At 40.9% G+C, this 105,000-nt stretch overlaps 13 protein-coding genes and 2 non-coding genes across 30 annotated transcripts in view; 11 read left to right on the forward strand and 4 right to left on the reverse strand.

Moving 5' to 3' along the window:
* The first annotated feature begins 26 nt into the window (after positions 1-26).
* On the forward strand, positions 27-18,321 carry LOC145654794 (adenylate cyclase type 2-like). The gene is made up of 15 exons (XM_081708856.1): positions 27-67; positions 154-234; positions 445-514; positions 773-870; positions 2,762-2,846; positions 5,505-5,642; positions 7,244-7,360; positions 8,847-9,031; positions 14,966-15,050; positions 16,057-16,215; positions 16,424-16,570; positions 16,904-17,011; positions 17,377-17,491; positions 17,748-17,872; positions 17,982-18,321. Exons 1-15 carry the CDS (start codon positions 33-35, stop codon positions 18,132-18,134), a joined length of 1,701 nt encoding a protein of 566 aa, XP_081564982.1. The 5' UTR covers positions 27-32; the 3' UTR covers positions 18,135-18,321.
* Positions 18,322-18,555: 234 nt separating this feature from the next.
* LOC145654795 (cilia- and flagella-associated protein 90-like) lies at positions 18,556-20,177 on the reverse strand. The gene is given in 4 exon segments (XM_081708857.1): positions 18,556-18,783; positions 18,785-18,864; positions 19,146-19,253; positions 19,359-20,177. Coding segments are annotated over 4 exon segments (387 nt in total). The 5' UTR covers positions 19,491-20,177; the 3' UTR covers positions 18,556-18,716.
* Positions 20,178-23,406: 3,229 nt separating this feature from the next.
* On the forward strand, positions 23,407-28,603 carry LOC145654793 (uncharacterized). Its single transcript, XM_081708849.1, has 6 exons — positions 23,407-23,772; positions 24,307-24,821; positions 25,487-25,545; positions 25,896-26,020; positions 27,071-27,237; positions 27,329-28,603. Exons 2-6 carry the CDS (start codon positions 24,318-24,320, stop codon positions 27,497-27,499), a joined length of 1,026 nt encoding a protein of 341 aa, XP_081564975.1. The 5' UTR covers positions 23,407-23,772; positions 24,307-24,317; the 3' UTR covers positions 27,500-28,603.
* A 290-nt stretch (positions 28,604-28,893) lies between these two features.
* On the reverse strand, positions 28,894-37,661 carry LOC145643267 (alpha-tubulin N-acetyltransferase 1-like). 8 transcript variants are annotated; one of them, XM_081708851.1, is made up of 12 exons: positions 36,912-37,661; positions 36,378-36,438; positions 36,175-36,266; positions 35,775-35,832; positions 35,575-35,688; positions 33,732-33,833; positions 33,241-33,286; positions 32,238-32,312; positions 31,700-31,919; positions 30,060-30,163; positions 29,851-29,932; positions 28,894-29,597 (listed from the first exon to the last, which is right to left on the reverse strand). In XM_081708851.1, the coding sequence occupies exons 1-12, from the start codon at positions 37,001-37,003 to the stop codon at positions 29,285-29,287; spliced, it is 1,359 nt and encodes a 452-aa protein (XP_081564977.1). In that variant the 5' UTR covers positions 37,004-37,661; the 3' UTR covers positions 28,894-29,284. The 8 variants fall into 8 exon arrangements, 7 of the variants coding, with proteins under 7 accessions (XP_081564977.1, XP_081564976.1, XP_081564980.1 ...); XM_081708850.1 differs by having other exon boundaries at positions 32,238-32,315; positions 36,912-37,659; XM_081708854.1 differs by lacking the exon at positions 29,851-29,932 and having other exon boundaries at positions 29,323-29,597; positions 32,238-32,315; positions 36,912-37,657.
* Positions 37,662-38,220: 559 nt separating this feature from the next.
* LOC145654791 (uncharacterized) lies at positions 38,221-44,234 on the forward strand. Its single transcript, XM_081708847.1, has 7 exons — positions 38,221-38,292; positions 38,608-38,648; positions 38,849-38,902; positions 38,993-39,055; positions 39,238-39,280; positions 39,455-42,242; positions 42,699-44,234. The coding sequence occupies exon 6, from the start codon at positions 41,314-41,316 to the stop codon at positions 42,226-42,228; it is 915 nt and encodes a 304-aa protein (XP_081564973.1). The 5' UTR covers positions 38,221-38,292; positions 38,608-38,648; positions 38,849-38,902; positions 38,993-39,055; positions 39,238-39,280; positions 39,455-41,313; the 3' UTR covers positions 42,229-42,242; positions 42,699-44,234.
* Positions 38,708-38,772, forward strand: LOC145654797 (small nucleolar RNA SNORD52). Its single transcript, XR_014120987.1, has one exon. It is a non-coding gene; the product is annotated as a small nucleolar RNA SNORD52 (small nucleolar RNA).
* Positions 39,095-39,158, forward strand: LOC145654796 (small nucleolar RNA SNORD52). The gene has a single exon (XR_014120986.1). It is a non-coding gene; the product is annotated as a small nucleolar RNA SNORD52 (small nucleolar RNA).
* Positions 44,235-45,415: 1,181 nt separating the features above from the next.
* On the reverse strand, positions 45,416-50,613 carry LOC145654792 (E3 ubiquitin-protein ligase PPP1R11). The gene is made up of 3 exons (XM_081708848.1): positions 50,331-50,613; positions 47,092-47,200; positions 45,416-46,922 (listed from the first exon to the last, which is right to left on the reverse strand). Exons 1-3 carry the CDS (start codon positions 50,406-50,408, stop codon positions 46,744-46,746), a joined length of 366 nt encoding a protein of 121 aa, XP_081564974.1. The 5' UTR covers positions 50,409-50,613; the 3' UTR covers positions 45,416-46,743.
* A 70-nt stretch (positions 50,614-50,683) lies between these two features.
* vars2 (valyl-tRNA synthetase 2, mitochondrial) lies at positions 50,684-62,992 on the forward strand. Of its 3 annotated transcripts, XM_035528961.2 has the most exons (31): positions 50,686-50,904; positions 51,003-51,123; positions 51,237-51,431; positions 51,538-51,619; positions 51,769-51,869; positions 53,503-53,624; positions 53,850-53,916; positions 54,023-54,120; positions 54,305-54,386; positions 54,526-54,645; positions 54,755-54,863; positions 54,964-55,052; positions 55,166-55,256; positions 55,490-55,617; positions 55,773-55,876; positions 56,078-56,159; positions 56,329-56,405; positions 56,531-56,618; positions 56,949-57,042; positions 58,285-58,355; positions 58,490-58,615; positions 58,817-58,921; positions 59,429-59,497; positions 59,578-59,656; positions 59,865-59,995; positions 60,395-60,547; positions 60,994-61,212; positions 61,460-61,571; positions 61,901-62,106; positions 62,331-62,480; positions 62,662-62,992. In XM_035528961.2, exons 3-31 carry the CDS (start codon positions 51,240-51,242, stop codon positions 62,743-62,745), a joined length of 3,231 nt encoding a protein of 1,076 aa, XP_035384854.1. In that variant the 5' UTR covers positions 50,686-50,904; positions 51,003-51,123; positions 51,237-51,239; the 3' UTR covers positions 62,746-62,992. The 3 variants fall into 3 exon arrangements, 2 of the variants coding, with proteins under 2 accessions (XP_035384854.1, XP_081564967.1); XM_081708841.1 differs by having other exon boundaries at positions 50,686-51,123; XR_014120984.1 differs by lacking the exon at positions 61,460-61,571 and having other exon boundaries at positions 50,684-51,123.
* A 135-nt stretch (positions 62,993-63,127) lies between these two features.
* On the forward strand, positions 63,128-71,622 carry LOC145654790 (alpha-1,3-mannosyl-glycoprotein 2-beta-N-acetylglucosaminyltransferase-like). 3 transcript variants are annotated; one of them, XM_081708846.1, is made up of 4 exons: positions 63,396-63,531; positions 64,520-64,584; positions 67,358-68,247; positions 69,809-71,622. In XM_081708846.1, the coding sequence occupies exons 3-4, from the start codon at positions 67,399-67,401 to the stop codon at positions 70,508-70,510; spliced, it is 1,551 nt and encodes a 516-aa protein (XP_081564972.1). In that variant the 5' UTR covers positions 63,396-63,531; positions 64,520-64,584; positions 67,358-67,398; the 3' UTR covers positions 70,511-71,622. The 3 variants fall into 3 exon arrangements, with proteins under 3 accessions (XP_081564968.1, XP_081564971.1, XP_081564972.1); XM_081708842.1 differs by lacking the exon at positions 64,520-64,584 and having other exon boundaries at positions 63,128-63,531; XM_081708845.1 differs by lacking the exon at positions 64,520-64,584 and having other exon boundaries at positions 63,129-63,433.
* Positions 71,623-72,290: 668 nt separating this feature from the next.
* Positions 72,291-81,055, reverse strand: LOC145654788 (spliceosome RNA helicase DDX39B). 2 transcript variants are annotated; one of them, XM_081708836.1, is made up of 11 exons: positions 80,918-81,055; positions 80,059-80,294; positions 79,767-79,894; positions 79,524-79,616; positions 78,654-78,837; positions 77,754-77,872; positions 74,547-74,678; positions 74,172-74,281; positions 73,919-74,063; positions 73,660-73,807; positions 72,291-73,264 (listed from the first exon to the last, which is right to left on the reverse strand). In XM_081708836.1, exons 2-11 carry the CDS (start codon positions 80,291-80,293, stop codon positions 73,248-73,250), a joined length of 1,311 nt encoding a protein of 436 aa, XP_081564962.1. In that variant the 5' UTR covers position 80,294; positions 80,918-81,055; the 3' UTR covers positions 72,291-73,247. The 2 variants fall into 2 exon arrangements, with proteins under 2 accessions (XP_081564962.1, XP_081564963.1); XM_081708837.1 differs by lacking the exon at positions 74,547-74,678.
* Positions 80,985-82,366, forward strand: LOC145654789 (DNA-directed RNA polymerase I subunit RPA12-like). 3 transcript variants are annotated; one of them, XM_081708839.1, is made up of 5 exons: positions 80,985-81,103; positions 81,357-81,487; positions 81,677-81,780; positions 81,864-81,973; positions 82,164-82,366. In XM_081708839.1, exons 2-5 carry the CDS (start codon positions 81,370-81,372, stop codon positions 82,186-82,188), a joined length of 357 nt encoding a protein of 118 aa, XP_081564965.1. In that variant the 5' UTR covers positions 80,985-81,103; positions 81,357-81,369; the 3' UTR covers positions 82,189-82,366. The 3 variants fall into 3 exon arrangements, with proteins under 3 accessions (XP_081564965.1, XP_081564964.1, XP_081564966.1); XM_081708838.1 differs by having other exon boundaries at positions 81,043-81,184; XM_081708840.1 differs by having other exon boundaries at positions 81,066-81,247.
* A 1,291-nt stretch (positions 82,367-83,657) lies between these two features.
* LOC145654786 (general transcription factor IIH subunit 4-like) lies at positions 83,658-91,717 on the forward strand. Of its 2 annotated transcripts, XM_081708833.1 has the most exons (14): positions 83,658-83,866; positions 84,373-84,517; positions 86,618-86,722; positions 86,800-86,931; positions 87,182-87,367; positions 87,752-87,860; positions 88,043-88,111; positions 88,320-88,403; positions 88,564-88,729; positions 88,829-88,959; positions 89,163-89,210; positions 89,346-89,424; positions 91,240-91,301; positions 91,384-91,717. In XM_081708833.1, the coding sequence occupies exons 2-14, from the start codon at positions 84,402-84,404 to the stop codon at positions 91,492-91,494; spliced, it is 1,398 nt and encodes a 465-aa protein (XP_081564959.1). In that variant the 5' UTR covers positions 83,658-83,866; positions 84,373-84,401; the 3' UTR covers positions 91,495-91,717. The 2 variants fall into 2 exon arrangements, with proteins under 2 accessions (XP_081564959.1, XP_081564960.1); XM_081708834.1 differs by lacking the exon at positions 87,752-87,860 and having other exon boundaries at positions 83,659-83,866; positions 87,182-87,278.
* A 150-nt stretch (positions 91,718-91,867) lies between these two features.
* On the forward strand, positions 91,868-100,083 carry LOC145654787 (SH3 domain-binding protein 5-like). Its single transcript, XM_081708835.1, has 8 exons — positions 91,868-93,075; positions 93,220-93,298; positions 93,440-93,705; positions 93,937-93,999; positions 94,643-94,771; positions 96,140-96,301; positions 97,349-97,522; positions 97,831-100,083. Exons 3-8 carry the CDS (start codon positions 93,460-93,462, stop codon positions 98,431-98,433), a joined length of 1,377 nt encoding a protein of 458 aa, XP_081564961.1. The 5' UTR covers positions 91,868-93,075; positions 93,220-93,298; positions 93,440-93,459; the 3' UTR covers positions 98,434-100,083.
* A 3,944-nt stretch (positions 100,084-104,027) lies between these two features.
* LOC145654785 (gamma-aminobutyric acid type B receptor subunit 1-like) overlaps positions 104,028-105,000 on the forward strand; it is a 16,366-nt gene continuing 15,393 nt past the window's right edge. Inside the window, exon 1 of the mRNA XM_081708832.1 lies at positions 104,028-105,000. This exon is cut by the window's right edge and continues 615 nt beyond it. The gene's annotated coding sequence lies outside the window, so the exon portion shown is untranslated.

Below are 105,000 nucleotides of genomic sequence, written 5' to 3' on the forward strand. Positions count from 1 at the left end.
AGGAACCTGTTTTCCCTTTTCAGGATGTACCAATGGGGCACTTTGACTTCCAGGGAAGATCGGAAAGGTCAGTTCTCTGTATGTTAGTGACAGACAAACTGCTGTTGACCTAATCCAGCCTCCCTGAGTGACTCGTACTTTCCTTGCATACAGAACAAAATCTCAGAAGAAGAGGTTTGAGGAGGAGTTGAATGAAAGGATGATTCGTACCATTGATGGTATCAATGCACAAAAGTGAGTAGTTCTCCTGTTCTCCTTAGTTTAAAGAAGAATTCTCTCATATGCAACACAATAGCTACTAGCTGTGTTTCAGCGAATGCTGTTGGACATATTCAGAGATTAGCTAGCTTTTTCTATAGATATCTTCTTTGTTAGCTAATTCCTATAATTATCAATCATCATGTTAGGAAAAATATTTTATCCTCTTGGTCTTTCACTTGCTAGACAGTGGCTGAAGTCTGAGGACATACAGAGGATATCATTGTTCTTTCACAACAAGACTCTGGAGAAAGAGGTATATTCCTACAGGTGTCCTGGGGTGTGTAACAATGGAATTTTATTTAGATGTCTCAATATTCAAACTCTATGGGCTGGTTACCCAGACATGGATTAATTCTAGTTTGGGTCTGAAATGCTATGCCCATGATGAGTCATCATTACCCTAATATGGTTCTGGGAAACTGACCCTATCGTGTAAAGGTAATTTCTGAATCCAGTGTTCTCGATGTCATCACTGAAATGTGTTTTGTGTTTTTTATCCTTGTATATATAGTATAGAGCAACACCTTTGCCAGCCTTTAAGTACTATGTCACCTGTGCATGCCTCATCTTCTTCTGTATCTTCATAGTGCAAGTTTTGGTCTTGCCAAAGTAAGTACTTTTCATATATTAATTCATCCCGCTCTATGTTGCCTAACAATGATAATGTGATTATGAATGGTTATTCAGCCCAGCAGCAGCTCAACACATACTGTGTTATAAGATCTAGTGACAAAAAGACAGGAGAAAGATGAAGACACAAAGTGAAATGCATAACATCAGTGTGCGCTGGGGATCTCTGTTGTTGGAAATTGATTTTGTGAATCGGAGACCAGGGCAGATTTGGAAACTGCATCTCTTTACGCGAGAAATCTGACAGAAAAAACCATGCGAGTCGTTAATTCGCTCCATGAGCACTTTGAGAAACCTGAGGGACTTCACTGACTTTCCTCTGTAATGTGTCCTCACTTCCTCACTCCAATGTTATATCAGATTTATAACACCTTAAAAAGGTGCCAGCAGTGATTTTGATATTTAGATGTGCTCTCAGTCACAATGTTATACAACTAATCAATGTTGTCAGCTAGGCATTTTCAGACTTTTCAGACCAGACTTTTCAGACTTTTCAGACTTTTCTTGAGTGAGAGGCACCACTTTCTTTATTGTTTGCTCCTTTTTAAAAATTAAATCAATTTAATTTGATAATTTTGACCGTTATCACTGAGTTCTGTTTGCGAGAAAAAATTTTTTTTAATATTCTGTGGCTTGTAACTCTCTCTCGCTAAGTAATCATATTACATGTAAATATAGCCAAAATCACAGCACATGATCATTAAATGATGTGTATAGTGATTTTGTTTGATGATGCCACATTATAAAATCTGAGTTTTGCAGTGCTGAGCACCCACTTGGAAAGGGCTTGGTAGTAACTGCTGGTTAACATGTAGAGTTAATGGGCTGTGTTTCAGTCATTATTTCATACTCATTATTTCATACTCACCCATTGAAAAAAGCAAAACAAAAATGTAAATGAGAACAGCTTTATTGGGAATTTAGCTATATATATATATATATATATATATATATATATATATATATATATATATATATATATATATATATATATATATATATATATATACATATACATATATATATACATATATATATATATATTATATATATATATATATGTGTGTGTGTGTGTGTGTGTGTGTGTGTGTGTGTGTGTGTGTGTGTGTGTGTGTGTGTGTGTGTGTGTGTGTGAGAGAGCACAGAAAGTAGGAGGGAAGCAACCAGCTGTAAAGAGCTAAACCATCTTACGCTAGGTAGAATGCCAATATGACACGATGATGTCACATATGTGCTAATTAGTGAATGATGTCATCTTGTGACATTTAGTGACTTTTCCAGCAGCCTTTAGCTATTTTCCATTGAAAGTAATTGGCCACACATCTTTCTGAGAGCTGATACTTAGGCATTTCAATATATGACTCCTGTTGAGAAAACATTTATAAACATAATCATAATCACTGTGGGGGAAACAGTATGGAGAACATGGAGCCATGGAAGCTAAAACCTGAAGCTCTGAGCAGTCATAGTAATGTGGCCTGATGTTTTCTGCACTGCACCTTTTCTGCATGTTCATGGGTTGGATTTTCTTTAGAGAACGAAATTAAGCCTGCAGCTGTTATGATAATGAGTCAGCAACTGTTCAACAGCTCAGTGTAATAGTGCATCTATTCTTCTTAATGATCCCATTTTCAGCAGAAATTGTTCAAAATGTGCACAATAGCCAATAAGGGTACAAACTGTTTTTGGAGGCAAAATGATGCCAACTCTATTACTGACAGATTCATAAATTGTATAGTGACTCAATTATGTGTGCATGTGTAAGTGTGTGTGTGTGTGAGAGATAGTGCGTTACACATCCTAATAAGTAAAAGCAAATACCCTTGAATAGAGCTGGCTGTTTAATGAGCGGAAGGTTTGTTTCCTGTAGAACCGCTGTCCTCGGGGTGTCATTTGGGACAGCCTTCCTGCTGCTAACACTTATCCTGTCCATTAGCTTCGCTGGTCATATACTGGTGAGTAAAGCAGACTTTCAAAAGGTTTGTTCATGTGTACATGTGAAGTGTTATTTTGTTTTGCACAGGGATCACAAATAGAGCCACTTCTTTGCCCAGCGTAGTATAATGGTCTTTGAATGCAAATAAACACTTATTGCCCAGATAAATAGTGATTTCCTTCATAGTAGGTCATCACATAACAGGCTTTAGGGCCTGGAAAATGTCCATAGAATACATACCTTTATAGCAGAAATGTGGCAGGTCTACTTTTATTGTGACTGAAAGATGTGAGAGGTGTCAGCTCAAGTTACATTTAATTCAATTTTGGTTTATTTCAAGAGTTAAAATGTTATTTAATATATGGGGGGAAAATTGCTAAAATAATCAATGATAAAAAAGAAAACCTAGTTCAAAGGGACAGTAAAGTTTCTTCACATATTGGGAAATAGGTTGAAGCTAAATACTGGGGTTTATGTGAACATTTTTGTTCCATGTGATCAAGTATTTTAGCCTAACTATACCACTTTCTGCAGGTTGCACTCACTGAAGGTTGCACTAGTCTTTGAGTATTATGACTGCCAACTTTAGTCACAAGAGGTAGATCCTCCACTAAGATTTAGGTTAGCACACATTTTAAAGCCCATTTGTTCTAGTAAATGATCCTGTGAAAATAAATACCAATGAATCAGTGACTGAATCTTACTATACTTTTTAGGGAAATAAAATATAATAATCCTCGCTATATGTGAATACATAACCCTTTCAAATCTATCTGGAAAGGATATGGAAATGGAAATGTCTTGTTTCTCTTTGAAAAGGTCATCTGTTTCTTTAATGTTTTTTTCAGTCTCTCTCAATAACTCTCTCTCTCTCTCTCTCTCTCTCTCTCTCTCTCTCTCTCTCTCTCTCTCACTCACTCTCTCTCAATCTGACTCTCTATTGTTCCACCGTAGCCAGTAGCAGCATCCATGAATAAATACCTCACAATACATCAATCAATGGGCAGGAACACATCTTATTTTTGTAATCCAGCATACAGAATTTGAAAGAAAAGAATAATGACTGTGAAGTTCAGGTTCAGAATGTTCCATTAAAAAGGGACATTATTCAGCTGTTATTGCTGTAAATATCCACTGATTAACATTGACATTCTGCACTTTAAACATGCTTCAGAATACAAGGGAAAGACCACAAAAATGTCCCTGTTTAATTATTATTATTATTACTATTATTATTATTATTGATTAATTAATTAATGGGAATATAATTATATATTACAGGGAATAGACTTGTCATTTAGGATGGTAAATATGTTATCTAGCAAGAGTGAAAGTGGTAACATCAACACCCCACACGTCATCCTTCGGTTTGCCCATCAATGGATGATGAAGAGGCAGCTCCTATAAAGGGCCTGCTTGGAATTTGGATTTCACCACAAAGTTATCATGCAATCAATGACATTGTGATGAAGGCTAACCTTAACACCACGTTCAAAAACAGACAGAGAGAAACAGAAAACAAAGAAAGAAATGGCAGTTTGAATTCGCTAGATCGTTCACCAGGTGACTCACAAGGTCACTACATCACTGACCACCTCATTTGCCTATTTATTATTTAGGTTGTTCAATGGGTCATTCAGTAGGTCATTAGCTAAGTTGTTCACTAGGTTGTTAACTATGTCATGTAGGTTTTTCCCTAGATCACTGACCACACAATTGACCTCTTAACTATCTACGCTGTTCACTAGGTCATTTACCAGGTCATTCACTAGGTCATTTATCAGGTCATTCACTAGGTTTTTCGCTGGGTCATTTACAGTCATTCACTAGGTCTTCTGCTTAGACATCTGTCAGGTTACTGACTAGATCATTTAGCATGTAATTTACTTGCCTCTGTGCCTGTATTAGAATATACTTTTTCCAGTAATCATGGGAATTATGTCCTCCCATGGTTCTGGCCAAGAATATCAAGCACTTTGTTGCTTTGTGGTAGACAGCAATCTTCGTCTTCTTCGCTTCTCTGATGTTAGAGGCTACACTCACAGCTCTCACTACCATGAGCCAAACCTATAGATGTAATGTGTTTCTGCGAGGTTTGTTCAGTACTGCCAAGCATGAAGTAAGTGGCTTTAGTGTGGAGCTCATGCTTGGTGCAGGGGGGCATGGACTTCTTTTGGTTGCCCTTGACTTCTCTAAGCCCCTGATACCGTTATGAAATCACACAAGACAGAGTTCTTCTGACGTGAACAGATGGTCACAGTACAGTCTAGCAATGCCCAGTCAAACATTACACCATCTAAACACATTATATATCAAAAGTGTGTGTGTGTGTGTGTGTGTGTGTGTGTGTGTGTGTGTGTGTGTGTGTGTGTGTCAGAAGGAGGAAAGGGTTAAAGGGCAGTGTATCTCATTGCAGTGTCTTTTTAGAACCGTATAATCTATCATGTTATGTTTTTTGTTTTGTTTTTTTTAGTTTTATTTTAGTTTTTGATTTAATTTGAAATTATATGTGGAGATTTATACTGTTATATGGCATTGTTTCAAATATTCATACTGTATGTTTGACTTGTGTCTTCTTTCTCGTTAGTGTAACCCTGGGCATATTGCAGGGGAGGTGATATGCTAATGACATTAGTAGGAGTTAAAGCTTGTTTTCACCTCTCTCTTGTTGCTGTAGCAATGGGGCAACGTGGCCTCCTGCTCTCTGTCCTGGCTCCCTCACTCCTCCACACTCGGCACCAGCAAGCCCTGGATACGACTTGTACTCACCATGGCAACCACCGCACTCATCTTGGTCATGGCCGTGTTCAACATGGTGAGCATCGTGACTGCCAAAGGGCTTCATGCTGGACAGTGCTCACTGTATCCCTGACCTCACACTGTGCTCCTAACTACACGCTTTGCCCCTGAATACTTGCTTTTCCCCTGACTACATGCTGGACTACTCCTATAGGGACTTTAAGTGCTTGAACAAGTCTTGACAAGTGGCTTAATATAAACAGGTCAGGATGACAAAGCTAAACAGAGCTGTTAAAGCTGTCATACTGCGACCCTAATAGACATTTTCTCACTCCTCACCTCTGTGTTCACGTTAATACCCTCACTGAGTGCCCCTCATCAGACATCAGCAGGCTCCCTTGTTCCAGCATGAAGGACAAAGGATGTCTATAGTCACCCGCTGTGGGCTTTTGAAAGGGGGTGGACTGCCAGGAGGACAGCCTTGGGTGGGGGGTCTTCGAGTTGAAGTCCAGGGAGCCTGCCTTGGTGAAAGAAACATGTTTAGGAATCCTAACAACCATGATGCTAGCCAGCTCCATTCCAGGTAATGCATGTAGACTTTCCCTTTCAGTCCTTTTCAGAGAGAACGCGTCCTCCGTAAGACCTGCTCCGCTAGAAAAGGGCTCCCATACAGAGTCACATATTTGTGCATTTGCTGTGGTTCAAATCTGTTGTGGTCTTACCAATGAACACTTCTGCTTATATGTTTTAGCCCCATTAAATCACAACTTGATGTTTTTATTGTTATGTTTTTATTTAGGGTGGGGTGGGAGGTGTTAAATATATATAATATTTTTAATATACTGTTTTCCTTCTTATGTGGGTACATTCTGAAACTTAATGGCCTTTAAATCGGTGAAAATAATTAGAGTATAAAAGCGTCTAAAAGGACTACAATTGCTGAGAATCATATCATTTATTTGTTGTGTTTCAGACTAACACACAGCCTTTTCAGACCAGGTTTTTCAGTAATCTTCCAGAGTAATCCAGGGTTATGCTGGGGTGCTGACCTGCTAGGCATCTTCGATCTGTAGTGATCCTGACATCATCCCTGTTTCTTTGGCTTACATGGTGGGTGGCCAACAGCTGACTTTACCTGCAGCATGCAACAAGCCTGCTGAGCAGATGTCAAGAGCAGAGCAGTGTTCACCACTGTGTTCTGCTCCTCCATGGTTCCTCCGAATGACACTCTGATGTCTCGTTAGTGTGTCTGTAGGACAATAGATGCATGTGATGAATCAGGACTCTCAGTCGTGAGCAAAAGGCTAAAAGTGCAGCACTTGAATGCCAGTCGATTTCATGCAGTAAGCTCTCTCGTGTGTCTGATTCTCTGCATCCAAACACTGAGTTGTAATCAAATCTCAGGTGAAGGCACGTGCATATGCATGTTGGTTGTGCTTCACTTGCATGACCTCGTTCATAGGGGTTTGTGCGTACTGCTCAAGGCTGTTTCTCTGAGGTAAGGACTGCTTTTAGGGGCAATATCTTCAACTCAACATTTCTGCAGGCATTTGTGACTGCATTGCAACTTACATGCTGTGACTTACATGCTATAGAATTGTAAACGTTTAGTGTATGCTGAGCGCAGACTTTGAGCACAGATTAGTTGTTGCTGTTTTTTCTTTTATCCATGACCAGTTCTTTCTGGAGGATGAGAAGGTGATAACAGTGGCTGCAGCAAATGGTTCCAATGAGACCACCCATGGAGTTTACGGTCAAACTACCCAACCCCCAGACAACAAGTTTTACTTGCCCGTAAGTCGTCTGTTCAGTATAACTGCTCCTTTATGCTATTCTTCTAAGTAGCATTCAACAACATTTTCAAATTTATTTAAAAGGCTAAAACAAAGGTACAGTATCATATTGCACAATACATCCATTTGTGTACTGACTCCTATATCAGTGTAGATTTTGCATCAGTTTTATATGGCTTAAATGAACAATTGTGAATTAAAAATGTAAGCATTTTTCCATGTACTACTCAATAAAAAAAGCCTTACGGTTAGCTATGTCATGCATTAATCCAATGTATGAAACTCATATTGTTTTTAGAAGAATAAACTCCAGTGTGGGGAAAGTGATGTAGTGACATTGCAGAGCAAAACTGTAGAACGTATGGCACTCTTGAGACTCCTGTAGGTCCTCAGAGAAAAATCTGAAATATAACATTACTACTGAGTGTTTTTGCCTGATTCATTGGGAATGAAAAACATGTTGTGGTGATTGTGGTATTTGAGGACGCCACTTGGCAACCATGGGTCTAGCACCTACAAATATTTCAGTGCCGAACAGATTGTGCCTCAGATGGTGAGATAAGATCATCAAGTCCATCACATGCTTTTGGACTTTTACAAGACTCAGATGCAAGACATGCAAGGAAGCAGCCTATCCTTGCATTTATTATGTGAGCCTCCCCTTCTTTGTCTAGCAGTCAATTAACAGTGTTAAACTGCAGCTCTGGACTATTGCTTTAACACTGCATTACATTTTATTGTTTTTTGTTTTTTTGTACATTTGGCGTGGGAATAATCTAAAAACATAATAAAATAATTTCTCTATAAAGTGACTCTGTTTAGGTACATAAACTATATTTATATCATGGCATACTATGTGAATGTCATATCACAGTCATGCTTCATAGGTCATTTCATGTTCTTTACTGGCCATATGGTTTAGGATGATGCAGTAAAATGTGCCTTGTGTCATGACAAAATGTTTTAACAGGGACAGTTGACTGTAGATTTAAACATTGTGCTGAGTAAGGAGGAAATTTATTGTGCTTAAATACTACTCAGAGAAGACAAGCAAGAGACTGTGCAGACATCCATTATTCATGAAGATTTTAATATTCTCCTTTTTCAAATGTTCAAAGTTCGTTATCCTTATTTTCCGATTTAAGTTTATTTCTTCTGATGGTCACTCTTGAATGCCCAAGGCAATTCCCTGGTTTTATCTGTATTTCTCCCTAAAGACACACACACAAACACACACACACACACACACACACACACACACACACACACACACACAGACAAGCTTTAAACAGATATAATGAGTTGCTGTCTGTAACTAGTTGTTTAAAAGATTAGGCAACTTTGAAGGTTGTGTATTTTGCTGTCAGATCATAATTCAACTTTCAAAAATGTGTTTCACCATTTCGTTTAACTCTATTTTTCAATATTGTACTTTGCACAATTGTATTTTCAGCTGTAGAACTGATCAGGCCTCTTTGCTCTGTCAGTACTTCATCTACAGTTGTATCCTGGGACTGGTGTCCTGTTCCGTGTTCCTCAGAATCAACTATGAACTGAAGATGTTGATTATGTTGGCTGCTGTGGTGGGCTACAATATCATCATACTCCAGACCCACGCTTCAGTACTGGATGAATACAGCACAGCCCTCTATAAAACCCAGCCACTGGACAGGTATCAAACCTCTACACACACAGGCACATGATGTCTAACTGTGATGTGACACATGGGTGAGATAGAAAATTTGGAGCACAATTTACCCAGGTGCCAACAAAAAAAAAAAAGACCTGCTCCTTCAATAACTCACGATATTATGAATGACAGGTGCTGAGATGGGCGGCTTAGAGTAGATTGCATTGGATTGATTTTTTCCCAGATGATTGACAGCAGGAGTAGGGGTGTTATATGCAGGTAATTTACGGCACTGTCCATTAACCCAAACCATATGCTCCAAATTGGTTATTCTGTTCAATTTCTTTCTGTCAATTTGGCCTCGTTTATTATTATTTTCTCTGTTATCTCAAAATCTATTTTTCTTTCTTTTAGACCATGGTCTCCTACTAATCACACAGTGACATATATGTTATTATTGGTTGTGCTCTGGGCTCCAACTGATGGAATTTAAACGAAACAATGACTGAGAGGTTAGAGTCCAGGATGGTGGATTTAACTGAAGGTTATTTATAACTGTACAGAGTCAACAATAGGAATTGCAGCCCTTTTTGCTACACAGTCCCCTATTTTAGAAGACCATATGTTCCAGAATAAAAACAATGGCAGCTAAGGACGACATCATACAGAAGAGACAAAAGAACCATACAGAACCAACAAAAGATCTAAATAAGCATTTTAATCTGAACTGTCTTGGTGGTTTAATAGAAAGAAGAAGGAAGTTTCAAAACCTGTAAAGAAGGCAATCAGGATGCTGAACATAGCCAAATGACTGTGGGGCAAAACCAGCTGTGGTATACTGTCAAGAGGCCAAAATATACATGTGAATTTGGTGATTGCAATGAAAGTGAAAGTTTATGGAAGACTATAGTACTTTTGACCAAATAATCCTTTCGCTCATGAGTAAAACCAATGACTTCATACTGAACAAGGATTAAGATATAGATCCAGTATTTAAATATAGATGTGTGAAAGACTACCACTGTCCACTTACATACAAAACTGCAATGTCTTACATTGCCTCTTATTCATTCTTTCATTCATTTTTTTTACATTTTTACTTCAGACTCAGAGATTATGGCTGGCCTGAGGGTGCTGAGCAAACACTATATGTAAATTATATGTAACTTTAAAATGACCATATTTTGGAATTCAAAAGGTGGTTTGTGTGGGCATGTATACATGACCACTTTTAACAAATGTATTTATTCAACTTACTTACAAGACCAATGACAACTGCCTCCAAAGCCTGTATGGCCAGATAATCTAAAAAAAAAACAACATTAAAAGGGACACATTCTTTAGGTCCCAAAAAGGGGCAAAAGAGGATGTAAGGTAAACGTATGTGTCACGCTACCCGACACCCAAACTACACTACCCATCATGCAGTTAGTCTCCAGGAGAGCGACTCATCCAATCATCAACAGTTCACCAGATCCTCATCACCTGCATATTGAGTTCACCTGTTTTTTCATGTATATAAGCAATCCTAAGACTGGTTGTCATTGTGAAGTATTGCCTCCAGTTCATCTGTGCATACCGAGCGTTCTATTCATGTTTTTGATCTCCTGTGTTTTTGCTCTACGATTTTTTGGTCTCAGACTGTTTTCCTCTATGATTGCGATTACCCTTGACTGCATCTCTGTGGTTCTGAAACTGGCTAGTTTAACCACCACAGATACGGATTACAATAAGACTCCTGCCTTTTATCCGCAAGCGTCTGACTTTGCTTACAGTGTTACAGAATACTTTGCCTTTATGCAGACGGCGGATTTGGAGGCTCTGATGGAGGCTGTTAACAGCCAAGGACAGCTTGTCAGTGAACACCAACATGTCACACAGTCTCTGGATGCTCTTGCCAAACAACAAACAGACCAACAGGCCCAAATGGCTAAACTCGGATAGTGTCTAAGAGACCTTGCTACTCGACTACAGGTCATGACTATGTCTCCCCAACACAACTCACCTCCTTCTGCATTCTGCTATTGCTAGTGCTCCTAACGTTGCTCATCCTGTTGTTCTACTGAGTAAACCTGATTAAATATGATGGCTCTCCAGACAAATGTAGGGGTTTCTTGTTACAGTGCCCCCTTTATTTTAATAGCATTCCACCCTGTTCTGACCAAGCCAAGATATCTTGCCTTACTGCATGACTAATAGAGAAAGCACTGGATTGGGCCACAGCTATCTTTGAGACATTGTCGTATAATTACTTACTTGCCCAGTTTAAAGCCTTTTTTGATCATTCACATGAGGAGAGAGAATGCGGACAAAGGCTCACCATACTCCGCCAGGGCAATCGTGCGGTTACAGACTACGCTCGCAAGTTTCGCATTGTAACAGTCTAGTTCGAAACTTGGACATTCCGGTGAAGCCTCTACCGAAAACCCTTCACCTGGCCGCTTTAGACAGGTCCCCATTAGGGGCTGGTTCCATCGCTCTCTCCACCACACCCATCAAACTCTCCACCAGTGCACTTCACACAGAGATCATACCCTTTTTGATTATAGAAGCCTCATCCTTCTCCATTATACTAGGCCTCCCATGGTTAGAACAACATAACCCTAGTATCTTGTGGTCACAGAAAGAAATCCTTCAGTGGTCATCTGCATGCCAAAAGAACTGTCTGACCGTTCCCACAGTTACCCTGTCTTCTACCATAGAAAGCCCTGTTGAGGCCCACACCTGTTCCATTCCCTTTGAATATCAGTATCTCACTGAGGTTTTCAGCAAACAAAAAGCCACCTGTTTACCAATCATCATCTTGCCTATGATTGCTCAGTAGAACTCCTAGAAGGAGCCACATTGCCAAAAGCCTGCATTTATCCCCTCTCAGGAAGAGAAAATAGCCATGAAGATTTCTATCAAAGAGGCACTGAATCAGGGTTTCATCCAACCATCCACTTCCCCACTTGCGTCTGGATTCTTCTTTATAAAGAAGGACGGAGGTCTCCGCCCATGCATAGACTATTGAAACCTCAACCAGATCACCAAGAAATATGCTTACCCATTACCTCTTATCCCAGTCGCCCTTGAACAACTCAGAACAGCCAAATATTTCACCAAGTTAGACCTCTGTAGTGCCTAAACTTGGTATGTATAAAAAAAGGGGATGAATGGAAAACTGCTTTCTTTTCCACCAGGGTCATTACGAGTATCAAGTCTTGAATATGACATTCTTGGGTTACATCATCAGCCATGGCGGGATCATCATGGACGACCAGAAAATAGAGCCGACCTCAACTGGTCCATTCCCACCACTATCAAGAAACTTCAGAGCTTTCTCGGCTTTGCGAACTTTTATAGACGTTTTATTCGACATTTCAGTGATATAGCAGCTCCTCTCACATCCCTCCTTAAGGGAGCCTCAACTAAGATAAGCTGGAGCCAAGAAGCTGAACAGGCGTTCAAACAGTTAAAGGAGGCTTTTACTACTACCCCTTTACTAAAGCATCCCAATCCCTGCATCTCATTCATGGTTAAAGTAGATGCCTCAAACATAGGTGTTGGGCCAGTATTGCCACAATGGAATGAGGCATCCAAAATGCACCCTGTAGCATATTTTTCCCACAAACTGAGCCTGGTGGAATGCAACTATGGAATAGCGGAACAAGAGCTATTGGCTATGAAGCTGGCATTGGAGGAGTGGAGACACTGGCTGGAGGGGGCTAATCATCCATTCCTAGTGCTCACCGACCACAGAAATCTAGAATACATGCGCACGGCCAAACAGATGGCTTCACGTCCCGCTGGTCATTATTCTTTTCGAGATTTTGTTTTAAGATTATGTACCGTCTAGGGTCCTATAACACGAAAGCAGATGCCTTGTCCCGCATCCACCTAGGGGAGACAGAGGAGGAACCTACTGATCCAGAGACCATTCTTCCTTCATGAGTACATCTGGCTTCGATCAAATGGGAGATACACGACAAGATCGATCAAGCTACACAAGACATTGTCATCCCTACTGAATGTCCCACAGAAAGGAGGCTTGTACCAGCATCCTGCCGAGATCGGCTGTTAACTTGGGCTCACTCGTCCCTTACGACTGGTCATCCTGGTGAGACCCATACCCGACAACTTATCACTAGTTGTTATTGGTGGGAGACCCTTGCTAAAGACTGACATACGTATGTTGCGTCTTGTTCAGGGTGTAGCCAAAGTAAAACCCCTAGGATACTGCCTGCTGCTAAACTCATGCCTCTCCCCATACCCGAAAGACCCTGGTCCCACGTAGTGGTGGACTTCATCACTGACCTACTTTGCTCTGATAGCAATACTTCTATCCTGACAGTAGTAGACAGGTTCTCCCGTGGTGTGAGGTTCATAGCCTTCCAAACCGCTGAGGTTTTATTCAACCAAGTTTTCCATATATACGGTATACCTGAGGACATTCTGTCGGACCGTAGACCTCAGTTCACATCACATGTTTGGTCAGCCTTCTTTGAACATATAGGGGTAGTTGTCAGTCTGACATCAGGTTATCACCCTCTGCCAGTACGAACATGCTAACCAAGAACTAAGTAAGTTTCTGCATTGTTTTTGTATGAACAACCCTGCTGACTGGTCCAAGTTCCTTCTTTGGGTAGAGATGGCCCAGAACTCTCTCACGTGTTCCTCCGTGGGCATTACGCCATTCAAGTGTTTCCTTGGTTACCAACCCCCCGTGGCCCCATGGACTTCGATCACTACTGACATCCCTGCTGTGGATGATTGGATGCGACGTATCGAATAGTTATGGGAGGAAACTCATCAGAGAATTGAACATGCTTTTTCACAATATAAGGAAATGGCGGATCGACATAGAGGAGAAACACCAGTATACCAGCCTGGACACCGGGTATGGCTATCTACCCAGGATTTCTGTAAACCCAGATCTTGTTGCAAGTTGGGTCTCAAGTACTTCGGTCCCTTTCAAGTCATCAAGCATGTAAACGATGTTACTTACCAACTCAATTTTCCTGTACATTTCTGCATTTCCAGTTCTTTCCATGTGTCTCTTCTCAAACCTGTCATTTCAGGTCCCCTGGATGAAGTGTCTTTGGACAACGTGCCGCCTGAGCCTATTGGCGGTACCCCAGTATAGTCAGTGCACTGCATTCTGGATTCCAGGAGACGTGGGGGCACCATTCAATATCTGGTCGATTGGGAGGGTTTTGGCCCGGAGGAACAGAGCTGGGTGCCTCATCATGACATTCTAGATCCTGGCCTCCTTTCAGAGTTTCACCTTCAGTTTCCTGACAAGCCGGCTCCTCGTCCTTGTCCTCACTGCCCTCTTTCAAGGGTACCTTGGCCTGGATCGGCTTCCTCCGCACCTGTCGTTGGTCATCGCGGGCATCCTCATGACTCTTTTGGGGGGGGGGCTATTGTCATGCTGTCCAACACCCAAACAAACTACACTACCCATCATGCAGTTAGTCTCCAGGAGAGTGACTCATCCAATCATCAACAGTTCACCAGATCCTCATCACCTGCATATTGAGTTCACCTGTTTTTTCATGTATATAAGCAATCCTAAGACTGGTTGTCATTGTGAAGTATTGCCTCCAGTTCATCTGTGCATACCGAGCGGTCTATTCATGTTTTTGATCTCCTGTGTTTTTGCTCTACGGTTTTTTGGTCTCGGACTGTTTTCCTCTAAGATTGCGATTACCCTTGACTGCATCTCTGTGGTTCTGAAACTGGCTAGTTTAACCATCACAGATACGGATTACAATAAGACTCCTGCCTTTTATCCGCAAGCGTCTGACTTTGCTTACAGTGTTACACTATGTAACATACTATATATGTTATGACCAGGAAACTTAAAAGCCCAAGACATTGGAAAAGATTTCTCCTCAGTGAGCCTGCTTCACAAAGATTTGCTTTTCCCCCCCCTCTCTCACTTCTCATTTTCTGAGAATTTTTCATTATAGTTCTCCTTCTTGCCTTTGCCAGACCGGGCGTTCTAAAGGACTTGAAGACGATGGGTTCTGTATCGCTGTTCATCTTTTTCATTACTCTGCTTGTTCTGGCAAGGCAGGTGGGTGTCCTTCACACTATAGCTCACAAACCAAGAAAGAGCAGGGTCAGTAATCCAAACCTAGCTCAGTGCGCTTGAATTGCTTTGTGGAGTGAAGCTGGATTTGACTAATCTGCATGGTACAGTTTCCATAATTTGTGATGTGTGTAGCCTTTGACACACTGTAAAGCTGCTATATTCAGAGTCTTATTGCTTATAAATGTAAGTAATCTCTTAAGAAGATTTGTTATGCATTGTCACCCAAACTGAAAATTATAATTATTCTTTACAGCATCTGAGCTGGCATGTTTAGGATATTTTCAGTTCCATTGTTCTTTAATAGCATAATTAAGCACCCTTAAAATGGGAGCATTGCAGATATATTAAAGGAATTTGACAGTAAGTAATTTTATAAGTTTCATTTGTACATTTCATTTTAATTGGTTAATTCTGACAAATAATTAATGTACTGTAGTCTACTGTATGATGTCAAAGATAATGCAGTCAGCTATGCAGTCTTTTGGCAGTAGATTACCTACCAGCTACTTTCCAAAGGAAACAGTGAAGCTACAGTAAAGCTTCAATGCAGAAAAGTAAAACCAACCAGTTCATAAATATAATGTCCCCCTTTATATTCTCTTCAACTCAAATAAATGGTGGTTGGTTCCAGACCTACAGACCTATATATTAGTTACAATGAATGTAGTTACTGAATTATGACATTTTCCTTAAGATCAATAACTGAAGAATTGGCCTTGCGTTTAAGAGGCTAAATGAGGCTAATATCGATATTTTCTTTAATATTGTAAGGCTGAAACAGTGGAAAGTCCCAATGTTTGATAAATTTTGTGTGTGTGTGTGTGTATATATATATATATATATATATATATATATATATATATATATATATGCAGCCTCCCTAACAGAGTTGACATGTGATTTGACTTGTTATCTTTCTGATTTGTGAAAAGTCACACAAGGTGATCAGATGTCTGCATCTCTTTGCCTCTGTGTCCTCTTGTAACAGAATGAATATTACTGTAGGTTAGACTTTCTCTGGAAGAACAAGTTCAAACGGGAATGTGAAGAGATTGAGACTATGGAGAACCTCAACCGGGTGCTCCTGGAAAATGTGCTACCTGCTCATGTAGCAGAACACTTCCTTGCTCGGAATTGGAAGAATGAGGCAAGTGTATGCATATGCACTGATCAAAAGGACAGTGAAACTTATTGAACAACCGGATGAGGCAATGTAATGTTTCTGTGCCTTCCAAAAAATATTTAAATTGAATGAGTTTACGTCATTTCCAATTCTTAGGTTAAATCTAAAATCATCATCTTTCCTTTTTCCTCACCACATTTATTAATGATGCCTGCTATAATTTGTTTTGCAGGACCTCTACCACCAGTCGTATGACCTAGTGTGTGTCATGTTTGCCTCCATCCCAGACTTTAAGGAATTCTACACAGAATCTGATGTAAACAAGGAGGGATTGGAGTGTCTCAGACTCCTCAATGAGATTATAGCAGATTTTGATGAGGTATAGAATAGTGTAGAAACATATTCAGCATACTATCTATCTCATTGCTATCAGTTTCATTTCCAATTATATTTTGAAAAGATGTATGGGAACTGAAATATTTAGACGTGAACTGCCAAAACTAATCATTTCAATCATATTGTTAAATTAACATGAAAGCAATATTAACATAAATGTGATCTTTGTAATCTGGGGACTACACTGAAAAAATGCATTTTAGACCCTGACTGAAATGAATTTATGAATTTACTCATAAAACAGCTTTACTGCTTTTTCTGGGGTATTTGATTGATTTCCTTGACTGAGTATTTGCTCTCTCCTCATCACTGGCAGTTATTATCCAAACCCAAATTTAGTGGAGTGGAGAAGATAAAGACTATCGGCAGCACCTACATGGCTGCTACTGGACTCAACATCACTCCTGGGGCAGAGTATGCACAGGTGAGCCTATGTACTCAGTTTGGGGGGGGAAATAAAAATACTACAAACAATTAATTTGAAGCTCAGATCACAGAGCTAAAATTCTGTAATAAACACTAAGATTGTTCAGAAATGTTAAACACCCACATTCTCTAACATCTCTAACATCAACTTTCTCCAAAAAACACTAATATATGTATGATAACAGCTGGATTTTGTGGTGGTTTTTAGTGAACGTTTGGTTGGTGTACTCTGGGCTCTATGTTTCTTTTGGGGTTTATTAATTCTCCAAGAAACAAAACGTGGTCTTTTTATATAGGCGTGGATGTTGGTGAAAATTGGGAGTAAAAATAAATTATGATTTTCCCTGTCTCTCTATCTTTAAGGATCATGACAGGCAGTACATGCACATTGGCACAATGGTTGAGTTTGCCTTTGCCCTTGTGGGAAAACTTGATGTTATTAATAAACATTCTTTCAATGACTTCAAACTGCGAGTGGGTGAGTAGGAAAAGTACATAAAAGAATAATTGTGCACAGGAACATGACAATTCAACATCAGGGTATTAACATGTACTTCAAATTATATAAGGCCTATGTCAACCTATATGGTTTCCAAGAACAGTTTCACAAACATTTTAGTATCCTAGAAATTCATGCAGAGGAAAGTCTATGTTGTAGATGTGATGTCTTTCTAGCATTAGCCTTTCCAAAGCTAAAATTCCTTTTACATAGCTTTGGGATTTGTGCTCAATAGGAATAAACCATGGACCACTAATTGCTGGAGTAATAGGAGCACAGAAGCCACAGTATGATATTTGGGGCAACACTGTGAATGTGGCCAGTCGGATGGAGAGCACAGGAGTCCTTGGGAAGATTCAGGTATGTTTCTGTTCCCGTCTACACTGTACAGTAAGCATGCCAGCATTTAATGGGGTTGCTTTTGTCAGTATTCTTAGCATTGAATTCCTTTCTTCGTTATTCTTTCCAGGTCACTGAAGAAACTAGTCGGGTCTTGCAGATGTTGGGATACATGTGCTCGTGTCGCGGGATCATCAATGTAAAGGGCAAAGGGGACCTCAAGACATTCTTTGTGCACACTGAGATGACCAGAACCTTATCGCAAGGGAATGTTATGACTTGAACTTCTCTCTTTCTCATGCGTGCTCTCTCTCTCACACACACAGATCAACAATGGCCAGAAGTACACACATGAAAACCTGTCACTCACTTTCTCATTCTCTCACTCTCTCTCTCTCTCTGTCCACACACACACACACTCGCAGAGAGAGAGAGAGAGAGAGAGAGAGAGAGAGAGAGAGAGAGAGAGAGAATATAATCAACTCTGTAAATAAATCTACATTTCTCACCCAGGTGTGGATGGACAGATCAGTTCGAGAATATAACGGTCTGAATGAAACCTAGACAAGCCACTGTGTGTGCAAATCAATACAGAGAACAGCTGAGGGTTTGTAAAACAATTAAGGAAAAGTTAGACATATGTGTTTGTTTTGGTGCAACCATTTTCTTATCAATTAAAGAATTTCTCTATAAACATTACTGTGTTCATTTATATGTAAAATTTATTATCTGCTATCCCAGATAAAGATTAACAGTCATAGCAAAAGAAAGAGGAAAAAAAAAAAACAAATGACAAGTAAGAAAAAAATTTTTTTTAATTAATTTTCTCACACGTATTGCATACCTTATGAGTAAAAAGTTACTTTCAAACCGGAACAACAGTCCCGTATCCCTCCTCCACTGTTCTGGTAATTCCGTTTTTCCTGTAGACTACCAAACTGTCGTCCTGGTGTGTACAGGGCTGGGGGCAGACGACGCCCATACTCAGAGGACGACAGCACAGCTGATGATTCCTAAGGAAGGGGTGGGCAGAGTCGAAGTGAATTGGGAAAAAATAAGGCTACTTGTTTGTAGCTAGTTGGTAACTATTTATCTTAAAAGACTAAGGTATTCCTAACACACGCACTCAATCCCTGTTGCAATAACGGCTACTGATTATCAGTGACTAGTAATTAGCTACAACTACACACCACATGATGTCAAAAGTACAGAAAACCAGGCAGAGGTTACGAGGGTTTATATGCTCCAGTTAGGTTTAGCTTTAATCCTAAACGAGGTTTGAAAGTTTGCCTACCTCGTTGAAAATGTCCAGTCCACGGCTCTTTGCATGTTCTCTGTCATCTCGGTGCAACTTGTTATGGTAACCTTCAGCTCGTTGATATATAGTCATATAAATACATTTCTGGTGCCTTACAGCTAGAGATCGTACCAATTAGGAAAACTAACTAGCTAGCCAACCTAGCTAACAAGATGGTTTAGCTAGGTTAGTTTAGCTAGATAGGCTAACTAAATGTAGTGTTATCTTAGAATTGCAGCTGAAATAACGTTCTTCTTTGGGTCCACTTCTTCTTGGTGGTATAAAACTAAATACAAACAATGTAGACAGTGGTTTTGACTTTTCTTGGGATAATACGTCCATTTTTTAAGTATTTGAAAGAACAGTTAACGTCATGCTCAACCTTTTGACAGACCTAAGAGATAAACAGATTTTGGTTGCTTAGCACGTGGACCCAGTGACGGGTGACATCGCACGCCCACGTGTGACAAAGACGTGTGAGTGTTGACAGTCACGGCACCACAAAAACAGGCCCCGACCTCGTGGGTTAGGACCCCAGTTTGTTGACGTTAATTGTATAGTCAAATTTTGTTCGGTGTCTGCTTCTCTGTTGTGTTTAGTTTGTTTTTCATCGAGCACAGTTGTGAACCACTCTTGCAGATTTGAAAGCACATGAAATAATAAAAGGCTAAAACATTTAACCATTAGTGCCATTAGTGAATGACTTTGTTGTCAAAGTTAACTTTTGTATGCAGGATTTTTAAAAAGAGCATATTAACCCAAAACCAGTTCTGCTGTAAATGATCCAGTGTTAACCAAACTCTTGCGTTTTGCTTTCACTCACTTGCATATTGTATGGATTTTCATGCTCTGTAATATTTTAATAATGTTTGTTGGTTTTGTTTTTGCATCATGTTAAATCCCACTGTGCCTACATTGGGCTTTGACTCATGTTATTGTAAGCAACCAAATTCAATTAAACAAAGCAAAAAGTAGCCTTTTCCATAGAGGAAGGGTAAACTACCATGATCACTACAAGAGGAGTCAAGATCTTTATAAATAACTTTCATACAATGAGTGACTGCAGTAAGCACCACTTTCTAAAAAAAAAAAAAAAAAAAAAAAAAAAAAAAAAAGCCTTGGTGGAGGCTTTTAAAGTAACAAACACTTTTGTTGTTGGCATTTTAAAAAGTGCTCTTGAAAAGTACTTCTGGAATACCTGTTTCCCTGGTGTTGCTAAATTTTTTAAAACTGAGTTAGCCACTTGTGCAAACGCGCCACACTATTTCACATCGCACATGGCGCGTGCGTATGTGCACGTTGTGTGTGGACAGAATGAGTAGGCAAATCAAAGGGGATGTTATAGTCAGATGACGCTTGCTGCAGTAATATTAGTGCAATTTCAGCTCAAGTGCTGCGCCCAAAGTGACAGGGAGCTTAGATCCTGCGATCTTCAACCCTACAGCTGCTTGGAAGTGACCCTACGAGTGAGCTGTCCGATGCCTGTAGCACATCTCTGTTAATTAGAGCAATTTTGAAGTGCTATAGTTAAATCAACACATATTAATTCAACATTTAGAGTCTTTCTGTGCACTAAAAAGCCAAGTTTAAGATGTTAACGAGTGAGTGGGGGGAAATCTAAAGTGCTGTTATTGCTGGTGACATATCAATTATAGCGGCGCACAGCGACTTTATCACATTCCGGCTTTTTACGTATTTACACCTCTGGCTGGTGAACAGATTCTCTATATGTAGCCTTTTGGCAATATAGAAACACATGGGGTTGTTTACAGAAGTCAGCAAGTGGTGAAGATGATGAAAATATATACACTACCAAAGTGCAGGCACCTTCCTCTTGTCTACACATTAGTCCACAGTAGTCAGTGATGGTCAAGATTTTCTCTATATCAGAAAAGTCTTCAGTACTATAGTAGGGGAATTATAGAATCACTTTACATCACTCATTGTACATGCACTATTAACAGAACGCTTCATATACTTGTTGTTTGCTATTGCACTGATTGCTGTTTGATATTGTACTTGTGCTTATTCAATGGGTCAGTTTGACTCTAACCTGCTGTACTGTACTAGGATGTGTTCTATGAGTAAATGACAAAGCACTTTTGTAAGTCGCTCTGGATAAGAGCGTCTGCCAAATGCTGTAAATGTAAATGTAGGATGCCCATGGGCCCACAAAGGAGGATGCAACTTGACTAAAGAGTAAGTCTGCCATTCATTATGTGCTAACATTTTATTTATTTAAAAATAAATGAGACCCATAAATGTAAAATATTCTTTTTGTTATTTTTCATTCTGTTACTGTGCAAGGGCCAGTAACCTGTAAATCAAATTCTAAAGTTACAGAGACAAATTAAAAGACAACAGAATCAGCCCAGTTTAACACATACTACATTTAGCTGATGCTTTTTATCCAAAGCAAGCTATGGGTGAGTACAACTTGAGTAATTGAGGGTTAAGGGTCTTGCTCAGGGACCCAACAGTGGCAAGGCTTGAACTGGCAAACTTTTGATTACAAGTTGAGTACCTTAACCATTGAGCTACCACTGCCCTTAACACAGAATGAAAAAAGATGACAGATGTCACCTACATTGTGCTTTGGAAAAATGCTGTCTCATTATCTTCTTGCTTTTCTTGAAATTATTGAAGTCAGAGATGTAGTGTGCTTCTGTGTATGACAAAACAGATCTAGCATCTTTTTCATCATCTTTACCTATTTCCTCAAAGAAAATAGTAAAAATCTGCTAATGTAAAGTGTAGTGCACTGTGTGAACTTTGATTTTAGTCTTTATGTCTTTGTGTATTAGCTGTCCATTAGTATAAATGATATATTGCTAATGTATACATGCTACATTGCTAAAGTATACAAATGCTACATTGCTAATGTATACATCACTACAAGATGACCACATCAATCTCTGTTACAAAAATACTTTATTTCTTATAAACACAATGTTATACACAATGTTATGCATTGATACAACACTCTGGAGTGATATTGCAATCTCTTTGTTGATGTGGTAAGTAAATAATATTATTAAATAAACCAAAATACATTCCTATAAATGACTGATCTTAAATCTATATTTCACATTTCTGCAAACTTATTTCTGTACTGTTTACATTAAAACAATATATATTCTAAAAAATAATGGAGTTAAATGGGCCCTACAAATTACCCGATAAGCCTGACAAGTTCGTGTGCTGATGTCTATTCTGCTGTGACATTCTTCTGTCTCAGGCAAATACAACACACAAATTTAGTATTTTCCATTGTGAAATATCTTTAGTAGCAAATCCAAACAGTAGGTTGGCAATACATAATTTTGATATGCTGCCTGCAATAAAGGCTTAGTCTAATTATCCTTTTATATTCTCAATCTACAACTATGGCCTTCATCACAGCTTCCATCTCTTAGGACTAAAGAGTTTTCCTTAAATTACATCCAATTTGTGTGAAATGGTCCATTAGTCCAATCCCTAACAGAGTGTATTTTTTAAATTGAGTCCTTTTTTCTTTCTTTTTTAATATATATTTTCCCCGTTTCTTTCTTTCTTGCAGTGGTACATGATTGTGGGGGGGGGGGGGGGGGGGGGGTTGGATGTGGATTGGAGACACTGAACAAAGACCAATCAGAAAATCCACACAACCCATTAAGCTTTAATTGCAAGAGGAAAATGAGAAGCGGAGGGGTTACGTCATCATTCACGTGCAACTAGAGCAAAATCGCCTGCTCTGTAGTCCACGCTTGTCGTCCAACTACTGAAATCTACCGAGCCTATACTACCCCCTGCTGGGCTGGCTCTACATTATAACTGCAAATAGGCATATCCCAAAAAGCCTGATACGGTTTTGTTAGTTTCCCTGCCTAAACACCGGATTTTAAATAAATGTTTGTGTAAATATAATGTCAGACGCGCGAAGAAAAAATTATGCAGTTGTTAGGAGCGGGGTGGTTTGGTGTGTCCTTCTCCAGAAACAACCACAGTGAACTGCAGATAAAAAGACTGAACAAGACTGAACGGAGTGTAAACTACCTTAGGCATGCATTTTTACCGCGACTGATTAATCAATCTGTAGCCTCTATATATTATTCTCCTATTTATTATTTGCCACCATAATCTATACTTATCTTCGTATGACTTCAGAACGGAAATGGATAGCTGAAAGCTTTGTTTTTGGTTTCGGGGGAAAAAAAGAGAAGCCAAAAGTAAAGAAACCTACATTACCGCCTACATTCTTTTCCGCTTCAGACACACCTACAGGCCAATTACGTCTTATTCCTCAGATTATGAACGCGAACAAGTCCGGACTGGAATATGGGTGCGACAAAAGAAAGGAGGCGTTGCAGTTGTGTTCATGCGAATCGTGAAACAAAATCTGCTCAGTATTTGCCGTCCACAATTAGGCAATAGATCCGTTGTTATAAATCGGCTATAGTTTGTCGCACATCTTAATCGCAAATTACTTTAAGTCTCTTTTCATTAACAGTAAACCGAGTCTCGCACGTACACGTGTTTAGAAGATTTCGAAGTTAGGGAAGACGGTGGAGGTATGTGTGTGTGAGCACAGTTGACCTGCACTTAAGGGAATTTGCAATGTGCAGCCGGGCGCTGGAACCATAAGGTAACGATGACGAACAATATTTCTCACTTCACACATGGGTAAAGCCTGCTTTGGTTTGGGTATGTGGTTTTAGTTGAGCGGTAGATAACGTTTCCATGATACCTTGAACTTCAATCTCATTATGACTTGAAATGTTGAATATTAACCTTGGCAAATTCTCATTGGTCACTTGATAGGCAACCAAAAATAAACCACCAAAAAAGGCCGGACGCCACAACAAACGGCATTACAACGAATTGTCAACAAATGCTTTGATGCTCTGTCAAAACGTTGTAGCGCTTATATACAGTTGTCATTCCTGTTGGTTTACCACAGTGCCTCCGACTTTTTTTTTTTTTCTACCTAAGAGATTGACTTCAGTTACTATATTGGCTACTTGAATGTGTTACTTGCTTTTACAGAGTTTTGATATTTCCTCGACTTGTCTCTCCTGCCCTAAACCCCCGCCCTCTCTCTCTCTCTCTCTCTCTCTCTCTCTCTCTCTCTCTCTAATATCCCACTATCCCTCTGTCTATCAATTAATTTCACTCTCAGAATATACAGTCATGCGTCGATTCAGCTCTGAAGGGTCTCTGCAGGACTTGGAATTCTTGTCTTGGAAGAGGGCAGCTTTGAAGGATGACATCCATGATGAGGAAGTTCAGGAGGACACATATAAGCACCTGTCACACCTTGGGAATGAGACAGCCAGGGAAACAGTAACCTTTCCATGCACCCCGGCTGTGCTGGAGAGTGCCGGGGGCAGGTCTGTGCTTACTAAAGAGCACAGCGTTAGCGTGGAGACCCTGACCAATCTGGACAACATGTCCTCTGGTTTCCTTCGGGTAACGGCCCTTAATGAAAGCTTCAAAGCCTACAGTGACAGCCAGCTAACTGGACGTGCCACAGACAGTACTGACAGTATGGGAAAGGAGGAGGATACCGTGCCATCTCCCTCATCTATGGCCAGTCACTGTTGCTTCCAAACTCCTGAGTCCCAAACCCATCGATACCATGTAATGTCAAAGCTGTCAGCTGCCAAACTGCATCTGAAGAGTCTATTTGGGCAGGTAAAGTGGTAGAGGGGTTGATAGGAGGATGGGGTTGTTGTTTTTTTTTGTTCAAAGGTATTTCTGTCCAATTTGCGTGTATACTGTTCGTTTGTGCTGTTAGGAATCAAGATGTTTAGATTGCTATAAGACATTGGCTGAAGTAAGGGCAGACAAGTAGTGTATTTAGCACAGGTGAGATTAAGTTTAATTCGTGTTGCACGCTTTCACACGGCAGTTCTGGTCCCAGCATTAAGACTCTCATTTCTGAAGTTCTCTTTGCTGATTCGCTCTGTCACTGAGATTGAGCGCAAAACTGAAATTGTGTAGGAATGCTCACATATGTTGTCATTCCAGACATTCTCTCTGCCCAGTGTTGGCACTGAGGCAGGCCATTCCCTGTCCATGACATCGACACATTTGGCAAGGGATCAATTCAAGTCTAAAGCAAACATTTCAAAGGCCACGTTGGGGCTTTGAGAAACCTTCATTCCTTTGAAAACTGTTGGTCCGTACTAGGCTAAGCTTGTATCTTAATGCTATATTGTCACACTTTCTCTATGCTATTAATGCCTCGTGAAGTATGGCATAAATAGACCTATGGAATTTTATCTGGCTTCTTGTGAAATAATAGACTAAAGAAATTTGTCCTCACCAAGAAATCCTATTTTTTTCTTTTACTATAGAGTCCACAGTCCTCCCATTCAAATCTTGCAGCTGCAGAGCAAAGAGACCAAGAAAACAGGTAAAATCAGTTTGCCATTATTGTAAATAGCTGTGTGATCACTTTTTTTTCATCCTGATCTGATATGAACAGTTCCAACATTCCTCTTCAGAGATGACCTTGTTCTGCCTGGTTGTGTGGGTGTGGGTTTTGACTCAGGTCAGGTGAAACTGAACTTTTTATCGTGCCTCGTCTTGCACTTGTAGCTTTGCCTTTATCTTTAAAAGAAATGTTTATCTCTTATCTTTTTCTTTGTTGTACCCCTCGCCATCCATCATGGCTCAATGTCTTCCTTCTTCTTTGTGTTTCACCCCTTCTAATTTCCTTCCAGAATTTCATGCTGACTAATGCTGCAATTTCTCAACTGACAGTGTCAAAGAGAAGCGGTCTCGGTTCCGAAAGCAGTGGAGCCAGGTGGGTCACGGCAAGACACGCCTCAGCAGGCAGGAGGTGGAGAAGTGGGCAGAGTCTCTCCACGCCCTGCTGGACAGCAGAGGTGAGGGCCAAAGCCACCACTCTGCCATTTTATGAGGCAAAATAACCACAGGCTCATTAAAGAGACCACTGTGTGTTTCTGTGGTGTTAATGATTTCAGCATGTTGTGGTAGCTGTAAACAACCCAAAACCCAATTTCTCTGTGATAATTATGTTCAGCAACAGAGTGAATGCAACTGGTTTTGGTGGGATGGATTATCTCGACCAGTGCAAGCACACACCTGTAACAGAATGCAACACAGCTTCCCTTTAGACAAATGTGTGCTAATCTGTGTTCTGCATGTGGATGACTTTGAACCAGATTAAATCGCACTGTTTCCTCCTGGCAACATCAGTGATTGTAAGGCTAGTTCTTCGTTGCTCTAGCGATAGGATCAGCTGTATAAGAGAATTTTAACGGAAGTGTTATTTTTGTCACACGATTTGCAAAACCCATCCTGTGACTTATGACATTGACCCAGCATAAAAATAACAGAGTTGCAATCTCAGTTGGTTTGAACTTGATATGGAAGTACTACTGTCTGCAGTTTCAAGTGAAAATGACCAAGGTTCATTGTAGTTAAGTATTGGGAATACATTCTGTGAAACCCTTGGAGCCATAAAGAAAGTATTTCAACTACATGATTTGGGATTATCTTATTATCTGTGTTTTGTCTTATGTTAGATTTGTCTTATGTGGTTTGTGGAACATGAGTATGTTGTAACATCTGTGTCTCCCTTCATTTCCTCTCTACGCCCAACAGTTGTTTTTTTTTTTCCCTTGAGAAAACTTTGCAGGCAGTTGTGCAAAGGCAAGATAACTTGTAAGTTAAGTGAAAAGAAAAGGAAAATAATTAGGAAAAAACTCCAATAAGCAAACTATTGAGCTTTATGTCCAGTGCTCTGAGAGTGTGTGTACATTTGTTACACAGAACACGTCTTTCCGTGTCTCCTTTCTGCTGGCCACTCGCCACCCTAAAGATGGTAGTCCGTAGGGGCTGTGTGTGTTTTTTCCGACTGCAGTTGTTCACTTTGCCCCTCCTTCTCCACTCTTTCCATCACTCTTCTCCAGTGGGCGTGTCCGTGTTCGAGGCATTCCTCCGCTCCGAGTTCAGTGAAGAAAACCTCCAGTTCTACTTGGCCTGTGAGCAGTACAGACGCTCGTCCAACACCTTCAGCCTGCAGAGGCGTGCAAAGGAAATCATCGCCACCTACATACAGCCCGGTGCTCCCCGAGAGGTGTGCGTGTGGATGTGTGTGACACTCCCAACATGTCACCCCTGTATGTTGAATGTGCCATTTTCTGATGTGTGTCTGTGCTCTCATCCAGATAAACCTGGACTTTAAGACTCGGGAGCTGACGCTACAGCTCCTCAAGGCACCCTCTCATAACTCCCTCTGCCACGCGCAGCAACGCATCCGCTCCCTGCTGGACACAGACTGTTACCCACGTTTCCTCCAGTCCAACATCTACCTCACGCTCTTGAGTGATGGCTACTAGACCCAGGATAGAACAGTGTGATTATGGACTGAACGGCTTTTAATTGGCTGATATGGCGCAGCTGCCTGTTGATGGGCAGGTGCCTGAAAGGATAAGTGCAATGATGCTATGTCAGCTGGAAGACTTGTGAAAATCATAAAAAACCAATTGATGGAGTAAATAAACTACTGTTTTTACCCCCTCCAAGATTTTTAATATATTGCTGAAAATGAAACTGATGAGTGATTGCAGTGAATGGAAAAGTCTGATCTTGTCTTAAGTGCATGTTTATTCCAAAGGGCCAATTACCCTGAAGTCCTGGCCTTAGAGAGATATGCACACAACCTTGTAATCATTAAACAGATCTAGGGCCCATCACCCCTGAGTGAGCAGAAGCCAGGCTGACAGGAAAGGAAAAACTCGTCTGGCAAGGTTGGGCTCTCATCACAGCACTTGCTGTGCAGTATCACTGTGGGAAACAATCCTTTGTTTGGGTCAGTGCAAGATGCTGATGTAAACAAGGAGTAACCTTTTGAAGCCTTACTCCAAGTAATCGGTTTGGCAGTTTTCCTGAAATTTCTTCCTACACAGTCCTACAAGTCTGTTTTTCAGAATAAGTTTGTTGATAGTTGTGTTACCTAAGGTACCAGGGTTGTACTGTGTTTGTGCCAGTTCAGAACATGTAGAAATAAATTATATTTTATATTGTTCTCTATGACCTACAAGTCGTGTGTGTGTGTGTGTGTGTGTGTGTGTGTGTGTAATTTGGAAAGTAGAGGAGTGTGTGTTCAGACCAGTACAATAACAAGAGTGCTTGGTACTATTCTCAGCAGGAAGCTCTTTCCACCAGATCCAAAGACCTGCAAACGCTTGTTACATCTGTGTCTTCACTCTCGTAGACTAATTAGGGTGATACTGTTATTTTAATGTGTTTTTTTTTTTTTTTTGTATTTATTTTTACTCGAACAACTCGTCTAAAACAATACAAGATAAGTCACAATGCTTCAGGTTAAGTCCGTTTCACCACCACCATCTTAATAGGACACTGATGGGTTTTTGGGTAAATTCTAACTCCTCAGTCGTCACTCCTACACACTATTTAGGACATTGTTGTTAACAAGAAACTTATGCTGAATGCTGTGATTAAAAATGTGTAATATCTTGTCCTAATCCTCATTGGATTTCCTTAACTGTAGTAGCAATAACTTCCACAAGAGACTTGTGTGATCCTACTGGCATGTTAATTTGCATTATACAAGGCAAATTTTCTAGGCTCTTAAAATTTTTTCAGAGATAGGAGTTTTTAAAACCCACTCTCCGTGTTATTTACCCAAGGTCTACCCTTAATCCAAAAAACATCAAATTATGAGAATGGTGTGTTACATTTTTTAGCTAATAGTGATAAGATGATCCTGTTCATTTTCAATTTTTGTTTATTTTGAAATACAAAATTCCTTGAACATATATGCATAATACTGTTTTAACAGCTGTAAAACCAAGCTGTTTAAACGCAGGTTTACAGTAATCTTAAAAGTGTGACTTTGTGCCCTGTAGGGAGTCTATCTGGTGCCACACTGCTGCACATGTTCAAAGCCACAGCATCTTAAGTCTTTACGGCTTTCCCATCTTCAGATTATTTCTTCTGGTCTTTAACATCCCTGGGCTAGTTAAGAGTTTCCACAGCCAAGGCTATGGGGAGCCTTTCCTCTCCTCTTTCCCCCGCCAGTCCCTGCTTTGCCTTCCTCTCCATCATGTCCTCCAGTCCCCTCCTTTCCTCTGATCTCCTGCCAGCTTTTCTGTCTTTCATCACCAGGGGCACGTGCTGCGGTTTTCCTGTTTCTGTCTGACCCACTGGGCCGTGTAGCGCCTCTCTCCCACTGTCCAGGACCAGCCGGACCCTCTTGGTGCCCTCTTTGCCTCCACAGCCATCTTCGCTCCCTTTGTGTCTCTGGCTACTTCAGGCCAGGACGGTTCCTTGCCTCCCCTCAGGCTCGCGCTGTGCAGGTCGGCTGCCTCCTCTTCTGGCCCTGGGGCTGCCCTGGGGGTCTGCTGCCTGCGAGTGCTCCGGGAGCTGCACAGCGCCGGCAGTGACGCAGCCTGGCTCTGAGGGAGTGGTGTGCTGAGGAGAGAAGAGAGAAACATTGGCAGAAAAAGTGAACCTCAGACAGGAAGAGATGTTACGAGGAAAGAGAGGAATAAGTCCTTCTTCGAAATTTCATCAATAGAGTAATCAGACAGCTGTTGTCAGGGGACTTATGAACGTTCCTGGATAACCACACTGCGTTTTTAGTTCTTCTGCTTTCTGACTTGGCATCATGTTTGGCCTTATGTGAAGTCTGTAACTCTCATACATGGCGTGACGCATAGCCAACCTTTCTGCTGTGTTTGTGTGTTCCAGTGCGTCTGCCTGTCCCCCTGTGTCACACTCTTTCACACTGACCACTGGCTGCAATCCTGAGGAAGCATACATGACAACTACTAACAAGGCAACACGTGGGATACGTAGTGTCCTCCGGACCACAGCAGCTGTCGTTACACACTCTGCTGCGGTGCAAGGATCCGGGTTCAAAAGACACGTTACCTGGCAGCTTCGACGTGCTCAGCTGTTCCGCCAATAAGAGCCCAAGGCCTCTGCTGGTCATATGGCGACTGTAGAGATGGTTCCTGGCAACCAAACCCTGATTGCTACAGGAGGGGAAGGGGAATGTAAACACAGGGGATGTGGGGAGAGCGTGGATTCCAGCATGGGCACCACCAATGAACAGGGACAAACGCAAATTTGGAGGTGGGGAAGGGGGCCATGCCATAAAAAAATAAAATAAAATAAATAAATAGAAAGAAACAATTAAGAAAGTGTGAGAAAGGAAAAACATAAAAAAAGAAGAACATAAGTAACAATTAGAAAACTCAAACTTATAATAGAATGCAATAATATTTAATGAACACAATATTTAGTGAACAAAAATAATAAAGGAAAAAGAGGACATGCAAATGACTGTGATGTTCCTGAATATGCGAAGATTTAAGAAGCAACAAAATGTTGTGGTGGGGGGGGGAGTTGTTTGTTTGTTTGACTTCTATACATAGTCAGCTTGTTTAGATGGGAGAACTCATAATAGCGTTTAACTACTTTTAGTTATGTATTGTAATTTTTGAATATGTGATTTGAGAAACAACATGCTTTTTTTGTTCAACTCCTTTTAATGAATATGAAACAAAGTGCTATGGGGAAGACAGTGTTAATTATTTTGTCACAATAACAGTAAAGAAATGCACTAGGTACAAATCGCAGTTTCACCTGCATTTTACACTTCATGGGTCAATGACAAATTAGACCTTTCAAAATGCACTTCTCTATGCTGGAGCAAAAGCCATAACCTTTCAAAAATCTTTCAGATACATCACTTCCCTTCCCTACCACTTGATGTGAACACCCAGAATTTCCTCTATTTCAGCATTAGGTTTCACTTCCACAACCCTATTAGTAAATCAAACAAAATTACAGAACGAGTTAAGAGGTTTAAAAAAAAACAGGCATCTTTAGGGCTATGATGTCATAGGTTAAAAGGTTAATGAAAGCTGGGCTGAGATCTATTCAGAGAACTGTAAAGATGTTTGACCAGAGCAGCGCACACCAGAAGAAAGAACGTGTTCGGCGTTTTTGCGTTTGAAAAAGAGAGTGGTCAATTTTGTCATGAAAAGGTGCCACAAAGAAAAGGGAAGAGAAAGAAAAAAAAAGAAATACCGCGTATGAAGTAAAAAATATGTCAAGCCAGGGAGAAGAGAGGGAGGAAAGAGAGGGAGGAAAGAGAAGAAAAACAGCTGTTTAGAGGACAGTGTATGGACGATGAGCTCCCGGAACAAGCAGAGTTCACTGTACACAGTGAGGAGAGGCAATTCTAGTTTTTGCAGTCCAGTCAGTCATTCAGCCAGGCACAGAGGTGTCATGAAAGACACAACACCCCTCACTGCCCTTACGTCCCCAGGGTAGGACAGACGGTGCGCCTCTGAGTGCCTTTTCACTAGCTGAGCACCTGCCTGTGCTCGTAGCGTACAGCAAGGGAAGCGGGTTTCGTCAGTTTCAGTAGTCGGTGGCAGTAGTCAGTCCTGCGGGAATGGTATGAATTCAGCTGCAGTGGTGTCTGAAGTGGAAGGCCTGATTGTTTCTTGTCATGCAATGGAAGGTGTGACGCGCGAGCCGGACTGAGGAGAAACCCATACCTGGTGCGTTTCGCCCTGCAGCTGTCAGATAGCTGCGGGCGAGTGGTGATTCCTCGCCGTGGCCCTGGGATGGGGGCGGGGCAAGGAGGAGTGCGGCTGGGGGAGGAGCCAACACTGAGCGAACGAGAAAACTGGGAGGATATACCCACAGGTGGAGAGGGAGGCGTGGCCGTGGGGCAAACGAAAGGCCAGGGGCGGGCCTTCTGCTCCACTCGCACAGCTTTAAAAACACACAGAGGACACAACAGGAGAGAGACAGAGACTCTACCTAATCTTTCCCAGACCACAGTAATCACTGTGCAAAGAATGTTATTAAAAAGTCTGACAAAGTCCTACAATCAGCTAGCTGTGTATTAAAAGCCTCCTGTGGAGCATGTGACCAAGTCTGCAGGTCTGCTTCTACACTTCTTAAAAATGCTGCAAGACTCTGGAGAAGTGTTTTGTGCATCTTGCTAAATGCGCTCCACGTAAACTGTTCTTCTCAACACTACTTTCTACAACTCTCAGCATGGAGGATTTTCAAACATCATTTACGTACCCTCCCGCTCCATCAAGGAATATGGTTTGATCTCTCCTTCTGGTTTTTTGGGTTGAACTTTTCTCAGTTGGACTGCTGCTACAGAAACAATAAACTCATAAACAGCAGATAAAGAAACTACTATAAGTCACACAAATGCACTTGTTTCTGAAATATCAGAATTTGGGGACACCTTGCCTTCTTTTGAAATGTTCAGAGCAGTGTTTGATTTTCACAGAGAAATAATATCTAGAAGGGTTTTATTAATATCAAAAGCAGTTATAATTACCTAAAGAGATTTCTTTTGCTTTAAAGGTCACCATAATTTACACAGGTGATAGTTATCCTCAAAATAAACCTAATTAGGTTTTATGATGTTAAGTTATTGTAAGACAAAAAAAACCCCAAAAACATAGATTTTAAACATTAAATAAAAAGGTTGTTTCCAATTTTTTTGACTGGAAGTGCAGGTCCACAAACCTTCATACTTATGTGCATACACTGCACTGTTGGCTAATGACATAAGCACTCTCGGCTTGTTGGGGAGTTGGGGTGGGGGGGTGGGGGGTTGTTATAGGATGCTTGGTTACAACACGTCAGAATTTGCAAGCAGGTAGGAGCACAGCTCCAATGCTATGCTTCCATTGTTCAACATATCAGGCAAATCGGCCGTGCTGTCAATCGGGAATTTCATCTGAATGCCAGATCGCTAAGCTACCCTGCCATGATCACCCCCCTCGAGGTGAGCTTCAACTGTATGCAATAGGACTAGATGGACAGGTTTTGTGACCTTATTGGTCTTGAATATAACGCACTGAGAAATGATGAGTCGCCCCAGAACATTCATGGAAGGAAGAAAAGCTCTTCTTCACAATGCATGAATATTCATGAGAGTAATGAGGGACAGCAGGCCAATCCTACTCCACGCATTCTCTAACTCCACACCATGTGTTCAGCATCATGGCTCCAGCCCAACACGCCAGGCCCGCCAAAAATGCCCACACATGCATGACAGAGACCTTACCTGATTTATACCTGAAGAAGCCATCAAACACCACAAAATTATTCACCTGTAAAAGAGGAAACAGAGAATGTCAGAGATGTGCGATCTGAGACTCATTTTCTGGAAAATGTTCTTTAGAGCTGAACCACTCACTAGAAATAGCATTTCTTTAATTTGCTAAAGCAAACAGTTTGTAACTAATATAGCAGCCATGTTACACCAAATAAATACACTGAATTCATTCAAATACATATTTAATGTTGGATTATACAAAACAACATAAAAGCCAAGAAAATATTATCATACTATCTCTACTGTCTTAAAACATGAATAATCTCTCGAGTAATTAAGATGTAAAAAAAAAATGCTATAAATAAAACAGCCTGCACCGGACTGTGATTCCAGGAAGGATAAAGTAGGTTTAACAATCACGTGAGGATTAAACTCATCATAAGGGTGACATTAGATCTTAACAACTGATATTATGGTACGATAATGCGCATGAAGCACACCTGAGGCACACTGTGTTTAAGTCCAAAGTGCTTTTCTAGGAAGGCCAGGAATTTGGAGGAAGGTCTATCATATGCCATTTGTTCAGGTTTGACTTTCTTATGCTGGCAGAAAAAAAAGAAAAGAAGAAGAAAACAGTAGTTTTATTTTATATTAAACATATTATTTAAGATAAGCATAATAACGAGAGTCAAAGATAATCTTGGCTCTATAGTAAGTATGCTATATAAAATTTACAGGACTACCCATGTGTGAATGAACCTGAAAAAAAATAAATAAATCACATCATGAACAACCTTTAAAAATATATATATTTGGTACAGGAATTAGCATTTACATTTGAACCCATTATGCAAATTCATCCAGATGTATATTTCATGTAGCACTATATGGAGAAAACTATATGCAGTTTGACAGCTTCCCAGCCAACACCCATTGATAACAAGTGTACAAAATCAAGCACAAAAGCCCAGCTCAGTGACTTTAAACAGAGTACTGTGATCAGATGCCTCCTTCCCCACAAGTCAGTCTGTGAAATTTCTGCCTGGGTACATCTGCTCCCGTCAACTTTAATTGCATTTATTGTGAAATGGGAAGGTCTAGGAGCAACAACATCAGCCAAAAAGAAAAAAGATCCACAGGGCTACAGAGTTCTGAAGTCTATATAGCATAAAAAAATCACCCATCCCCTGTTGCTCCACTCACTATAAAGCATCTGAACAGAAACCCAAGATGATGATGCACTATGCCAACCATTGGCCAAAGTGGTGTAAAGGACACTCTGGAGTTTGATATAAAAATCTGGCCTGCCAGGAGAATGTTTGGTGAAAGTCTGGATGGTGTACAGATAATGCTCTGGGCTGTTTAGGTATTGGGCACATCCACTTTGTATGATTAAGCATTACCATCTTCCTTCACTGGAACAAAGACATTTTATATGCCCCCAAACTAATGTCAGTAATTTGCGGAAAGCCCTTTCCTGTTATGGTGTGGAGTAACTCAGGTCAATAAAGGAGTGTGGAGTGTGGTGTGGAGTGTCATGCACCATAGCTCAGCATAACTGAACACCTTTGGAATGAATTGGAATGTCAGTTGTGAGCCAGGCCTACTCATCCAAAGTGAGTGCCTAACCTCACAAATGCTTTTTTGACAAAATGGGCACAAATACCTACAGATACACTACAAAATCTTGTGGAACCTTTTAAGGCATATTAAGGCCATTGGTTTTGGAAAGGAATGTCTTACAACCAAAACGTATACACACACACATACACATATATATATATGTATGTGTGTGTGAGATATCACATCACACATACATACATACATACATACATACATACATACATACATACATATGTGTATGTGTGTGTGCACATTTAGAGAATGGAGAATGGACGTACTGTACATAAACACATACATACATTACATATACACACACACACACACACACACACACACATACATATAAATACACACAAACACGCACACACACACACACATATACATATACACACACACACGCACGCACGCACATATAAATATACACACACACGCACGCACATACATATAAATACACACACACACACACACACACACGCACATACATATAAATACACACACGCACATACATATAAATACACACACGCACATACATATAAATACACACACGCACATATACATACACACACACATACATATACATACACACACATACACACACATACATACACACACATATACATATATGTCATTATCAAATCACAATCATAAAAAATGTGTCATGACTTGCAAACATAAACTAGAGATTATTTTTATAGACCTTTTCAATATGGTATGGCTCACCTCCAGCATAAAGTGGAACAGCTCCAGCCCATATCCGTGTCGCTGCATGCTCTCTGTCACATAGAAGTCCAGCACGCACTGGGGTTCCGTCTCCACATGTGCCCCCTGCTGGTCCTAACGGTTAATGCAGCATTGTAATGGAGGATGTGCATGTCCCACCCATTCAGCAAGACAGAGAAAACCAGAGGAAAAGCACCTACAAGTAGAAACAGCTTCTTGTATCCAACTTTTAGGTATCCTACTGCAACTCCTCTACCTCTGATCAGAACAAAAGGAGGGAAAGAGACCGTTATTGACAACTGGGATGAAGTTGACATTTTAGGACCTAGATACTGAAAAAATAGGACAACATACACAGAGGCTTGGGAATATGTTATTGCACATCATAAAGCCTTTTAGTTTAGACAATTAAATGTATATGTCCCCGATATAAAATTTTATTTAAGTTACAGTTCCGACTCAAATGCATATATTGCCATACCAGACTTCCCTGGTGATTCGTTCAGCTGTCTACCAAAATTAACAATGTTCTCTGAACTGCTTGAATTGAAACCAAAACACACACTGCCATGGGCAACAAAGGTGAAACACGCAGGCTACCCATTACGCTCTCCATCCTTCAGCAGGTACAGATGATGTCTGTTGGACTGGAGTTTTGATGCACTTGTTATTGGTGCTGGCAACTGCTGAGCCTGAGGGGAAACAGTACATTGTATATGGTCAAAAACACTTTGTCAACACCCATCCCAAAAAATAAATTCATTTAAAAAATTTGAACATTCTGTCTAATACAATAAAATCACCTTGGCTGAAGCTTTCCCCAGCTCATCAATGACCATGGCAGTCTGATTTTGGGCATCAAGTCTGAAATGGAAATACACATAAGGAGGCTAAAGAACTAACAACAAAATTACTTATAGGTGCGCTCTTTTTGTAGTAATTAGTTTTACAATGCAAGTTTGACTATGCAACTTTCGCATGAAGGTAGGCTAGCACTTACTAATTTAAGAAGACAAGGAGATTATTTACGTGATTTTTTTTGCGTCTGATGGCAATAAATATGCTTTTTTGACGTCATGCAGCAATATCAAATGCATATTAGAGAAGGCAAGGAAGAGAAACTGTTACTAACCAAACCTAACCTAATTTTGTATTTATTGTTCAAAGATCACGGCATATAAGACAATCTTTTTAAAAAGAAAGAAAAAAGCCCCTAGACCGTGCACGTAAGACCGCACCTCCCAAAGCATTGTGACTTATCTTGTATTGTTTTAGACGAGTTGGTCGAGTAAAAATAAATACAAAAAATAAAAACCACATCAAAAATAAATAGCTACCTTCCGTGCGTTTTTCGGCCAGCATACAAATTTTGATCCAGCATAGAAATTCTCTCGGGAAAAAGACCGTTTAAATCGAACGGGAAATCCATAGCAGTCTAAGCGCTGGTGAAATGGGTCGACTCTTCGGCAGGAATAAAATCTTCAGACAACACAACGATGATGCTTATTTTATGCAGCTGGGATTCACTGGCAATGCTCATTGCACCGTTTGCATGCTAACAAAATAGTATTCGCGACATGGTTTCAACGTTATGCAGCTAAAAGTCAGACAGTCGTGCAGGGATTTAGCAATAGGCCTGTTGTATCACTGCTTCTGCTGCCCTTCGTGGTACTTCTCACTACCCCCGGGCGAGATCGAGCGCGGCGACTGTCCACCGCAGCCGTGGTGCCAATAAGATGCACGAATCAGGGTTAGCCCAGAAATCGCTTGTAGGCTTTCGTCAGGCTACATCGGGTTGGACAGTCACGTTTCCCGAGCGCTTCGCCTGAACAAAAGGCAACATTTAGATGCAAAACGGGAAAATCTTAATGATAACATAAAATGTTCTGCCCATCTGCCTTTCTTCCGCTTCCTCTTGGCAACGGCGCAGTGTTCCAGCGTTTACATAGTGACACTTTAAACCCACCGTAAATTCATTATTTCGTAGTTAATATATTTTTAGGAACTATGAAAAATCTTATTTCTAACGCAATTTAGCAATCATGGCAGAAGGGAACAAAACACAAGAGAACAAAATACAATACAATACGTCATCCTGAACTCATTATCATAAGATAGCCCAATTCCCCACATTTAGAGGCTATACTGTAACATTTGTGACCTTTAAACCAAAGAAGGTATTTATCTACTTGAATGTCCAAGTTGGAGTTGTTTGGTGTAGGTATACCCAAGGCTCATCTGTAGACTTCTTAGCTAAACCTGACATAATATCAGGAGGCTCCTGATAATGTTTTTGCTAATTAAGTACAGGCCCTTTTCTTTTATATTCTTTTATGGCTAGAATGTATTTACGTCGTCATAAAATTATCAACAATGAAAATGAGCATAAGGTCTTCTTTAATGTTAATGTACATTGCATTAATGACATATCTGCTTGCATTCTAGGTTGTTGCAATGGCAGCAACACAGCTTTTTAAAAATAATTGAAAAAACGGATAACTTTCTATCTCTCATATCTTTAGAACCATGTGGAATGAATGTTATGATTTAAATATCCATTGTTCCTAACATAAACTGGTTTCACCGCCTAACCACTAAATTAACGAGGTTCTTTTTTTAATCAGGCACTTAGTTTGGCGCCCTAGGGTTGAATTAAGACCCCAATAAAATGTTGCACGAGTTGCTCTGTTCGGTCTTTCACGAGACATGTCTTACTAGGTTGGTGGTTGATGCATGCTAGAATTTTTTATGGTTTATTTGTAAAATAATTTTGCATACATATTAACTAATTGTGCAATGCTACATTGTCTAAGCTTGATGGATGTAACGTTTGTTGGTAGCTAATTGTTGGCTAGCCACTAAAATTGCCTTTAGTATGCCTTGTGGCTAGCTAGACTGATGTAAATTGGGGGTTTGCCTGTTCCGATAATTCAATGATAGCCGAACGTTTATTTTTATAAGATGCAAATGGTTATGTGGGTTTCCAGTCAGCCTTGCAACCAATATGGCGTGTTTTGTTGCTTTGTTTTGTAGGTTAGCGAATATGGGCCCTGACTGCAGGCTTGTGGAAAATGGTAGGTAGCGAGGTTTGCTCATTACAAAACGACATGTTACCCGCATATACAACTTGGCATGTAATGATGATTCCTGAGACTAGAGTCTCTGATTACAACATGAAGCTCTACAGTGCGCTGAACATGTTAAGATAGTGCTGTACATGCAGGAAGAGTCATGCTTTCAGAACAAGTCTAAAATGCGTTAACTTTCTTTTCAGGCTTTACAGAATTTACTGAAGATGGTACGTAACATCAGGAGGATTTTTCTAGTGGTAAGTGTTAAAAATTGACTTTTAGCAAGGTCAAGTATTTCCCTTACTGTATTTGGGATGTTTATTTCTGCTTTTTTTAATGGTCTCCAGAAAACCTGTTGATTTGGAGGATGGTGTTTCCTGGCGTTCACAGAAGCAGGAGTCAGTGCTAAGGTTTGTTTGGTATTACAAACTATTGCAACTGCTAACCTGTGTAATGATGATTCAATAGACTAGAGTCTCTGAGAACTTGATGTGGTTCACAAAACACTGAACACACAGTTCTGATATATTCAAGGATTTGTGCTACCAGAATAGCTGCTTACTTAACAAAATGGCTGCCCATTTTCCCTCAGATTTTCAGGATGGAATAGTACACTGACCAGAAAAGCTTCCCAGGTGAGCTGATCTCCATTTCTGCCTTCTATTAGTTGGTGTTGATGATGACTTGCATTTTTCGGTTCTACTGAAACTGATGAAGTTTTCTCGCAGCGCACTGAAACACTGACAAGCAGGTCATACTGAAATTTTGCTGTTAACTGAATGTAACTTGTATTATTTTGTATCTTGTAGGTTGCAGTTGGAAGATGGTGGAAGGAGGTCATGCTAGACACCAGACATTTCTGCCTCTCAGATGCAGCTTATCTAATCATGATTTCTGATTATGCTGAATTGGGCCATCGAGGAAAATAAAGTGTTTGATTTTGTTGATTGAGATTTGCTGATGCTTTCTCCCTCCCCCCCCCCCTTTTTTTTTTTTTCTTGGGGTTCATCAGTGCAGTAGTTTGTTTATAAATGTGTTGTGATGGTATATCAAGTACTGTGGACTGGTATTTACAGAAATACTTTATCCTTTGACAGGAGGTCTCAATTACAAAACCTAACTGCTGCCAAAATAGTATACTTTTATGATTTGTGTTAGTGTCAGTTTATGGTGGTGCATTTTAATATCTGCTTTCAATAAATTGCTCGCTTGCATTATTTTTAGACATGGTAATTGGATAAGGCTTATGGAGAATTTGGAATTTTGAACAATTTTTAAACCGTATTAAAAGGAGGGTATGTAGGAAGCTGAATGTGCGTATGCCTATCTTTAAAAAAAAAAAAAAAAAACACGTGACATTAGATCGCTTGTCATCTTCACGGAACATTATTGAATATTGTACATTCAAACAGCTGTATTAAACACGCAATGCAGCCAAAGGTACGTGCCATCCACGGGACTTTTGATACGAAAATCGTGATTTAAGTCTTGGACATGTCTGTCTTCGCGGTGTTTCACCAGTAGCTTCATAACCACGTACTGCCCCGAAACAATGGCAACATCAGCTTCCTAACAGTTGTCGGGGTTACTAAATGTCTCTTTAAAATAGGCAGACCATCTAAAATTTGCATTCGTCATGGCGCAAATTGGCTAACAACGCCACCAGGTGAATATTAATATAAATTGTCTAAGAGGTTCGCACTATATCACCACGACGTTGATGTGTTTTGGGTAAGCGGCTGCTTCAGTAGCTGTGATGGCGATGTAGTTAAAACGAATCTGCATCAGTGGCTGTGATGGCGGTGTAGTTAAATGTCGATATTTATTGCGTTAGGTCCAAGTGTGAGGCTGGTATCGTTTCTAAAAACTTTGGTAGCCAAGATAATGTTTAGTGAGCAACGCCAGATTTCTGCCGAAGACAATACGATGTTGCTGGAATCTAGTCGGCTAAGCTAGCTAGCTAAGACATTACCATTGCCGATATTGATGCATTCGTTTCAAATATTTATACCGTTGACTAGTATAATAGTCACTTTGAGTGTTTAACATTTTTGGATAACCGAACTGGGGATCTGCCAGTAACTAGTACTAGAAACATTGGCCCCTGATCGCATGTAAGTCGATGTTAGCTCGCTAGATAGTTAACCTAGCTGTTACCACGGACCCAAGTGCTCAAAAACAGGAAAATGTTCAAGGAAGTTGGCTATCTTTTTTGTTTTGTTTACTACGCTAGCTAACTAAATACACTGAATTTGTAGTTAGCTCGTTAGCGCTTGGTGATATTTGCTAATACACGAAATGTAGACGTGGTAAAGGCTGGTTTTTTTTCATAAGTTTATTGGTGAGTGTATCGGCTAGGTGTGCCCTTAATTCTTTAAATTGTTTAGGTAAACTGGTTCATTTAGACGACAAACCACCTCAACAGGTGTGGTCTACGGTACTTCTTATGTAACATCAGAATATGTGAAAGATGACATTTGCAAGTGGCTAGGTTGGATTGTTTGTTGTCCGTCCTATCAAGAGTTTGAAATATGTCTTGGGATATTACTGAAATTATCTGATTTACCTTAGTATTTAATATATGTTAATTAGCTTACATTTATCGTATGGTCAGTTTTAATTTGGAGAAACGTTTCGCATATTTATCAGGATAAAGTAACCGAAAGACATGACTGCTGTTGTAGGACGTGTTTGGGCATGGATGAGCCCAAGCAACATGTATCGCCCTTGGGGCAATAAACGAAAACTAGAAACGACGTTTACAAGCGAAGGTCGCGTAGAAAGCAGGTGGGGTTTCGGGAGAGTAACTTCTTGGATTTGGGGTGGGCAGGGAAATCAATGTGACCCAAAGACACAGGCAGAGGAATACTGGGAAGCGGAGGAGGAAACGCACAAGCCCTTAGAAATAGAAGAACTGACTGCAGCTGAGTCAGAAACAGCAGGCTCACAGAGCACCCCACGCTGGTGGAGTCGGGTGCTTCCTTCTTCCTTCTTTAGGCTGAGCTCAACCAACAGCAGCGGACTTGGGCAAAGGAAATTTGCAGTCTGGAATGAGGCACCATGGGACTCTGACTCCAAAGATGGAGAGCTTTCCGACTACGGCACCCCGCCCCCATCTCCCACACCCCTTTCACAGAGGTCATCGCTGATCCAGGTTTTGGCTCACACATGGACTGGAGATATCCTTCCAGAACACTACGAGATATGCTTCAATTTCCTTCGCCACCTCTTTGACCTGTTTGTTGTTGGATTCCTTTGGATGGTCTCCCCCCCTACCAAGTTCATCCTTGATATCCTTGGTGTACACGGTGCTCTGAAACTGTGGCTCCATGGCATGGCCATGTTTTTTGTATCCTCGGTGGGGATGGCTGGACTGCTCTGGTTGGTCCAGGAGTACCTACCCCAGTTTGCTCTGGTTTATGGCATCATTCAAGCCTTGGTTATCTCCGTCAGTGTGCAGCAGAGTGTGATCTTGGGAACAGGGGCTAATGAGGTGCAAGATGGAAAGGTGGAAGAGGAGGAAGACGCAGGGCAACAGAGTGATACGACTGATAGCACCAACAAAGGAGTGGATGTGCACTGAGAAGTCATCTTCAGGTATTTCTCACCCCAAAAGACACGTGCACAGAGATGAATATTCTTCTGTTTAGCTCAGGCCTAAGGTCTCGGTGTCGTCACTTTTCCTGAAGGGTGTGCTGATTAAATCAATAAACCACCATAAAGAAGCTGTGACATTTTCCAAGGGCTATAAACCAGTAACCCTAGCCTGAAATATTAATGTGCAGCACGATAGTCCCTTTGTGTCATGGTCAGTGATAACTCTTCAGAAAAGGTTTCAATAATTACATCTGCATTTGTGTGTATGCAAATTCACTTATCTGTGTAGAATTTTTCCCACATTTCCTGAATTCTTATCAACTAGTATAATTGATGGTTCTGAATGAAATCAGTGTTGCATAAAAATATGTGTTTAAGGGCAGGGCTTTTGATTTGACTTGTTGTGGGATCAGTTTTTATTCATTTAGTAATAATCACTCATCATTTTTTTTGCAGGTTGTTACTAATATGGGGAGGCCTATGTCTTTGTGGTGTAGCCACATACTGACCACTTCATCACAGTTAGATCAGTGACTGAGCCAAACACTGCATAAGGCTGTATGACACAAATTCCTGAAGACAACATTCATCAGTTTCTTTTACATAGTCACTACAGAAGAGGCCTGATCTCAAAGGAAACTCTGCCTTTTGCTACAATAGGATTTTATGATGATGTATTTATATTTTGAACCCGAGTTGGTGGAATTTCAGAAGGTTGCATTGTAAGTAAGAGTCGAGTGTAACCTGCATAACATGCACTGAAAAGGCACTCTCTGACCTATCTAGCTGTGTGGCCCTCACTCTCGGTGCACTAGGTGAGCTTAAGAAGGGAACGATAGTTAAAGTGTGAATACAGAAAGGTAAACCCAGTGGCTTTAAAGGTCCTGTCACCACCAGCGAATTACCTTGAGATATGCTTTTTAATGCAGCATTGCCTGATGTAAACATTTGCCAGACTTCTCATATAGTATTTGTACTGCCTTACACATTTAACACATTTGTATCATTTCTTCATATTAATGATATTCTGTGTACTTTATATCAGTCTTTACAAAATAAATGCATAGACATGGATTCTTCCTTTAAAGGGGTACTTGGGAATATTTGAGATCCTTAAGCCTAATTAAGAAAGTGAACTTGAAGGGCTGCAATTGCTCCCATGGTACAATACAGCCAGGCCTTGAGCACCATGTTGTACCATATCATTAACTCATTATTGTTATTTATCTGCCAAAGGTTTATAAGTGTGCACATGCTATACTTCCCATTTAATAGTTGCATTTCTTTCTTGTTTTAATAGATGGGCATCATTAGGGTTTGTGTGTTTTTGTGATGCGATTAACTCAATTTTGTTTTCAGTTCATTTGTTTATTTAATCTCACAAGACTGTGTTAAATCTACTACCTTACTGAATTTAATACCTGATTGAATTTTGTGCTTGTACTATATTAACATTTAGCTAATTAGTTTGTTAACATTACGTTTTATATCACTACACGATCATTGGCAGATGCACGCCATAATGACACAAATGTGTCTTTCCTATTTATTACCTGAGGGTCCACCACAGGTATATTATTGCATGATTATTGGAATTAAATCATAATTCCAATTACAGTGAAGTGCTTTTTGAAGTTTTGTTGTTGTGCATATCACTTATAGCATTGTTTATTAATATCTTAAAAGCTTTTACTAGGTAAATAAAAAAAAATCTGTTAATGCCAAAATAGCTTGGTTAATGCCCTTTTAAGATTTTTCCTTAATGTCTGTCACATTAAAGTGCAGGATCACTGTTAAAAAGGAGACAACAGGGTGTACAGCAGTAAAAAGTGGTACATTTTTGGTCTAAGCAAAATAATATTGAGTACATGTGATGTGAAATAAGCCTTTAAACTGTTTGAACAGAGGAATGCCAAGTTCTTAAATAATCACTGTTCACCACTTTGAGCCTGAAATAGTTGCTATGGCTGTAATAAATCTGTCTCAACCACATACATACTTGTACTGGTGTTACTTGTTATTTCATAACAGAATTGCTGATGTAAGGTCCATCTGGATGAGGAGTCTGTGAGTCTTTGAGGCTTGCTTGTGCTTAATCCCCAATTGGCAAGAGTAAACTGGCTAGAGTAAGTAAAGGTGAGAGCTAGAAATGGAAGATGACAATTAAATCCATTTTTAGTACTGTCTCCAATGTACCTTTTACACGCCAAATATATATTAAAACATTGAGCCATTATCTGGAGTAACATCACTCAGCATATTTGCAGTTATAAAGGCACATTAAAATAATTGTCAATAGCTTTTTGATCCCCTGCTGTTAAGGGTGTTTAAATTATGCTGATTATAAAAAGTAACCTCTATTACTGCGACATAGTGTGCTAAGAAATTTGATTTCACAGCAATCAGCAGTTTGGTTTTGATCACGTACGAGGAGAATCCAACCGCCAAACATGTTTTTAACTGTGTAGAAGCTTATAAATAGCTAATTTTTCAATAAAGGGTTGACATTTTTTCATTTGTAAACATGCTTTGGGGAAATTATTTCAGCAAGCAATCAGTCCCCTTCTAAACCATAAAGCCCTACGCTTAAGCACCCATAATGAAAGGATGTGAAGGATCCTTCTGCTGTAATAGAGGGGACATCTGTTGAGAAGAGGGGACATCTGTTGAGAAGACATGGCAACATATTTTTGATCTATTTATTCATTTACAGCAGTTTGGCAGATTCATGTTATATCTGCTCTATTATGACTTCTGCTATGTACATAGAAGTGCATTCACAGTACACAAACCTCAGTACTTTCATGGTGTAGTAGAAAATGGTGGCACACGTGTGAGTGTTACAAAATTCCTTAAAGGAATGGACTGTAAACAGCTGTAATTCAGTGCAGGAGGAGACAACTTTTCATAGGCTTTTGTCATCCATACTGATCTATATAGGCCTCATCTCCCCCAGGTTTACTCAAAATAAACATAATCCTGGAAAGAAGTGTAAGTGGAGAAGGCCACATCCATGGATCCTTTGTGTAATACCATGCGCATTACATGTGCTTCTCATATTCCACTGCTTGATTTTACTTATTGCCTGCGCCATTTCCGATGCATAGCTGCTCGTTTTAGCCTACAAACTGAAGAACTCTGAATGGAAAAAAAAAAAATGAACACACGTGTGGTCTCATTTATGCTGTAGTTTTAATCACAGCTAGTAAGTATGGCAGCCTTAAGATATCCTGACACAGGCCCTGTCTCCACACACTCCACTATTTCAGTATGGTGCTCGCTATGCACTGTTGATGTTTTGGTTTTATCTACCCACAACACTGAAGAAGAGGGACTAACAATGAAATCATTATTTCAGGCTTAAGTGTCACTATAATTCAGGGGTGTGTACCAGAGACTTTTTAACTCAACAGTACTAATTGCCTGTGTCTTTGCTTCCTTTACCCTAGTAGGTCTTTCACACACATGTAACTGAGAATCTAACTTCAAGCCCATTTCACAAATACAAAATGTATAATTTTAGTGCCATTTAGCCAGGCTTCTCAAAACCAGAGCTCAGTACTAGTCATCTTTTCCTTGGTGAAGCGTCCTGATTTTTGTATATGCGTGATGCTTTTTACCAAGTTTACTCTCATGACTTTACATGTCTGATTGTCAGCAAGAAAAGTATCAGTAGTGTCACTATCAAAAGCAATGACACAAAATTATTCACCATGAGATACATGCTATGAGTGAAAGTGGTTTCTCACTATTTTTACTTTCCACCATGTGAAGTACTTCATATGAAAAAAAAATTATGTAGGTATATATGCCCTCAGTAAGAAATCATTTACATCACTGCAAGAATCACAACTCTATTACATCTTTGTAAAAGTCCTAAGGTTAGTTCTTTCTTTCTTCTAATTTGTCTCCAATAGTAAATACCATTTTGTATCAGTGTGTTGTTTTAAGAGAGGATACTGGCCTTGTTCTTTGGGGTCTACAACCTCAAAGTCTTTGGACTGGGAACACTGCATTCTAACCAGAGGCCCCAACTTTAGAGCCAGATGTTTTGATAATACATACTACGACATGTCACTACTCTATACGACCACTGGCTCAAGCTTCATAAGGGCTCTTGATCATTTTTTTTAACTTGCAATAAAAGAAGAAACTATGGGAAGAGACAGAACTTGTATGATCTTAACATTTAAGACAAATAAATAAAGAACACTTTATAAAAGGAAATTGAAACCAGTGTCCTATGTACAACAAATCCAAAATTTCCACAGCATTCAGATAGCAAGAACTGTTAAGTCTTTCTACTAATTACATTGTTAAGAGACAGAATTTTTTTTTAAATGTCACCCTGCATTTACCTACAAGTTTCTGCTCTTCATCAACCTTGTTTGAAATGCAGAAATGCAGTGATTTACAGTGTGAGTAGTTGGATGGAAAATTATGAATGCGTTGTCCACCCTGCGTTTTACTTTTGCCACCAATTGAACTGTCTCACTCATAATTAGTGAGGGTTTGTACCCCCAGAGCTAGGGGGCACCGTGTTCCCACTGCTCTCTCTCTGTCCATGACCTCTCCCATGTCCAAGAATGCAGTGGGCACTACCACAGCCTTCGTCATCCTCTCCCTCACTCTCCGAGGAGGACTCGCCAAACTGTCGAGGCTTCTCGTAAATGCAACAACCTGACAAACAAAATTGAAGACTCGAAATGAGGAAGAGAAGGAAGAGAATTCTTTGTACAACGTTCAACTCAGAAGTAAACCTTCAAGTAAACAATACACAATAAATGGAATGGCATTTCAAATGGTGAGACCTGCTAAAAATGGACATTTGAGCATAAACTATACTCACATTTTGAGGACCTCCTACCCAAGTGTTCATTGTCCACTGTGTCACTGGACCACTCAACCTTTTTTTCTGTCTTCCTTTTTCGAAGCTTGATGGTCAAGCTTCTTCCTTCCTACAGGACACAGAAGATGACCCTAATGAAAATTACCCTAATAAAGCTGTATCCAGAGAGTTTAAGCCAACAGTTTACTTGCTTGGATATATAGCGGACATTAACTTAAAGCTGTTGATTTAGGCAACCTGCACACTGGCCTTACTTCTCAGGGATTGTGGCATGTGGGAAAAAAAAAGAAAACAGATGACACCTTTCACATTTTGTAAATCATGGACTGAACCGGGAATCAGCCTTGGATCTAAAAATGAGAAGTGGAAAAAAAAACAACGTAGATTATTCCTGCAACTTTTGTTGCTTCTTATCCCGGCAACCAAAGCATCCAAAGCATAATGGCATCAAGCCCACATGCTCACTCACACAAAATGAGGATAGCAGTCATAGTTTATCATTTGATGATATGAACCTGTCTGACTTGCAAGAACCTGCCTCACCTCAGGCAGAGAAGTCATGCTGAAGAAAGGATCCAGGCAAAACCATGGTTCAAAAACATACACAGCAAAAGGTACAAGCTGTCTATATATGGCTGAAACCCTCCATTTCTGAGCCACCCACATAAGCAGACCAAGGGTGGGTGGATTTCCTCACATAGTGACAAACTGCGACAGTCCCCATATAGGCTAGTGACGGAGTGTAATGCCAGAAAGAACAGCTTAAAGCCTGATGAGAACACCTTGTGGTGAGCAGGCTGGAAATGTGAATGTCACCCAGCCAACCTGTAGTAAATGAACAAACAGTATACCAAATAGTAGGACGGATGGCAGGTAAGAGAGATGGCATGGAACCCAACAAACAGTACATCAAGTAGGCAGGCCCTGCCACATGCATCAGGAATATAGTGGAGAAGTTGCTGGAGATATACCTGCTGCCCTCTAATGACATGGCGATAGCACAAATAATTAACCTCATCTGTGAGAAGCACTGGTGTGTTGAGCATAGCTCTGCCAAAGTCTGGAAAAAAACAAACCCAAAGTGTAGTCTTCTTTCCCCACAATAATTATGCTCTGCTGTGCTAGCTAGTTATTTGCACACAATTAACCAACTTTCAGAAACTGCAAACAGCCGCCTTCAGAAATTTATAGACACGTCAGAAACACATACTGGGATATTACAAAATCTTTGAGCTATATATCAGAACTGTTTTCATGCACAATTGGACATCACTGTGTTGCTGTGAGATCGTCGTCAACTAAAGGAGAGGGTCGTGTGAGGGAGACCGTCGTCAACTAAAGGAGAGGGTCGTGTGAGGGAGACCGTCGTCAACTAAAGGAGAGGGTCGTGTGAGGGAGACCGTCGTCAACTAAAGGAGAGGGTCGTGTGAGGGAGACCGTCGTCAACTAAAGGAGAGGGTCGTGTGAGGGAGACCGTCGTCAACTAAAGGAGAGGGTCGTGTGAGGGAGACCGTCGTCAACTAAAGGAGAGGGTCGTGTGAGGGAGACCGTCGTCAACTAAAGGAGAGGGTCGTGTGAGGGAGACCGTCGTCAACTAAAGGAGAGGGTCGTGTGAGGGAGACCGTCGTCAACTAAAGGAGAGGGTCGTGTGAGGGAGACCGTCGTCAACTAAAGGAGAGGGTCGTGTGAGGGAGACCGTCGTCAACTAAAGGAGAGGGTCGTGTGAGGGAGACCGTCGTCAACTAAAGGAGAGGGTCGTGTGAGGGAGACCGTCGTCAACTAAAGGAGAGGGTCGTGTGAGGGAGACCGTCGTCAACTAAAGGAGAGGGTCGTGTGAGGGAGACCGTCTCTCAGGAAGGTAAAATGGGTGCTCTGGCTGCTGGGCCAGTCCTGTGGTGCTCCGTCTCTTTGCTCTGGTAGGCAGTGTACGTTTTCCGCTGCAAGACTTGGGTTTGAGAAAAGGTTTGGGTGCCGTTTTCAGCCTTCACTACAAGCAGTCTCAGAATTGGGATGGCCCAGTGAGGCTATTGTGAATGTGTTCATGGTTAAAGGAATGCCCTGTAATGAGGGGATGGTACAAATCCCAGTGTGATCCCTTGATAAAAGGCACAGCTGTGGCCCTGGATGAAGGGTGACTGCATGAGGGACACATGGAATGGGTGAAGCGCAGAGGTTTGCTCCCTGAAGTTGAGTGCAGTGTGATCTACACCATCACTCCAGTGGCCAGAGCACAAGTTCATTGCTTGCAAGACCTAGGTTAAAAGACAGGGTGTGGTTGCTGCCCCAGCTACACTATGTTTAACACCTATATAACAAATATCAAGAGGATATTTATTTGACAGAAACAACAAGCAATTATATAAGATGCTCTGGACAAATGCTGTAAATGTAAAAAGATTATTGCAAATTAATACCGTAATGTACTGTATACATAAACCAGCGTGCGTTGTAATGCTATTAATAACATTAAATTATCGGTAATAATAAAAAGCATTTTTACATGATTGCCGGAATGGGTAACCATACGCGAATAAGAGAGCTGCGTTATCAAATAAAAATGTTATTCTATTTAGTGAAGCAACTGGAGACAAGGTATTTGTTGCCTTGCTACGTCGCGTTTTAAAGCTACAAGAACTCATGTCAGAGAAGAATTGCAGGGAGTCGCCGTCGTCAGCGCTTTTCTCAAACGTGTAACACCATTAAACCCAATTAGTTTATTACTGAACTTAGCTCACCAGTGAGCGTCTACACCAGGGTGTTAACTAGCTACGCTATCTAAGATCTGCACAAAACGACAACTGCCCTGTCAGTCTGAACCACAGCAAAGACATGTCGTATCAGTCTCAGTACTTTACATTACGTTTACATAACCAACGGTACCTTAGCTTTTAATCAATGATATTTTGATTTTAACTGAAACTATTCAGCTACATCTATAAACTAGCTACTGATATATCTTAAACATTAAGTCGGCCAGCTAATTTAACTTGTCTTATTTTTGCTAGCTAGCTGATTACAGGTAATATTAATACCGGTGATTACAGAAGCAGGTAGAAATTGTCTTTCATGCTAGCTAGCTAATCAGCTAATCAGGCTAGCTAAGGTAGCTACGATCGTTAATCGACTGTAGTGCTCGTCAGGAACACATAACAGCTGAAGCATAAGAAACTTTTCCAGCTATTTGAAATATTTTTCCCCTCATCGGATGATAACTTCTCGTGGTGCAGGCATCTTCTCACCTGCTGAGGAGGCGGCGGTGTGGCTGCCTGAACGGTCTCCGTTATCGTCTCACTCGACGTGCCTGGTACCTCCGCCATAGCAGCGTTATCGCACAAAGTCAGCAGGTTCGCGTCCTTTTGGTGTGTAATAACGACGCCAAGTCGACAACGGTTTAGTTGGGTTTTTTTCTAATAAGATGAATAATAAGATGAATAATAATAATAATAATAATAATAATAACAAAAAAATAAAAAAACCACAACAGGCCCACAGTAAGGCTCCGACGCGTCGAGGTAATGACAGCTCAACCTGGCGTAACCCACGAGTCGGAGGACATTTGCAGACGGACCTTTTCCGGATTTTGTGCTCGATGTGCAGCGACCTACGTGTTGTCGACAGCGTTAAACGCGTCTAATTTAAAAAAAACAAAACAAAAAAAAAAACACCTTTGTATGTATATTCCAAAGTTGCGGCGCTAGGGTTTTAATTGCAGTGTTTTAATAATATTTATTTAAAATGTACTGTCTTATTCAAAATATTGTCCGTCACTCGCGTAAAATCTGATGTTAGCTCCCAACATGTCTGCGCCCTAAGGTAGCCAAGTACACAGACTGAAGGTGCATTAAGATAGATGGTTATCTATTTCTTTGCTGTATTGTAAAATACCATTTATTCCAATATAACTGCAACAGTAGCTACCTGTCTAAGACCGTTCAGACGTAGGAGAAAAGTGTATATGTTCTGCGACTTTCAAACGAAGCCAGCATTGACAAGTGACCTCGCTTTAGCCACTGGACTTCCTATCGTTACTAGGTATTTAATTGCTTGTATGACTATGCGCTTGATTTATCCTTCCATATAAATAGGGCGCTGTAACGGTACAAGGCTTGAATTTTTTTATACAGCCCGTCTGCATTTTATTTTAGGCGATGTGGAAATCTACCAGTGGCAGGTGTTTCAGGGCAGGCACTGGAAGCATCCACAGCGTCTGGACTACATGGGGGGATAGACTGTGCTCTCAGACGACCGCGCCTCCACCCTCTTCCTCTCTGCATCCTCTGAGGTCTCAGGCAGAAAAGGCAAAGCGGAAAAACAAGAGAGAAAAGGCTATACTCAGCAGTGTATGCTACCTTTATGTGTTAGAGAATGTAGTGTTGAATGTATGCGGTTTAATTTTACCTTTGACCCAAGACCTTGTTGACAATGAGGGAAAATATTATCTGACAGAATGTTGATAACTCTGGAGTGAAATGGTCAGAAAAAGAGAGGGCAATATACACCGGTGCCACGCTGCCTGGAGAGAAGAAAGGTACCATGTATTCTCTTTATCCTTTTAACCAAACAGTATTACAGTCATGCAAACCCATACACCGAAACAAGAGTAACTGTGCTTGGGAATTTTGTGCTCCGACTAGTATTAGAACAACTGTGAGCCAGTTGTTCTGTTTTCTCCACCAGACACCACTCTGCCCCTCCCACAGACGTACAGTCCAAAATATGTGGAGTCCTGCTGGTATCACTGGTGGGAGAAAGAGGAATTATTCAGCCCCGAGAAACACGTAAGAGAAGAAGAGCATCTTTCAAATGCAATCCAGGACTTTCCCTCAGGAAAGGAAACCAATTAAGTCTCTAGGCATGATAGATTACATCCGACAGATGGTGGAACACAAGCTGTATCCTCACATTTATCTCCATTAATAACCGTTTTTGAAGAGACATGTGTGCAACATCTGAACAAAAGTAAACTGAGTAATATTAGTTTCAATTGCCATGAATCCAAAGCTATGTTTTGAAGAATACAAACAGTGCAAAAGTATTCACCCCCCTGAGTCATCAGATTCATCTGTACTACAAGTGACACAGATTGTCCAAGCCCATATTTTTATTGCAAAGCAATATGCTGTTTGAAAATTTAAGTCAGTATTTACTATTATCAGATCTTTGAAACTGAAAAATGCTACTTAAAGAGTCCTTCAGACTGCTACCACATTTTGTTGCAGTAACAGCTTTATGTCTGTTGGGGTCTTTGTACTAGCTTTGCAAACTATTTGGGACTAATTTTACCCATCCTCCCTGGCAGATCTGCTCCAGGTTGTTGGTGGGAGGTCACTTGTGGACTGTACTTTTCAAATAGTGTCACAGCTTTCTGAATGAACTGAGATCTGCAAATCTTTAGCTTTGCTATTATAAAACATTGTTCTGCTGAAAAGTGAACTTACTCCCAAGCTTTAGTTTTTCTGGAAGACAAGCATATTGTCTTTCACCATCTGTCCATCCTTTAACAAAATGCCTAGTCCCTGCTAATCTATAACCTGATTTGTCATTTCTTTAGGATACATTTTGATCTTCATTTTTACAACTTTCCTTTAGATTCACAGTTTGACTAAAAGTACTTGAATTAAGAGGGTGTTTATCCCCCAAAAATCTGAACTTTTTAAATAATTCACAGCTAGAGGTCAGTTAAATCCCACTGGGTCCAGTTAGAGCAATAGCTTTCATCTGTGTAAACTTGAAGGTTCCACAGCACTGGAGTTGAATACTTATGCAATCAAGCATTACAGCATTTTTCAGTTAGTGTTTTTTGCAATTTTGACCTTTAAGCAGCATTGAATACATCTGTAGTTCAGTGGTTAAGGAACTTGACTAGTAATCAGAAGGGTGCCAATTCAATCCCCACCACCGCCAAGCTGCCACTGTTGGTTCCCTGAGCATGACCCTTAACCCTCAGTTACTCAAGTTGTATTCAATCATAAATGTAAGTCACTTTGGATAAAAGTGACAGCTTTGTGTAAAAATGTAAATCTGCAAGGCACTGTGTGAAGTGTAAATCAGGGTTCTTTGGTCAATTGTGGCCATTTTAGAGGGCATGACACATTTTCTGTGTAGAGGAGCTCCATCCAGTCCTCAGAACCCGAGTCAGATGTTTTCTTTGCTCTGTTCCAGCCCCTCATACACCTGATGTAGGTAATGAAGTGCTTCAGAGCTCTTGATTACCTGGACAGGGTGTGTTGATAGAGGACTGTAGACTGGATTGAATACCTCTTAGGATGAGGGTCTTTTATGATTAGATTAACTCACTTCAGACCAAGACAAATGGCATTACGTTTTGTGTTCATTTCAATATCACTAGTTTGATGAGATCTTTCGTCTGTTATAGATGTTGTGTTGACATGTTCCTTTTCATTTGTTTAGAGGGAGATCCCACATGCTGTTGACAAGTATTTCTCTCTTTGCATCCCACCGCCAAATGTCACTGGTGCTCTGCATCTTGGACATGCACTGACAGTGGCCATAGAGGATTCTTTAGCTCGCTGGTAACAACTGGTTTATTTGTTTGATTTAACATGGATACAAAAATGTGCATATTGGTAAATGCATGATGGTGTTAATAAAAAACATCTGTGTATTTAGTCATGCATACTATGAGAATCGTTTGTGTTATGTAATGCACTGATATGTGGCTCACCACTGAAAATGTCTTATCATCACAGTGGTGCTGAAATTAACTTTGATAACAGAATGACTTGTGGTTTGTTTAGGCGCCGTATGCAAGGCTACAAGGTGCTGTGGGTGCCAGGCTGTGACCATGCTGGGATTGCAACACAGGTATATTTATTCCTTCCTGTTCCATATACCTTGGGGAAGGAGAACACTATTTGAACTTTGAGCACCCTGAGTTTTATGAAATGTTCTGTCATTGTCTCTGACTAAGTCGGTGGTGGAGAGGAGATTGTTACGGGACTATGGCAAGCGTCGGCAGGAATACTGTAGAGAGGAGTTCCTGCAGGAGGTGTGGAAATGGAAAAAGGAGTGAGTCTGCTATAATCTAGTTTGCTGTTGCTAATTTCTGTAAAGCTTTGCATTTCCTTTTTTATGTTTCTAGATTTGTGTATACAGAAGGACACATTTTGCATGCATTTCAAGTGACTCCCAGTGCATGTGTATTAGTAATGAATCGCCTGACTGAGTACAGTGTTTAATGTTTGAATTACAGGAAAGGAGATGAAATTTATCACCAGCTCAGGCAGCTAGGAGCGTCACTGGACTGGAGCAGGGCCTGTTTCACTTTGGACCCGGTAACACGGAACGCCACCACAGTCCATCTCGCACGTCATTGGTCACAAGCTCACTTATCATTACCCTTTACATCCTCCCGTTCATTTCTCTTCTTTGACTACCTTCCTTATCTGCTCGCTCGTGTGACCTTCCCTTCAGGGCTTCAGCAGGGCTGTCACAGAGGCCTTTGTGAGGATGTGTGACTTGGGGCTCATCTACCGCTCTGAGAGCCTGGTTAACTGGAGTTGCAGCCTTGAGTCAGCCGTCTCAGACGTTGAGGTATATTGTTGCCGTTTCAACGTCCGCAGCAGGACCATGTGCAATGATAACTCAGAAGCACTCCTTTCTAAAGCTGAAGACTGCTGTACGTGAGCTTGTTTCTGTTCAGGTAAACTCAAAGCAGCTGTCTGGCAAGACCCTTTTATCCATCCCTGGTTACCAGCAGAAAGTAGAATTTGGCACCATGGTTACATTTGCCTATCCTATAGAGGGAAATGGTGAGCAGTTTTGTCTTCTTTTATTTTGGATTGTTTTTTTAATCCAACTTTGCTCTTGATTGCACCTAGCTTTGTTCTTCTATACTGTTGTCTGTGTTAGACGGAGAGGTCGCTGTGGCAACTACACGCCCTGAGACCATGTTGGGGGATGTGGCTATTGCTGTGCATCCTCATGACCCCCGATATCAGGTACATATAGTGAAGCATACGTTCTTCTGTGGTCGCCATTGTCTAACTCTTTATGTGATGTGACCTACTGCGTAAATCTATAAGACTTGTTAGGCCTGTGTGTTTCGTACTAGAGTCTCCATGGACAAAAATGCAGACACCCTTTTACAAATAGGCTGTTGCCTATAATCACAGACACTGTGGTGGACATGGAGATAGGAACAGGTATTTTTTGTTTGTTTGTTTTATGGGTGTTTATTGATTCAATGTCCATAGTTATTATTGTTTTGTTTTCAGTTTTTGGATAATACAAATAGTTGGGCGCATACTCTACAAATTAGACAAATTATTATGAGTTACTTATATGTTTTGTACAGTCAAGATCTGTGTTCCTATAAATACATTTTTCCTCTCTATGATGAATTACAGTAAAGCACATCTCTCCTGTTGCACTATAGGAGCTGTGAAGCTGACTCCTGCTCATGACTTCACTGACTTTGTGCTTGCGCAGAGACATTCTCTGCCACGACTCACTGTGATTGGAGGAGACGGAACCATGACCTCTCTCTGTGGCCAGTGGCTCAAGGTACAGAACTGTCTATTACTGGGTATTCTCCCATCCTAAACCTGTACCATTTTAAAGTAAGGTATTGTTCTTGGAGCAACAGTTTGTCTGACAACCCACATCTGATTACTGCTCATCTGGTGTATTCTGAGCACCCCATTGCCTTTTCTTCTCAGGGTGTAAAGCGATTTGAGGCCAGAGAGAAAGTCATTGGTGCACTGATGGAGAAGAAGCTGTTCAGAGGAAAGAGGGACCATGCCATGTATTTACCTATTTGCAGGTGCTATGAGAGTCACAACAAGGGTCAATTTTCATATTTCACATCTCAAACTTTGTTGAGCTGCTCATCAAGTTGCACAGTTGTATTTGTGTTTGTATTTCACTGTAGCTCTACTGGTTTTGTCTTTAAAGGTGATTTTAAATGTATTTTTCACCTTTTGCCCTAACGCTGTGCTGTCACTACCACCCCCCCACCCCGTAGCCGATCTGGAGATGTCATTGAACCCTTGCTGAAGAAACAGTGGTTTGTTCGTTGTGAGGGAATGGCACAAAAGGCAATTCAGGTATGCATGTGTACTAGCGCATTTTAAACGTGTAGCTGTAGATCGAGCTGGTACTGTTTAAGGAATGAGCTTATCTGACTTTTCAAAACATTTGCATCTACGCACAATAGCTAAATGTTCCATTGTTGTTTTATACTCCCCAATACTGGCAAATATTTACCATTTTTAGGCTGTTGATGAGGGAGCGCTGGAAATAATTCCTCACTTCTACACTAAAATTTGGAAGAATTGGCTGTCTAACATCAGGTATGTATCTCTAAAATGATTGTATTGCACAGGTGTTATCTTGAAAAAATGAAGGTTTAATTTATCTTTTGACAGCTATAAGTCTACAAAATGCTCCCTCTTGTATCACCTTACTCCTCCTACAGTGATTGGTGCATTTCCAGACAACTTTGGTGGGGTCATCAGATTCCAGCTTATCGAGTGTCTTTTCCAGACTCTGATGACACACAAGAAGTAGGATCAGCTTTTAGAGAAATTAATGATTCATTTATATAACATTCATTCATTCATTGTTACTTAATTATATCTGTGGATGTCTTGGTTACAAAAAACCCACAGATTATATTTGTCTTAGTTACACAGGTTTCCATATCGAGACCCTTCTAACCATTGTTCAGTAACTTAAGACTGAATCCATTAAAATATTTTCATATATGTTTCAACGTTTTGCTACATTCTTTCAAAACCAGGGAATGCTTAGGTTTAGATAAATGTGATGAGTGAAATTCAGGCACATTCCCCATTATGAAACACACACAGAAATTCTGAACATTTCCTCTTCAGGAGAAGTGGGTCTGCGCCAGCAGTGACGCACAGGCCAGGGAGCGTGCTGCCATTAAGTTCGGAGTAAGCCCTGATGCCATGACTCTGACTCAGGGTGACTATAATCATTGCCTTCAATCATCAGTTTAACTTGCTAATGATTAAGAACTCCTTCATCAGCTGTGCAAGCAAAGTGCTTTTGATTTTCAGGAGGAGGAACAAACTTAAATCATAATGTTCATGCCATGGGGTTCCAAAGTTCTGAGAGCACAGACCAGCTCTTTCTCTTCTTTCCTTTTCTTTCTCTTTTCTTTCCTAACTTCAAATATTTCTTTATGTGGTGCTTTTTTACATGTCACAAAGCAGCTTTACAAATGTCCCCAAGTCCAGGCCTCCGGTAAGCAAGCCAATGGCGACAATGGAAAGGAAAAAGAACATGAGGAAGAAAGCTTGAGAGGAAAACTCGAAGGGGGGCCCCATCCAACTCTGGCCGACAGCGCTCACCACAATAATAACAATTTTAAGAGAAAAATAAATAACCAATAATAAACTAATAAGTAATTGCTGTGTAGTCCAATTTTCTAGAGGTCCTAGTCTTTTCCTGATGGTGTGTGTGTGTCCAAGACCCATCCCACAAGAGAACATCCATTAAGGGCAATGGAGAAGTAGTTGGCTGGGGTGGAGGTGTGGTGGGCTACAGAAGGGGATATGAGGGGTTGGTCGGAGTAGCCATGGCAACTGAGATGGGTTTGAGGCTCAGTAACATCATGACATTTCGCAAGAGAACATCAATTAAGGGCAATGGAGAAGTAGATAGAGATAGATCTTCAAAATAGTTTAGTAAAGTACTGTGTAATTAATTGGGTTGTAAAGTACTGTTTATTGTGTTCTGTTTATAGAGAAATGACCTTTCAGACAGAGGTGCATCATCTGCTGTGGTATCAAAGTGCTTCTCCTTGATGAAATGGCATCTCCTTCTGTGAAGCACTTTGAACAGCTGAAGAAGGACCTCTGGCTGAAACATTCTGTTTTTCTGGAAACTCTGTGTACTTTTCTACAATTTTGAATATATCTATATCTCTTTCTCCAGAACACTGCCATTACTCACCAATTCTGTATAGTATAAGGTTTGACTATACATCTCTACCTGATGTTACAGGTTAAGCATACACTAAGGCTAAAAGCACAATTCCTCAGCTTTGCCAAGAAAAAGCATTTTCATTGAAGAATCACCATACAAGTATTCATTAATTCTAGGTTGAGGCTTAAGATGGGTCTTTGAAAAACAAAATTGTTTAATCTTAAAATGAAATCATGTCTCAATCGACTCCAACTACCTCTACCTTTCATGTTTCAGATCCAGATGTGCTGGACACATGGTTCTCTTCGGCTCTTTTTCCTTTTGCCATACTAGGCTGGCCTCAGCAGGTAGAATATTCCTTTGGATTTTCGTTAGATAAGAAAGTAAATTGCACATAGATTTAAAAAAAAACAAAACAAAAAAAACTAAATCATGACTAATCCTAAATGAATATATCTGTGGATTACTTCCCAATCCACAGACAGAGGACATGAAGCAGTTCTATCCCAATACTGTTCTGGAGACAGGAAGTGACCTTATCTTTTTCTGGGTGGCCAGGATGGTGATGCTAGGCACAGAACTGACTGGCCAGCTGCCCTTTAAACAGGTGCTGTAGTCATCTTCTTAACATCTTTAATGTCACATCTTTAGAGACCCAGGAACTCAAATACAAACTCAGATTGAAAAATTAAAACATGGATAAAAATAAAGGTACAAAACAAATGTCACACAAAATGTTTTTGAGTTTTCTGCACATTTGACACATCTCTTAATCTGATTTTTGCCCTTTCATTTCTTGAACTCTCAGGTGCTCTTTCATTCGCTGGTGAGAGATAAGTATGGCCGAAAGATGAGTAAATCTTTGGGAAATGTCGTCGACCCTCTGGATGTAATCTCAGGTGTCTCTCTGGAGGTATGCTGCCAGTGGACACTGTGGGATTAGCAGAGCATCAGTGGCTCAATATAAGAACAGTCCTTGTATGGAGAATAAATCCTTGTAGATTTTGAAGGCCACAGCTTCTGTTGAATCAAGAGTGCCAGCTCTCAGGTTCATATGGTTTATGTTTCCCTTTAAGACTGAGCTGTTTTTATTAAGAGACTCTTTAATAAAGTTGGAAACTGCACCAAATTTCAGGTTTTCGAAAAGCTGTCAGCATCTGAGATCTTTGAGAACATATTTAGGCTTTTTATTTTTTATTTTATTTATTTTATTTTTACCTCCCTGTTATAAGGATGAAAGTACAAGCTGTAGCATTCCTTCATCTTTACTCTTTAACTATAATGAGTCAGTTCAAGGACACTTTGTGTAAAGATTTGTGTTTTACTGGTGAAAACACCAAAGTCGAATCAGCAGGCATCTTATGTATACTCAGAGTTAGTAGATCTTTGTGTCCATCATATATCCCTGTGGTCTATTTAGGGACTTCAAAAAAAAGTAATGGAAGGGAATCTGGACCCAAGAGAGAAATCCGTTGCTATGGAGGCACAGGTCAGTAAAGACACCGTGTGTTCCAGTGATTTACAACTGATCTCATAGCTCAGAATGTTTTCCATGTTTCACCTTCACAGAGAAAAGATTTCCCAGAGGGCATTCCAGAATGTGGCACAGATGCCTTACGATTTGCTCTCTGCTCTTACAAAGCACAAGGTCGGTGCCTGTTTGTGTTCTTCAGTATGAACATACAAAAATATTCCACCTATAGTTTAACAAGTTTGTCACATTCTAGTCCACAGAGTTTTCAGAGGTAATTTGATAGCATGGATATTTTTTTAATTTTTCCTTCCTTTCCTTCCCATTTGTGTGTGGATCTGTGTTCTTTTGACTCTCTCCATCTGTCCACATGGCTAACTGGCAGGGGAGGACATAAGTTTGTCCATGTCTCGGGTGCTGGGCTGCAGACACTTTTGTAACAAGATGTGGCAGACTGTGCGTTTCACCCTGGGTGCTCTTGTGGACACAGATGTTCTAGTGACGCCGCTGTCTGAGGTAACGTCTACGATAACATGCACAGTACAGGCTAAAGCTTACTCACAGGAGAGCTGATTTACATATTCCTGTTATTATTGATCTCCCCTTGGTTTAACATTAGAAAACAGGCTGCGTCTTGTCTTACTGTGTTATGACTCCTGTCTTCTCAACTTTCTTATTTCTGCTAATTTTCTATCTTATCTTAATATACTAGACTCCTACTGGAGTTCTGCAAAGGCTAAACAACAGAATATGCTGAAAATCAGTTACAGACACGAGCCCAAAACAGTGCAAAACTAGTAACTTTTTATTTTGAGCATAGCTTTCTTTTTGTATATGGCAATGGCAATGTATATCATGTCACCGATTCTTTGCCCAAACACTCTTCACATCCCGTTTCTCTCTTCTCTTCCTCAGACATCTCCCGTGTCGAGCATAGACAGGTGGATCTGCTCGCGTCTCTCGGGCACCGTGCAGCAGTGTGAGAGCAGCTTTGAGAGCTACCAGCTTCACGCCGTCACGTCGGCTCTGCACTCCTTCTGGCTCCATGACCTCTGTGACGTCTATCTGGTGAGTTCTGTCCCTGGATTCTGACAGGTACGGCTCCATGATGAGGAGGAAAACACTGCACTGCTGCGTTAAAACCACAGTTGATGTGATCCTTGAATGTGATGCGATTAAAGATTGATCCATATTTTTGCAAAAATGATTTGCATTTTTTTGGATCATATGAAAAGTGTGATTCATCAGAATGCCCAGAACACAGTTATCTGTGTCTAAGGTTCGTAAGGATGCTCACACTACACAAGACGACTTGTGATGTGTTGAATAAATCATTTGCAAATTTGCAGCCCTGCACCATATCTGTACTGGGGAGTCCAGTATTGCCATATTAACAAATGACATATAATGAGCATCTTTAATATCAGGGATTCTACCAAATCTACGATCTCTCTCGACTACTGTCTGCTCGGTAAGATTGGCTGTCTTGCTTTCTCTCCTTCCTGCTCATTTAGGAATGCATCAAGCCAGTGCTGAAACAGCAGGACATGGCGGCGAGGCAGGTAGCCACTGCTGTGCTCTATCACTGCGTGTCTCTCTCTCTCTGCCTCCTCTCCCCGTTTATGCCCTTTCTCACAGAGGAGCTATGGCAGAGACTGCAGCCCTATGGTCCAGACACTAACAGGGCTGTGACCAGCGTGTGTGTGCAGCCTTACCCAAAGGCCTCTCAGCTGGTGAGCCAAAGAAAATTGGAATTATATGCATGTGTATGTTTCTTTAGCTAGAAAACTATGACATCTGTGAATTATGGCCCAAAAGGTATTATCTGGTTGCAGGAAATGTTCAATAATGATTTTGTCACCAGTTGACAGCAATTAACACTGAACACTGAGCAGAGAACATTGACTGTTTATATAACTGCGCACTGTTCCTTAATTTCCTGATTTTGGCCTTATCTTTTTTCTTCCTGCTTCCTGCCAGATTCACTGGCAATTTCCTCAAGAGGAAGTTGATTTCCCCCTGGTAAAGGAAGTGGTTAGGGTGGCAAGGTCACTAAGGGCCCAATATCACATAACCAAGGAAAGACCTGATAGTGAGTCCCAAGACCGTTTTTTTTAAGTGCATTTTTTCCTATTGTTTTGCTTTGTCTGTTAGGACGAAAATTAGAGTGGATATAAAATTACAGTACTATACTACAATCCAATCCACATCCGTTTCCCTGTTCAGTATATTTTATGTATCTCTCCTCGGCCACGGGCAGAGCATTCACCAAAGGCATTTCACTGCCAGTTATACTGTGTATGACTATGTATGTGACAAATAAACTTTGAACACTATTTACCCTAACAACCATTTTGAAGTAACATGAAAAAGTCAGTGTTCTGTTGAACTTTGAAACACCTTTCTTTCATCTCCCTATAGTGTGGGCAGTGTGCACACCAGACACGGCTCAGACCCTCTACAATTTCAGCCATGCTATCTGTGTTCTGGGCCGGATTTCTAACCTTTACCTGCACTGTCCTCTGGAGGGTGCTGCCTCCCTGCCATTCTTCTCTGCACCTCCACCACCTGAAAGGAGCTTCATTGGTGTGGCTGGCCATTCCATCCAGTTACACCTTGATGTGCAGGTAGCAGAGAAATGCACTAGTGCTTCAGTTTATCAGACAGTCTATGGGCCATGAGGCTGGTTTCTCTTGCCAGTAGCATAGAGTATCATGTATAATTAAATTATAATACAGTGACAAAAAAAAGTTATTACTGCATATATTCATATGCATATTATATATTCACCCTAAAAGGTATCAAGGTAATCAATGTAGTGTGCTCTTTCTCTCATACTCTTTCTCTATAGAAATTCAGTAATGCTGACAAACAGGTAACCCTCCTTTCCCAGCGCAGAGAAAAGCTTCTCTCCAAACTTCAGCGATTTCTCTCTCAGACCAAAGTGCCAGACTACACAGAAAAGGCACCTGAGCATATTCAACAGGAGACACAAAATAAGGTGAACATATACTAGAGGAGTGTGCTAAATCATTTTACATGAAGGAATGAAAACTACATGTTATATTAATGCTTAGCTACATATTGTTTTCCATTTTAATTTCCTGCTAAACATAGCCAGTATTCTTGTGCATTTAAATAAAACAACTTGTAGTCTTTTTCTCGTTTCTTACCCTCTACAGATTGCAGCATTAGAGCAAGAACTAAAGAGCATTGATAACCAGCTTTTAGTTTTGAAGGATGTAAAAAATGCTCCAGACAGTTAACGAAGAGTAAGAAGAGCGACAAATAATTGCATCTACACTTCAAGCAGGCACTCTTTAAATAAATGTTTTTGTACACGTTGGCTGCATGAAATAACTTGCTCACCATGTAACTAGCTACTCAGCTGTTCAGATTATGGAACCTTTACTGAGAAACAGAATTCGTCTTTATGAAAGTTGAGTACGGCCAGTTTGTTTGTTTTTTGGTTTTTTTTCAGCAATAAATAAAAAATCAAGCTAAAACATCACGCATTGCTGTCCAAATTAGATCTCTAACTGCGGTATGGGGCAATCTTACAGAAAGCGCAGGCTGCGGCGGCAGGACTCGCGGTTGTCAAGGCGCACTGTTGCTAGGGGGGAGGAGAACTGCGCGAGGGTTTGGCCTATCTTAATAAGTCAATCCGGAAGTGGCCTAAAAACGCCGTTACACGTACGGCGGCGTCGAATGAAAACCACCGCCGTAGATCCACCTTAAAACGTGTAAGAAAAAAAAAAACCCAATTATTTATTTATTTCTTAGCTATACTGTGAGCTGGAATCAAAGTTATTAGAACCGCACATATCTAAATGGCGCCTCGCTAAAAAAAAATAAATAAAATAAAAAATGGTTGAGAAGGATAAACGGGAGAGGGAATGAAGGAGCAGAGGCACCGGCGGAGGCTGGCGACGGGGGACCTGTGAGCGGCCAGGGGTGAGACGGATCCGCCTCGCCACCACAGCGCTAGCTTGTACCCCCACCCCCACCCCCCCGTCTGCCGAGGCGGCGCGGCTGCGCCGAAATGAAGAAAGGTGAGGACCGCGGACGAGGCTGTGGCTGAGCCGGGTGGCTCTTGGATACGCGTCGGTTAGCCAGCGGCTGGTCACACACGAACTAGCCCGGTGAAAGTGAACCAGCTAGGAAACGTTACCTAGCTTATAACCTCTTGGGTAATTAATTTTAAAAGAGAGTTAACGTGCGCTTTTTTAAAGGAAGAAAATATGTAGCCACATCTTGGGATTGGTTTAACTGTGTAAAACCTGGAAAAAAAAATAGCGAGCTAGTTGACTTAGCTAAAATACCTCACTGGACTGGTGTGGTCGGACCAGGCAGTAGCTGATGGGTTAGCTTTGACGAACTGATCTGCAGGGGAATGTTGCGTGTCGATTAGGTTAAGGTACACTACAGCAGGACTTAACGTTTCATTTATCCTGCAAGATAGCTAGAACACCAGCTTTAAACGGGTTTAAACGGTCAGTTTACTGTAAGTACCCAACTAATTGCTGACTGTACCATTTTAGCCCAGTAGCTAAACAATTTTGTTTGTGTGTGGAAAAAACACCCAGCTATATTGCTTGTAATGTTTATCCCACAAATGACCAAATTAGGTGAATTTCTGTAGACAATTTTTCTACAATGCGTGACATTAAAAAAAAAAAAATTAAAAGCTCACATTTATCCCAGACATTCGCAAGTATATGCTTGCGCTGTTGCACCTGCATCAGTAAGACATGAACTTCGACCTGAGTTGTGCAAGGCAACCTACCAGGCTTTCACACGTTTCCAGGAGTGAAAGTGTGAGGAGGAGGGGCTTAGCGAGAGGGTGGAGTTTGGGGGTGTATGTTCCTAGTGTTAAGGGGGCGGGGTTTAGGGAGAGGGTGGAGTTTGAGTGTCTGTTGTTGGCCTGAAGGGGCGGGGCTTATCGAGAAGGTGGAGTTTAGGGCGTGTGTTGCTGGTCTTTCGCACCAGTGGGATATATTCCCTCCCCTTTTTTTTCTTCTCTTCTCTTGGTCTCGTCAGTTACCTACTAATAAGCTTCTTGAGAACAGAGAAAGACGTGGAAAAAGTAAACGCTTTTTATCCAGGTACCATTCAAATATACCTTGTTTTTCTCTCCCTTTTTTGTCTTTTCATAGTAGACATGCTGTTGCTTTCATTTCCCTTATTCTTCTCTTATGCTTTTTCTTAGAACTTATTATATCAGAACGTTTTTAAAACTTCTCATGCCCTTACATCTTACAGTACTTTCCTTTTCACATCTCTTGCCTCATTTACCATTTTTTCTCTTCTCTGCAATCATGACATGTCTATATGTGTTTTTTATGAAATCTTAGACCTCTCTGTGTACATTTGTTGATGCTAGTGGAGTATGGCTATACACCTTGGTCTAGTTTGAGTTTTATTAGTGGAAAATAGAGACAAAATAGTAGTGTAAGTAGTCCTAGATGTATACAAATATAACCATGTAAAGCGAAGCCACCTCACACAATTTCTTTAACAGGATAGTGTGAACCTTAGTTGCTCAGTTTTATTACAGAGTTTATTGGTGTTGTAGGTAATCAGCACTGACACTTTCATATCTTCCTTTTGAATGCGGGATTTCCTCACGTACTTATTATGTATTTCTTCATGTTAGTCTAGGTGTGTGTTTATTTTGTTTTTTGTTTTTGTCTAGGCTGTATTTCCAGTATTTTCATTTTGTGACTACTACGTGATGTATTTCTTTTTTATTTCTGAGGAGCTTTTGCTTTTGTATACAAGTGGTGGTGTTGATGACATATAGGTGGGTAGGTTTTTTTTAAGGGGTCATTTAAACTTCTATCTGGTGTAAACAGTTGTTAGGATCTAATCCTAGCCAGTACAGAGCAATGAGTGACTTGTGTGTGACAGTCTTCTGTATTGATTTTTTTCCTGTGCACACTCGTGTCTGACACTGGGAATGAATGGACTTTGTCATTTCAAATATAGGCTACTTTTCACAGGCTGAAAGGTCACCAGCTATTGTTTCAGTGATGGACATATAAAAGGCAATCCATTCTTATTTGAGAATTATTTTTCATGCTAAAAAAAGGGATGGTTTTATGTTTAAAAGGGATGGCTTATTTGAGAAAATATTTACTTTCACTTTTTAATTCCGAATTTTACAGGTATAAAAGATGTAATCAGCCTTATAAAAATGTTACAAGATTGATGGAAGACTCCTAAATTTAATTTGTAGTTTAACTGCAAATACATAATTTTATGTTTACTGTAAAGGTGTAATTTTTATAGTGAGCTGTTATTGAATCAGTTTTCATTTTCGTGATCTCCATTACTGTGTGTACTATGTCTGATGTTTTTTTTTTGTTGTTGTTGTTTGTTTGTTTTTTTGTTTGTTTTTTTAATATATAACAGTGATTAGTCCATTCAGGAACAGTGGCTGTTCGTTTGAATACTGTCAGTATAATTACCATGTCCTGGAAAAGTTGCACTGGTTTTCTTGCTAATCAAAAAGTGCTTACTCTGAAAACATGTGAACTTATAAATTCACCATATGACGGAAAGAGATACCAGAGTCATGTTCCTGTTGCTGGGTGGGGGAGGGTTTCCGTAGTACTTTCAGCATAACCATAGGCTGTGGAGTGGCAGCATTCTTCATGCCAGCATAGTTGCAGAGTAAGGTCTAGGGTATGTATAATGCATTCCCATTCTAACCTTAACAGTAAGCTGTTTATGTTTTTTTTTTTTGTTTTGTTTTTTTTTGTCCCAACCTTTTCCTAAATTTCATTACATAAGAGACTACATGAGCTGCATTATCTTCTTTTGTGGCCAGATTGTTTCCGTTTCAGCCTTGTGCCACAGCTTTTGCACCTGGCCTGGCTTCAGAACAACAGATAAGCTTTGGTTGCATGTAGGGAAGAAACAGCTACTGGTTTTTATGATCTACCACAGCATAGGCATAGTGTTGGGGGAGGTAATTCCTGCTCACACTACTCATTTGTTTTAGGTTGGGTGTGAGCAACTTTGGTTATCCATATGAAAGGGAATTTTCATAATGCCCAGTGCCTACTGTTATTTTAAAAAGAAGATGTAAATCCTTAGTGCCTGGTATTCAAACTAGGCAAACTCCTTCCCCACTTCAAAATATAGACTATATCCTAACTGCCTCCACTCATGAAGACCTCCATCATTTGAATGTCGTATTTCACAAGGTAACTGTAGTCCACGGTAATTGCGTTGTTAAGGGTCTTTGGGTTCAGTTTTTAACTAAAGAAAAGTTACCACTGACTGAAAGTGAATCATGATTAATAAAATTACCTTGACAGCTGAGATCTAAAAACTACTTTGATTTGTACATTTTAGACAGGTTGTTACGTCAAGAACAATGTTGTTTGATGTACGAAAGAACATCCATTTGGGAATGGGTGTGGGGAGCAGGGGAAGAATAGTGCTGCATGTAATCAGAAGTCCCACAAGGCCATATCTCAGTATTAAGGAGCCCTGGAGTGACTATTCGTTCCTGTACTTTACTCTGTTTTACATGGTTTGGGGCAGGTGAAAGATTGGTCTCTTTTTTGAGTGCATTCCTGAATTCCTCTGTTTCTGAGTGTAGGGTAGGGTAAAACCATATCCTTCCTTGTGTGCAATATTTTCACAAAAGACACTTCTGTTGACTCTCTTACCCTTTACAGTTCCAAAAGAATACTTTAGTTGTACACATTAGTGCAGACTCAGTGTACTTTTAGGCGGCATTGCAGAAAGTGCTAGCATTAACAGTCTATTATAATTTGCTATAGGTGTATGTCAGCACCACCTGTAATAGAATATGTAATTTTTTAAAACTCATCCTATAACTGTTCTCTTTTCATTTTATCTTAGACTCTTCTTCACGTCAATCCCTTGTGTGGTGTCACTGGGCCATGGTTCGCAAGAAAGGGTCCCTTATCTTGTGTGGAGCTTTTCTATTTGTCGCATGGAATGCCCTGCTTCTTCTCTTTCTGTGGGGAAGGCCACCCATTGGTAGACTTGGAGAAGGAGGAGGAGCTGAGCCAGGTGCAGGAGAGGCGTGGAGAGCTGGGAAAGGGGGCGGAGCCAGTGGATTGGCCGGTGAAGTGATCAGATTGGCAGAGGAGGTGGAATTGGAACTGGAGACTCAGAAAAAACTTCTAAAACAGATACAAAGTCACAGATCACTGTGGGAACAGCATAAAGATGCTGTAAAAAGAGACGCGGGAGACACAAAGGAGAAACAGGACAAACTTAAAGAACCTCAGCAGGTGCCCCAGTTACCCATCCTGGATGAAAACAAAATTATTCAGGAAAATGTCCAGGTTTCTGTTGTCATGTCTCCTCCCACAGTCTTAAACCAGGGCAAGCAGTCAGATGATGACAAACAATTTGCTCAAAATAAAGTGGGCCTTACTGGTCCTAGTCCTCAAACTGTCATCCCAATCTTAGTCATCGCTTGTGACAGAGTCACAGTGAAAAGGAGCTTGGACAAACTGATACAGTACCGTCCTTCAGTTGAACTTTACCCAATCATCGTCAGTCAGGACTGTGGTCACATGGACACTGCCCGGGTAATTGGCTCCTATGGTAGTCAAGTGACCCACATTAGCCAGCCAGATCTCTCAGAAATTCCAGTTCGGCCAGATCACAGAAAGTTCCAGGGCTATTACAAGATTGCCAGACACTACCGTTGGGCTCTAAACCAAGTGTTCAACACATTCAGTTACTCCACTGTGGTCATTGTAGAGGATGACTTGGAGGTAAGAATGCAGACCTAATCAATCTGTAGAATTGCCTACAAATTGAACTGTCCTGGAGCAATGCAGAGGCTCACACTATTTGAGCCCTTGCAACAAAAAAAAAAACCATACATGTCCATTTACTGTTTTTCCACATTCTACAAAATAAAAACAATGATATAAAAAAAGATTACAATTTTTATCTTTAAATGTCCAAATTAATGAAGTAAGGCAAGTCTAAATAAAACGTATTTAGCATTTTAATGTATATTTTAATTTAAATGTACAAAATCAAAAACTAAAATAATGGATTACAGAAAAGCAGGAAATGGCTGATGTATGGTTTTTCATTTCAATAGCTCATTTATCTATAATGTATTAATGTTTATATACAGTACAGTACTATGGAAAAAGGTTTCAACCTGTCATGCATTGGGTAAATCTCAAGTTTTTGTGCAGTATTTGACATCAAAACCCTCTCTGCCTGTAAAATTCATGTGGCACAAGGATAAAAGAACAAGTCCTTGTTGCAGGGCCCTCTTTTATCTGCAAGATTTTGAACTTGTTCAAAGTCTCACAGCCAAACTGATTACAAAGTCTAATTTCCTGAGCAGCAAATAAAAGTCTACTCTACAGGGCATGTCCTTGAAATTAAGTTCTCACCTGGTGTGCCCAGAGAACACAGTACAACATCATTACTGAGCCACTGGAAACATTTTGTGTCTAATGGATGCAAATTGTTGTTATCATATTTGAATTTATCAGTTGAATAGTGGCACTTGAAATGGCACTAGCATGTCCAGTATAATGCATTTATTCTAGACTGGGACCACTGGAGAAGGGGAGGGGCATGCAGGCACCCACAGACTGAGGACCCCCTGCCTCTTGCAGTGGTGCCCCAGTGGGGTACCACTGACTCTTGACTGGGACCCTCCTTTTTGGGTTACAATTACTGTGTCACTTCAAATGATTAATACCGTTTTCACAGATAACTTTCTCAGTATGTGTGAAGATAGTGTGTTAGTCTCTGTGTTAATTTAATGAAATGTAGAGATGCAGGAAAAACAAGATTGTTCAGTTAGCACCTACCAGTGCTTTTTTTTTTTTAATGTCCATGACTCATTAGGGGTCCTTTATCTAGAGAATCAGATGGGTGAGGCTGCTGTCTAGCAGAAAGGATGAGACCTTAATCCCTTTCCCTAATACGGTTGACAGATGTAATCCCAGTTTGCTCTTCCAGATTAGCACATTTAACTGATCTATGGATTAACTACATTGGTACTGTGGGTTAACTACATTGATGCTAGATTGATTATGCACCAGAAAAAAAACAACGATTTTAAGTTATAAACTCAATTATATTGAAGCTGAATTAAATATTTAGTTGACATGTTATACTTAATTAGAAGTGTAATGATGACAAAGCCTGTGGTCACTGAGAGAGGTCAGTGTGCAAAGGTTCTACTAATTGCTTGTGATCCTGCTCATGTTCAGTTTATTTTCCCAACTTTATTGTTCTGATGTTTTGTGTCATGTCTTTGGTTGTACATTTCACTCTCAGAAACCTTTTGTGTCCATATAGGTGGCTCCAGACTTTTTTGAGTATTTCCGCGCTCTCTACCCTATCCTGCGCTCCGACCCCACTCTGTGGTGCATCTCTGCCTGGAACGACAATGGACGGGAGGGTCTGGTGGACCCTGGTAAGCCAGACCTCTTATACCGAACAGATTTCTTTCCTGGCCTGGGATGGATGCTGCTGAAGGAGTTGTGGGCCGAGCTCGAGCCCAAATGGCCCAAAGCGTTCTGGGATGACTGGATGCGTCATCCACAGCAAAGAAAAGACCGTTCTTGCATTCGGCCAGAAATCTCCAGAACTATGACGTTTGGCCGCAAAGGAGTTAGTTTGGGTCAATTTTTTGACCAGTATCTGCGCTACATTAAATTGAACACTGAATTTGTGCCTTTCACAAAACGGGATTTGTCTTATTTGATTGGCGAACGGTATGATGAAGACTTTGTTAAGGAGGTGTACAGTGCCCATTTGATAAAGGTAGAGGATCTACAGCAAGCTGGTAGTTTGAAAGGCTCTGGCCCATTCAGAGTGCAGTACTCCAGCAGGGACGGTTTCAAAGTGCTGGCCCGTAATCTGGGGGTGATGGACGACTTGAAGTCAGGGGTTCCCCGTACTGGCTACAGAGGTGTGGTCAGCTTTCTGTCACATGGTCGAAGGATTTATCTGGCACCCCCTGAGGGGTGGACAAAATATGACACGAGCTGGAGTTGAAAGGTTGAGTTGCAGCCATGGGCCTTGAAAAAATAGACTGACTTCTGCAGAAAACCATGCAGAAAGAGAGGAACACCTCTCAAACCAAAGAAAACAGGCAGGGTGTGAAAGATTATGAAAATCCCAATTGTAATGCATGATTAAAATACATGGTGAAGGAAAAGGGATTTTATTAGGGAAAGTCACTTTGTTGTCTTGGGTGATGGTTGTTGTAACACCCTGTCATACTGGGAACAGCACAAAAGTTGGTACCTCATGCACATGCAACAGTCTTACTCGGAGAAGACCATAGCAGAGTCCTGCTATTTCTTATCCACCGCTCATGAAGGCAGTGCAGGAAACGCTGTTCTTCTCAGGATCATGTGACTATTGTCGCTCAGTTTAAAAGTATTAGCTTTTGTGTTATTCCTAGTTTCAAACTCAGTGCATTGAAAGGTTGGTTTTGTGTTGTCTACTATATTGTATGTTCTTTGACAAGATCTGTCCTGTGATTGACAGAATGAAGTTTTTTTCCAGCAAGTCACTGACATTATTCTAAGTGGCATTATTACTGACATTCTAAATCAAGTACACCAGTTGTAAATGTTGACTAATTTGATCAATCCATTCAAGCAAAAGATTGATCTTTTAAAAATGATAATCTTTAAAAAAGAATTATCTTTTAAAATAGCACTATTTTGATTAAGTTAAATTTTGTGCCAGGAATGATTAGCCTGAAGGTTCATGCATCCAGAACACCAAAACTCATAATCTACAGATCTGTGATGTTTTGTTGAAGTAATGTACTTGAACCCTTCTTCATTCTCCTTAAGATGGGAGAGATTTCATTGCATTTCGAAGATGTCCTAAATGTTAGGTTTGTTGCAAAACCAATGACCATAAATGTTGCTTTACATGTTCTTTTGAAGGCATTCATTTAAATTGATACAAGTAGGTGGGATGAGGGGGAAATTCTAATATAATTTAAATACACTATATTGAGACTTTTGTGACAGCATTTGATGTATTCAAATGTATGTATGTATGACAGTATAAAGACCACTGCCTGATGTGTTGTTTATAAATTTATTACGAGAATAAATGACTATTTTGATATGTCGGTATACATGGAACCTGTTCTGTGGGCCTTTTGTAATATATACAAACTAGAGAAGTGCTTCACATGGCAAAAACAAGAAGATATATAATCTTTAAGAACTGACCTGTATGCAGTTTTAACCAGTACAATCCCATTACACGGAGAGCTAATTCACTGATCCTGGATTCTGTTTTTGGCTCCCTTCCCCATCCACCACCATTTGTTCTTGCAGAGATTTCCTTTCACAGTTTTCCCATCCTGTTGATGTCCTGCTGTAAGACTTTGTGCGGACACAACTGTCTTGACTTCCTGTCTTAAGCCATTGGTATTGTAAAAGCATTTGATGATAAACATTTGATCAGATCAGATGAAATTTCCTTTCAATGAGTGCGAGAACTTCATGGATTAAAAAAAGGTAACGATAAACAGCCATTCCACTCTAGTCAGTGTGTACTTTCCATTTTGTTTCTTGGGGGAAAAAAGCCATGCAAGTCATACGATGCTACAATGAAAATTAAGATGAGGGTACAATGTCTAATTAGTTAAGTGCTATAATTAATACATACCTGAAAGTGACTGGCATTTAAAATGTCACCTAACTTTGCTTCACTCAATGTGTCAGTGTGGAGTAGGGGCTGAGAAGACTTGCAGGTCAAAGTATTTTACAACACACATAACCAGAACAATCATCCAAGATACAACTACAATTTCCGTTTTGTGTTTATTTATGAAATTCAGCAAATGCTTATGCACCGAGATTTGAAATACTGAAAAACACCTTGACAAGTACAAGTACGAAAAAATACTAAAGGTGCATTATGTAGGAATGGCAGGACTTTCTACTTTGCATGACAGGTTGGGCTTTTTCATTGGTGTCTGCGACTTGTAAATTACAAGCTAAAATTCTTACATTAGAGTTTTAGCTGTAAAAGCTAGCTATGTTTTCTCAAATACAAAAAGTCTTTGGAGGAATTTGGTGCCAGGTTCAGCACATTAAAAAAGTCATTTTCAAAACAAAAACAAAAGCTGTGGTGAGTGACCATGATTGCAACTGCAAACTATTTCTAAAAAAATTAAATTAAAAAAGGGATTCTACATCATGCACCTTTAGTGTACAGTACTAATGTTAAATAAATACAGCATAACAGTTAAACAAATTTAGTGTATTTGTTTTTCAGCAAGGAACATGGAACAAAGATTACTGTATGGTGAATCCCTATTTCACTTTATAGTATTTCATAACATCCTTGGACATGCCTTTCTGAAAAGCAATACTATGCTTTCCATATTTAACTATTTTACATCTATCCACTTCATTTGCAATCTAAATAAAGTACCTTACTCCAACACTGCAGTCAGTAACAGCTAAAATAAATGAGGAAAAAGTTCACAATTTAAAATGTAATCAAAGTCTTTTACAAACACTATTATTAGGTATAACATATCCTTTCTAAATTGTGACAAACAAAATCTGTTTTACAATGGAAACAATATAGCATCAGAAACTTCTGAAGAATTTAAGGATCCCTGTAATTAAATATGTATACAGCTTATTTTTTTCTTAAACATTCTCACTAAACTTCACTATAACAGTCGATGCTGAATTGCAAGCTACTAAATGCTACTCTCCCATGCATTCTCTGCACACACACGTCTTCTTTACCGTGTTTGTTCAACTAGAACAGAAAGAAGAAAATGAAATTTTGGTAAATTATATGAATAGAACCATCAACATGTTTTGCCATTTATAATTTAATTGTGGATCATAAAGTCACTAACAGGAAACTATGAAGCCATTTATTGTTTTTGTCATATTTATGCTACATCCCTGATCATGTGGGTTGGCAAGCTTTTGAATCCACTGAATCAACCACTGAATCCAGCTCCCAGAGAGCACTGCATGGGTTTCACAGTGTGATTGTATTTCATTCTATGCTTTGAATTGAAATGTATATAAATGCCACTGTTACTGCTGCCATTGAGCTGCTGGTATATACACAGTCATTGCAGGGCTAGGCAGCTATTCTACACGTAGACAGGCCCAGTGGTGCCTGGGAAGTGATTAACTTACTGTAGGAGGAGATGTCGATTTCCTCTGGAAGCTCACTGATGTTCACCTCAAACCTGTCCTGAACATCATTCAGGGTACGGGCGTCGCTTTCATCGGAAACAAACGTGATGGCCAAACCTTTTGTCCCAAATCTGCCTGCTCTTGCCACCTGGGGGGGTGGAGTCAATCAGAGAGAAAGTTGACAAACACACATTTAAAATAATAAACCACATTTTAAATAATTTTTTTATTATTATTAAATAACACTCTAATAACTAACCCTGTGAAGATATGTGTCAGAATCCTCCGGCATATCATAGTTGAAGGCGATGTTGACCCTCTCAATGTCCATCCCTCTGCCAAACAGGTTAGTGGCCACGAGGATCCGTCTTTGGAAATCTTTAAACTGCTGATAGCGAGCTAGCCTGGAATCGGGGTGTGGTGGGGATGACACAATGGAAAATTTAAATCAACACAGACCAAAAGACACAAACATTGGGGAGGGGGCAGGTGTGTGAAAGTGCTGTGTCCACCTCTCCTCCTGGGGCATGGCTCTGTGGATGGCGATGGCAGGGAAATTCTGCTCCACAAGCAGCTGAGCCAGAGCAATGCACCGCTGCACCGACTTTACGAAGATCACCACCTGCATGCATGCACGCACACGCACGCTTCCAAGTAGGTGACTAATGATCATAATCAGAGTAATAACATAACACAACCTTTTACGCTGGCACCTTTTTCAAACCTAAGGTCACCCCACAAAAGATCTTACAATGAACCTCCAAAGGACAAACAACTGCAGCACATGTTACACTATGAGGTGGGGAGGTCGAAACAAAAATCTGAACCTTTTCCAAAGCAATAAGGGACAGGCTGATGGTCACAGAGTTTAGTCTAGACTGTAGTACCTGGTTGAACTCCAGCACATCCAGCAAATCAAAGAGCTTCCTGTTCTTCTCGTTGTCCTTCAACTTGACATAGTACTGCTGTAGGCCATGGAGTGTGAGCTTGGTCTCATCATCCACAAAAATTTCCATAGGCTAGGGTCACCAGTGGTCGAGGGCATGCGTTTGTGGGGAAGGCAGGGGATTAAGGACGGAAGTCAGGCGTGAGAGATATTGTGGTTAAAGGGGGGCATCACAGTATAGCAGGGGAGGAGGGTGGTGTAGTTAAAAGGGGTATGACACAGGCAGGAGGCACGAATCCGTGAACGAGAGGTTTAATAGTGGCGTCAAAAAGCAAAGAGGTGTTTATGTGGAGCAGTGCGTCAGGCAAGCAAAAGCAATATGAAATCAAAAATGAGATGTCCGAGGATTTCAGAAAGAGGTGTAGAAATAGATATGAAACAGGAAGGGGGAAGGAGAGAGAAGGCATGTGTATTAGATACACCCTCCCCTCCCATCCTAAGGCCCACAGCACGCATTTACACACACACACACACACACACACACACACACACACACACACACACACATATATACACTCTCTCACACACGCACACACGCACACACACACACATATATACTCTCTCACACACACACACACACACACACACACACACACACATATACTCTCTCACACACACACACACACACACACACACACATATATACTCTCTCACACACACACACACACACACACACGCACACGCACACGCACACGCGCGCGCGCGCTAGAATAAGTACACCGATATCCCAGGACCTCTCAGACTACCTGCACACCACAATACTATTTTTAAGTTAATCATCATCTCTAGTACAAAATATTTTCGTATTTGTAATAAATTTACTAAGATTACTAGATTTAAATTATTTCTGTTAATTGCTCAAATTAATAAACTGTCATTTAATATTTCGCATGTCAATTATTTTCTACTTAGTTTAACCTAAAAATTGCATCTGTAAATACACCCATGTGTCAACACAGTCTAAATTATAGACAGTGTGCCATTTAAAAAGCGAAAAATGTTTTGAAAAACTGGTAATTTAGCAGAGAACCATATGTGGCAAATCTGCTATACGACAGACACGGAGTCTAGTTAATGTGCAAATACTATACACTGTCACCACGCAGTTAGAAACACTGCTTTCTTCATCGCTCACTGCACATGGTTGCACTTACCCGAGCGAAGCTCACAGGCAAAGTCATGTTTTATCAGCGTGGTTGCTGTCTGTCAGAAACACTATCTAGCCTGACAGCACAACTTCTCTGCCCAAGACCTCATCTCCATCTAATATCCTCATCCCGAGGCCCACTACCCTCAAATCGCTGCTCAGCCGATGAACATGACTGAGATTAATGTGGCCAAGGGAAGGGAGAACTGCAAGGTAGAAAGTTAAAATACAATCCTACCACTTGCCTATTACTGCTCTCTACAGCCTGAGGATACATTCCTGGCCTGTTCCCTGGCCTAAGAGCCTGCGTGTGCCAGACTACGGTGTGTATCTGGTAATATGCCTCGGAGTTGTGCATGTGTGTAGCCCTGACCATTTCTTATCATGAAGTCTGAAAAAGGTGCTTGCTTGTTCCTTCCTGGCTGTGAGCTCTGATGAGCAGGGCTTCTGGGGACTGCTCCAAGGGGGTGCCGCTGCCTTGGAGCGATGGACAGGGAGGCTTCCCCCTCAGCTGGAAAGTGCGTTCTTTGGTTCTTCATGGAGAATGCTCTGCAATCGTGCTACCTTCTCAGAGCCATTTCATTACCCCAGCCTACGTCCGCGCGACTTCACCCTCTCCTGCACTCTTCTTCGTCAGCTTGCCCTTTCCCGCTCCAGGCTTCCGCAACTTAAGCCTCCCTCACGCTACTCCCTTTTCCCCTCACGCCCGCGTGTGCTTTCTCTTCCGTCTCAGTTTTTGCGCCATGCCTCCAACTTCCTTCCCGCTTCCCCCCCCCTTTTTCCTTTTACTGCAGGTGGTGTTTTGGTTTTTTTTTGAGGAGCGGCACGACGGAACGATGGCCCGTCTTCAGGGCACCAACACTCAACCACCGCCACTGGGCAGGGACAGAAGCAGGTGTGGAGGAGTGGGTGGGGCAAGGTGGAATGGGGGGAGGGGGGTTGGCTTCCAGTCTCGGCTGCACGAGGTCGATTTAATTTTGCAGTCTTCGTTGTTGGAAAGGGAGTTAACTGCGAGGCGCCTGGAGCTCTGTTTAACTCCATCGCCTTTGTTTGTTTCGGGCATATTTTGTGGCTTGCTTAATTAGCTCTGCTGCCCCCTGAGGAGGCTCTGCCCACTGCTGTCCAGCTTGATGCGGTCCTCGGGGGCCTCCGGTAATGAAAAGACACAGGGATTTGCGGGCACTAAACTCAAGGCTGATGGGGCTGCCAGCTCTAGAGGAGGCTGCCTTTAGAAAATAAGCTATAAAAGGGGGAACAATGGAAAATTGGAAGTGTTCCTGCATTTTTTTAATCTAGCTGCATTTCAGATTTTTTCTAGGACTTTCTCACAACCATTGTGCTCTGCGTTTCCCCGAATGTGCATGTGCGTCTGCCTGTGTGCTTGAGTCACACACCGGCTTACTTGGACTTTTTTCTTGATTACATCTTTTCTATGCATTCATGAATCTAAGCACCTGACTACCTAAATGAGAGCTTTGAATAACATCATAATTGCAGTTATTTTCTGGCTTTCAGTCATAGAATAGTGCATTACTCACTAATTTAAAGGTGCTGTGTAAAACCTGCTCGTGTGAGTAAGTGTTATGTTGCAAGAATTACGTTCCATTAAGAGCACAGTTGGACAGAAAAAAAAAAATCTTATTAGGGAATCTTATTGTGTATTTGCAGCCAAAGGACCATCTCTGATGGATGGATAGATGGTCTACACTCTCTGATGGCTGATCTGTTATCTATAAGATATGATTCTAATGCCAAAAAAAGGGGATAACATGTCAACTCTGACACTGTCAGCCAACGTATGGATTTGAGGTCTTTACATCTCTTATTGTGTGCCCCTTTCAGTTAGCAGCCACTTATACGTACAGTGTTTGAAGAGGCTATTTGGCTCTAGTAAATCTGATTGAAGGTGGCATGTAATTTTCACCCTCCGGTAACTGTTGGCATGGGGGAAGTTAGTGGGAGGAGCAGTTGCCGTGGTAAAGGGAGCGTATGCGTAATTACATCTTGCATGAACTTTCGGCAGACAGGGCGAATTTCTTTGCTCAGGGTGGCACTGAACATCATGACCTGCTTCTCATGGGGGGTCATGCGAAAAATCTCCTGGACGTCACGGCGCATGTCTGAGAGGAGAAACAGGAAAACACAAATTAAGGATACCAAATATAATCCCACATGAGAAATGCAGAAACATTTCATGTTTCATAGTGGTGAAAGACATTTTAGTTTTAAACCAATGTCAGAATTAGTAACTGAACCCTTTTTATAAGAGACTGTCAAACAGCCCTGAAAGCCAATAGAATTTCTCTTAAAAACACACTTTATCAGAAACCACAAACACAAACATCAATTACAGCATGCACAGCAATTATGATTCATTTTAAAATATACTGTAAATGTGTGAAAAAAAGCTAACCCAATTCTTGCTCATAACTTGAAGCTTCCCATATTCATGATTGCACTAATTTACGATTAACTTTGATTTTGGTCTGGTACAGAAAAGGATTGGTAGACCTTGAAGTTGTGTACCTGTAACTTCAACATTGATAATATCACATCTAAATATGGAAACACTGAATACTAGCAATAAAAAAAAATATATAATGTGTTTCTTATTTTCAATATTTCCCATTTTCGCTTTCTGTCTTGCCTCTTTTTGGAATCAGTATAAAAAATAAAAAATAAATTAAAAAATGAACGAATAATGTGCTTAATAATACTGAATGTTATTAATTGAAAAAGTTTTTAAAAAGATACCCAGGCTGCTCTGATGTTTTAAAATTGCTGCATCTTAAAAATGTCAAACCATGGTACAACCTTTTTGAATGCTCACTCTAACGGTCCTGGTGGTCAAAACACTATGATGTTGTTTAGGATGCTTTAATACTTGATAAATGCCCTCACCCAGTTGTTCAAGCATCTTGTCACACTCATCCAGGATGAAGTGCTTGATGTGACGTAGGTTAAGGCTTTTGTTACGGGACAGTGCCAGGATCCGACCCGGGGTTCCCACCACAACATGAGGGCTCTCTCTCTTCAACACCTCCTCGTCCTTCTTTATGGACAAACCACCAAAGAACACTGCCACCTTGGGGACAAAGGCCGCAAGAGAATGAGCACAGATGAGAGCATAATAAACGTTACTACCCAGCCAAGTGGAGATAATGTCTTGACAAGGATGTGAAGAGGCTTTTTAAGCCTCTTTTCCACTGTATGGCCAAACAGTTACAGACAACGACTGTTCCAGACGTATTTCCACATGAACATGGTGCAGCATGAAATTCTTACAGTGTTTAGCATTGTGTTTGCAGCATCATCAGCTAACCATGCACAGAGATGCAGAACCGTTCAGGTGAGATGGCTTAATGACAAAGATTCACTGATTGGTTCTATGCAATTAGAGGTAAGCCTCTTCTTGATCTCTCAGGCACAGCCTGAAAATGCATCCTGTGTGACTTTGCATACATAAAAAGAGACACAAACAGTTCAAACGATTCCAAATTATCCATCTAGTCAAACAGTGACTGGAGCTGTTTAGTGACATAATTATGACAGAAATCCATCACCACTTCAAATACATCACCACTTCAAATACATCCTGGTCCCGATTTCCAGCACAACACTTGTGGAAAAAGAAAACTTAATTTGTCTCAGAAGTCTGGCCTGGCCTAACACAGCCTTAGTAACTGATCCTACAGTGGAAAAGAGGCTTTTGATGTTCTTCCTAAAACAACAGCAACACTGAGTATAGACACACATCCACTGTTTTTGTACCTTGACAGTAGGCATGTACTTGGAGAAGCGCTCATATTCCTTGCTGATCTGGAACGCTAACTCACGAGTATGACACATTACCAGCACTGATACCTGGGCAGGAGAAAAATGATATCAGTCTGATACAGAACAACAGATTCACAGATTGTACTATATTAACCTGTGAAATTAGTTATTTTACACTTAACTGTAAGACACCTGTGATATGTTTTTTGAATTCATCTGCGCACTGAGAGCAATTACCTGTCCAGTCACTGGCTCCAGTTGCTGTAGTGTAGCTAACACAAAGACAGCTGTCTTCCCCATACCAGATTTGGCCTGACATAAAACATCCATGCTCAAGATGGCCTGAGGAATGCACTCATGTTGAACTGGAATTGCCAAGGAGGGTGAAAGTATATGCTGCAGTTAGGCACTTTAGCACAAAACCTTAATAAGGCAACAAATATTTGATCAAAATAAAAGATATACATACATACATACATACATACATACATACATACATACAGACAAAGACATTCGTCATTCTTCTCACCCTCTGATGGATGTTCAAAGCCACAATCCACAATGGCCCTCAGGAGCTCAGGCTTCAAAAGGAAGTCCCTGAACCCGGAGGAGTGGATGGACACATAGGAGCCCTTGACCCCCTCCTTCCGCATGGCCATAGCACTGGTGTCCCCAGCGAGCCCTCCATCCCCAACACCACCTGCTGCATCCACGTCATCCTCCTCATAGTCTAACAGCTCGTTCTCCACGTCGTTTTCAGTCATTCTGCATAAAGTGCAAACATGAAAAACGGCAATTTGGTCTTCCTGTGTACTGTTGAGAAATTCCAACTGAGCAATCCGTCATAAAGCCGACAACTGATCACTTTAAAAGCCTAGGCAAAATAAACGTCTAGATAAATAAATAAAAATAAAAGCTAGATAATTACCGTCTACATCATCTAACTGTACAATGTGCACCTTCGAGGCTGCTACGAATTAACAATGTCTCATATACTACAGGACACCAACACACACGATACTGACTGCTAGTAATTACTCAGAAAGACAGCTAGTTAGCCACAATGCATCAAATACTCGAGCATACGTCAACATCCATTTGTATCTCCGGTAATACGGATAACAGAGCAGTCACCATCGCAGCTTTTATTACAATACGAGTTACTTCATATTGTACGTTTGTTTTCAGGCTAGATAATAATGGCGATACTTGCATAACGTTGATCAGTTTGCCTGTCAGCTAACGCTAGCAATGATTAGCCACGGCTGATAACATAATGCTCGCTAGACCACCATATGTGGACATACGAAACAACTACACATGCACAAACGCATGACGGCAAGTCAATTCGGTCATCTGAGAGGATGCAATAGCAGAATCACAGTTACCTTAACTAAAATCCTCCAAAACCAATTTGTGAGATTAGCTTCACCTACTCAGCAATCCTGCCTACGTCATTTATTTGCGACAAACGCTAGCACCAGTGCTGGCCATGTAATTTGTTCGCGACAAACGTTAAAGGCCCCAGCGAAAGGTTTGCCTTCGTGAGCTTTCGACTGTGAACTCGAACAAGTGTGCGTGTCCTCGTTTATTTCTGCTATTTCTTTTTCTTATATATGCTCGAAAACCATTACAAAGTGCCTTGAGTCATTTCAGTAAGTGATTAAAACTACTTAAAATGTGGTTCCCGGTGCCGACGCAAACACGTGTTTATATAGGTAACTAGATAGCCTATATGTGGCTTTTCAAGTTCGCTAGCTAGCTTAACTGGGACTGCCATATATCGTAACTACTAGCTAAGTTATTTAAACCCTTGTTTTTCTGTAGTGCTGTCGGGGCAATGTCGTGTTTCAAAAGCGATATAAACTTCTGTCCTGAATGTGGTAATATACTCCCGGTTCCTTTGCTGAAAGACGACATCACGTGTCCTCGATGCTCCTTCAAGATCTCTGTACGCGGTAAGATTTCATTTTACACGAACTTGAACAGGTGTAAGTGTTTAGCCAGTCCGATGGAGAACATTCATTGCACTTGGTTGTTTCGTTTATCTATGATCCTGTCTAGTGTCTGTGGAATACGCGGGCGGCTGTACAGAAGTGAGTGTATGGATGGGCTATTTATTGTATTGACGTGTATTCTCTGTCTAGAATTTGCAGGGCAGGTTATCACGTCATCGGTGGTATTTAATCCTTTGGATGAGAGTTCGTCTGCTGTAGAGAGCAAGAAAGACTCGGAACTATCAGGCCCAGTGGTAAATTGCCTTGACGGCTTTTATTAAGTGTGTGAGTGAACGTAAACATTCATATTTTTTAAAATGGCAATTGTTCTCAACAGGTGGATAGGAGGTGTTCACGATGCAATAAAGAAGGAATGGTGTACCACACCAGACAAATGAGGTCTGCAGATGAAGGCCAAACTGTGTTTTTCACCTGTATTCACTGCAGGTAATTTTATTGTTTTTGCCACTTTTATTTGAAAATAATTGTTACATTAACTTTGTGTTTATTTTTGGAATGCTATCTACAAATCATAAGTATTATTCAGAAGTTGAATACGTAGTTCAGTTGAAGTGAAGAACAGCGCTTAGCTTTTTATACAAAAATTAAGACTTCTCATTTGATTTCTTACCACCAGATACCAAGAAAAGGAGGATTCATAAGAGGAGGTGTTGCTGGCTGTTTTTGGTGTGTGTGTGCCTTTTATTGTGGAGATTTGACTTGATCCCATTAAAGTGCAGTTTTTTAAAGATGCTGATTTAATATATTCCAAAATGGTAACTTTTTTTTTCCAGGATTTTGATCCTTCTTGCAATAAAAATCCTACTTTTTTTATGAATATTGATGAAAACATACAGAATGCTACTATTTATTTCATAGTACTTTATGATCAAATATACCATCATCTTGGAATAGTAGTTGCTAGAAACTGGTTCAAAGTGACCAGTCCTTCAGGTTCGATCTCCTCCAAGTTGCCCTCTGTCCTCTTCAGCTGGATCAATCTGGGAAAGTCAAGAAACACTGACACCAATGTATTGAATCAAGAGAGTTCCACTTTATTGAGGAAAGCACAGAGTACATATGTGTCCTAAATCTACAGGATGACGGGCAAAAGTGAGGCATGTTCTAAGGGTCTACGTAGAAAGGAAAGAGACAAGTTAGTAAAGATTAGATGTTCTCTGCATGAATGAGCCACAAACTGTTCCCGTGCCCGCCATAAACCACTTCTGTGCTTGGAGAGAGAGAGAGACAGACAGACACATGGGAGCGAGAAAGAGAAAGACAGGGGTGAAGAAGACAAAGAGAGCGGATGACCTCAGGTGACCAGCTCGCGGTCAAGCCATCATATCGTGGCTGATATGCAGAGACCTTGCATTGGTTGCCTGAAGACAGAAAGGCTCCAGTGTCTAACAGTAATCCCATACTTTTAGGCGAGGATATGTTCTAGGGCAAATTAAATAAGGGCAGTGAAAATGATATTGCTTTTGTGCTCCTTGAATGAATAAATATCAAAATTGCAACCAACTTCCAATGCTAGTATTTATAACCAAACATCTTTTTGGAATCTGTAGGCATTGGTATCGGGGTCAATGGGGTTGGTATAAAGATTTGAATGCTCTATATGATGGAAAGGTAAGATAACTATTAAAATATTTCAAAAGCAATGATCTTTGCGATTAGTTGGATTACTTGTATAATAAAAGCATAAAATTTGATCTTAGCCTTCCTCATGTCCTGTGGGTTCATCTTGATTTCTGGCTTTGATTTCAGCCATTTGAGACTGGTTTTAACGGTTTGTAGAAGGGAGCCTATCAACAAACCTAAAGTAGTTATTGTACACTTTTTATGCACTCATGCAACTTTGGCATGCATCAGGGTCATATACCAAAACTATTGTCATAATTACTGGTTGAGGCTACAACTCGTTAGTCATATGACAGCCTGCACGTCCATAATGGGGATTGTGCACAGTTAAAAATAAGTGTGTAAAGTAACATTTAATCTGAATTCATTTAACGTTAACATTTATTGGGGATTGAAGTATAAGAATTTAGGAGTAAAAAATAAAATGTTTTTGAGTGTTGCCTATATTTCCAGTAATCCCACCCACGTGTCACAGAGCCAACCAAACACGCCCGTTTAGCATCACGTGACGAATCCAACATGGCTTTCTGTATGCGTTGTGGAGCGGCTCAATAGCATCATGTAAATAAGATTGAGTATTGTTTATTTCGTTTTTTGACATTTGTCACCTCAGGTGAGACCCATTGGCCAGCACGAAAATAACACCAGAGGAGGACAAAAAGTATTTTCTGGAGCGCGTAGAAAATCACGTAACAGGTCAGGAAACGCGTTTTCATTTCGGCGAGCTAGCCTATTTTAGCTAACAAGATTAGCTAGCTGACTGCTCATAAGTCTGCTTTAGGCAAGTTAGCTAGTTAAGGGTTTCTGTGTTGGAAGTGAATGTTTTAAGATGCCTTGCCTTTCTTCAGGGAGATTACCCCTCTTTGATTATAATTAAAGCAATATTGTGAAACATTTGCTTGGGTGGGGTTGTTGAATAACGTTCACTATAACTACCTAGTTATGCTGCATGACTGTGTAATTTAACATACTTTGTCATTTTAACATACCAACGAATTACATGTTTTTCAAGGTTTCTGAGCTTCAGTAGTGGGGACAGGAGCTCTGCAAAGAATAAATTCTCATCTTGGTCCCCAAAACTAGTGTTCTGAATCCTAGTCCATGTGTTAAGATGATACTGTTAAACTAGTGTTCTGAATACAAGTCCATATGCTGAGGTGATGCTGTGTGTTCTAGCTTTTTTGCGCTATTGCCTTTTGCAGACAAACGCTAGGAGTGTTATCCTCTAAAAATGAAACTCAGAGTCCAACTCCAGTGCAAGAACCTTCATGAATACCTCAGGGAACTGAGTCCAGACATCCTTGACAGACTCTACAACCACCCAGCAACATGCTTGGCTGTTTACAGGTTCACATTACAGATTGTATAGATTTAATCATATCTTTCATTCTCTCTCTCTCTCTCTCTCTCTCTCTCTCTCTCTCTCTCTCTCTCTCTCTCTCTCTCTCTCTCTCTCTCTCTCGAGAGAGAGAGAGAGAGAGAGAGAGAGAGAGATTCATAATTGTAGTAAAGTACACAGAGTTTCCAGAGAAACAGAAAGTTTTAGACAGCTGATGAAGGACCTCTGTCTAAGCTGATGAAGGACCTCTGTCTAAAATGTTCTGTTTCTCTGGAAACTCTGTGTACTTTACTACAATTTTGAATATCTCTACATCTCTTACTATAGTACACTGCAGTCACTCACCTGGAATCACCTTCGGATTTCTTAAGTCATTATAACATTCATTCCATGGGGTTTCCATTTCTAAAATTCCAAGAGTGTAGATTGTTCTTTTTTTTTGAGTTTCCTAATTTCATTGCTGCCATAGCAACAATTGGTGATACAAGCAGTTATGTCATTAATGCATTGTACATTAGTATTAAAATGCCTTGCCACTAGAAATGACAAATTCTTAGTTCCAGTGACCCAAAGATGTTCAACAAACCAATCAGCAAGCCTTCTCTTGGTTTCTCCAATATAAAGCTGACTACAGCTCTTGCAAGTAGACAGTTCCCACAGTAATGCACTAGGAGTATCTATCTATATCGATATATAGATTGAGATATACATATTCAGAAGTGAAGTACGTTTTGGACAGAGGTCCTTAATCAGCTATGCAAGCAAAATGATTCTGAGTTACATTTATATTATGTTACATTTATGACATTTAGCAGAATTTGTAGTAGGTGGAACTGGTTTATATTTGAAAAAGTAGATGTTTGCATTTTCCTTGCATAGCTGATGAAGTACCTCTATCTGAAATGTTCTGTTCCTCTGGAAACTCTGTGTACTTTACTACATTTTTGAATATCTACTGTCTCTTATTACAGTATACAGCAGTAACTCACCTTCTTCAGGATCCTTTTTGGTTTTATATATGGAAAAAAAAACTAATAAAATTGTTTTTGTCTATTTGATAGAGAGCTATAAAACAGCAAAAAATAAATACACACACACACACACACACACACACACACACATATATATATATATGTATATCAATTTATATCAATATATATATATATATATATATATATCAATTTTTTAAAATATACTCCCTTCATATATATATATATATATATATATATATATATATATATATATATATATATATATATATATATATATGAAGGGAGTATATTTTAAAAAATTGATCACTGAAGCTAAAAGTGAAACACAAGTGACTTAATAAATGCTGTGTTAAAGCCAAATTATTTAAGAGCTACAAAAATGATATTTTGTCATAAATCTTTTTGGTAATTCTTTGATCCTAATTCAAAGATTTTGTTATTTATCATTTGACATGAACCTAATATTCCTCAAATGCTTTTGCTGAAAGACACACATTTGTTTTCTGTAATTTCAGTGCAAAGACTCACTGAACTGCGGATTACGATGATCTTTCTTGCAAGATGTACTTGCCTGGAATAACTAACAGTTTTTGTGAATAGACCTGTTGTAGTGGCACCTTAATCAACCCGGCCCGTTTCATTTGCTCCAGAACAGCTTTCTTTTATTTCAATGTTTTTCTTTATTCATCATTCTTTTTGAGTTCTACCATTTGTTTTTTGAATGTGTGCCACCAAAATTTTCCACCCAGATACAAATACATCAACTTGTTTTTGCTGTGTTGATTCCCCAGTGTGTCATAAAAGTAATACAAGACATACCTGGCTTTCCTAGTGTGTCAGGCCACAAGCTTCTAGGAAATACTTTAGTGGACAAGTAGGGAATTTCAATAGCCATACAGCAGTACTAATCAATGGCTGGCAAGACCCCTGACAAAAGATAAATACTTTAAAGTGGGACTTTTCTGTTAAAAATATAACTGCCTTATGTTTAATTTTCATAACTTTTTGCTTTGTTTATTACTTTTTATTTCTTCTGTGCTGATAGTCAAAGAAATACACCAAAAGCTGTGCAGTGATGTTGGATATACCTTGTATTTTGCTTTCTTTTCTGTTCAGGGAGCTCCCAGCACTGGCCAAGAATTATGTGATGCGCATGCTGTTCTTAGATCACCCTCTGCCGCAGGCGGCGGTAGCACTGTGGGTGAAAAAGGACTGCCAGAAGTGAGTTCACGTGTCAGACCACCTCATGTACCAGTCCTTTTCATCTGTGCTGAGTCCAGCCTCTGGCTCTCTTCCAGGGATCATGACCGGTGTGTGTCCGTGCTGACTGGCCTCAGACTTTGGCACAGCCAACAGCTTCAGGGTGGTCTACAGGGCATGGTGCTAAACCCTGTGTTCAAGGACAACCTGAGGACGGCACTCCTCGGCGGGTGAGGAGGGTGGGATATGTGGCACCAACTAGGCAGTTGTTTGATATGATTAAGGGGCTAGTGTCTGCAGCTTCACCTTTTTCATTAATAACCAGATTCTCATTAGTAAAATAAGGCGCTTTAATGCAGAGTGGGCCCAAAAGCCTGTAGACCATAGACGCTCAACCGAATAACCTTGGAATGTTGTTCTTCTGTACTTTGCAATACTCTTCATCCTTCCTCCTCCTACTTACTTTTTTTTGACTGGCAGTGGGAAGACGTGGGCAGACGAGGGCAGCGGCCTTGGGCCCGATCGGCACGCACGGGACGTGGAGAGCCTGGATCGCTACGCCATGGAGCGCTGGGAGGTGATTCTGCACTTTATGGTGGGCTCACCATCTGCAGCCGTCAGCCAGGACCTGGCCCGGCTCTTGATCCAGGCCGGCCTCATGAGAAGGTACCACACTCGTCCATGGCAGCAGGATGGAATAACGGACATGCTGCGTATCCTTATCCTTAACCCCATCGTTACACAATATATCGTCTGCAAGTCACTATCGTGATATTGCTCTTTGTGCTTTGCCCTACCAACAAACCTTCTAATACATCACAGTTTTCTTGTATACTCTGAGCAGTATGAGTGGATGGATGTTTTGACAACATTCACTTGACGCAACCGATCTAAATAATTTTGTTCGGAATAATGAAGCTCGATCTTTCGCTATAGCACAGGGCATCACCAGTGAGTTTTTAACATTTGCAACATGTAACAGCATAATTGCAGTTGTAGTAGCCAATATTGGACTTCCTTCCTCCTGCTCTCCGTCTCTTGTCCTCTCAGTGAGGCTGGTGAAGCTCCATGTATCACCTCCGCTGGCTTTCAGTTTCTCCTGCTGGACACGGCTTCCCAGCTGTGGTACATCACGCTGCAGTACCTCAACACGGCGCAGGTCCAACCGCCTGAAATACTGCCTCTGTTAACACAGCAGTTCACACTGGGAAATGAAAAATTAAAGGAAAATTAAGTGCCTCTCAGTTTCTGAAGGCTGTTAAAGGAAAACTTTTGGTTCCTTTTGAGTGTTCTTGAAACTAACAGTCTCTTTCTCCCACCCTACCATCCTTAATCTGCCAGTCTAGAGGGATGGACCTCGTAGAGATTCTTTCCTTCTTGTTCCAGTTGAGTTTCTCCACTCTTGGAAGGGTTAGTGGAGAACTTTTTTTTTTTAAATTTTATTTCAGCTACATATTATCGCTGACCTTGTTAAAGAAACTAATTATCAGTATACCTGTAATCATTGCCTAAGGTCCTAATTAGGTGAAAGCCCTCCATTGTGCAGACTGCTCACATCCTTTATCCCAGAGGTAGTGCCTCAGAGGTCAGCACTGTTTCTTTATTTTGCTTGCTACAGGACTACTCTGTTGAGGGCATGAGTGAGTCTCTGTTGACGTTTCTGCAGCACCTGCGAGAGTTCGGCCTGGTTTTCCAGAGAAAGGTAAAAAATAAAAATAAAAAAAACCTTACACATTTGCGCTCACTGCACAGTGTAGAATAGATATGTTCTGATCTAATAGAAAATAGAATATAAAAGCTGTCCTGTACAACAAAAATCACTTTGTTCCTTGGCTTATGTGCACCTTCTCCCATTTTTGTAGAGGAAGTCGAGAAGATATTACCCCACGAGGCTGGCCATCACTCTGGCTGCAGGCATCACTGCCAACCCTTCGTCTTCCTCTTCCTCAGCTGTAAATGGCACACCTGGAACAGCAGACTCTGGTTTCATTGTGGTAGAAACCAACTACCGTGTGTATGCTTACACAAGTATGTGTGGCCCCTAAGAGATGACCTGTAAAACACTGATGAAAAACTGATAGTTAGTGGTGAACAGAGTGGGAAAAGTGCTCCTTGTGTTTCTGTCAGACTCCGAGCTGCAGATCGCGCTGGTTGCTCTTTTCAGCGAGATGCTGTATAGGTTTCCTAATGTAGTCGTGGCTCAGGTCACCAGGGAGTCTGTGCAGCAAGCCATTGCTAATGGCATCACTGCACAACAGGTATGAGACACTGCATTTAGTTTTATTTGCACACTTATAAAGCTCTTGTTCTTTCATTTTCATTTATACATGTTGCTGTTGATTTTGTACTTCCTTGTGTATTTTAGCTGTCATTGTTTCCTGTGTGTCATACTTTGACATTGGACATACATGATCTGCTATGTGTTTTTATGTTCTTTTGGGTTGTTTCTTGGGATCTTTAGATAATCCACTTCCTGAGGACCAGAGCACACCCAGTTATGCTGAAGCAGGTAGCTGCAGAAGTGTATTATCTACTTCTTGCATTCATTTTATCTCCTGGGGCTGATGCAAGTACGCTCACCTGCCTTTTCTACCGCAAGTCCTATACATCCATATATTTCTCATTAGTCTTCTCTCTTTGCCAGACTCCAGTGCTTCCCCCAACCATCACAGACCAGATCAGACTGTGGGAGCTTGAAAGAGATCGTCTTCAGTTTACAGAGGGTATGAATGTCTGTGGCAGACTCTTGGCCAAATTATGTGCGAAATCGACTTTACACATGCTAATCAGGCTAAAGAACAACTCTGCACCGTGCTAATTACATAAATCCAGCTGTGATCATGTTTGAAACTGGAATCATGTAAATGATAATCACTGCTTAGTGATAATAGTAATAGTAGTTATATACTCTGCTGTCAAGCGTTATGTGAAAGGAAATTAAGCTTAGAGATGGGATAAGGATGGGCATCTACATAAAATGCTTGGATACTTCAATGCATGTATATAATAGTGTAAAACATCTAAATGTGCCGCATAAGGAATTCTTTAAACAATTATAAGAAAAAAATGAGAGCGAACACTGCACAGTGTGGGATCATACACCTAGTAGAAAAACCACAGAGGAAACCATGACACAGGCAAGCTTTTAGCTAAATTGATTAAAATGAGTTAAGATAGAGTTCATTGGGTTCATGCTAATGATACAATATTAAGAGCCACCCTTAGTGGCACTGGGCCAGATACCATGAGGAAAGCAGTTTCTGCTCAGGACACAAACCTGCGTCCCCAGCATTTGAAATGCACCGTTTGCTGTTCAGCTAGTTACCATGGAGACTTGGACATTGAGGGAGCCTTCATTCAAGTTTGTGAGAGGGATACAGCTGTCGGTACATCACATTTATTATAACTGTAGCGTGATCCAAAAACACTCTGATTTTCTTCTCATCGTATCGCTGTTTAACAGCGCCGGTGATCTTCGCTGTAAGGGTTTTATGATGCTTCGTCTTTGTCGACAGCAATGACTTCATAATGGTGTGGTTTGATGTTTTGCGTCTGCACTCGGTTGACCTAAACTTTGTCAACCATTATTGACCTGGTGATATAAAATCTAAAGGTTTACACGAATGTTTGACTTCTGCTTGACCGCAGTAAAGGTAGAGACAGCATTCTAATGTCCTAACTGCTCTGCCCTGCTCATGTGGCTGTGTCATTCTTCTAACACACACCTGTCACAGGTGATGATTGATAATTACCTCACCAGCATATTAAAGAGTGGGACAAACCCTCTGGGAGTGCTAAACATAAGGACCTGATCTAGATGATGTCAGTGTAGTGTGAATCTGACATTTGGCATTTCGCAGGATTAACCCTGGCAATCTGATTTTAAACAATGTGGTTGATTTTGATTCGTTTCATCTCATGTATGTTCAGTACCCATATGAGATGTGATCTTGCTGATGCAGGATCACTGATGCTGAAATGGCAGGATGTATGACTCAGGCAATGAGAAAATCATCCTGTCCTACTTTAAGGCAATCACTGTACGATTATTTGTTTAGTTACTAAAGCAGAATGTGATAATGAACATAAAATATGACCTCAGGGCACTTCAATTTTGCAGCAGAAGCTTTGCTGACATCTTAGTTGTATGGAATAATGCAGTGATTGATGGTATCATGAGTGGATGACTTCTGCAGTCATTCTCTTCATGAAGTTATGAATGCCATGCTGAGAATCTGCAAGTCATTTGGTCAATCATGCATTGAAGATGTGGCTGCAAGGAATTTCCTGTGAGCCTTTAAATAAAGCCTGACTCTCGAAAGCCTCCAAGTAGATTGAAGTCTCTGCTAGACGTACCCCCCCCCCCCCAACACTTAAAGACACGCTGACCTTTGAATGTCAATGCCACTTAGTCATAGGTGAGCGGTAATAAGCATTCTCACTGATGAGAATACGGAGTGAGAATGCTGTTGAAAGCCTCTTCATTCTCCTCCCCCTCTACTGGTCACCTCCTCTTCTTTTCCGTCTCCTTGTTTCAGGAGTGCTGTACAACCAGTTCCTGTCACAGGCTGATTTTGAGGTGCTACGGGACCGAGCTCAGGTCAGTAACTGATTTAATCCCTTTTTTTGTTCTCTTGTGGATCCATCACTCTCCTGACAGTGCGCCCTCGGTCTCTCTACAGGGCCTAGGGGTGCTGGTGTGGCAGAACGCACCCCACAGGGTTATGGTGGTCACTCCCCACGGTCACAGCGAGGTGAAGAGGTTCTGGAAGAGACAAAAAAGTCATACATAGAATAGAGATCCTCTGTGCAGAGATCACTGCTGACAGCAGGCATGGCATCTGTCTCATGAGACATGAACAAAGTAACGGTCCATAGGCCCAGCCTTCAGAAGGAAGTGAAATGCTGTTGTATGTGCATTTAACACACTTTAATTTTCTACGAGGGGAACTGTTAATCATGAAATGTGATTTCAAGAGATGAGTTTAAGAGAAAAAAAATGTTGTTGCGCCTTTATTTATTGTGTTTGTGTGTGTATATTTTATAAGTCTATAAAAGGTAGTGAAAATTGCAAAGAAGTACACAGGGTTTCCAGCGAAACAGGACATTTCAGAATGGGTCTTTCATCAGATGTGTATAGTGCTTCTGCATTTCTAGGAAGTGAAAACAACTCAGAACAGTAGATAACGTGGGTTTCTAAATGTTCCAAGATTGTAGATCTTTTCTGTTCCTCAAGATTCTTGACTTTCTTTGCTGCCATAGCAACAACCTGCAAAGCAAACATGTACGTCATCAATGTGGTCTCCATTAGCTTTACAATGCCTTGCCATTGTAAATGAAAAGTCCTTAATTCTGATGGTCTGTGGGTGTTCAGCAAACTGATCAGCAAGCCTTCCCTTGGTTTCTCCAGTGCTGATTACATCTCTTTCAAGAAATACAACAAGACAACTGCTATAATTCATGAAGGGGAATGGCTGACGGCAATTGATCTTTTGGTGCTAGATAAAATGGCTATGTTAATAAATTTACATTTACTAAATTTGGAGCGGATGCAGTCTGCAATACTGCAGTGCTCTTCCATTGATCATTTATCTCACACTTGACAAACATCGCTTTGATGTATTCGTCTCATCTGTAGGAGGTTAGTAGAGGCTCCTTAAAAAGGCATATACTCTCTATCCTGGAGGATTTTGAAGTGTTTACATTTTGAATATTTTTAATATTAGCCACTGTTTTATATGCAGTATTATACATAAGTGAGCAGCAAAGGAAATTTAGTTGCCTTGTAGATTGTTCATAGGTCAGTGCGTCCTCACTTTGGACAGGTAAGACACCAAGATTGTTATCGAGCAAGGTCATTATCACTTCTTTGACATACACAGTTATGGACATATTTACGTCTTGTGGAAGTCTCTATTCTCACAGCATAGCTGTGAGTAAGGGATGGAGTTGACCTTGGAATGTGAGGAGTTGCATTGCAAATGAGTCTGTTTTTAATAGATGGTGGCATTTAAACTGTAACTTTCAGACTTAACTGAAACATCAAAAAAACAACCATAAACTCCATGTAGATTTCAGAGTTGGGTGAAATTTAGAGAAGTAAACATCTAAAATATTAAATATGCATGTAGCTGTACAAAAATACCATCTCTCTCTGTATGTGTATGTATATATATATTAGATAGATAGATTCGCAAGTACATTAGTTTTTGTATGCGCATGAATGAGAAGATTTTCAAGGCACTTGGTAACTGAAGTGCAGACTTGAACATGAGGGGAGGAAAATCTTTGACACACTGATTTGCTGCGACCAAAACAACTGGGGGAAGCAGGATACCGGGGGATGAGAGGGATTCTGTCATACGCAGAGCAAGGTAGCAAACGTGTCACTTAATCATTATTGTCAAAATACTGTAGTTGATGAACTCCTGATAAGCTAAATATCTTTAAACTATGAGACTGAACTTAACACTCTGGTTTGAATTTTTTTTTTTCTTTTTTTTTTTGCCGTCAAGCAGCTTGCTAGCTAGCAAGCTAATGTGTACCTCGCCAATACACGAACGCTGGTGTCAGCACCCCGAACCGCAAGCTTGCCAGGTGGTACTCTGTGCAGACACGGTCTGATTTAATTCAAATTACAAATATCTAATATTTAACTCACGATGTTTTAAATGTTTTTTTCGTTTTGTTGTTTTTTTTAAATCGCGCATGTTTCCCATGCAAAACCGAATCGAACAGTCTGGTTGCCGAGGCCACGCATGGAACCGGGGAGGCTGCGTGAGAATCCCCCCGGTTCTAGAGACCCCGAGGCCGCGGACTGGCGAGAAGAGACTCGCGGCGTGGAGGCGGAGGAGAGGGACGGGACGCTGAAAACCAGGGGCGGCGGGCGTAGTGATGGCCAACGGGAAAAAGGGTGCACAGAGACCGGCACCATGGACAAGGACAGAGCTGAAGACGACGAGGAGGACGACCAGTACGAGGAAGAGCTGGATCCTAGAATCCAGGTAGACTTGAGCAAACCATTGTTAACGCTGCATTTGCTTTTCTGTCGTTTTTTGTTTGTTTGTTTGTTTGTTTTTGTTTATGTGGTCAAGTTGCTTGTTACAAGTAAATGTAACAAAAACAACAACAAAAAAGGCCTTAAGAATATGTAGCATTTCAAAGCGCGTTTCGGTTTCAATTTTCTTTTATAGCTGTATGCTGTCTCTCTCCTTTCTTCGTTTGCCGTAATGTAGGAAGAACTGGAACACCTGAACCAGGCCAGCGATGAGATAAACAAACTCGAGCTTCAGCTAGATGTAAGTTTTGCTTTGTATTTGACACCGGGGAGGTCATCACTACCCTGCTCATTTGATTTTACGAGCATACCGTGGTATAAATGCCTGTGTCCTCTGTATTCCCCAGATTGTGGGAAGGAAAGGGAATTGGTTTACTGCACAACAGCCAAGGAGAAATATTTTCAGAGTATCCCTCCAGTGTATAGTCCAATTGTTTCGGCGATGATTTTCTTAAAAGAGAAGGGGGCTGTGATACTTAAGTTGACCTTGCCCATAACTGGTCTTAAAATCTGAGAACTCAGTCCGACAATTATTTATGGGTACCATAAAATACATTTCTGTCTATAGGTCTGCTAGTCTGAGCTAAACTGTTCCTTGCAGAAAGCTGTTTTTTGACTTGTATGTGTATAGAAGCTGTCATTCATGTCAAAATGTAGTATGTAATGGATCTTATTGAAAAGATAACTGTTTGAATATAAATTTCATTTTTCGGTGGCATTTGGGGGATTTGTATATGTACGCTGTTTTCTTTTCTAGGTCCCTGCTCATATCATTTTTAGTCATAAAAATAAGTTATGCCAACACATTGTAGAGGCGTTCTGTGTGATGTCCATTTGATGCCAGTCAGCAATCCTGTTGCGACTTTTGCTCCGTTTCGATATAGGAGGCAAGGTCCAGCTACCGGAGGATCCTCACCGACTCTGCACGCAAGCTTAACGCTCAGGGCTCCCAGCTCGGGGCCTGCATTGAGAAAGCCAGACCTTATTATGAAGCCCGACGACTGGCCAAAGAGGTGTGTGTGTGTGAGAGAGAGAGGCAGGAACCGAGGGAGGGTGTCCTTCTCACGGCCAAGAGGATTTTGTCCTTGATGTAGAAATAATTGTCCAAATTGTGTATGTCATCCCACAACTCATGAATAATAATAATCACCTTCCATTGGATGAAAATGACTCTGCAAATGTCCCGTGCCTCATGACCATTACGGGGCAGTGCGTGTGTTCCTTAATATGATTGACCCCTTCATACACAAGATATGATTTGAAGATCACTTTTCATTTTGCGGCCAATCTCAGACGTGTAATTGCCCTAGTGCAAAATGCTCTGCAGTGGCCATCGAGTGTAATTGAAAGCAGTTGAGACAGAATTTGATTGTAAGGTTGACCTGGTCAGCCCTTCTTACAAAGAACAATAAACACACTTCGGAAGGGGTCATGTGGGCTCCAACCAGAGCTTGGACCAGTGATTACTGAGGCCTTACTGTTTTTCTCACACCACAGTACATAGATGTTTTAATCACACGTACCTGCCTCTATCATCAGATCCTCCCTAACACCTTGACAAGATGCATCAACTTAGAAATAGAACAAATTTCTGCAAGGTGGTAACATTAGACCATCACAAAGCAGTGTTTAGTATCTCTACATAGCAAGAGAATTGATACTCAGTCCAGAGAATGACGTAAGGTGTGCCGTGCCACATCTGACCAAGGCTGGCTGGGACAGGTAAGGCATGACCTCACAAAAAACGACACCCGCGCACTAACAAAAGACAGTATCATTGTTGTGACCTTAAACCCTTGTGCAACCCTGTGTGTCCAAGTGAGAGTTTTTGGTGCTGTCCAGAAAGTTCTGTTTTCCTCCACGCCATGAATTTGAATCGGTTTCCATCAGCTGGTGTCTTGTCCAAAACAGAGTTAAATGTCCTCAGTCACATCCTCTACCCAAGTTAGCCCTCTGAAATATGACCTGCTGTTTTAAGTTCCCACCATTTATTGATTGACTCGGGTTTCTTCGTCCCAACACTGCAGTTACTTCCTGTGACAATTCAGCCTTTTTCAGTAACCAAATGTTTTTTTGCTTACATCCTCGCATTGCTGTATAATCAGGTGTCAGCCACAGTCTCCTGAGCCCTTATTTGTTAACAGCTTATCCTGTTTTATCTGGGTGACTAGTTATGCATCTGCATTGGCTTCAGACTTCACATTCTGTCAGGCATCGCAGGAATTATTATTCCCCTTTATTTTTCTCTGGCTGTTGTGAGAACTTTCTTGTCATTGAAAGGTCAAGCTCAAGTGCTTCTGACAGATGTGCATATGTTTAAGAGCAGGGTGATTGATGGCTGCGTCTCTCTGTTGAGGTGTGATTGATTGCTGTACCTGCAGGCCCAACAGGAGACTCAGAAAGCGGCTCTGCGCTATGAGCGCGCTGTTTCCATGCACACGGCTGCCAGGGAGATGGTGTATGTGGCGGAGCAGGGTCTCCTGGCAGACAGAAACACTCTGGATCCCACCTGGCAGGAGATGCTCAACCACGCAACAGCCAAGGTACATTTAAGCACTGAGTAGCATATACACAAATGTACAGGCATGTAAGACGTAAGCAAGAACACTGCTGTGGAACTGCCCTCTCAGATGTTTATGTAGGCTTAAATCATGCACATAATTCCTTGTAGTTGCCTTTAGCTAGTTGTCTGGTACATCAGCCCATCTGAAACCATCTGGATCAGGTCGTGTTTTTCTGTTTTGTAGTATATTGACTACAATGCATATCCAGATGTTATGCCCTCTGGGTTATGCATTTTTAAGATTTAATCTCTCGCCACTAAGCACTACCCAGAGTAAACATTAAAAAATATAGCTTCGTGGAGCACAGCAGATCAGTTTAAATATGCTCTAGCCCAACCGACATACCAAGAGCCAACCAACATGTAACAAACCTTTGTTTTTGTTCGACTCATACCTAAAGGTGAAAGTAAACCCAAGGTCTATGAGAACTACTCACATAACTGAATAGTATGGCTTAATAACAGAGGTAAGCAATTATTGTACTGCAACTCCAGGTAATATACACAGTCAGTTAATAGTAAGTAGTCTCATTACCTGGTTTGCATGGATTCTAACAGGCCCCTTAAAAGCTTAAATGCTTTCTGTCCAGGACCAATCAGCAATAGGGTAATTAATGCATACTTGCACTTAATGATCAAGCTTAGGTATCTTTATTTGGATTACATTTAAGTGCTGGCTACTATTGCGCTCCGTAAAATTGCTATGATGTAGGAGTGGTACATTTGTAGATTTGTAAATGACACAACATACACTGGGGCCTTTTTCCGCACCCAGTTGTGAGCAATCTTTTATAACTCTGCCTTATTTAAACCATAGCCTGCTTAGCCTTCAGCAAAGACACATAAATAATGTATTCTGCTGCATGGGAATTTTCATTTCTTTCTTTTTTTGTATGAACATTGCAATAAGACAAAGGGGCACCTGTGCTGAAGGAGCATTTTGATTCTGAAACAAGCTTGCAGCTGACTGCCGATGGTCTGAGAGACGTCAGCAGCTGATTGGCCGATGTGCTTGGGCCACTGTCAGGTGAACGAGGCGGAGGAAGAGCGTCTGAGGAGCGAGAGGGAACACCAGCGGGTCACCCAGCTGTGCCAGGAAGCTGAGGCCCGTGTCCAGACCCTGCAGAAGGCTCTCAAGAGGGTCATCCTCAAGTCCAAGCCTTACTTCGAGCTCAAGGCCCAATTCAACCACATCCTGGAGGTAGAGGGCTCAGCTCATGCTGGGCTGATAGACACAGTGGTTTATAGTCCCCACTACGTTTTTCTAAACCAAAAAGGTTTAACAGTGATTTATTATTTTAGATTTAAGAAGACTGATAGATTAAAACCTTTCTCTTTTGCAATTCACATAAAACAATGTTTTATGCCAATAAGACAATCTGTCAAAAGTCATATAAATAAAATGTAATTTATATAAGATTCAATTTTATTTATTTATTTTTGTATTATACTGTGAACAACTAATTTGTTTTTGCAGAGTGTTTCTTATTTAGATGTAATAATTTGCAGGAGCACAAGTCCAAAGTCATCCAGCTTGAGGAGCGCGTGGCGAAGGTGAAGACCCGTTACTCCGTTGCCTTGCGCAACCTCGAACAAATCAGCGAGCAGATCCATGCGCAGAGGGGGCGTGTCCAAGCCGCCAGGGAGCGAAATAGAGCACGTGGCGGGCGGAGCTCCCCAGTAGGGGCAGAGGCTGAGGGCATCATACAAGCAGGGGCTTATGGTGGGGTGGGGGTGAGCCTGATGGATAACGATTGGGCAGATCAGGAAAAAACTAGGCAGTGGGTGGAGAAGCACAGGGAGTCAGGCTGGGGGCAGAGGGAAAGGGGTGAGAGGGCAGGATCTGACTCCATGTCGGTCATCAGCCTTCAGACCATTGCCTCGGACCTAGAGAAGTGCGACTCGGTGGAGCACCTGGGTGACCTGAGCGATGTTGGGAGTCTGATCGGTGAGGAGAGGGGGCCCAGAGCCGCAGAGAGTGCTCTGGAGGGAGAAGGGGCGAACGTGTCTAGGCAGGATAAAGAGAAAGAGAGGGGGCCAATGGGGGCAGACCGTCCGCAGCGAGACAGGGAGAGTTTTGTTAAGCAGCACCACCGGAGCGTCAGCTTATGAGAGGTGCGCCTCAGACCTACTCTGCTCCGCCTTGCTTGCAGCTTTCCACACCTCCCTCGCTGCTGGATTTGTGGGGATTAGGGGGCTAGGGGGAATGTTTACCAGTCCAGACGCTTCCTCAAAACTGCTTGGCTGTCTTGGCCATCTTCCCCGTGGCCATGAACGGAGACATAATAGTGGCGGGAGTGTGAAGGGTGAGTGTGAAAACCTGCACGCAAAGGCCTTCGGGGCTCCTGCGCAACTGCTGCTAACACAGATTGAAGTCATTTATAATCGGTGATAGAAGGGTGGAGAGACAGTGATGTAAAGAGAACAAAACCTGCGTGGAGTTGTTTTGAGTTTAGGATTCTACACCTTGCTATTGTAACACTGCAGAGCAGAGGGGGGATCTGATACTCTTCTAAATATTAATGAATAACTTAGGAAGAACAGGGAAATTTCAGTGTATCCTCTGGGAATTGTATTTCCTGTGCTCTGATCCTCTCACACTCTTTATCTCTTAAATCTGTCACTGGGAGAGAGACAGAAGGGAGTGGGAGAGTTATGGAGAGAAAAGATTGGAGTGCAAATACAGTCTTAACGGACAGGCTGAAAATAGATCCCAGTGCACATCGTGGATCTGGGGGGATAAAAATAGTATCAGCTGCACTGACCATTTTCTCTGTGCTGTACCTCAAAGGCTCGTGTATGGGAGAGAGTGAGAGAGGAAGTGCTCAGTGCTTTATCTTTTCCGTCTACATGTTTTAATTCTGATGCTCTTTCATGCTTATACATTAATACCTTCACTTCTCACTGGGGTCAGTTTCCCTGGTTAGTACCTTTACATGTAAATAATGGAACGATGTACTTCTGGTGTGTAATTTGTTCGCTTCTGCCCATTGTCATGTTTTGCAACTTGATTTATGACTTTGGGGGGAAAGGTGGGTGTGTGCTTTTTTTTTTTTTTTTTTTTTTTTTTTGTATTTTGAGTGCCTTTGTTATGTATGTGTGTGACGTTGCTAAATAAGCGTGAAGTTTGGTATCATCAGCATATTATCTGGAGGTGCAGTCTTTGTGTGTAAAGATTGTCATGGCATTCATCAGCTCCCTGAGTAACATCTACTCCCACAGTTAGTCTTTGTTTATTTGATTCAGTCTATTTGAGCCACATGGACGTATTACACTTGATTGCTGGATATTTTTAAGTAATGTCTTCTCATTTGTGTATGATAAATACATGTTTACAGGTATGGTTTTGGAATGGAATAATTGCATGACTGGCAAAAGCAGAGTGCCGTGGACATGAGGAGGTATATGGTAATGTCTGTAATGGAGTTGAATGGTTTGAGGTGGTGGTGGGGGTAGCTGATTGTTCCTAGTCCTCCAGTCCTTTGATTTTTGGCCCTCTGCACTGTGTTAAAGGTCCTTTTCTTCTAAGAATAGCTAACTTACCTGCACCTGTACCTGTTGTTCTCTTTTAATTTACATACGGTAGAGTATAAATGCCCTGGTCAGATAAAGTCCTGCAGTACTGATCAAGCTCTCTGTATATATGAAGTTTGTCCAGTTGAAGTGTGATATAGGTAAATAATATTTATCATATTAATGTATTAATTATGTAAATGTTAATTTATTGGACAGTTGAGGACATTAAAACTTGAATATAATGTCTATCCTTGTCTTCTCTTTTTGCTGTTAACATTTTCTAAGGTTCATACCCTCAAACAATATTTTTTCTGGCATGTTTCAAACATTCCTTTTTATATTTACAAGCTTATTTGTCTTGTCTTGTCTCACTCTTTATTAAAACTACATGACCAATGTTATAGACATTTGCTTTAAGTGAGACTTAAGCGCATAACCTCCTGCATCCTAACCTAATCCTCTGACCTAAGAGGGACTGACCTACAGGCATTGCTGCTTCTACGGCACAATGTAGTGGCTCTTGGAGTCTTTTCAGTATATTTTTGAGTCCTCCACTGCTGCCAGTTCAAAGCAGGCCATCACAGTCCCTTCACTGCTGTTGATGCACCTCAAATGGGAAGAAAAGCGGGGAGGTATAAGGTTTCCTTGTGCTTTTAATGTCTGGTTTGAATGTATGAGAGGGCATGGAGCGTACTGGGGGGAACTAAGCTGCCAGAGATTGATCAGATAACACTCCAGAGAGGAGAACTTGCCGTTAATGAAAAGGGAAAAGTAGAAGAATATCCTCCATGTCCAGGCTTTAGTTATACAATGGTAGCACAGAGATAGACGTGCACCCCGAGACTGGCCGCAGGGAGATGAGGCAGAGAGTGCGGAGTTGAGGAAAGGGATGGAAGTGGCTAATCATTGTAATGGTGGAAGGGAGCAAAACCGTAGACATGCCGTGTGAGGGTAGGAAATTGGCACCAGAATATGATTTCTGTTGGGTAGAAGAGAGCGAAGATGTGACATTGCAGTGTGGGACTTTGTGGAAGCGTGAAGATGGCATTGGGGCATTTGCTCACTTCGTGGAAGAGATCAAACGTGATGAGAAAGCAGGTCGAGTGGTGCGCGGACTCCGCTGGATATTGCTGGATTCAGCAGCTACTCCTTTTAGGTGGCCATTATGTGGAGGTTTCTGTTTTCAGGCTATCGTTGTGTGGAATTTTTTTTCTTTTAGGTGGTTGCTATGAGGTAATTGCATACCAAGGATTTTATCACTGACTGCTGTGTAATGTTGAGGTCTGCAGAGGAGGGTGGCAAAGGTGTCAAAACCAAAGAAGTCTTTACTTCTAGATTTCGATGCTTGATACAAAACTAAGATATGTGCTTATATGATTTTTTTTTCTGTTTGTAATAGTTTTTTTGCCAGTGTGTTGATATTACAGTGTGTTGTCTGACATCTCTGTTTTTTTTCCCTTTTAGTATTTACTTGATCAGTGTTTGAACGATCTTGAAAGCGAATGATAAAAAGCTTTGTTGAGGATTGAGGAGAAGGAATGCGTGAGCAGAGTGAGATAAATCTGAGAAGTTAGAAATAGAGACGGAGAGGGAGGATACTGAAATGGGCAGACAGAGATAAGTCATCTGCTCTGAGTGATATTTGGCTTGACGGAAAGTCTTGGAAGGGATCCACTGGGATCTGTAGAATCTGACTCACTCAGGGGAGCATCTGAAAGTTTGTCATGTCTCATTGGTTATAGGTCAGCAGTACAAGGAAGACTTTCTACAGCTTGAAGAACTACTTGGATTACTTTTTAGTTCTATTCAGTAAACAAATACAATGTGTACATTAGGACAGGAATGTCATATTTGTTACATTAGTATGCAGTAGGACTGATTCATGTATATAGTTAGATTTTGCATATCCCCATGTCCTAAACACATTAGGTGATGTTTTTGTATGTGGCCTAAGCCTAGTCTTTGCTAAATTACTATGCCAGTAAGACAGTTTGCTAAATTACTAAGACCAGCCTTAGTTTGTGGCATGGAACCTGTGTTTGGTGATGTAGAGAAGATTTAAGGTCCTTTGTTGGTGTGCTGTTGAGAAAATCTTGTGTGAATGAGATGGTCTGTACAGTTATACCTCTGATTGCATATTGCTCCTTTCTGAAGGTTAAATGTCAGTTAAAATTGGGCTATTTAGGCCCACCATTGGTGGATTTTTGTAGTGGTGTTGCATTGTCATAACCATTATACATAAGACTGTCACAGCTGTTAAAGGCATTTTTACAGTGATTTTCCTTCATTTGATTTTATTTGACCTCTGTGTAAGTGGTAATCTATGAGTTCATAGAATCAGGTGTCTCATCTGTGGAAGTATGAATGTCTAACAAGTTTCACTGGCCAAGTGTACTTGTCCCTAAAATTCCATGTCCTCTTGATTTATTTTAGGGTCCACAAGCACCATTCTTAACAATCCACTTTTAAGGACAGAAAACGGATGCAGGACATAAATGCTATTCAAGTGAATCAACTGAAATGAAACCCAGTTTACTGGCATTTTATACTCCTTGGCCATAGCTATGTCTAAACAAAGGTTTTGTAATTGAGGGAAATGTGCCATAGAGATTTCCTGGTTTTTAGGTTTTGAACCCTAGTGCATAGAGCATCTTCTATATGTATGAAGGTTTCCCATTTATGAGCACCCTCTGTGCTGAGATATTTCTGAAGACTTTAATACTTTAATTGTATTTGCTATTTGATATATAGTTTTACCATTATTGGTACTATATCTCAATCTGTCTTACTACTCCTCAAAAGGACAACACAGGGCAGGAAGCCTTTTCCTTCAGTCCTTCAGTGGTGCAGTAGTGGTAGTTTATAGGCCATACCCTTTGTACATTATGATCTTACTAATTTGGGGCCATTGGCAGGTGATTCGGGTCAGGAGAGCTGTAATTTGGGATTATCACAACCAGGAAATTGTGGCAGACAGGTGTGATGAGGAGTTGCTGTGGCTCCACAGCTCGGGCAGCTGGAGGAGCAGCGGACGTGGGTATGACTCAGCTTTGCAGATCTGAATATGGGAGTGAGTCTCTACCTTATTGGGTCAGCTCACTTGCCCCGGAGTGAAGACGTGCCTGCCTTGTTGGGAACCCCTGTAATTCATTATCCTCACCTGTCAAGTAATGGCTGCATAGGATTAAAGGGTTGAACTACAAGAGCTCTCTATATTTGTAGGAAGCCCTTGGAGAAGGGGGAGAAATGCCAAACTGTGGTGGCGGCAGTACTGATGTAGCTGTGAAAAATGTCCTGTCATAACCAGCAGAAGCACACAGTATGTGTTCCATCTGTGCAAATCACTGCCATAGGGAGGACGTATGGAAGCAGTTGGTTGTTCCGAGCTTCTCAAGTTAAAGCCCTAACACGTGGCTCTGATACGGATCAGAATAGCATAGAAAATATATTTTATCTACCATTTCACGGTAATCATTTAGAAGCCTTCTTCCCCCTGGGGCAAAACTGGTTTCATTAGGCACAAGAAATGGTGAAACTGTGACCTTTGTCTTTTTAATCTTTGGTTTTGTTTAGGTTGCATGCAAATAAATAAATGGTGGCTTCACAAACATGTCGAATATGCTCTCACTTTAGACTAATAGCATCATGGGTTTTGTAATTCACAGGTTGGGTATAAATGTGTCTAGAATATAAAGCAAATGTATCAGTCAAGGGACCTAGAAAAGACTCATTTTAACACATGCTTTGACATGATAAAGCATGTAGCCCTTTAACACGATGGTGATGCATCCAGTAGAACAGTCCTTCAATGCAAACTGCAGCCCTTGATGGAGCTTGAAATATTTTTGTGTACTTACTGATTATTATTATTATTATTATTATTATTATAGCATGGGCGTCACTAAAAATATACAAATAGGCTAGCCTCCCCAGGAGAACTATCCATTAACACATTGTTTAAAAGTCGTTTTTAGTTTGCTTTTTAACTGACGTTACATTAGCTTTTGTTCATCACTCATCGGTGTCAGTTTCATTTCGGTCAATTGTAACAGGCATTCAGATTACGTGATTTCTTTACTTGCATGCTGAATGTACACAGTTTTCTGGCAGAGACGCTCTGTCTCTCACATAGCGCAACACTGCTAAGCAGTGCAGAGTAATAGTCAACAGTGTCACAGATCGCCCAAACATTTAAATCTCTCATACTCAGATTGACAAGTTTCAATACACCTCCCAGGTTTTAGCGCCGCTATATCTCAGTAATTTGGAGACACGACGCCACGGTTGAATAGGGTAGCTTGAACAAGAACTGCTGACGATTTAAACGAATAATGCACGTTTATTTGGTGGGACTAAAGACAGTTCAAAGGGCATTGTAGTCTACAGGCAAAACGACGCCCATGTTGTTAAGAATGTATTGTAATTCCTAGGAGTGTGACTTACTCTTAAATATTGTATGTGTACGTGGAACACTTCAGAACAACAGAGAGGAAGAAACAGGTTACTGTAAATGCAATGTGAAATCAAGACAGAAGCATAACTTCAGTAACAAACAGCATGTTGACTGAAAAGGGTGGACTGCCGACTGGTATGGGAAGGAAATGAGTCACGATTGGCTTTTTAGTTAATAGTTATAGACCAGTAATAATTACCTACAGTGTGGTACTGCTCAGCTTGTGTAAATGCATGTTCCCCAGAGTGAAGAGACAAAACTCAAGTTTATGTAAATGGTCTTGCGCCACAGTATGCCTTTTATATGTTCAAGGGACCTCCGAGGGGGGAGGGGGATTGGGGCATTTCCCCCAGAACGAAATGAAATATTCTGACCGACTGCACTGCGCCGCACTGCCTGTGCTGAACAGGTTTTTGTTCAAGACAGAGACTCCACATGGAAGAGCGTTTTCCGTGCTGCATCCAGTTGATATCACACTTCTGAATGATTGCATTGCATATTAATAACCCGTCGCTGATTTCTGAAAACCTGAATTTAATTTCAGTACAGTGCTCATATGCGTGGTGGCCGACTGTATTTCACAATGGCTGTTTCTACTCCTGTAGTTCGTAGGCCGCTCCACACGCCTACAAATCTTTATTAGAAATGTCAAATAAAGTGACTGCATTTTTTAAAAATAAATCCCGCCTGATTTGAGACTGCTGATGAAC

This window comes from Electrophorus electricus, unplaced genomic scaffold (assembly GCF_041902795.1).
Source record: "Electrophorus electricus isolate QZ-2024a unplaced genomic scaffold, ASM4190279v1 Scaffold157, whole genome shotgun sequence".
NCBI classification, from domain to species: domain Eukaryota; kingdom Metazoa; phylum Chordata; class Actinopteri; order Gymnotiformes; family Gymnotidae; genus Electrophorus; species Electrophorus electricus.

What these genes read in the sequence shown, in the direction of transcription:
- LOC145654794 (XM_081708856.1), top strand. Translation starts at nt 33, where the DNA reads ATGGGGCACTTTGACTTCCAGGGAAGATCGGAAAG. An exon ending in GATGGTATCAATGCACAAAA is followed by an intron (nt 235 to 444) that starts GTGAGTAGTTCT and finishes TTCACTTGCTAG; the next exon opens with ACAGTGGCTGAAGTCTGAGG. An exon ending in GCTTCGCTGGTCATATACTG is followed by an intron (nt 2,847 to 5,504) that starts GTGAGTAAAGCA and finishes TTGTTGCTGTAG; the next exon opens with CAATGGGGCAACGTGGCCTC.
- LOC145654793 (XM_081708849.1), top strand. Translation starts at nt 24,318, where the DNA reads ATGCGTCGATTCAGCTCTGAAGGGTCTCTGCAGGACTTGGAATTCTTG. An exon ending in CAAAGAGACCAAGAAAACAG is followed by an intron (nt 25,546 to 25,895) that starts GTAAAATCAGTT and finishes CTCAACTGACAG; the next exon opens with TGTCAAAGAGAAGCGGTCTC. An exon ending in CGCCCTGCTGGACAGCAGAG is followed by an intron (nt 26,021 to 27,070) that starts GTGAGGGCCAAA and finishes ACTCTTCTCCAG; the next exon opens with TGGGCGTGTCCGTGTTCGAG.
- LOC145643267 (XM_081708850.1), bottom strand. Translation starts at nt 37,003, where the DNA reads ATGGATTTCCCGTTCGATTTAAACGGTCTTTTTCCCGAGAGAATTTCT. An exon ending in AAGGATGGAGAGCGTAATGG is followed by an intron (nt 35,833 to 36,174) that starts GTAGCCTGCGTG and finishes TGTTCTGATCAG; the next exon opens with AGGTAGAGGAGTTGCAGTAG. An exon ending in ACAAGAAGCTGTTTCTACTT is followed by an intron (nt 35,689 to 35,774) that starts GTAGGTGCTTTT and finishes ATTAACCGTTAG; the next exon opens with GACCAGCAGGGGGCACATGT.
- LOC145654791 (XM_081708847.1), top strand. Translation starts at nt 41,314, where the DNA reads ATGACTGCTGTTGTAGGACGTGTTTGGGCATGGATGAGCCCAAGCAAC.
- LOC145654792 (XM_081708848.1), bottom strand. Translation starts at nt 50,408, where the DNA reads ATGGCGGAGGTACCAGGCACGTCGAGTGAGACGATAACGGAGACCGTT. An exon ending in CACCGCCGCCTCCTCAGCAG is followed by an intron (nt 47,201 to 50,330) that starts GTGAGAAGATGC and finishes TGTGTCCTGTAG; the next exon opens with GAAGGAAGAAGCTTGACCAT. An exon ending in GGGTAGGAGGTCCTCAAAAT is followed by an intron (nt 46,923 to 47,091) that starts GTGAGTATAGTT and finishes TTTGTTTGTCAG; the next exon opens with GTTGTTGCATTTACGAGAAG.
- vars2 (XM_081708841.1), top strand. Translation starts at nt 51,240, where the DNA reads ATGTGGAAATCTACCAGTGGCAGGTGTTTCAGGGCAGGCACTGGAAGC. An exon ending in CCTGTTTCACTTTGGACCCG is followed by an intron (nt 54,387 to 54,525) that starts GTAACACGGAAC and finishes CCTTCCCTTCAG; the next exon opens with GGCTTCAGCAGGGCTGTCAC. An exon ending in CTATCCTATAGAGGGAAATG is followed by an intron (nt 54,864 to 54,963) that starts GTGAGCAGTTTT and finishes TGTCTGTGTTAG; the next exon opens with ACGGAGAGGTCGCTGTGGCA.
- LOC145654790 (XM_081708842.1), top strand. An exon ending in TTGTAGAGGATGACTTGGAG is followed by an intron (nt 68,248 to 69,808) that starts GTAAGAATGCAG and finishes GTGTCCATATAG; the next exon opens with GTGGCTCCAGACTTTTTTGA.
- LOC145654788 (XM_081708836.1), bottom strand. Translation starts at nt 80,293, where the DNA reads ATGACTGAAAACGACGTGGAGAACGAGCTGTTAGACTATGAGGAGGAT. An exon ending in TGGAGCCAGTGACTGGACAG is followed by an intron (nt 79,617 to 79,766) that starts GTAATTGCTCTC and finishes TCTCCTGCCCAG; the next exon opens with GTATCAGTGCTGGTAATGTG. An exon ending in CAAGATGCTTGAACAACTGG is followed by an intron (nt 77,873 to 78,653) that starts GTGAGGGCATTT and finishes TTCTCCTCTCAG; the next exon opens with ACATGCGCCGTGACGTCCAG.
- LOC145654789 (XM_081708839.1), top strand. Translation starts at nt 81,370, where the DNA reads ATGTCGTGTTTCAAAAGCGATATAAACTTCTGTCCTGAATGTGGTAAT. An exon ending in CTTCAAGATCTCTGTACGCG is followed by an intron (nt 81,488 to 81,676) that starts GTAAGATTTCAT and finishes TTCTCTGTCTAG; the next exon opens with AATTTGCAGGGCAGGTTATC. An exon ending in TTCACCTGTATTCACTGCAG is followed by an intron (nt 81,974 to 82,163) that starts GTAATTTTATTG and finishes TCTTACCACCAG; the next exon opens with ATACCAAGAAAAGGAGGATT.
- LOC145654786 (XM_081708833.1), top strand. Translation starts at nt 84,402, where the DNA reads ATGAAACTCAGAGTCCAACTCCAGTGCAAGAACCTTCATGAATACCTC. An exon ending in ACATGCTTGGCTGTTTACAG is followed by an intron (nt 84,518 to 86,617) that starts GTTCACATTACA and finishes TTTTCTGTTCAG; the next exon opens with GGAGCTCCCAGCACTGGCCA. An exon ending in TGCTACGGGACCGAGCTCAG is followed by an intron (nt 91,302 to 91,383) that starts GTCAGTAACTGA and finishes GTCTCTCTACAG; the next exon opens with GGCCTAGGGGTGCTGGTGTG.
- LOC145654787 (XM_081708835.1), top strand. Translation starts at nt 93,460, where the DNA reads ATGGAACCGGGGAGGCTGCGTGAGAATCCCCCCGGTTCTAGAGACCCC. An exon ending in CCCGACGACTGGCCAAAGAG is followed by an intron (nt 94,772 to 96,139) that starts GTGTGTGTGTGT and finishes CTGTACCTGCAG; the next exon opens with GCCCAACAGGAGACTCAGAA. An exon ending in TCAACCACGCAACAGCCAAG is followed by an intron (nt 96,302 to 97,348) that starts GTACATTTAAGC and finishes GGCCACTGTCAG; the next exon opens with GTGAACGAGGCGGAGGAAGA.